Source organism: Hyaena hyaena, unplaced genomic scaffold (assembly GCF_003009895.1).
Source record: "Hyaena hyaena isolate Hyena2069 unplaced genomic scaffold, ASM300989v1 scaffold_86, whole genome shotgun sequence".
Taxonomy (NCBI): domain Eukaryota; kingdom Metazoa; phylum Chordata; class Mammalia; order Carnivora; family Hyaenidae; genus Hyaena; species Hyaena hyaena.
In genome coordinates, this window is record NW_024080721.1 from 3,844,100 (window position 1) to 3,979,449 (window position 135,350).

General features: G+C 43.1%; 1 protein-coding gene across 1 annotated transcript; it reads left to right on the forward strand.

The window, feature by feature from the left end:
* Nucleotides 1-5,745: 5,745 nt before the first annotated feature.
* Nucleotides 5,746-119,964, forward strand: LOC120233335. Its single transcript, XM_039234498.1, has 5 exons — nucleotides 5,746-5,815; nucleotides 5,961-6,190; nucleotides 7,157-7,453; nucleotides 112,606-112,752; nucleotides 119,884-119,964. Exons 1-5 carry the CDS (start codon nucleotides 5,746-5,748, stop codon nucleotides 119,893-119,895), a joined length of 756 nt encoding a protein of 251 aa, XP_039090429.1. The 3' UTR covers nucleotides 119,896-119,964.
* The last annotated feature ends 15,386 nt before the right edge of the window (nucleotides 119,965-135,350 follow it).

Consider the following 135,350-nt stretch of genomic DNA (forward strand, 5'->3'; position numbering starts at 1 on the left):
CAAGATTTCCAAGGGCATTGATCTGTGCTCTCATCCAAAGCCTCAGGGTCTCCCCCCTTCCCAAACAGGGTGCTGAATTTGGCACAGAACTTCCTGGGGTGGAGAATTCAATCTTCTGTGGAGCTCCGCTCCCTGTATAACCAATTGCTGGCCTGATATCCAGCTTTCTCCTCCATGTAGACACAGGAGGTAAGAGTCTCTTTATACGCTGGGAAGGAGGCACCCTGATTTTCCCACCTTGCTGTCATCAGCAGCTGCATATCTTTGTCTTTGTCCAATGTATCCACAGCACTCAGCACCAACCATCTGATTCCTTAATCCTTATAATTACTGTTTCCCCTAAACCCCTCTAATGCCCGAGACACTGCACCCATCAGCACATTCCTTTTCATTTGTATCCCATTTCAGTTCACCACCAGTGAAAGTTTTAACAGTCGCCCTGCTACAGCGCTCTGGAGATGATCGGCGCCCTATCCATCGCCATCCCTTGGGTGGTCCGTCTCTCATATCCCTATTCAGAGTCTGTAAGCAAGTGAAGGAAGCAGGTTTGGACAAGAAGAGAAGGTGACTCTGGAGGCAGCTGCTACCAAGGCTGATCCGGTAAGAGTTCTAGGAGTGGTCTGGCCTTCTACAGTCATACAGTCATCCCCTCCCCCCATTGGGGTTTTTGCACCCCCACATCGACCAGTCACTGGAAGTGGGCTGCCCCCAGGGAAGGAGCATAACCCTGGGCAAGTCAGCTTCCTTGGGTAGAAGGCAACATCCAGGGAGGGACTTGCCTGTGGGCCAACACCTCACACTCCCAACACCGGCCAGTACTCCTGGCTCCTGAGGCAGCCAGCACAGTGATCCCAAGGGGCAGATCTGAACTGCACATTGCAACATCCACTACATTATTAGTAATCAATAATTCCTGAATGCCGACTGCACTTCAGACAGGTCATTGATGATTCCCTGCTGTTTTTCTTCATCACTGAAATACGACCAGTAAAAATGGAACAAAGCACACAGAGACATGGCTTCTGCATTTATCCAGTTACAACTCCAAGTAGTTTGTTAAAGACAAAGACTCAGTCTCTTCCTCCTTTTTCCCAATTCTCCACCCATAAGGCCAACGACTTTATGCCTCTCCCTTATGGCTTTATTGGAATAGTCCTGGGACCCTCTGACCCTGACCAACAGAGCAGATCTTGTATTACAGAATTATTCCCAGGGACTTTGAGTTAAGCAAAGGCCAGTGTAGATCGAGATGCTATCTTACCATGGATGCTCTTTCCAAGATTACCTAATTTCTACAAGCTATGTCCAACACATTTTCCATCGGTTTTAGGATAAGTAATTCTTGGCTTTGGCAACGGAAGTGGGAAGACATAAAATAGAGAAAAAAAATAGAAATCGAGAAAAAAACACAAGAGATTGGTTTTGTGTGAAATCAGCTCAGATGGAGAAGGGGTGAGGTGAGAAGAGAGCATAAGGTGTGGCTTCACACAAGCCCTTGTGGGAATGCATTTGGGATCATGTGGCTAATCAGTGAGTCAGGACGACAGTAGAGGGCAATGGGGACCCTCAGAAACCAGTGTGTAAAGAACAGTGGTAGCATAGACATTGCCTTTCTCTCCCCTAACTGTGGGGAAGGCGCATCTGAGCGCTGGCCTCCATTCCCATCCACTCTTCCAGGTTCTTGATGGAACAGGAGCTGTCTTTCCCTGTCCCCAAGGATGCGCAGCACTTTATTAACATGGACAGTGTCTCAGAGAGGATGTCAAGGGCCGTGGAAAAGCAGATACCTTCATGTTGATGGCAAATTGCATTAGAAGAAACCTACATGGATGCTCATATGCCCGGAGCTCAGTCCACACCCCATCTTCCTGTCCGAAGGACCTACTAGAAAAGTTAGCGGGCACGACTTGGCCTCATGGCCCACGCATTCTCAGGCCAGGAGAGAGGTGTGCAAGAGTAAAACACGAAAAGGAACCAAGGCTTTCTTTGTTGGGCAACTGGGTTTCATGTTAGCACTAAGTCTGATGAAGCTGTTAGCAAACACTGAGAAGGATCCGGGATTTAGTGGGAAAGTTGAACACTTACTAGTTTCCTGTATTAGTGATCTACCATTACCTAACAAGCCACCCCAACACATAGGGCTTAAAAAAAAGCCATGTTATTTGCTCACAATTCTGTGGGTCAGCAATCTGGGCTGGTCTCAGCTGAGCGGTTCCTCTGCTGGGTTCACCTGGGTCACTTGTATGGCGGCTGTCCTCGAGTGATGTGACTGGCCTGGGTTTGTTTTTTTTTTTAGGTTTATTTATTTTGAGAGAGAGAGAGAGCACGAGTGAGTTAGGGGCAGATAGAGAGGGAGAGAGAATTCTAAGCTGGCTCTGTGCTGTCTCCGTGCAGATCCCAATGCAGGGCTCAAACTCACAAACTGCGAGATCATGACCGGAGTGGAGATTAAGAGTCTGATGCCTAACTGACTGAGCCAACCAGGCGCCCCATGAGCTGGGTGTTCTGGACTGAGCTCACTCCCATGTTGGTGGCTTGGCCTCCCTTTACATGGTCCTCATCTGAAGGAGGCTAGTTCAGGCTTCTATTTGCCATGATCTCAGCTTCCAAGGGGGGGTGACGGCAGAAGCTGCAAGGTCTTTTGTGGCCCAGGCTTGCAAGTTCCACAGTGTCCCCTCTGCTATGTTATATTGACCGGAACAAGTCGCACGTCTGCTGTAGGTGGTTACTGAGAGACACACGACGGCCAGCCGACTCTGGAGCTCTGCAGGGTCAACTAGTGGTTCCTCTCCACCAAGCTTGTCCTTGAAATGTACTCTGCCCACCATTCCCACATTGGGAGCTGTTTTCAAGGATGCAGCCTTGATAGAGTAAGGTGTTGTTGAGACCATCTGGAAGGAATATATGACCGAATCCAGTTATTCTGGCTGGCTGGTGCAGAGATCTACTTGTCTTACAGGCCACTCAAGATAAGCCTCGTAAGTGCCCTTGCTTATGAAAGTTGTCACCTACCAATCGAGGGAACTGACTCTTTCTTTTGGCTCTCTTTGCCCTCTGTGTACGGGGGCCGGTTTATGAACCAACTACATCCAGCAGAGATTCAAAGCATGCAGATAAATTCCATCTCCTAATGAGAGAAACAGGCAAGCCACAGTGCAAAGGGCTTTTGAGGTGTGGGCAAGGAGAGGGATGCTTGTGGCTGGTTTTGAAAATAGTCCAGCACATATCTGAGGCTGGGACGGTATGAGGAAGTAAAGAATGATGACACACATCCTGGGGATTAACCAGTGCACCAGGTTTGCAAAGATGAGCCAGGAGGATCTCCTTTTAGGGGAGGAAAAGGGTTATCTGGACACCCCATAAATACCTATCACTATGTAGGGACCAGAGCCAGAGGCTCCATCACTATAGGAAGGTTCAAATGGCTTTAGTGCATTTGCAGACTTTTCTATATTATTCATCTACAGCTGTTTTGGTGATTTTGAAATAAAGTTAATGATACCAGAAGAAGGATTTTCCAGTGCCTGCTCTACTAAACGTATGACCATAATACATTTTGCTGGCCATCTGATTGAATGAGAAATGTAAATGAGCTTCAATATGGTTGGCCACTTTTGTTTGAGAAATTAAATCAAATAAGTGAAATCTACAAATATTCCAAATGGAAATGGCTTAACCATAGGAAACATACACCACTTCGTGAGAATTTGATCATTTCAATAATAAAAAGGGGGTGAGTAACAAGATGAAAACTATTATTTTCTGCACACCCACGATGTGTCAGGCATGTAGCCCACATGCACTCACTTGTGGCTCCTAAAAACCCTAAGTAATATCACCCTTTTAACAGATGAAAAATCTGAGGTTCAGCAAGGCAAACGACCTACTGAAAGTCATCACCTAGATGGTTTGAAAGCTGGGATTCGACCTGGGTTACCCCATTGTCCTAGCTTCTGTCCAGCATTTATTGAGATTGATACATATTTTATACATGTATTCAAATTATGCACATTTTAACCTACTTCAAAAAAATCTATAATTATACCATAAGCATTTATTTTTCAGTTGCAACACAGCTGTATAATTATCCTTTTTAATAGTGGTATAATATTTTAATATAGTTTTGATATTCTGGACGAGAACTTAATTCGCCTTTCTCCCGATGTGGATATTTAGGTTGCTTACCTTAGGGCTCAGAATCATGAACTAGATTAAATACGGCTTACAAAATCATCTAGGGGTAGTTGTAATTCTTTTCCTGGACAAAGGCTCATGTTTATAAGTCAATCTTTTTGCTTTTCTGGTCATTTTTCTTGAAATAGTATCTATTAAGGTCGTTATAGAGGATTATGCATGAAATAAGGCACCTATTTATGTACCTAATATTTCTACTCATTGCACCAAAACACCTTGCTTATTTCACGAATGGTTCCCTGCTCTGAATAAATCTGTTTACATTGTAAAACAGCTCTTTCAGCCTCAGCAGGAGGGTGAGGTTGCGGTCTTCCAGAACGGAACCCGGAGAGATCAGAATGCACATCCCAGCTCCAGCCAGTAGATGTCTCTATTTCATTCACCCTCTGTTGCCGGTTCCTCCTGAATGGGAAGCCTTGGGAGCAAAACTGATAGGTGGGGGATTGTGCTATCCCTTCTGCCACCTTCCACCAGCCTCCACCTACACACCCTCCCCTGCCCCGCCTTGGTTTCCTGGTTAGTGGCATAAAGGTAATTGAAACGGGAGTGTCGGTTAAACACATTCTCCACAAAATCTGTTTGCAAAGCGAACTGGTAACTGAAAGCCATCTCTACAGAGACGAAGCCTTTTCTCTTTAAATAGCACCATACGCTGAACTAAAAAGCTGTATTACTGAGTCATAACAATTAATTACACTCGGAGGTGAGAAGACAGGATTTAACGCTCTAATGCGATTTGAATTTAGGCCGGTATCTCATCCCGCTGCTATTTAAAACAAAATCACTTTTCCACGGAAGCATCTGCAACTGAGGAGGGTTTCAGAGCTTGAGTCTGAAGACATCTCTGGCAACTGAATATTCCCGTTTTAGCTTCCTGAGAGGTTTAATATGCACATTTGGATTTTCTAGATTTTTGTAATGAAGTGCATGTTCTTTCTGCTTTGGGATTTGACAAAAGAGAACTTGGAGGCTGGGCAGGTCTATTATTCTCATCAGGAGTTTTCCAGGTGTGGGAGGTGTGCAGGATGAGTTATTGGGAAACTAAAAATAGCATCTCAAAACAGACCACATGACCAGGCAGCAGAGATGCAAATCCGTGGAGGGCTGACCCCCTCAGCATAAGGGGTTTATTGGTAGGTCTGGGGCAGGTGGGAAGCAGCCGAGAGAGTAAGGCCTGGTGGTTTTCAGGTGTCAGCCGGAGGGTCCCATGCTCATCTGGGGAGGCAGAGACCAGCCCCCGAGGAGCATCTCCGTGGCTCTGCAAGAGGCACTGAGGGCACCAAGAGTCTTAGATGTGCCAGGGTAGGGGGTAGCAACTCACAACTGCACGGTCTGGAAGGAGCTGCCTGGAGCCTTCACGAAGAACACTATGGAGGGCTGGAGCCCTGGATCTGAAATCCTTACTGTGGGTCCGCCTCTGTGAATCTTGTGTTCCCCAAGCCTAGGGAGGTATGCTAGGAGGATCGGAGGAGCAGAGGGCTGGATTCCAGACTGCTCTCGTATCTGGACATCACACTACCTATGCATGAGATAGCACAGATCCTTCTGGACATGAGGCGTCGTTTTCATAGCGCAGGGGTAGCTCGGGACTCGGGCTGTGCACGTGTGCCAATGCCCCGTGGTATGTTGTCAGACCACTTCACCAGCCGGCCTTGCTGCTCCCCAGACCCCGCCTCTCAGGAGCCCTGCCCCCCCCCTTCTTCCTCTCTCTGCTCCTTCTGTCCCTAGCATTTCCCATCATGCTCTCAGCCCATACTCTTCATTAGACCCCCAGACCCAGCTTGGCTACCCCATCCTGCCAAGGCTGCCCCGTGCCCCCATCCCCAGCTGGTTGCTCTTTCACCCAGGCATTCCATGGTCAGAGCACGTCAAGAGACGCCAAGTCCAGAACGCCCCCCTGGAAGTCACCTGTGCGTACACACTCCAAGCCACTCACTGGCTGTGTCACCTGGACAGTGACCTAAACTCTGCAAGCCTCATTGATTTCATCCATACGGTGGGAATATGAATATTTATCTTGTCAAGACTGCTTAGTTGTCAAGAGGATGGGAAGGGCCAGGCCTGTTCAGGAAAGTTCTTTCAAGGTGCAAACACTAGCGTGTGAGCTTCCAAGCCTGGGAGCCCACAGGGGCCAGGCTTTGGGTTCTCTGAGCCTCCTGCAGTGTGGCCCAACTCAGGAGGATGAAGAATGGGGGCCTCACCTGGGTACAGCACCCCAGTCCTCTGCCAGCTGCCATCCCTTACCGTGCCCACTTTTGGGTCTTATTCCAGACATTCCCAGGCCCCCAGTCTAAAAAAAAAATCTCTCTTCTCCCCTTCTTCCTTCATCAGCCCTGCTTTATTCCCCTCCCCCCCCCCCCCACACACACATAGGTCACCGCCTGACCCAGGACCCGTTCACGAATGTGCTTGGTCACTGGCCGGCGTCCCAACTAGAATGGAAGCTCAGGAACGGAGGCACCTCTTCCTGTCTTCTGTGCTGTGCCTCTCTAGCCCCCAGAACCCAGCATAAGCCTGGAACATAATAGCTGCTCAGTGAACTCGACTGGGAAGAATGAACGGAAAGTGTGTCGTGCCGCACAGCACCAGGCGCGTCCCGGGCGCTTCTGAGATCCCTGCTGAACCCAAGCCCCGCTCTCCAGGCCCTGCCCTCTCCCCTGGCTGGCTGTCCCCTGGCCCAGACCCCGTCCCGCCCCTCCCCCCCCCCCGGGGTCCCGCACGGAGAGGGGCAGGGCGGCGGCTCTGGCCTCCCAGCTCCGGCGGCGGGAACTGGCGGCCCGGGGCGCGGGCTCTCGGGCGGGCGCCCGCCCGGGGCATGCTCAGAGCGCGCAGGTCCGGGCGGCGGCGGCGGCGGCGGCGGCGGCGGCGGCGGGGGGGGGGGGGGGGCGGGGAGGAGGCGGGAGCGGTCGCCGCCGCCGCCGCCGCCGCCGCCGCCGCCGTGCGCTCGCGGACCCGGGCGGAGCTGCGCAGTCCTCTCGCAGCTGCGCCAGGACAGCCGGCGCGCCGCCGTGCCCACAAGTTGCCGGCAGCCGAGCGCGGCGCCGCCTCCTCTGCGCGCGGCCCCCTGCGCCCACCCGGCGGCGGTGGCCGGCTCCGGGACGCACGCCCCGGGGACGCCGACCCCAGATGTGAAGCGGGCCCGCAGCCCCTCGCGCCCCCCGCCCCCCTCTCCCCGGCGCGATCCGGAGTCTCGCCAGCGTCTTCCCTGCCAGAAACCCCGGGCTGGAAGATGTGGCAGCCGGCCACCGAGCGCCTGCAGGTAAGGGGCGCCCGCAAGGCCGGGGGCCAGCCCGGAGGAGGAGGTGCCCCTGGGCCCGAGGAGCCCGAGGGGGCGCCGGCGTCCCCTTGGCGGGGGCTTTGCCCGGAGCGATCGTGGGAGACGCGTGGATGGGAACAGGATGCTGTCCGCTTAGCCCAGCGCCCGGCGCCCGGCGGGGGCGAGAGGGTGATACATTGGCCGGCGCGTCGCATCGGGCGTTACAACTTTTGGCTCGGGGTGTTTGTGTGCGTGTCGATATATGTAAGCTTGCACTTTCTGACCGGCAATGTTAGATTGCATTGCACTGACACAATTTACCGGTCTGGGGTTAGGGTGTTTGCATCCAGATTATTTATTTTCTTCTTTTTTGTCTCCGGGAAAGACAGAACAGATGATTCGTGAAAGCATCCATTTGCCAGTATAATTTGGAAATATCAAACTTGCTTCGACCTGGCCATGGTATGCTATATATTTTATTTTATATTTCATTTTACTTTATATTTTATTTTCCTGTTTGTTGGTGCTCTCCCTTCATCTCCCCTGAACTTCAGCCCGCCACCCCCCCACCCCCAGATATTTGAAAATCGAGAGTTAAGTTCAGCTAGGAATAGTCATGCCGCTGGTCATCCCATCAAAAGTTTTGACGTGCTGTCTACTGAGACGATAGACTGCCTTTAATTTGGATTTTGAAGCCAGGGTGACAGGAAGGAGGTCAAAATGAGTAGGGATGTTTATAGAAAGGCGCTCTCCCAGTGACACTTGGGACCCTGGAATTGCCCAGACTGCAAGGTTTGATGACTGCCTTTTGCTCACAGATATTCCCAAGAGAGAGAGAGCTGTTACTCTGCCAGATAAAATCCACTGAAACCTGCAGTTAAACTTTTGGCAGGCTGAGAGCCACATTGTTTCTTAGTAAACTTTGAAGGAGTGTTTAAGTGGTAAAATACTGGGCCCTGGAAAGCTCAGTGGGTCAGAAGCATCGTTGACGCCAGGAACCCTCGCTGGCTTGGGAGGTTTCTCAATGCAAATGTAAAGCTCCCAATGCAAAATGCAGACTGTCCCTTAGGTGCCTGGAGAGGCTAACCTTTGCCCAATGAGTTCCCATGCTGAGGATTAACCTGCAGAGGGCATTGCCTTTAGCAGAAGCAGATGCCCCAGAGCCTGTTGCTAAGCCTCCCCGGGTCTTTGGATTCATGGGTGTGGGTTCACATGAACAGAACCTGAGACACCAGGCCAGTCCCCCAGGGTGTCAAACAGACGAAACAAGAAAAGAGACGTTTAGTCTTGGAGACAAGGTGGTAGGTGACCAGTGTCTAACTTCCTCGTCTGATCAAGGCACTATCAACATGGAGCTCTGAGTGATTGACCAAAGGTAATGTAAATGTATTTCGGCACTGACACCAGTAACCAGTGGTGCCGTTTGAAGTCCCTGTCAGTTCAGGGCACAGCTTCTATTCTAAGGGAAGGGGTGACGGAGGAGGATGGAGGGCGCCCCGTCCCGGGGACCAGGGTAGCTCTTAGAAGTCCTTAGAGAGATGAAGCCAGACTTCCCTTGAGGCGGCTTTTCTGCCCTGCTGTTCCGTGCCTCTGCAAAGTTTGTGGATTTTGTCTCTTGAAGTTCTCACTGCCGGCCTGTTTCATTTAAGGACTCCTGTGTGCTCCGGAGCACGTGACCCTTGGCAGGCGAGAGCTCTGGCTTGCATCCTGCATGGTGATCGTTCCTTTACTAGAACCGTTCTCCTGGCTCTTCTGTGAAATTTACACCTGTGTGTTTGGCACGAGTCTGGGTGGTTACAGTTGTGACTTGCAATACATTTATTTCATTTTAAAGTGTCCTGTTGAAAGAGCACGAGGATTGGGCTTTTGAAAGCTCAGGTAAACGTGGCTCATCACTGACTAAGATCAAATCACTGTTGGAAGGTAGTTACCTATGTGAGCGCGAGCTGCGAGGCTCAACTTCATGCTCCCCAAGTTGAAATTAGTAAACAAGCCTGGTTCGCTTGTAAAGGTACAGTTCAAGCCTCGTGATTACAGAAGTGAGCCAAATGGAGAAAAATCTTCATATTTGTGGCTTCTTTCCAAATAGCAGCTCGGCTCTTTTTAAAAACACACAATTTGTATGTTTTTACTTTTTTGCTTCTGGGGGAGGGAGTTGTTGAGGGTTGAGGTGGTGAGTGAGCTGAGTGTAATAATATTTTATTTACATTCCTTGTGGTTATGTTTGTCACGGTCTCTGCTGTCTGGGATTTTTTCTTCCCCTCAAGGCACCACCATATAGGAACATTGGTTTCTGATTCCTCAGTGAATGGGACGCTTTATCTTGCCCTGATTCTCTGGCTGTGGAGATGGTGATGTATATTGTGCTGGATGGGGAGATAAATGATGAGTCCCACTCCTGAATGAAGTCCAAGCCCCGCCCTTCTTACACAAATCCTCACCTCGTACAACCTCATTAATTTTTTTCCTCATTAATTTTTAATGCAAGAATGCAATTTAGATGAGCTGGGGTGAAGACAATCCTTAAAGGAAGCATCCCCAGAGCTCTCAAATAGGACTGAAGACGAGGGAGCCAATTTATTGTACAAATACCTAGACACAAAAGATTCCAGGGAAGGAGAGAAGGACATTTTTTTCTTAATTTTATGAGTTCCTACTAGGTGATGCCCATTCAAAGAGTCTGTGGCCCTGGCAGTGTGGCAGAACCTTGCTTCGGCCAGACTGCGACTTTCTAGCTAATTTGGGTCTGGCAGCCAGCCCTTTTTGCTCAGGATCTGACATCTCTGATCAGGTTTGCTTATCACTGTCAATGCTCACTTCCTTGCCAAACAAAATGATGCCGATATTTTCTGATTTGCAGTGTAGCCGGGTGACCCAAATCCAGTACCGGGCAAAGGGACCTGTTGCCCCAAGCAGGGCTGAGCTGGATAATTCCTCATTCAGTCACACAAACCGCGGCAAGTTCATCTGCTCCCCTGAATGTTAAAACTTCGGTTGCATCCCACTCGAGCCCTGGCTGGGAGTTTCTGCCATTAAAAATATAATAGGATCAAAAGGAATGTGAAGATTTAAATTACCACCCCAAGTTTTAAAGATGAATAAATATGAATTCTTCCCCCTTTCACCTTCCCTACTGCACAGCAGGCTCTTTTTCTTGGAGGGACTGGGAGAGTTATACATTTTTAAAGAAGCAGATCTGAAACAGGCTCTTCTGAGAAAAGTAAAGAGGATTTTTAGGGCTAGGTATTGGTTTTTTAAAATAGAGATGAGATTACTTCCGGCCTTGATATTTTACAATTTGCATGGGTTTGTTAATTGCCTTAATTATTGGGCGGGGCGAATCCCTTGGAAATGACCGACTCATGCTTGCAAGAGTGCAGACAGACGCGCTTAGCCATAGGCACGTGTATTTCCCCGGAGCCTGTGTTTTTGGTGAGCTACCGGATACATTTCGCTGCAGGCCAGGAAAGGAGGCGAGCAGGAGAAAGATGAATGGAGACGGAGCTTGAAACAAAGAAAGCCAACAGATCCTTGCCTGTGGTGGAGTTATTACAAGGACAGAGTGGAATGTGATAGTAGGAATGTATGAGACGCAAGTTCCAGCACATTCTAAATGTGGAGCCTGTGCAACTGTCTTCTCATGAGGCGGTCTGTTAAGGTTCCAATGTAATCATTTGCCTGTCTTTCCTGAGATTGAAATTTCTCCACGGCAGATCCAGAAAATACAGACCTCCTATCCGTAAAGCTGGCTTTTGTCTTCTCAGCCTGGATCATTTTCTTGCTCTACTTTTCTTTTTACTCTCATTTTGTCCAATGGCCGAGCATTGGCTCCATCAAAGCAGGATGGAGTGAGGAAGGGTCAGGAGAAAACCAGACCCCACTTTCTTTCGTTGCTGGTTAAAGCTTTGGGCTGGCAAAGAGGTTCATGCAAATAAAACTTAAGTTTTACTAGAGATAAAACTTTGCAGATTTTAGGAGGTTAAATTATGTTGCCATTTCTCTGCCTTGCCTTCTCTGATAGATTTCACTCTCACTTGGACTATAGATTGTTCTAGACTTATTTCTCCACTTCTCTCTTTTCATCACTTGTCAGTGATGGAAGAACCGTCTAGAATGTCAGCTGGAGAGCATTAGGCCAGGCCTTCCAGGCAGAGAGCAAACTTTCGCAAATAGGACACATTTCCGGGCAGACGTTACATTGACAAAAGAAACACAGAGCAGGGAAGGGGCTGACAGTGGCCCGTTTTTATGGAGCACGTGCTGTGTGTGTGGTACTGTGCTACGAGTTTTATTTGAATTATCTAGGTCATTTACCGTCCATAGCCACTGTTATCCTCATTTTATAGTTAACAGACTGAAAGCCAAAGAGGTTAAACGATTTGGTCAGGGAAGGGCGGGCTAGAAAGGAGCCGAGCTGGAATTTGAACCAGGTGGTTTGGCTTCAGAGCTTGCTTCTTCACCACTTGCCTGTAAAGCAAGAGGGGAAGACGAAGCAGGATGCTTGATTTTATTTTTTTAAATGTTTTTTTTTTTATTTTTGAGAGAGACAGAGAGATGGAGCGCGAGCGGGGGTGAGGGCCAGAGAGCCAGAGGGAGACACAGAATCCCGAGGCAGGCTCCAGGCTCCGAGCTGTCAGCACAGGGCCCGGAGGGGAGCTCGAACTCGTGAACCGTGAGATCCTGACCTGAGCTGAAGTCCGATGCTCAACCGCTTAACCGACTGAGACACCCAGGTGCCCTGAGCAGTTTGCTTTAGATGTGCTGGTCATATTGTCTATTAATACATAGAATTACAGCAGTGGTGGTCTGGGTGGCTCAGCGAGGCTGCTTTCATATCTCTTGAGGTTGCCTGTGCTGACCAGGGCTCCCCACCTTTGGAAGGGAGGAAGGAGGTCGGGGAGTTCAGGAGCAATTGCTTGGAAATAAGGGGTAGCCACTCTTAGCAAGGCATGGGTCTCTCACCAAATCAATTCTAGATTTGGCGGTTCTTTTCATCCCTCTTAGATGAGTGGCATACAAAGCATTGGGCTTCATGGTTTTTAAGGAAGTCTTGGGGTTGTTAATTTGAGGTCTTTCAGAGGCGGAATGCTAGCTTACATCACTGGGTCTTTCTCCGAGTTTGTCGGCAGAATCTCCACCAAGTGACTTGCAAAATGCCAACCTTGGAAACAACCCTCTGCCCCCTGGTTACCCATTGACTAATTGGGCTGTTTAATGTTGACTGTGTTGGGTTATCTCTGGGTGTTAGGCAACTTTCGCATTTTTGTTTGATGTTCCAGATTGGCTCTCTCCTCCCCGCTCCCTTCGCACTGACTCCATCCCCCTATGTAGCTGAGCCTTGGGGACTGAGTCTTGGAAGAGTCCGTCCGGATAGCCCCGAGGCGGCTGGAGACCAGGCTGCCTTCCACAGGGCTTTCCAAAATAGCAAATAGCGGCAATTCAGAGAGTCGTTAGTGGTCAGCAAATAAAATGAGTCCAGAAACACCCAGTAACACTGCAGTGTGCTTCCCTCAGCCCCCTTGGGCCCAAATCTAAACGGAGGCTTTGTTTAAGTAGAGCCAGAAGAAATAGTTGAGGTCTTTGTCCAAAGACCTCCTTGGAGCCTAGTGGAATTAGTTACTATCATTTTATGTTAAAAAAGAGTTTTGATCCCGATTTAGCTGCCAACCAGTGAGTGATACAGCCTCAGAGTATTCACTGGGTCCAAACCCTCAGGCCAAGAACTGGGAAAGGATGGTGTCGGGAACAAGGCACAGACTTGTTCCGTTACCTTGGGCCTATTTTGGTGCTTGCAGTGTCTCACGAAGCTCTCTCGCCTAATGCCTGTGCCACTTAGGTCCCTCACCTTGCTGAGGTCATCTTTCCCATCCCTGATGGCCCAGACCACCTCTTTTTTCCCTCAGCTGTTGCCGCTGAGGTCTTGCTTTGACAAGGGAGATTCCAGTAGCGAGAGAAAACACCAACTCCCTCTGCGTGTTGAAGCTTATATACCAGCCGAGTCTTTCTTTACCTGGAGCTTTGGCCTTTCTAACTGACACAGTTACTGAGGGACCCAGGTTCGGATTGAGACCCTGGTCCCCGTGTCTTACTCGTTGCTGTGGATTGAGCAACAGTCCACAAAAAGACAGCCGGCATCCTAATCCTGTTACCTGTGAGTACTGCTTTATTTCAAAATAGAGTCTGTGCAGATGTCAGTGAGTTGAGTCACAGTGGATTAGGGTGAGCCCTATACCCAGTGGCTGGTGTCCTTACAAGGAGAGATTTGAAGGCACAGAAGAGGCGTAGGAGAGAAAGCTGTGTGAACACGGGCGGAGGACGGAGTTCTGCTGTCACAAGCCAAGGATCACTAGGGATTCTGGCAACCATCAAAAGCTAGAAGAATCAAGGTCATGTTCTTCCTTAGAGCCTTTGCAGGAACCGAGGCCCTGCTGCCATCTTGATTTGAGACTTCCAGCCTCCAGAAGCGTGAGAGAATAGTGGTTCTATTATTTTCAGCCACCCAATAGCAGCCGTCATAAACCAATACAGTGATGACACCATGTTGCTTTTGACCACGTTCTCTGTATTTCTGGAATTCTAGGGATGCTCAATTCTCATACACTGGGACAAAATGAATGTGTCTGTGTAGCATGCTCTTTTTATACTGAGTGTGTGACTTTATTTATGGTGGATTCGAAGAAAATGAAAACAGACATTATAAAACAACTAAATTACTGCTTCTTCCTCCCCCATCTGCTTCTGGTCAACATCCTCAGAAAGGTGGCGAACAGGTGCTGTGTTGCTAAAGGGAGCGTCTCTGGAAAATATAGCGTCAGTGTGCTTCAAGAGGTAGTTAACGTTGGTCATTACACTCATGGGACGTGAAAGGTAGTTGCTTTTAGGCAGATCTCAGTGATACTTTTCCGGGCAGGCAGAGGCCAAGGGAAGGCTAGGGTTTTATCCTCAAGGCAATCCAGGTTGTGAGGTCCCTACATGGTATGTGGACAGCAGGCCGATGGTAATGGCCTCTCCCCAGCAGGGACAAGTGTGGGTTGACTTCAGAGTTGGTCCATGGCAGCCTCAGATTGTTTTCTGGCAGATTGTTTGCCTCCTGAGTCGGACATTGTGTTTTGTTTTTGCTTTTCACTTGGTAACCGTGAACATTATTTTAAAAAGAACCTATTTCGATTGGGGATCCACTTTTAAGACAAAAAGTTCAGTGTCACAAGGAATCATCACACTTGCTTTCCCAGGCCAACTCCTCCTTTCTTTATTTTATTTTATTAAAAAAGTTTTTTTAAAGTTTACTTATTTATTTTGAGAGAGGGGCAGAGATAGAGAGTGAGTGAGTGAAGGAGCAAGAGAGGGGCAGAGAGAGAGAGGCAGAGAGAGAATCGCAAGCAGGCTCTGCGCCACCAGCACAGAGCCCAGTGTGGGGCTCGAACTCACAAACTGTGAGATCATGACCTGAGCCCAAACCAAGAATCAGATCCTTGACCGACTGAAGCACCCAGCTCCCTGACCCCCTCTTTTCGATGCAGCAGCTATGGTAGCAGAGACACTTGCAAGCCGGAAGACGAGGGCTAGGAATCTGGGTTAGAGCGTCTCAAGACTTATTTTATTATTATTATTATTTTTTAAATGTTTATTTTTGAGAGAGACACAGACAGAGCGTGACTGGGGGAGGGACAGAGAGAGAGGGAGACACAGAATCTGAAGCAGGCTCCAGGCTCGGAACTGTCAGCACAGAGCCCTACGCAGGGCTCGAACCTGAACCAACCGTGAGATCATGATCTGACCCGAAGTCGGACGCTCAACCGACTGAGCCGACCAGGCGCCCCGAGCCTCTCAAGTTTTAAAATTCCATTTTCCCCTTTCATCCTGTTCCTCAGGAAGGCGTGAATACTGCACGTGGGGAAGGGAGGGGAGAGGAGAGCTGCCCGGACAAAGAGCCTCCTTCGTTGTCCTCCTCCTGCGAGAACAGACTCGTCCCTCCATCCCTGCCTCGCGGCTTCTTTGTTACTTGTGGGTCTGAGGACAAACACACAGATTCTGCAGCCCCTTCTGCGCACCGCAGGCTCCGGTGCCTTCCATCAGGAAGCGGCTGTCTCTTCCCAGGTGTGTGCGACCCCCCCATGTACAAGCCACCCGTGATGTGAGATAGTGGAGACAGCCGTCTACACCCTGAATCTCCTGCGGATATTCCCCAGGAACCGAGCTGCGGGCCTGGGGGACGTGCTGACGGCTGGCTCTTTTGCGTTGGGCTTAACATTCCCGGTAGCCTAGAGCCTTCGTTTCCTAGCGCTGCCACAGGCTGGGTGTCCTCAGTGGCAGGAATTTGCCCTCCCACCCATCTGGAGGCGGCGGGGGGGGGGGGGGGGGGGGTCCAAAATCAAGGGGTCGGCACATTTGGTTTCTTCCAAGAAGGAGAGTCTGTTCTGTGCCTCCCTCCTAGCTTCTGGTGAGTGTCTGGAAATCTTAGGTGTCCCTTGGCTTGGTGGCGGGATGGCGAGGTGGCACATGGCGTTGTCCCTGTGTGTGTCTCTACGTATCTAATTTCTTTCTTTCTTTTTTTTTTAATGTTTTATTTATTTCTGAGAGAGAGAGAGAAAGACAGTGCGAGCGGGGGAGGGTCAGAGAGAGAGGGAGATACAGAATCCGAAGCAGGCTCCAGGCTCTGAGCTGTCAGCACAGAGCCTGACGTGGGGCTTGAACCCATGAACCGTGAGATCATGACCTGAACCGAAGTCAGATGCTTAACCGACTGAGCCACCCAGGCGCCCCATCTCTGTATCTAATTTCTGCTCTGTAGGAGGACGCCGGCCGCATTAGATCAGGGGCCCACCCACCTCTGGTACCAGTTCACCTTAACCTATTGCATCCGCAATGCCTGTTTCTAAGTAAGGTCACAATCTGACGTACTGGGGTTTAGGATTTCGGCATATGAATTTTTGGAGAGACATGATTCAGCACCTAACGCTTAGTTTAGAATTTTCTTTTCAGTATCTTCTGTGCACCAATACATTTCTCCCTGCTTGAACCAACCATGAGAAGGTGAGGCGGGGGGCTAAAAAAGCAATGGGAATTTTTTTCCAAATGGTGGAGCAGATGTGAAAGGCAGTGGCGTATCTGCTGTGTGTCATGGCTACTATTTTATATGAGGTTTGACTAAAAAACTACAAAATAATATCTGCGTAGGGTAATGAGGTAACAAATCAGACAGCTTAGAAGTGTGTTAAGAAGTTCGTAAGCTTGTCCCTTTCTCTGTTTCCAAATCTGCCCATGAAGGAAGCTCATAGGATGTGTCTGGCAGTGATTTTTCCACAACTTTGTCCAGGTTTTTGCAAACATGTACAAATGTATAGATGCATATTTAGGTCTTTCTCAGGTACTTCAATAATGTATGTATTTGTGGTTATGTACATATATGTATATACATATTATAGAAATACATGCATATTTAGGTCCTTCTCATGTATTTCAATAATATATATATGTGGTTATATATATATATATATATATATATAAATATAACTGATTTTTTTTTCTTTTTGCTCCACAAACCGTCCACGGTTCTGCTTTCCATGGTTTCAATTACTTGCACACAACTACTGTCAAGAAAACACATGATCCTTCTTCTGACAGACCATTAGAAAGTCAGTAGTGGCCCAGGGTTACATGACTATGCCTACATCATTCACCTTATTACAAGAAGAAGGATGAATACAGGATAATAAGATATTTTTAGAGACAGAGAGAGACCATATTCCCTTCAGTGACAGTATATTGCTCTAATTATTCTATTTTATTATCGGTTATTGCTGTTAATCTCTTACTGTGCCTAATTTACAAGTTAAAATTTGTCCTAGGTATGCACACATAGGAAACAACATAGCACGTAGGGGGTTTGGTACTCTCTGCGGGTTCCAGACATCCACTGGGGGGCTTGGAACATAATCCCCGTAGATGGGGGGGGATTACTGTACGTGTAGTCCAACTCATTCTTTTTAAGTATCTGCCTAGAATTTGTGGTACAGTTGGACCACAGGTGGTCCTGTTCTTCCTCTGTCAGAGCTTATCTGGGGACATGTCCGCATTCTTTTCTTGTTCCCACGTAGGCAATACTGTTTCAACTATCTGGGCGCATCCTTACATCCATGCGCTTCTATTTCTTTAGACTGGACCGGCGGCATTGGAATTGCTGCATCGTGAGTGTGCATGGTTTATGTTTTAGCGGCTGTTCTTGAAGGCCCCTTTTGAGAATTCTGCTTTTCGATCAGAAGTGTGTGCAGTTCTGGTAAAGGTGCAAAGAACTTAGTTTGCTGGAGAAAGGGCAGTCTTTTCAACAAATGATGCAACAGCAATTAGATATCCACATGCAGACCCCCAAACTTTAATCCTGACATCATACATCTGGTATCTACAAACTCACAGTTCATCACAGGCCCAAATGCAGAGCCACTTGCAGACAAAGGCAGTAGAAGATCTTTGTAACTTTTTATGTATGACAACTCGAAGTTTCTTTAGACTGGGCAACAATTTCTTAGAACAATCACAAAAAAGCAATTGATAAAAGGAAAATTTGATTAAATTGGACTTCATCAAAATAAAACCTTCTACTCTTTAAGCAACATAGGCAAGAGAATGAGTAGATGACACACAGACTAGGAGAAAATATTTGCAAATCTGTGGGAAAGGACTTGTGTCCAGGATATCCAGATATCCAAAGGAGTTTCAACACTCAATAATAATTCGATAAACAACCCAATTAAAAAAAAAAACAATGTGAACAAAGAAGTTATATGGACAACAAACAAGCACAGGAAGCTGTTGAACATCATTTGTCATCAGGAAAATGCAGATTCAAACCACTGTGAGATACCACTACGTACCTACGGGAGAGCTCAAAGTAACGAGACTTCAAGCATACCTTGTGTTGGTGAGGATGTGGCTGAACTGGAGCGCTCAGTCCTGGGGGGGATGTCCTGTGGTGGGAAGCACATGAGTGGATCTGAGTGTTGGATGAGGGGACAGATTTTGAAAAGGCTTGAACAAGCATTTGGGAGTGATGGATGTGTTCAACACCTTGATTATGCTGATGGTTTCACGGGTTTATATATAGGTCGGAACTTCGGAAATTACACAGCGTTTTATGCGTTGACTGTCCCTATAGGAAGATGTTCAAGGGGCACCTGGGTGGCTCAGTTGGTTAAGCCTCTGACTTCGGCTCAGGTCATGATCTCACAGTTCGTGAGTTCGAGCCCCATGTTGGGCTCTGTGCTGACAGGTTGGAGCCTGGAGCCTGCTTCAGATTCTCTCTCCCTCTCTCTCCACCCCTCCCCCACTAACACTCTGTCTCTCTCTCTCAAAAATAAATAAACATTAAAAAAATTTAAAAATGTGTAAAAAAATGTGTTCAAACAAGGGTATGTGAAGTGGTCATTGTACGGCAGGCACTGTGCTCGGTGTTGGGGAAACTGACAATACATGATTTCTGCCCTCGCTTCTGACAGTTCTCTCTAGCTTTCACTTTCTTTTCACTGGAAATTAAAATTCTAAACTAGCATGTAAATAACAAACTGTATTTTTCTTAGAGTTCCATTCGCTCCTTTTAAAACATTCTTTTATTTAGTCCTCGAGATGACATGTTTCATCCATCTCCATTTGCCTAAGGATCCTAAGTTGTAACTAATGATTGAGCAAGAGAAGAAATCCCACCCAAAGGGTAGATGGTTCACATTGGTGCCTGGGTGTTCCATCCGTCATTCAGAATGGCCCCTTTCTTGTTCTTGCTCTTGGTGGTGTGTTTCTTGCTTCTTTCCAGACTGCCCAGAGTGGCTCAGTCCTCAGATCCTCAGTCCTCAGGCCTTTTTTGCCCTACGTCCCAGCACCTGGCTCTGACCTGGTGACCTGTAGACTCAGGGCAATTGTACTGTTGAATGGGTAAATTTTGTGGGTTGTGGCTCCGTGACTGGATGGGCCACCTTCTTGATATTCCTTCTTCTACAACAGAAAACAGAGAGAATATATCATGCAAAACCATGAGTGCTCTTGATTCTAGTTTGCAGATGTGATGTGCTTAGCAGATGTAGGGCTTGGATTTCTTATGAAATAATTCTTTTTCTCATGAGTATGGCAACTCAAAAATTTAGATAGCACATAGCAACTTCACCCATGGCCGTTGAACCTTAGGACTGAGAAGCATTCACAAAAATAATATTAATCTAGTTTACAAACATTTTTTTTTCTCCTCAGGGAGGAAAATTTAAGGCACTTGACTCCATCCCTTTTATTTATTTTTTCATTTTACTTGTTTTATTTATTTATTTATTTTCATTTTATTTGTTAGAGAGAGAGAGAGAGTGTGTGTGTGTGTGTGAGAGAGAGAGAGAGAGCGAGCATGCTTACATGACAGCAGGGGAGGAACAGAGAGAGAATCCCAAGCAGGTTCCACACTGTCAACTCAGACATGGGTCTCTATCCCACCAACTGCGAGATCATGACCTGAGCTAAAACCAAGCGTCAGATGCTTAACTGACAGAGCCACCCAGGCGCCCCAAGACCATGGATTTTTTAATCAGGCACGCATGGAAATAAGTCTTGGCTGCCTCACTTATTAGAGATTACTTCCAGGGCCTCTTATTTGTATTCTCAACTTTAAGATGGGGGTAATGACATTTAACTCTTGACTCTTTGTTGAGGTATGGGACATCTAGAGCTTAGCATGGTAACTGGCACATTATTGGGAGTCAGTAAATACTAATTTCTTCCCCTCCTTCAGTTTCCATAGCTGCATAGCATTTTAGGGCTAGATGGATAATGGAGTTTTGGTGTTTCTCAAAGTGTGTTCCATGGGTCTTGAGTTTATTTAGTGAGTCTTGTCACAGAGGAGCCTTGCCACAAAGGGTTGGGTCTTTAAATAGTTTTGGGAAGCAGTGGGTGAAACAAAGTGAGTCTGGTTTACTGCAGGATGACTTGTAGCCTTTCGGATTCTAGTGCCCCGTGAGTTTCCACGTGAGAGGAGGAGGGGAGCCAGCCCTCATGAAGGAACATCCCGTAGCCCAGAGCGCTTCAGTACAGAACTTGATCTCCTTCAAGTGGACAAACTGTGGGCCTGAGGCTTGGCTGTAGCTTACAAAAATGTTTCCTTTGGCACCTTCCGTGTATATGAAAACTTTACAAATTAGTTTCCAGGATTGAAAAATTAGAGGAATTTATAAGGAAATCTGGACTTTCTGATGCTCTTAGAAAATGGGAGGGGCAAACCACAGTGGATTCTGACATAGTGACCAGCGGCCCGCGCTGTTCCACGCGGATGGGAGGTGGCCTCCAGCTTGTCTCTGGCCTTGAAGAGCAGGCGTCACTAAGTGACGGAAGCTGATGGGCCTGTGGGCACATGGACTGGGGACCCTGGTCAAGTTCAGCCCCTTCGTTTGGCTGATGGGAAATCTAAATCCAAAGTTCATGTAGTCCTTGGAATCAGGACAAGATTCTTGGTCTTCTGGCTTTTAAAGGCCAACGTGCTGGAGAGTTTTGTGACTGTATTTATTTGCTTAGCGCCCTTCGTTGTTCTGCCACCGCAACTCGGGGGGTCCACCTTCAGGTGCCTGGAGGCCAGTTCTCCCCTCTTTTCCGGGAGCTGTGTGCTCGAGGCTTCATGATTGCAGCGGGGACGCACCGTGGCCCTTGTCTCCAGGGCACAGAAAAGCACGGGAACCAGAAGCCTTCTTGCCCGTGGCGTCTGCCGACCTTGAGCATGGGGGGAGGACTTCCAGGAAGAAGTGGGGGCGCCTCCGACTTTTCACTACACCCAGGTCACCGTTTCCTGCGTAGCCCCCGCCAGGCAAGTGGGAATCTCTCATTGTTACGGTATTGCCTCATTTGGGGCGTTTTTACTGCCAAACATTGGAACAGATGGCTTCCAAAAAGGGGGGAAATTTAGAAGAAGGAGAATAGGTTTTAACTTAATGGCTTTCAACATTTTCCTCCCCGATTATCAGCCTCTGAAGAACTGTTCGAATGCTATTTCAGGAAAGCCACCTGAAAAGACGTCGTTAGTGGTGCCAACACCTTGGTATTTAAGAATTGCTGTTTCTACCAAAAAAAGAAAAAACCCACAAAAACCCCAAAACCAAAAACCAAAAAGCCCCCAAACACCCCCAAACTACTCAAAAACACCTGTAGATGTTTTCTGATCCCCTTGGGAGCAGATCTGCTGCTTCCCCTTCCCAAATATGCTGCTGTTCCTCTTAGCTCTGCCCATTCCTGCAGAATTATGCGATTCAGATTCTTTTTAGCAGTAAAAATACATGCAATCAACCAGAAAGTGGCTCTACCCATAAACCGATGGATTAGGCCTCTCACCCTCAGCCAATCTCCTCGGTCTGTGAAGGCACAAATGCTGTGTGTGCCTTTGTTCCTCTGTCTGGTTACGTGGCTGCTCTGTCTAGTTACCTGGATCCTCTGTCTGGTTAGGGTTGAGACAGTTGTCTTGCTCCTCCATTTGACCCCCTTCCAATAAAAGTTTATGAACGGTATTATAACTATTCTGAAAATTATCCGATGCTATAATCAGACTCAAGAGTAGGGTTATTATTTATCTATCCGTCCTTCTAGCTGATCAAATTTAATCTGCTTTGCTACTGCCACTTTTAAAACCAGAAATGCGTCTGAAATAGTTTTCTGCTGCAGGAAGTGAACTCTGCACTAGCAAAAAAGGAATGACGTGATGCAGGTTGCAGAACATAAAGCTCCTGGCCAAGCTAAAAGCTCAGAAAATGCAATTATGTATCAGGTTCTCATGCAGTTCTGAAAGGATTCGTTTTTTGGTTAGTAAAGAAAGAAATTCAAATGCTTTTGAAGTACTTTTCAGTAAAAGCTAGAAATACCACCCATGCATTAAAAGAAGACTGAAATAAAACCCCTCAAATGCCAATCATATAATGAAGGATTTAGTTGTACCTGAAAACCTAGGATGGCTACTGTATCTGAGCCTGAAACTTTCAGCTCTGAGCTTCCTGGCAGCCTGAGTAAGAAGAGAAACACGATGAATTACTTAGCCCTCATTATCCAATAGAAGAATGTCCATCATCTGGAGCTCCAAGTGTTTTCCTAAATTGAAGACCATGGATTTCTTTTTGTAAAAAAATTTACTTATTTTAGGAAGAGAGAAAGAGTGAGTGAGCTAGAGAGAGGGGCAGAGAGAGAGACACACACAGGGCTCGATCCCACAACCCTAGGATCATGTCCTGAACTGAAATCAAGAGTTGGGGTACTCAACTGACTGAGGCCCCCACATGCCCCACTGTGGGGTTCTTTATAGGGAACATTTGTAACAGACTCTTGGGTGATAATATTAATTGTAGGTTTTGACAAAGTTGTCTCTAGAAGTTGAAAAAATAAATGGTTTTGTAGGACTGCGAAGACAGTTTATGTTGAAGCGGTTGAAGTAGACATCTGTGAGTTTTTTCTGCCCAGCTTCGTTTCCCGTCTTCTGGTAACAGCACCCTGATCACATGTTTGGGAGTTCTTCTCCCTCTCCTGTGGGTGGGGGGCTGTGAGTTAGTATCCAAGTTAATCAGACACTTTCTCCCAAAGTTGGGATCCTGAACAGGATGGCAAAAAGGCTGAAAGTCACCAAAACTGATTATTCTGAGCACTAAGATCTGTAGTCCTGCTGTGTAGACCCCAGGAGCTTCTTGATCCCCATCCTTTCTTGGGATGGAAGGAAGCTTGGTCCTTCCTTCCTCCTTTCTTTTCTTTTTAAAATTATTTAATGTTTATTTTTGAGAGAGAGAGAGAGAGAGAGAGAATCTGAAGCAGGCTCCAGGCTCCGAGCTGTCCGCACAGAGCCCGACATGGGGCTCTAGCCCATGAACCCTGAGATCATGACCTGAGCCAATGTCCTACACTTAACCGACTGAGCCACCCAGTCACCCCTCTCCTTCCTCTTTTCAATTTGATGTCATTCTGATAATTTATTTTTTTCTTCTCAAGTGAGCTAGAGTCCGTGTCTGCTGCTTGCAGCCACAAACTGATTGCTACACAGGAAGAATTTTCCTTGAACCCGTTGACACTCAGCCTTCAAATTCTGTGTCACGAAATGTGCTGCATGGAGCAGAACTTGTGGGCAGAGAAGAGCGAGGCCGCCAGGCTGGAAGGGTCTCCAGGGTACGAACCTGAAGGTCATGGCTGCACACATGTCCTTCCTTAGGGAAACCCTTTCCTTGTCGACCGTGTGCTTGCTCCATTGGGAGATGAAGAAGGGGTGCGAACATCTTTCCCCCTGGAATTTTTCATGCACACAGCCTTGCTTTACTAAGTGCCACTGAACAAAAAGAACCCTCATTATCCCACAGCCCTGGCCCATAGCTTCTATGTTCTGGCACATCACCGGAGAATGATTTTTTGTCCTCGTTGTTTATAAGGGTGTAGCCCTGCTATTGGTATCTGTTATAAAGCTTAAGGTTTTTGTAACTTGGATGCCACTGTCACCTTTCTGCCAAATCTCTGTACTGAAAAAGTGGCCTATCATTTTAAGTAATGATGCTTTTACTACGTCCAGAACAAATAAAGTAATTTTGGTACCCATTATAAAATGAATCCCCTCTAGTCTCCGGGCCTGGGGTAGAAATGGTGTCGGGGATGCATACAGCCGTTTGGGCCAAAATAGCCAAAAAGACACAGGCCCAGGCTGTCCGAGTCTTAGTTCTCGAGAAACATTTGTAGTTGTTGGTTAAAAATGTGAATGGCTCCGTAAGTTCACTCTGGGACAGTGTGGGCTCTCTAGCCCAGAAAGTTAAATACGTCCAGTGCTGGCAGCCTTGACCTTCTGGGTGGAGAATGTAGTTCACTAGTCTTCAAGACCTGCTTTGCCGCTTTGATTTAATACAAGGCGGAAATCTTCAAAACAAAGCTCTCCGAATCCAGGAAAGTTCATCTGGCGACAGTCAGCTGGGGTGTCCCCCCCCCCCACTTCTTTTCTCTAGGAGCTTGATGCTGTGTAGAAAAAGGCTTTGCAAAAGTGCAAATTTGGGAGAGTGTTGTGCAATGGAAGAAAATTCAAATTAGTATTCCCCCGTGGGAATCCTCTTGGGGAGATTGAAATTATACTTAAATATTCACATATAGAGTACAGCCAATATCTGCGTTAGGATGTTGACAGACTGTTTAAGTGGTCCAGCTCAGTGGTTTTCTGGCAAGTCAGGTGGTCTAGAGAATGAAGAATGCAGAGTCTAAAAAACCGACTAACTGGCGTTTCTTTCTGCCTGTTGTGTTAACGGTAAATGGGCACAAATGCAGTGCTGATCTCTTTACTCCTTGGCCCAGAGAACTGGCGTGTTTCTTCATAACGTAATTTAATGCTCTCGTTGAACAGAGGCTGGGCCGTGAGATCTGTGTGTGTGCTCTGAACGGGAGGGGCCTGTGCAGGCGGGGTACCCAAGATCAGGGCAGGCATTCAGGGAAGACTTGGAGGGAGTCTTTTGGAAAGAAAACTTAATTTGCAGGGCTCTCTGCACGTAAGGTAGACCTGCTCTGTGATTTGGGGCCATATTTGTGTTTCCTCCATCCCCTCCCTTTTTTTTTTTTTTTTTGACCCTCTCCCTTTCTCTCTTTTCTCCTCCTCCCTTCCTCAATGAATGGGAGTGAAGTTCTTCCCACTCCTGATTTCTCTGAAGTCTCTTGCTAACTACTGTATTTTTCAGACGTTTTATTTATAGCTTTTCCAAGGGGCGATGGCCACCTCTCCTTTCTCCCATCCTCCTTTTCAGCAGCTCTAGGCCGGAAGTCACGGCTAAAATGGACAAAACCAAATTTGACAGTTGCTTCAAAGATATTGTTTTGGGGGACCCTTTTTTTAATTCTTTCTTACCTTCTCACTTTTCTTTTTGTTTTTGATTATGGTTAAGATGGCATGATCTTTGCCTTAGATCTCATAAAGCTCATTTCTTGGGTTGTAAATGAAGAGGACAAATGGATTCATTTTGATCCAGGGACTGGAAGAAATTGACAAACTGTTGATTGCTTGTAAAATGCACTTTAAAAAGTCTCTCTTGGAACTTAGCAGATGTCTGCTTTCGTGATGTTAAGAAACTGAAGCTATTTATCTTTTTTATTTCAATCATTGGCCTCTCTAAATAGGAAATTTAACTTTGATTTGAAGCTATTAATGCCTGCTGATAAATAAGAAAATGCGTGATAGAGCAAATTATTTTTCATCTCTTGCATTTCTACGGGCATCTCAGACTCAGGGGAATTTTTATGTAGCATAACAATTTCATAAGTGTTAACATGTTTTTTTTTAAACTTCACATTATAAATAGGAGCAGAAGCCTGCTTCAGAAATTTAAAACTAGATTAAAGTTGGCCAAGGCAGAAGGCAAAGTCATGGCTCTGCCACAGTTTACATCCTGGGGGTTCTGGGCTGTCTATTGACAATGCAATGGATTCAAATAAAATGCTCTTCGCATGAGTTAATATTTTTGACGTATGGATCTTGGAACTCAAAAGGGTCAGGGGATTTTTTTTTAAAGATATCCATGAGCCTCTGTGCATTTCGTATAGACCAAAAAGATATACCTTGCAAATATATCAAATATTTTTCAAACCTTGTGTGCTTTATCGAAAGAAATATTTATTTAAAATTATTATTAATTCATTGTGACTTTTGGACTTTATGCCTCTTTTTAAGTACTGAATATCAATCAAAGTACAATTTGTGGATTAGCAGCATTTTGAGTTTAAAAGGGCTTGTGGCATTTGAAAGATTTGATTAATACTCATTACAGGGGTGGACGTAAAAGTTCACTGAGTTTGGTAGATTTGCAGGATGCTTCCTTCCCTTGTGTCCCTTTCGTAAAAGCTTTCCTTTCCTTTTTAAAAAAATGTTTATGACTTTTGAGAGAGAGAGAGTACAAGCAGGAGAGGAACAGACAGAGAGGGAGACACAGAATCCGAAGCAGTCTCCAGGCTCAGAGCCCAACGAAGGGCTTGAATCCACAGACCACGAGATCATAACCTGAGCTGAAGTTGGATGCCCAACCGACTGAGCTACCCAGGCACCCCTTACAAATGTATGGAGCTTTTATTTTTGGGTGAGGAGCCAAACTAAATTATAAGGTGGGTCCAAAGAAGTGGTTCCTGTGCTCAAGAAGATCTCAGTCAGTTAAATATGAAGTAGTTTGTTGTTACCGCAGAGGAAACTTCCATCTTAAGATCGTGGAGGGCAAAGGAGGAAAGCCTTTGTAATCTGTGCCCTTTTATTAGGAACACGAAAGCTTCCCCTCAAGTTCTACCCAGGGAGATGCTAATGTTTCAGGGAGGAGGATCAAGTGTAGCCGTGTATTGGTTGGGAGAACAAATATCGTAATTGGGCAAAGTTTTGCCCCAAATGGAGGCAGAGTTCTGTTATGAAGGTCAAAGGAAAAAATGGCAGCACCACACTGGCTCTACCACAGGTGCTGAATTGGAAATAATGGCAGATGTGGGCACAATGGAACTGCTAGATTTTGTGATTTTTTATTTGCCACAGAACACTTCATGCTCTCCCTGTTCCCCCTCCCCCACCATGGTCTGTTGCTGCCATGTTGAAATTGACACAGTCATCTGACGCCAACGATCAGTCATTGCTGGTCTGACGTGGTCTCAGATGGTTTTCCAGCCCATCTTTCAATAAAAGCATGCTGTGCAATGACATGTGTTGAAAATTGCCAGGATTCCTGAGAAATGGAGACCTTGTGATTAAAATGAAAATCTCATCTAAGTGTTCGGAAGTTTAGAATTTTTATGTTTATTTGGACAGATGCTATTTGGCTAATTTCTTATTTGGGAAAATGTTATTTAGCTTATACTTCTTGTTCTTTCTTCTCCCCGTTTCTGCAGTCTTTTGCATGTTGGATGTGAGAAGATTGTATGGAATGAGGCCAAATCAGCTAAAATGTTGGTGATTAGGCAGATTTCTTTTACTTGCTTCTGTGGCCAGTGTTTGTACAGCTCTGTCCTTATCAGACGCCAAGGAGTTACTTTGATGCTTGAGTTCAAAGTCATATACCATCTTCATCTCTCTACATCCTTTAATGCATCCTGGACCATTTCCCACATTCTGTGTGTTTTTATGTTCGATGCCTTTGCTAATGTTTCCTTGGTTTGAAATATCCTTCATCACTCGTATGCTCTGCCGAGGGGATCATACTTCTCCCGTAGCAGTTGAAATTGCCCTTCTTCTGCCTTTCCTGATCTCTAAGTGCAGTGAATCATACCTTTCTTCTAAGTGTCCGCAGTTTGTTCTTATGATGTAGTCTTACTGCTTAGCTCATTCTAGTTTTTCTTTTTATTAGAATCACTTGCAGACGTCCATCTCCTAGAAGCCCCTAAGCCCTAGGGCTGGGGTCTGGGTCATTATCCCTCCTTGCATGTCCATTGCACCTGCATAGTACTTGGGATATAAAGATAGGAACACAGGGTGCCTGAGCGACTCCGTCGTTAACCATCTGACTTCGGCTCAGGTCACGATCTAACAAGTTTGTGAGTTCAGGTTCCACATGATGTGAGCTTGAGCCCCGATTCAGGTGAACCCTGCTTCTCTCTCTCTCTCCCTCCACTCCCTCCTACCCCCCCTCCCATTTTCTCTCTCTCTCTGACCGTCACTCACTGCGCCCTCTCTCTTTCAAAAAACCAAAAAGATAGGAACACAATGGAAGCCCAGTGAATATCTTTATTTCTATAGTGCTTCAGTGAACTAATGATATTTTATAACTTATTTGCCATCTCTTAATTTCTTTGGAATGAAGAGTGAGAGGTGGTATGGCACACATGCCACTATAAATGAGTGAGGATGCTAAGAGTGGAGTTTGACTTTTGTATTCAGAGGGAGGGGAGAAGGGAGGGAGAGAGAGTGACTTGTATTTATCTTTAGAGGCAGCTACTAATAGGGAAGCACACATTTCTATGTATCTATATGAAGTTCTTTTGAATGTATCCTGGATCTCCTTGACATTGAAGTCAAAATATGTAGTGTATTTATCTTGTAGCTAAGTTATTGCCTGTTTACTATAGGGATATTACCTGTTATATTTAATTTCAGTAATGCAAGAGATGTCAACAGCCAGAGCTATTCATAAAAAAACAATAATTAAAATATAAAATGTAGGATCTGTTTTGTTTACAGTTACATCTGTTTCATGGTAATGGTTGAGTTTTAGATGGGAGAAAATGTTAGGTTTCTTTTCCTTATGATAAAATGATCCCTGTTTGAGAATCTTCAAGAAACCTAGAGGCCTCCAGGATTGCTAAACACATTATTTGTTGTACTATAATGCAAGGAAATTCTCAAAAAAAAAAAAGGGGGGGGAGACTATTTTAAAAGAAAACCGAAGCTAGTTTGGTCAAGTATGGTACACACTGACCCTTAAAATGAACACAGCTGTTGTGGATTATAGCCCATTGAATAAAAAAGAAGAGTCTATGAGGCTATACTGACACAAACATATAAATCGGAAAGGGAGGAAAGCTCTTCCTTATTACACAATATCAACTAATAGATAAGGCAAGAATGACGGAATTAGAAAATCACCATTTTGCAACCATTGTAATAACTGGGCCAGGCAAGAATCATCTGGGCACACGAAAACTGGTGGGCAGATGTTTGATTTGGAACAGGATAGTCACATAACCTTGAAGTAGGCCTCCACAAATTATCAATGGAGAGGGGAGATTGTAACTTTTCAGTGAAGAAATTCAGCGGGCATCACTTTCAGCAAGTAATGAGAGAGTTAGCATCGCCCAGAATGAGGGCGAAGGCCTTGGCGGAGGCCAAGACACTGTTCCAGACAGGACCTCTAAGTGCAGTCCATGACCTTGAATTGCATCTTGGACCAGGAAGGTAATTGCTCTAACGGGCTTCATTGACACGGTTGGTGACATACTTTTACTACAGTTATGCAAGAGAGAGTAGTCTTGCTTTTGAGAAATGTGTAACTGAGCATTTTAGGTGTGAAGGGGGAATGACATCTGGAGTCCGTATCTTAGTCTGAAATGCGTGAGGGAAGGAGGAGAAAGGGAAGGGAGAGATGGGGGAGTGAGAGGGAGACGAAGGGGGAAGTGAGGGTGAAGGAGGAGAGAGAGAAGGGGAGTGTGGGAGTGAGAAGAAGGGAGGCGAGAGGGAGGAGGGGAAAGAGAGAGAGAACAGGAGTGGAGAGGAAGGGGAAAGGAGAAGGGAGCAGTGAATGAATGAGAGCAAGAATATATTGTAAAGAAAATGTTAAGTTTGATGGTTGGTAGATCTGGTAAAGGGTGCAACTATTCTTGGCGATGTTTTGGCAAATCTGAAATGATTTCCAAATAAAGCCCTAAAGAAAAACACATTACATATACAGGTTTGCAGATGTCATTTCTAAATTAAAAAAAAATTAATGTCTATTTTTGAGAGACACAGAACCTGAGAGGGGGAGGGACACAGAGAAAGAGGGAGACACAGAATCTGAAGCAGCTCCAGGCCCTGAGCTGTCAGCACAGAGCCCGACGCGGGGCATGAGCTCACAAACCGTGAGATCATGACCTGAGCCGGAGTCAGATGCTTCACCGACTGAGCCCCCCAGGCGCCCCTGTAGATGTCACTTGTCACAGACTGGGGCTGGTGGTCACTGAACTGTCTGAAGCATGAGGGCAGGGGCATTGCTCACAGCGCACCCAGGGCTGAGCCATGCCTGGCAGAAGTCGGCAGTTCATAAATCCATGCTTGACAGACACACGGATCGCAGGGTCTGAAGTCTCTTGAGCTGTGGAATATGGATCTTGCACAATTGCAAATGCCAACGGTAAGTATGTAAGTTATGATTTTCAGCTTCCCTTGCAGCTGCTTATGGCCATATAACCAGTTAGGTAGCCAGTGGGACTTACACGGAGGCAGGAGGCTTAAAGGGAGGGTGCCTGCTTCTCGGTCCCTCCTTGCTGTTCTCTGGTGGGGATAGGAATGTAAAGGTGGAGGGTTGAGACCATCTCGGGGAGCCCTGTGCTAAGGATGGTGGACAGAAGGAGGGGTGGCGGGGACCCCGAAGTCTTAGAGCCGCCCCACTGTCCCCCCCTGCTGCTCACCCCAAACTTCATTTACACGACAGAGAAATAAACGTCTGGTTTCTTTAAACCACTGCTACTTTGCTTTCTTCTTCCGTTTGCAACTTAAGCAAATCCTACAGGATACGCTCCACTTTCTAAAATATCATCACTTGAGAATTTTTGTTCCTCTGTGCAGCTTCGTATTCGCTTTGTCACGTCGGCACACGGACTGTAGCAACTCTCTGGCCTTTTTCTCTTCTTGTTTTTCTTTCTGCTTTCCCAGCGTGGAAGTTTTCTCATTGTGACGGGGATTCTGTCTCTGCTCTTGAGTTGGTGGGTTGGCATCTGTGGTTTGGGGGGACGTCACATGCCGAGGGCACTCTCCTCCTCCCTCCGTCGTGGCGAACCTTGTGCGTCTGCAGATTGCTAAATTGGTCTGAAAAGATGGTGAGAACGGGCTTTCCGTAGGACATGGCTTGTTCTGATGACCCAGCTGGAGACCGGATGTGCAGAGGCAAGCACTTGCCACAGTCAGAAAAATAGGAAATTTTAACTATTTCCAGTTGCCAAAAACATGTTGCTTCAGTGGAAGGATTTGGAGCAGGTTTTAAAAGTGCTCCTTCTGCCTGGTGAGTTTTGTTGCGCAGAGCTTTGTGCTTTTTGGAATCCGCTCATGTTTTTACTTGTTCAGCGGACGGGTCTTCCTTTGGAACTATTTATTGCCACTAAGGCTTGCGGTGCATTGGGCCCCACGGATAATAAATGGGTGTGTGTGCCCACAGCACAACATGAATAGAGGAACTGACTTCCAGCTTGTTTACTGTTAGACTGGTATGTACCCAGCAGAGCTTAACGCCTCAATTATGTGTGTGTGTTTCTCAATTATGTGTGTGTGTTTCTGTGCAGCGAAACTCAGGAACTTGAAAATGGACCCTGTAGGGATATTGTATCGTGTTCAGTTGTTTCCTTCAGAGGACTTATGTTTTGAATGCTACATGAATGAAGATTATTGTATTGGCTTGCATAGCTCTCGCAGTAAATGTTATTTCATGACCTGGAGACTATGTCGTTTGAAGTGTGATTTACTTCTGGTGGGCTGCATTGACTCCGGGTGCTCTGGCTAAAGTGAACCTGAGAGATAATTGATCAGCATGTGAATGTGAAGGATTGTATTTGGAATTGCCGTGGGTGAGGTCTTCTAGCTCTTTTTTTTTTAATTAAAAAGTTTTTTTAAAAACTTTATTTCTGAGAGAGAGAGAGGCGCAGCATGAGCAGGGGAGGGTCAGAGAGAGAGGGAGACACAATCTGAAGCAGGCTCCAGGCTCAGAGCTGTCAGCACAGAGCCCGACACGGGGCTTGAACCCATGAACCATGAGATCATGACCTGAGCCGAAGTCTGATGCGTAACCGACTGAGCCACCCAAGTCTTCTAGCTCTTTAAAGTCCCAGCAAGCCTAGACAGGAATCAGTGATCGCTATTGTATGTAAATTTTGATTGTATTCCTATAGAAGAGAGAATGAATAACTTATTTGTCCAGGGTCAACTGATGAAGTCCCTGTCACAGTTTGGTCTGCAACATAAAGCAAACAAAACACCAAAGGAAATCAGCAACCAAACAAACTGGAACCGAAATGTAGAGGGATGCATGAGAACAATGACTTAAAATATTCCCTGCTCCTAGGGAAGCAGTTGGTTGGGCATCTGGCTCTTGGTTTCAGCTCAGGTCATGATCTCCCAGTTTGTGAGTTCAAGCCACAGGCTAGGCTCTGTGCTGACAGCATGGAGGCTGCTTGGGATTCTTTCTCTCTTTCTCTCTGCATACCCCCCCCCCCCCCCCCCCCCCCCCCGCCGCTTTCTCTCACCCTCCCCCTCTCTCTTTCTCTATCAAAGTAAATAAATAAATACGTGAACTTAAAAAAATTCTGGGCACAAGTGAGCCTGGAGGTGAGACTAGGAAGAAGAAGTTTTCATGTGAGTTTCCTGTAAGTTTCAGCTCTCTAGGTTGTCTCACTATGACCTTCGGCAAGTCACACAAACTTCTGAGCCTTATTTATCAGTCAACGAATTAAAGGAGCGGAGTTGACCTCCCCCAGACCTCCAATGCTGATTCCCCTGGTAGGGAACACTGTAGTTTATGCTCTAGGTAATTGTTAAGGATTTGTCTGAATGTTTGTATGATCTGCAAAAATATATTCTGATTTAAATGAGTAGCATTTCCATACCTTCGGAATTATTACTGTTCGTGAAAAATTTTGAGAGGAAAGTAGGCAAAACAAAACAACTTGCCTTTCTCCCTTGTCCATGAAGCGTACATAGGTACCTGTGGCATTTACCAGGAAGCTTGGGGTGTTACGAGAAGCATCATTTTCATCGTGACCTTGCTTGGGTAGAAAGGTGTAGGTTCAAGGGAGAAGCTTTATGAAGTCGTATGTTGCAAACTGAATTCAGAGAAAAAGCAAGAGACTTAGTCATGCGGAAGAGTTTCAAACCACAGGTAGGCTTTTCACACTGTTGTCAAGGAGGAGATGCCAATGCCGTAATTAGTTTGGACAGCTCTTTTAAGTATAGAGGAAAACATGCCTCCTGGCAGAGATGGAATTTGTTACATGACAGATCTATATGTGGGCTTTTGATCTTAGACAATTGAAAAGCAAGTAACATTGCGTTTATGTTGCCTGAAGCTTCTGGTCACAGAGGTTTTTGGGTTTTTTTTTTTTTTTTTGGTTTTGTAATTTAAATTTTAGTTAGTTAAAATATTTAGTTAACACATTTAGTTAGTGAACATAAGCAGTATTGGTTTCAGGACTAGAATTCAGTGACTCATCACTTATGTACGATACCCCAGGGCTCATCACAAGTGCCCTTTTTAACATCCATCACCCATTTAGCCCATCCCCCACCCACTTCCTGCTATCACCTTCAGTTTGCTCTCTGTGGTTGAGAGTTGCCTGTGGTTTGTTTCCCTCTCTTCTCCTCCTCCCTCTTCCCATGTTTTATCTGTTTTGTTTCTTAGATTCCACGTATGAGTGAAATCATACAGTACTTGTCTTTCTTTGATTGACTTATTTCCTTAGCATAAAACATTCTATTTTTTTTTAAATAATGTTTTATTTATTTCTGAGAGAGAGAGAGAGAGAGACAGTGTGAACAGGGGAGGGTCAGATAGAGAGGGAGACACAGAATCTGAAGCAGGCTCCAGGCTCTGAGCTGGCTGTCAGCACAGAACCCGATGCGGGGCTCGAACCTACGAACTATGAGATCATGACCTGAGCCGAAGTCAGACACTTAACTGACTGAGCCACCCAGGCACCCCATAGCATAAAACATTCTAGCTCCATCCATGCTTATGGAGTTTTGAAATTGTCTAGGATGGTTTCCCTCCTTGTGTAAGCACCAAAGAGACCAAACCAGCACTGGAGTCAGGTGTGTCTGTAGGGCGTCCCCTCAAAGCTACCAAGCAGATGTGGCAGGTGTCATACCTAACATTGCCAGAAACAAAACACGGGTGGGAGGGGATTTGGTGGGAACCTTCTGATGGGAACTTAGAGAGCAAAGATGGGGAAATGAGGCTCTTAAGAAGAAGTTGAGAAGGAAAGAGGGAGGATGCAGTTTCACTGTGAAGAGTGGAGAATTACTTTTTCTGATTTGAGATGTGTTGAGATTATAGGGATGGAGAGAGATTTTGCATTTGTAGTAAATGCATTATTGGGGCAATTAAGTACAGATCAAATGGAAGAGAAGATAATCTGTCTTCTTAGAGAGGCTACATAATTTTCATTAAGTTAGAATGAATAAAAATGAAAGGATTTTGAAGGATTGGATTTTTTTTTTTAAAGAGCTAGTCCGCAGAGTCAGAATTTTGGGAAAGAGGGTTACAAATGTTGGCAAAAACAGTCACGCTTCATCACTTTGAAGGGATGCCGTATAGACAGACTTGATTCCAGTGCTGGTTTTCACAGCTTGGTTGCACCTGTTTGGATGATGATAAGAATCAAGAATAGTTGGTTCTGTATTGGGGAAAAATGATACTTAAAAGGTTGATTGGGAAAAAAAAGTGTGATTGGGAAAAGGCTATTGAGCATGAGGTTCTCTTGGATTGTGATGAATGCTTGACAGGGAACCCTCGTTTCTCTGCCTTAAACTAAAATCCCAAGACTCACTGATCCGGTGGTTACGTGAAGTTGCACTAATATTCTGTTGAGAACTAGAAACTAACATATTTTGTTTACATGATGCTGGTTCTTGCTTTATTCTTGTGTTTGTATTAGAAATGAGTAATTTAGTCCCAGAGAAAATACACGGGGGGCTTTCTGCCAAGACCCACTGCCAAATGTGAGCTTTGTGATTAAAGTATCCAATATTAATCTTTGTTTGATAAAACCAAATTAATAGTTTTGTTTTTACTTTATAGGATCTGAAAAGAAAGCAATGTGACCCAAATGCAGGACGTAGGAAAAGTTGAGAGTTTAATTGGGCTTTGACCAGCATAGATGTGACATTGATATTATTAAAAGAAAAGGTTTTCATTTTTCTTGGGATTGGAGGAATGCAGATCAAGGTGATTGTAATTATGATTAATATCGAGTCTCCTTGTTTGGTTTTTATCCTTGAGGGGTGGGGTTTGCAGTGTTTTGTTCCATTCTTATTTTTCATTTCTGGGCTTTGATATCCAAATGCTGTAGACGTAGAATGTTAGCCACAGAAGTGTAAAAGTGATATTCATTTATTAATTCAGTAAATGTTTATTGAGCACCCACCGTGAGCCGGATACTATGCTGGACGTTGTCTTTGTCTTCTGGGAGCTCATAGTCTTGGGAATGTAATAGACATAGAAACGTGTAATTACAGTGTAGTGGAATGGTACTCTAACCCAGTGGGGGCGGGAGGGGGGGACATTCGTGAACCCTGTCCTGGATGGGAGCCCTTCACAGAGGAGGGGACATAAGCTATTTAAGGATGGACAGGCATTGGCTATTGAGAACTAGGAAGGCACAGGTAAGAACATGTGCAGAGCTGGGAATTCAGGCATGTCCAGACAAGAGTGAGCACCCCACGTGAGCCTAGAGTGTCGGGAATGGACTGGGGTGAAGGAACTGTAAAAGCTAAAATGTAACTGAGGCATGATTGGGAAGGAGGGGTCTCATATGGGCCATTTGTGAGCATGGATTCCATCTCTTAGGCTTTGGGAAGCCCCTGGCAACTTATAGGAGGCAAAGGACTCAGATTTATTGGTTTTAGGAATATCATTCTGGCAGTGACACAGAAGAGAAATTAAAGGCAGGGAAACAAGGAGGCTATTGGAAATGGTACAGAGAAAAGGGGATGGAGATGGCATTTAAATCAGTGACCGTTGGGGGTAAGGAGGTGGCAGGGGTGAGTGACAGCTAAGCAGTAGAGTGCATTGACACAGGTTAGGGAGGAGAGAGCAAGAGAAGGGTGATACCGAGGGACCTAGTCCAGGCAACCGAATGGACCACTATGCTACGTATGGAGCCTGCTGGGCTCTGTAATAGAACGGGCGTATTTCAGGTTGTGGTGGGATAGACTGGGGGCAGAATCACGAGTTGTCCTTGCAGACCCATAACTAACTATATTAGCTTGTGGGCGTGCAGTTCTAGTTGTTATGTGGAGTACGTGAGTCACAGCAAGTGGTATGAGTTTTGATTTTAGCTGGCCTCTAATTAGGCAGAACAGGAAAACTATATTTTCGTTGTTGGATTAAATCTTTTTCCACCTCTTGATCTAAAGGCAAGCATCTCTGCATTTTAAAATAACTATTTACTGAACAGTAACACTGTACCCCCTATTGTGCTTAGGAGGTGCCTGTTGCTACAGATATTTTACAGACAAGGAAACAGATGTTTAGAGATGTTAAGAGTTTGCAAAAACTGGTGAGGATGAATCAACTCAGGTTTGTATGATATGCAAGTGCAATCTCATCTCTGCCTCTTGAGAAATGATAACCATTAGGGAAAAAGTATGGAAAAAATAGGAAAAGATTCTATTTTAGCTGCAGCAGATACATTATAAGGTATTTTGGTTTTTATTTGGACATTTAGGCCAAGTCATTAAAACTTTTGTGTCCATATGGGCATGCTGTGAATTTTGTACTACTTATAAGCTCATGAACTCTTTGGAATACATACAGTTTGAGTATCTTTCACAATTACAATGGAAGAACTGGACACCTTAAAAAACCTGTGCTCACATAAAGAATGGTTTTCCTTCTGTTTTATTTGCACAAAACTCAGATTTTCTGTGGCTAGCTCAACAGTATTTTGTAGGCTTTATTTCTGGATAAAATAAATATTTTCCTTGACTGAGGGGAAATCTGAAATTGACCCATCCTGCTAAAGAGTAAAAATGAAGCCTCCACATGTTCAAGGTGATTACCCAGTAACTTAACAGCTTTTTATTTTACTTTATTAATTTTTTTACTGTTATTTTTGAGAGAGAGAGAGAGGGAGGGAAGGAGTGAGGAAGAATGAATAGAGGAGGGGTAGAGAGAGAGGGAGACATAGAATTGGAAGCAGCTCCAGGCTCTGATCATCAATACAGAGCCTGATGTGGGGCTTGAACCCACAGACTGAGATCATGACCTGAGCCAAAGTCAGACGCTTAACTGACTGAGCCACTCAGGTGCCCCCTTCATAGCTTTTTAAAGCAAAAGAACATTCCTATAACCATAGAACAACATCAGAATGCAGAGTCCTAAAATATGTCATCTACCATGTTCAGTGTAAAAGAAAAAAGCTGACAGGAAAATGTAATATATAGCCAAGAGAAGAAGGAGTCAATAAAAACAGACCCCTTGAAGACACAAAGGTTGGAATAGTAAGAAAAGACTTTAAAGCAGCTACTCTAAATATGTTTAAAGAGTTAAAGTTTTTGCTGTAAGGAGCGAACAGTAGAGAATCTTCGTAGAGAAATAGAAGCCATACAAAAGAACCAAATGGAAACTCTTGAACTGAAAAGTGAAAGATCTAAAATGTCAAAGTTTGCTAAATGGACTTAATGACAGATTGAAGAAGGATGAAGAAAGCGGCAGTGAACTGGAAAACAGATCAGTAGGTATCAACCCATTTGAAGATACAGAAGAGAAAAAGAAAAGACTAAAAAAGCTGAACTGAGCCTTAGCAATTTGTGGGGTGCATCAAGCAGTACAGGGTTCATATGTAATGGCAGTCCCACAAAGAGAAGAAAGAGATGGGGGCAGAAGAAAATTTGGTAAATCATGTTTAAAAATTTCCCCAATTAAGTGAAAAATATCAATTTACAGTTCCAAGAAACTTAGCAAATCCCAGGTATTAGAAACCCAAAGAAAACTACATGTAAGCAAATGGTAGTTAAAATGCTGAAAATCAAAATAATGTGCATGATCACGAAGATGGCTAGAGACAAACAATCATTACATACAAAGGAACTGTGAGGTCAGAGATGACTGACTTCTCATCCGAAATATGGAGAGAAGGGGCACCTGGGTGGCTCAGTTGGTTAAGTGTCCGACTTTGGCTCAGGTCATGATCTCATGGTTTGTGAGTCTGAGCCCCATATGGGCTTCTCTGTAGTCAGCACAGAACCTGCTTCAGATCCTCTGTCTCCCCCTCTCTTTGCCCCTCTCCTGCTGGTTCTCTGTCTCTCTCTCTCTCTCAAAAAAAAAAAAATAATAATGATAAACTTAAAAAAATGGAGAGAAGGAGATAATGGCAATGACTTTTTAAAAATATTTATTTACTTATGGGGGGGAGGGAGAGAGAGAGAGAGAGAGAGAGAGAACCCCAAGCAGGCTCTGCACTATCAGCCCAGAGCTCGACGCAGGGCTTGATCCGAAGAACCATGAGATCATGACCTGAGCTGAATCAAAAGTCAATCAGTTGACTGAGCCATGCACATGCCCTGGCAATGACTCCTTTTAAGTAATGAAAGAAATGATTAATCTGTCACCCAGAACTCTGTGTCTGGGGGAGAGGTACCATGAACATGAAAATAGGATTTCCTGCTTACCAATAGTTTGTGAACCTCTGAATCGAACAAAGTGAAACAGGCCTGTACTTTACAACTTCTTAGTAAATTGAGAAGTTCTATGAAAAAGATATCACAGTCGCTGGTTTCTAAGCTTTTTTTTTTTCTTTTCTTTTTTTTTTAACACCACAAGTCATTTCTTCACAGGATGCCTCAGGGGATTAGCTTTATTTATATAACACTCTGGAAAATACTAAACTTAAGGAATGGATTTTGATATTACTTACTGTTCATTTTTATGCTCAAGGTGTCTCCAGGATGAAGTGATTTGGGGAAATAATTGGCATGTGCATCTGTATCTGTAATAACGAAAATGTGAAGTTTCACCTACCTTGCATTTTCTTCCTTCTAATAACATATTTTTAGGTTGAATGGCTTTGGGTCGTTGCTGGGTGAAATACCTTCCAGCAGGGCTGAATTGTTCAGTGTTGCCTCTTTAGATCACTTAAATCTCGGTGAAAATAGAACTCTAACCTGGAGTTCTCAGCGCGTATTTTAGGTGAGTGCTCAGAATACAGGTTGAGTTAGATCATAATGCAGTTATTAGCTTTTGTGTCTTCTGTCTTATGAGTGCTTACTTGTGCTCTTGTGTGTAGTTTAAATTAAAATTTTTTAAAATTTATTTTTGAGAGAGAGAGAGAGAGTGAGAACAGGGGAGGGGCAGAGAGAGAGAGAGAGACAGAGAGAGAGGGAGGGAGACACAGAAGGAGGCTCCAGGCCCTGAGCTGTCAGCACAGAGCCCTGTGCGGTCCTTGAACTCACAAACCGCGAGATCATGACCTGAGCTCAAGTCGGACACCCAACCAACTGAGCCACCCAGTAGCCCCTCTTATGTGTGGTTTGAACATGAAGAATTGTAAATGAATGCTACCAAAAACACAAGTTGTTTAAAGTAGGCCAGAACTACATTATAAATGACTTAAGCCATCTCATTCAAATGAAGTTCCACTTCTTGAAATAATTCTTTGAAGGATTAAGCAACTTTAATTTCATTGCAGCTGATCACCGTGACCTCTTCGAGTGTATTTGCAAACGGAGTTAACGAGATCATCATTCACAAGGCTTGTTTTGAATTTGTTCTTTGTCCTCTTCCTCTCCTGTTTCTCAACTGGGTTCTAGGAGTCCAGCAGATCCCCTTTCTGTGGCTGACTCTGAGCCCCCCATATGGATGACACTAAAGCTCCCATGGTACTCGAATTGATTGACAGATGGGATTATGCTTGTCTTCTTGTTGTAGCTGTTAAGGATATGATGCAAATTAGTCTCCCTTTCTCTCTCTTGTTTCCTCCAGCAATTTATGAGTCTCGGTCTCTTTTCCCTCTAAATCAAAGATTCCTAACTAAAGAATAAAATTCTAGAGCAGTGGCTCTAATTGGTGATCCCCAGCTCTTCAGTGCCAATCACTTAGAAACTTGGTAAAAAGAAGTGCAAGATAGGGGCACCTAGGGGGCTCAGTTGGTTCAGCTCAGGTCATGATCTCACCGCTGGTGGGCTCGAGCTCTGCGTCGGGCTTTGTGCTTCCAGCTCAGAGCCTGGAACTTGCTTTGGATTCTGTGTTTCCCTCTCTCCCTGCCCATCCCCCACTTTCTCTCTCTCTCTCAAAAGCGAATAAAAAAAACAAAAACCAAGAAGTGTAAGATATTGGCCCCTCCCACTGATGGACTGACCCTGAACACAGGGCCCAGCAATCCATGCTTTCACAAGCAATCCGTACTTTATCAGATTCTGTTCCTGAGGTTTATTTCCAGAAGTGATTCTGAGTCTTCTTAAGTTTGAGAACCCCTGCTCTACATTAAGGGAACATTTTTGAATAGTTTTTCTGCCATGCTGGTTATTCAACAGTAAAAGTAAAGCAGTACCCGAGAGTTCTTGGTGGCAGTAGTGACGGGGTGTCGGATGAGATCCTTTCAAACCAAATGAAATATTTTAAATAAGAATAACAATAATAATTAGTCGGAATAATAAAGAAAACATGGAAACTAATATTTACAGAACATTTTTCTGTGGGCCCAGCCCTTTGCATGCCCTACCTCCACTAATTAGTATAATATTCCTGAGGCCAGTACTGAGGTGCTTGCTGGACACCGGTTTAGGGGAGAAGTTGGTCAAGGCCAAGATGTACAGTAGGGCAGCCAGGATTATGATGCCGGTCAGACTAGCACAAGGTCATGACCGACTTGGGAATGCTATCTGAGACTTGGGGCAATGCCTGTCTTCTCCTGTCCCTGCCCGTGTCTCCCCTGTGAGGCTAGAGACCTATTCGTACATGCATGAAGTGGAGCCAGAGTTCATGTCATCGCAGATAAGCTCATGTCTTACTCATCTGTGATTGGCCCCTCTCCCACATTTGTATCCACAGCCACTTTGATCAAGCAGAGGGAATGTGGCAAACAGAATTTTATAGCCTGTTTTCTTTCAAAAGTTGATCTCATTCTGGAAGTAACCAATTCACTGACCTTTTATCGTTGGGCTCTCGTTTGTGGTTTTTGAAGCTTTCCAAGATCAACTGAGCAATGATGTGGTTTGGCATTTTGAACAGTTAATACGGTATCAAACTGGATGATTTTGAAAGCAATTAAGGCTTGAATGAAGTCCTTATCCTACTGAGTCATGTTTCCCCTTTTTAAAAAAGTCTTTATTGGATGATTAGAGGCAGGCCTTTCAGATTCCATTCCTGGTAATTGAGGGATTTATTTTACCTCCAAGATAGTTTTGTCTTCTTGACCAACAAGGAAATGGAATGTTTTAACGAGTAAGACAAACCATATTAAACGGAGAGAAAGGCCCCCCCCCCGAATGAAATTTAATATCATCATTTTTTAACATGAAAGCAAAAACTTAAATGAACCTTCAAAGATACTAATTAATTTGACGCTACCTCCACCCCTCCACCATGTAGCTTCTGTTTAGTAGAGGAGTCTAAAAGAAGGGCATTAATTAAAATTGGAATGATTAATTTTATTATGTGTAAGTCAGAATAAATTAATTCCAATGTCAGTATAAATTAACTCCAGTGTTAAGAATTCCATAAACCTCCTTTCCATGGCTTGCTTCAGTACATGAGAGTTTATCAGACCTTCCTAAGGATTCAGAAAAGCCTTTGTGTGTGTTTTGGAGATGGGGTCGGGGGAAGGGCGTGTAAGTATAGATTCTTAAGAAATGTCATGTATACTCCAAATTCTTATTTATGTTAGGGTAGCCTATAATTTTAACCAAAATACCTATTGAGAATGATAAATGTTTCTCCTTTCTCTCGCTCTGCACTTATGTCCATTTCTCTCTTTCCGTCTCCTACCATGTACAGGTGGAAACAAATGAAAAGCTTTGCACCTGCCTGAGATTCAAAGACTATTATTTTTTTTTCCTATTGCACAAAGTGGGTCCTTGTAAATCATTTCTGCATCTCCCATCAAAACTATGTGCTATCTAGAGAATAATGTTTGTTAGGGCAGTATTTTTAGGGGACACTTTTAAATAAATGACATTGGCCATTGGAAATGTTCATATAACTTGTGTTTACTTTTTTCCTTTTCACCCAAGTAGCTCAGAACTTTTTATCGGTTGACTACTCGTTCTGCAAAACTGACAGATGTTGACGAAGGCATATTTTGTCCTAAACCCTTTAATATAGTCACAGAATGAGTAAAAGTTTGGAACTGGCTTCTATTATTGTTCCCTGGGTGTAAAGGGATTCCTTAGTTCCCACACGGGGTAATTTTCTTATATGTGACCTGCCACCGAGTTCTTCTGTTTCTTTTGAGATCTTGCTCTTAGGGTGAGGTTTTAAAGTATTTCAAAAACGGGTAGATCATGATCTGTATCAGGGATCAGCAATTTGTGTGTGTGTTTGCCAAGAGCAGAGCAGTATTTTAGGCTTTGTAGAACATACTCCACTGTAACTATTCTGATGTAGTGTGATAACAGCCACAGACTATTCATAAACAAATGGGCATGCTTGGGTTCCAATAAAACTTTATACGTAACAAAAAATGGCAGATTGAGTTGTTTTGGGCTGCTGATTTCTCTGTCTTCTGGACCTGTTCTTCCCTCATTTCAGTCTGCTGGCCTAGTCCTTCTACTGGAAGAGGGACATGTGCTTTCCTTCTTCCCTGTCTTTGCTCAAGATGCCCCTCCACCCCAAATGTGTTTAGGGAGAATGCTGCTTCTTGAATTTTCCTGGGATGTGAAAGTGACCTGGCTACAGCCTCCACTTCCCACCAATAACCAAGGTTTATACATTTGGTCAGGTCATCTGCCCTGAGCTTCTCCTTCCTTCTTTACCTTTTAGGAAGGTCCTTCCTGAAGTTGCACTGCCAGTAGTAAAAGGTTACCTTCTCAGATAAAGGAGGCTGTTCCTTTCTAAGGGGAGAAGCAGTAGTTGTGCTCCCAGACACGGCAGGCCTTGGGAGAGGAATCTCCGTGAAGCTCCGACTGACTGTTCCATCTGGAAATGGCATCTCTTTGCCCTTCTGAATCCCTTAGATTTTGGACCTACCTTCATGAGACGTCTCTGCTTCTCCCTCTTCTTCCTTTTGTGGCTTCGTGAGTTTATGTTAGCGAGACCTGTGTTCTTAAAAGAGAGCCTCTTTCTTAGAAGTGTATACCCGGACTGACCCCTTTGGTGACTGTCTGCACATACATGGTCTCTTGAAAAGCTGACACATGTTACTAATTTGTTCAGAGACTAAATCATTTGTAGGTTTGTTGAGGTCATCTGTGGGGTGATGGGCTCTCACTGGCTTTCATGGAGTCTTGTTCCAACATGATATTCAGATGTTTTCCTCCAAATACAGGCTTTGGTTTTCTACTGCATTGGAGAACAAATTTTGCCACAGACCACTTCTTATGTGCAACTAACCATGAGGCCCTTATTCTCTTGCCCTTCAGATGCCTGGAAGCCATCACGGTGACTCTCTTTCCCCAGAGGCCCTTCTGGGCTGGGCTTCCTCACTTCACACTGCAGGGGCTATTAGCCAGTGTCTTTGGATGATTTTAATCTCTCCTCCCTTCGGCCCGTCCATTTGAAGGACCTCATAGGATTACGGCATCACCTGATCCACTTGCTTAAAAACAAGACAACACTGGTCAGTTATTGCAACAGCGCAGGAAAATACAAGGCCAGTGTTCCCGTGTCTATTTCACGGATTCATGCCAACATAAAAAAAAAGAAAAAAGAAAAAAAGGGGAAAAAAAGATGTGTTTAAAAGCCAGGGAAAATCAGTAAAAATAAATCTTAAATTTCAAATGGAAAAAATTTATAAACACCTTAGAAAATGTCCATCTGGCAACCTTTCCTCCTGCCATGTCTTTCTGGAAGCTTCCGCCTTCTGAGGGCCAGTTCAGTGAAATTTAGGGCTGCTTGCAGTTTTGCCGCCCTGAGGGTAACTTTCAGAACCACAGCCTCCGGGCAGTTCCTCTGCTCTGTCTGCTGCTTCCAGTAAGGTAGCGGTTTTGATTTATTTCTCCTCTTATATTCAGCATCATAATTGGCATTTCAGTACTTAGAAGAAAGCGTGGCATGCTGGGGGACCAGGATGCCGAAAGCTGGACTTGCCATCTCTTATGTAAAAATAACAGTCAATATTTATTAAAGGTTGTTATGTGTCAGACACCGTGCTAGGCACTTGATATACCCAATGTGTTGTACTAATTATGGCTTTTCAGAGTAGGTCCTTGTTTGACCATAGCGTGGCCATCAGAAATTTCCAGGCTTGCTCACCTGATCCTGTTAGTTTGCGATTCAGTAAGAGGTGAGCATGTACGTATAGTAGGCCGAACACCCCGCAGAAGTGTCCACGCCACAATAACCCAAAACTTGAACATGTTATATGTTAGTTTCCCCAGTGCTGTAATAAAATAGCTCATGTTCAGTGGCTTGAAGCAACACAGAGTTATTATCTTCCTGTTGTGGAGATCAGAAGTCTAAAATGAGTCACACTAGGCTCAAATTAAAGTCTTTCTAGGGATGACCTCCTTCCCAGGCTCAAGGAAACCCATTTCCTTGATGTTTCCAACTTCTAGAGATTTCCTGCATCCTTTGGCTCATGGCTCCTTCTTATCTTCAAAGCTCCTCAGGCCTTTCTTTTTTTCTCACACAGCACCACTGATACTGACTCTTCTTCCTCTTCCCTTCACATTTAAAAGATCCTTGCTGGGGTCCCTGGGTTGAGCGTCCAATTTTGGCCCAGATCATGATATTGAGGTTCGTGGGTTCAGGGCCCGCATCAGGCTCTGTGCCGACAGTTCAGAGCCCGGAGCCTGCTTCAGGTTCTGCGTCTCCTTCTCTCTCTGCCCCTCCCCGTCTCGTACTCTGTCTCTCTCTTTCTGTCTCTCTCTCTCTCTCTCAAAAATAAACATTAAAAGAATAAAAGACCCTTGCAATTACATTGAGCCTGCCTGGATAATGTAGGATGGTTTCTCTACTTTAAGGTCAGCTGATTAGCAACCTTAACTCCTCCTTGTGTTATGATATAATATGGTCACAGGTTCTGGGGGTTAGGATATGGACATCTTTTGGTCGGGGTATTATTCTGCCTACTGCATTACATTGCATAACAAACAGAATTTTGCAGATATAATTAAGGTTATGAACCTTGAAATAGGAGGATTTTCCTGCATCATCTGGACAGGCCAACTGAACCAAAGGAGCCCTTAAAAGCAGAGAACTTTCTCTGGCTGGAGTCAGAGAGATGTGGTAGAAAGGAAGGTGTTCATGGTTTCTGATTCCCCGTGTGCAGTGCTGCTGGGTAAATCGTTCTGTTTTTATTCCATCTCTGTTTTGCCCAAAGGCTATAGTGGGTCTCCTTTGTCCCTCTTACAAGCCCAAAGTCCAGCTTCCAAAGTTAGCAGTTAGAGCTCATCTGTCCAACTTTGGATCCTGTATCTGATGTCTAGTCAGTCTTCCTGCTGTGTTTCTTTCTGAGTTCCCCCAGGTTTTATGCTCTTGCTCTGTTCTCTGCTTTGATTACTTGTCTTTCCTCAATATCTCAAATTCCTCCTCTTCTTTCAGAGTTAAATTCAAGTCACATCTTTTCCCATGAAGCTCTGGCAACTCTGGCCAGTGAGCCTGTTTCTCTCTATAGCATTTATAATCTTTGACATATAGTGTTCAGCTGATTTATCAGGCACCGTACATTATTTTCTGGATCTTTCTCATGTAAGACTTAGCCCTCTGAGGTATGTTCTTCTTGATAAAAAAGACATTTTTCTGCATCTCCCATTATAATGTGCCATAGTTAATACTCAATAAATGTTTGCTGAATGACTAACTAAAAGTGATTCTATAAAAATAAGTGAGGCATATGCTTGGTAGTAGAGATCTCCTCATTATAGAGTAATCATCAGAAATCTAGCACATTGGGTACTTTTGGTCACCAAGACTTTAAGACCCTCCATTTTCTTTTTAAAGTTTGTTTATTTTGAGAGAGAGAGTGTGCACTCATGTGAGAGTTGCAGAGGGCCAGAGAGAGAGAGGGGGGGGAGAGAGAGAATCCCAAGCAGGCTTTGTACTGTCAGTGTAGATCCTGATGTGGGGCTCGAACTCACGAACTGGGAGATCATTATCTCAGTTGAAATTAAGAGTTGAATGTTTAACCAACTGAGCCACCCAGGCGCCCAAGGCCTTCCATTTCTGTTCATTCTTTTTCTCGCCTTGGTTCCCATCTCTGACAGCTCTACACCTGCCCTTCTCATATACATCTAGAATTAGTAAGGGGCTCAAAAACCCTTGAGACAGCCTGCCAGCTGGTCTGACATTCTCTGAATGTTCCCATATTACAGAAGCTATTCCTCTCGCCCTCTTGCTCTCCCTGCACATCCAAAGTCTGTCATCCCAGCTTTGAGCAAGCAATCTGATTAGGATAATTTGCGTTATATAATGAAAAACTGACCAAATTATATAATGAAAACGGACCAAATGGATTTGACCATTTTGGTTTTTTGTTTTACAACAAAGATCCTAAAGATTTAACTGAGGGATTGTGATTTGTGAAGAAATCAATGTCTTCCCTTCTTGCCCTTCCTGTCCATAGGAGATTCTTGGCATTTCCCATCTGAACACCTAAAGCTCTGCTGTCTTGAAAACAGAACACACGTTTGTTTTAGGGGTCATATGATGATATCGAAAGCCAGGTTTAATAAGCCTATCCTCAGTCTCAATCCAGAGTGCTTCTCTGCTGCGTTACTTTGCATTTCACTTTCACTTTTCCCAGAAGTTTCTTACTTATATGTGTGAGTACACACATACACAACCTATGTATGAACCATCCATGTGCACATTTCTATATGTTGGTGGAGTGTAGATGGTAGATGGTAGATGGTGAGGATGGAATGGGTGGGAGAGATGAGGAGACACAGCCCCTGACTTTTACCGCTGTGTCCACTGCTACGGGAGTTAAAGAGGAGTCGTGGGCAGTGGGTTATGTAGAAAGGTGGCCCGCATCTTGGATGTTGAGACTCATGGGCGTCATACATCATACAACCATGCATGTGCATGGGCGAGACCAGACACAAGTTTGGAAGCTGGTACAGCTGCAAGTGTGCTGCTTTGGAGCGATGTACATTTGGGTTTATTTCTGGCTCTGTTACTTGATCAACTGAGTGACCTTGGGCAGATGTCTCAGAGTGCCTGAGCGCCATAGTCTTCATCTATGAAATGGGGCTGGCCGTCCTTGACTTGAAGGGTCAAAGAGAATACTTGGGACATGGTGGGTGTTATGTAATTGGTAGGCATTGTTTTGTCCCGAAGGCTGATGTGACATATTCATGTGATGCTCTATCCCCAGGAGTAGGGGAGCATCCAAATGTGCAAATTACATAGAAGGCCAAGTGTGCGGCTCAGAGGAGAATTTTCCATAGACCAAATGGGTGGCTTGAGTCTGAATTTTTTGGGCTAGGGGCTGTGTGCCTCACTTTGAACTAAGTGCTCTGGTTTGGCCTCATTGGGTGCCAGTGGCCTGCCAAAGAGTTTGCCACAATTTCCCTGATCCCGTGGCCCACTGTCAGACAGCGGGTGATGTGGATGTGGAAGCCGATGTTCTACATTCTTCCAGACACTTGTAGTCGGGTTTCTCTGGAACTGTTTGGGGCGAAAACTCAGTACCTCCCGTGGCTGTGGCCCTCCATTGCCGGAGAGCCCTTGCTAACAAGGGAAGAGGAGTTTAGTGCTTTCCATGACTGTTTAATGGGGAGGTATTGAGAGACTTTTAAGTACTTTTTAATACTAAGTATTAATTGAAACACAGAGAAACAAATCAAGAGAAATGAGAATATATTATATATATGTATATATGCACAGGAAGGTATACATATATATTTATTTCTGTTTCTAGAGTTTAGATGTTTGTGTGTGCAAAATGTATCCCTTTGGAAATTATCATGTGCTAGATTTTGAAAAGCAGACTGCAATTTGATACAAAAAGTGAAAAAATGAACTTTTTTCATCCCCAGTAACTCACACGGGGCTTCACAAGCAGATATTGCAAAGCCCCAAGGGCAGCAATAAATTCCTCTTATTGATTTAAATCCAATTAGGGTCCAAGCTTGTGAAACACATGTCGAAGTCCTGCGGCTGATGAAGCAGATGACTTACGGGGCTTTATACCAAAGGGGCTTATAGAAGTTATTCACACAGAAACTTCCAATTGTAAAAGAGATAAACAAGCTTTGCCTCTGAGTGATGTTTAATCTGAGTGTGCAGTAAGGGCCAAGAACGGTTCATATTGCAAAGCACAGGGCTTACTAAAGAATTTCAGCACTTAAAATACCCCTGTGGTCTCGGCTTCACTGATCAAGGTTAATTATTTTAGTCTATCTTCCTTCCTTCCTTCCTTCCTTCCTTCCTTCCTTCCTTCCTTCCTTCCTTCCTTCCTCCCTCCCTCCCTCCCTCCCTTCCTTCCCTCTTTTCTTCCTTCCCACCCCCTTCTTTTTTCTTTCTCATAGTGAAGTACAATATGGTATCTGCTTTTGGTATCAAATTACAATTCCAGACACCTTTCTTTCCTGCAGATAGATGTAAAACTCCTTGACCCGTATTAGAAATGATATTCTCTTTTAGATTGGCACCTTTTTCTAGGCCAAGGTTGAAGATTGCAATTCCTCAGAGAAGTGTATAAGCAATGAATTAAAATGTTAAAAACATATCAGGTACTTGGATGTACTGGGACAGTTGTTTCATTTCATAAAGCCCTAGCAGAGCCTTCTCCCGGCATGCCTTGTGTCTTTATAAAAGCCTTAATATGTACCATATGTGTAAATAGAAGAGCTAAATAAAACTTTATAGATCACCTGGGTGAAATTATTGAACAAGACATGTGCTTTAAGCCAAGTTCAGATGCGCTCTTTGTAGGATAAGTGTGTCATGATATAAGTTACATGAAGCAAAGAGGGTTCATGTTTGAAATTTTGAAGGTGAACTAAAGCTCCACCCAAAACAAGGGGGCATATGGAAGAAGTCAGAGAGTAAATAAGAGATGGCCACCTGCAAATCCGTGGGCATCCCACATTTGAGCTGACTCTCTGGTGGAACATTTTCATAGGAAGAGAAATGTATAACTATTTATTTGTCCCCATAAACGATCGTAACATTGTTTTTAAATGTTCCCATTGAATGGGACAACACAAGGACATCCAATCACCTTGCAAGTTGGGGTAACAATAAATGTGATGTATAGCTACAGAAAACGCAATGCAGTGTGAAGTCTAGGAGGCCATAGTAGCCTCAAGGTTAGCTTGTGGGCAGCATTCCAAGGTGAGGCGGTACTGTTGGAGAGTTCATGTTTCCAGGATAAAGGGTGGGTTTTATTGCTGATCATTCATTCATTCATTCATTCATTCATAAATCATTCTTCAGCTTCCCTTGTGAGTCACACCTTTTACTAAACACAGAAAATTAGTGATGGCCTTAGACTATTGTAGAAGACTTTGAGACTAGGATCAAAAGGGAAGTCAGCAGACCATGTCTCCACTATTCCACTTTGATGAGCCTCCAAGCCATCAGCCTCCAGAGTGCTGTTTCTCTGAGTGTTTCTCTGAGATAAGGTGTATTTCTCACACCGAATAATGTGAAGGACCAAGAAGGGATATGTTCTCTCCTCAAGAATTCTATTTTTAACAGGCTTCAAAACTCCTGTTTTGCATAAGCCCAGATACTTCTCCTGGTAAAATTTCAGGCACCGACATATAGTACTCCTGTGTATAAAGGGATCTTAACCATTAATCATTAAGATTATTTTAAGAAAATGGCTACCAACATGTTTTTCACAGATACCTTTTTGTTTAAATATGAAAGAGTGTGAAAATCTCCATCCATATATGTTTTGTGTATGTTTGTAAATTGCATATGTATCCGTACAAAATGAGTATGGGCTCGTTAAAGCAGAAAGCTTACCCATGTAGTAGTCACACTCAGAGACATTTGTTGAGACTCCTCAGTGTACCATTAGATCTGTAATTTATCATCATACATGAAAAATATGTTTTTATATTTGCTATGTATATGCTCAAATTAAATAGTCACACTCAAAGACATTTGTTGAGACTCCTCAGTGTACCATTAGATCTGTAATTTATCATCATACATAAAAAATATGTTTTTATATTTGCCTCAACAGGAGGGATACAGCTGTATATGTGATGAGCACAGCCATGAGTCATTGCTGGTACTGGTTTGATTAGTTCCTTTGCTGCATCATTAAGAATGCAGGGTCTTTCCATACCTCTCGTCTCTTAAATTTGGTGTGTTGACTCTCATCCTCATGTGTTTGCCTTTTGGTTGAGAGGTAGCTGCCATAACCCCAAGTCATCATATTTATGGTCAAAGATGAAGAAGGCACAAGGTGAACCACCTTTGTGAGGAAAATGCAAGGTTTCTCCTGGAGACCCCAGCAGAGCTCTGGTTTTATCTCCCTGTCTGGCATTGTGTCACAAACCCCGGAAGGCTGACTACCATTTTCGACCTCTGAAGAGGAAGGCTCAGGTGAGGAGAAATGCAGCAGTGAGCCTGAAATGTATTTAAATAATTTTGAGGAGCAGTGTGGACATTTGGGAGATCAGGCCCTTTTGTTGGCTAAGTGTGATTTTATAAAAAGCATTATTTCCTCATGTGGAGGTCTTTATTTTGTATTTATGTATTGATTTTTGCTTCAGAAAGTCAGCCCAAAGATCAGTTTCTCTGACCAAGCACAGATTTCTTTGAAGGAAAATTTCTACTCTCGAGATTCTTTTATCATTAAGAAAATATGACGCCACTGCAAATTTAAAAAAAAAATAATAAAGTCTTAGAACTCTGGTTTTGTCTACATCAGCACTATTGGAGTAACCGTGGAACAAAATCATCCTTTAAAGAGGTCATTCTAACAGTGTAGCTCCTGTTATCTGCTATTGTAAGAACCATATGTTTCCCCTCCTAGCCCACAGTGGCCCCGACTTCTCAAATGTGTGAATTTAGTATGGATTTAATTTTATTCCTGGCAAGTTTCATGAGAAAGAAGTATCATAGAAGACCAGGGAATTTTCAGCATTCTGAGCCCTCCCGGTTCTGATTTCCTTGTACATGTGGGTGTTGGGTGAACATTCTGGCAGTGCTCTCTGGCCAAAGATCCGATGGGATGAACTTGTCCAAGCTGGAAGAGTACAGACCTCAAATGTGCTAATGGGAACCATCACTGGCTCCTGGGGTCTGCAATCTTGGGTGGGGTCGTTTGGAAGGGGGAAGTATCATCCGTTCTAAGTTTTGTCAGGAGTTGTGACAGCAGCAAGTTCAGTTTCTTCTCCAAATCAGAAGGTTCATGTTACTTTAAGGTCCAACAACAATGTATCCTTTGCTCTCTGTGGTCTTGAGAACACAAGTGAGGAAATGTTCCCATGTGAAATTCTTAGAAGTAACTGTTAAACTAATGCCAGAAGGTATGAGAAGTACTTCCCTTTTGACTGGGCCACAGACCTTGGTGGGATGTGGACCCTGCCACCCAAGTGTCAGAACTGTAGTCCTTAAAGGGCTGTGAAGAGTTTGAAAGCTCCTGGCTGATAACACATGGTGTACTCAGAGGTTTGCCTGAGGTGCCTTTAAGAACAAAACTGTAGGGGCGCCTGGGTGGCTCCGTCGGTGAGGCGTCCAACTTCGGCTCAGGTCATGATACCATCTCACAGTTGGTGGGTTCAAGCCCCACATTGGGCTTTGTGCTGACAGCTCAGAGCCTGGAGCCTGCTTCAGATTCTGTGTCTTTCCTCCCCGCCCCACCCCCTGACTCTGTCCTTCCCCAGCTTGTGCACACTCTCTCTCTCAAAAGTAGATAAATAAACTTTTAAATAAATTTAAAAGTGCAAACTGTCTGTTGAAGTGTGACTAGGACACAGTTAAGGGGATGCATAGGAGATAATGAAGCACCAGAAACTAGCATCAGTGAGACGCCTTTGGTTCTGAAAAGGGCCCACCAGAGCCCAGAGGCTGCCGGGAGAGCTATGTCCAGAGGTGGTTGAGAAAATCCACTGTAAACAACCTGGGCCTGGAGGAAGGTAAGAAAATAGATAATATTCCAGTGGCTTCTTTCCTTTCTGCAGTGCGTGGAGGATAGAGAATAGCTCTTGAGGGTCAGTAAGAATAACCAACACATTATGTAATTTCCCCAGTGCCGCTGTGTGCATACAGGCTGCCAAGCACGTGCACGCACATTAGCTAACTCCATCCTCGTGATGGCCTCCATTTCACTCAGAAGAAGACTGAGCTCAGGGAGGTCATGCAAATTTCCCCTGAATCTAACCCTTGGTCAGTGACCAAGTCATGAGCGTGAACTGTGGTCAGACTCTGACCTCCAAGCTCTTAATTTCGGTGCTAGGAGAGGAACTGTGGAGTAATAGAAATAGAGAAAATATGGAAACCAAACCTTATGGTAAGCATCGTAATCATCATAATGGGGAGAACGTCCCTGCCTTACATTTCCAGACATTGTTTTATACTTGACCCTTGTAATATTCTTTGGAGTTAAAAAGGTTAGGTACTATTGTTCTCATTTTACTAATGAAAAATAGCGAAGGTTCAGACCAAATGACATACTACAAAACAGTAACTCAGAACTGACATTTGAATATAGGGTTTTTAAATTTCTGAATCCATTAGTGAGGCAAATATCCTCTGTTGTTAATTAGAAAATGCTGGCCACAGGACAGTTTAATTAAATTAAGTAAAAAAAAAAAAAAAACCACCAAACCCAAACAAACATGTTATATAGTTATTCTGCTTGAAGATTAGTCTCTATTTTACCTCGTGGGTCACTGTTTTATTTTGTCTGTATTGAAAGGCCCACAGTGACGGTCTATCATAAAACAAATGGACAAATGACATGTGAATCAAAAACAAGAGGAAGGAAAATAATATTTAAATAAATGTCTATCAATTTCTAAAAGAAAGTTAGTTTAAAATTCATATGATACATCAAATACCAAAATTAATTGCAGCTAGGGCCAGGGTTTGATAGGATTGCATAATTTATGGAGGGACGGGCAGGAGATAGCGTGATCTACGTGGCTAATGCTATTGGGTATTAGGCTTACTGAATGGCAGATGCGGTGTAGGGGGTTTAAAAATGTTACTCCCTGTTTCAGAGAGGAGAGAACTGAGGCCCGGAAACCTGCCATGTGCGGCCCAGCCCGTGGCCCGTGACGGTGCGGCCCAGGGGGAGGCCTCATTGTTCTGACTCCAGATTCAGTGCGGTTGGCCATCGGGGGTCCTGGAGTCATCTTTATCCTGGCCATTAGGACACCATGATGGGAGACATTAGCACCTTCTTTTCTGGACAACCCAGTAGAGTTCCTGAAAATGAACAATAATGTAGCTAAAAGCAAACAGCAAAGCAAACTAGGGCCATAGACGCATGAAATATGACAGTCAAAGGGTTAAATTTTCTAGCAAGTATCTTAACTGAAGTCTAAGAAATACCGTGTAGACAAACACACATGGAATATACATAAACATTAGAATATGCTTAGTAAACACATTTGAAGAATTAAGCTTATTAATAATAAAAGAAATGCAAATTAAAATAATAATGAGATGGTATTTTACATGTTTCCAATGAATAATGGTTTTCTTGTTTGTTTTTTAAGACTAAAGCCAGCAAAATTAGCGGTCCTTGGTGTGGTGGCTGTGGAATTTGTATAGCCTCTTTGGAAAAGCAATTTGGCAACAATTATAACGAATCATAAAATTTCCACACCCTTGACCCAGCAATCCCCCTCCTGGGAATTTATCCTGAGGCAGTTATTAAAAAGACAACGAAAGCCATGTGTAAGAAAAAAAGTCATTGCAGTAGTGTTTATAATAGTAAAAAATTGGAAGCCACCTAAAGGTCCCACCACAGGGAGATGATTCAGTAAATTATGTGTTTGTATAACCGTCATATTAATTATGAAGCTATACAGTAATCATAGAAGGATACTCGTGATGTTCATTGAAAAAGGAGTGGAAAATTATGTTTATGCTGTGCCTTTAATGCAGAAAAGTCCGCATATAGATTAGCACTTGCGACTAAATGCTGCAGAAAAATGAAAAGAATGGATGTGACATGCCAGGGAGGCTAGCGGCTCATCTCAGACTGTGTACCCGTGGGTGTTCGTGGCACTGGCTCTTGGAGTTCTGGGAGTGTGAAGAGACCTGATCCAAGATCAGGCCGAATAGGTACATTGAAGCCAAGTCGGGAGAAGTTTCAGATACCGCCTTAAAGAGTCTGAACTCTGTCCTTAGAAGCACTGGAAAGGCATTGCAGATGTCATAACCAAATTTATGTCTTTGGGGCCCCGACAGCACAGAGAGCTTCAGAACAGGAGGGAGGCACTTAGGGCAGTACTGGCCTTGGGGTCATGAGACCCTCCATGGGGCCTGGCAGGGAGGGGATGGAGGCGGCGGGGGTGGGTGAGGGGGCGCGGGGAGCAGCCCCAGAGAAGTGGGGGAGGCAGATCACCAGCATGTGCCAAGTGCTTGGGTGTAGGAATGTGGGGGGAGAGAGGGAGATGGGAGGAAGGGTTGCTGCTCTCTGAGCCTAGATGGGGTGCCATTAGAGGGATGGGCAGAGAGGGCTCCCTTTTGAATGTGCTGGGAATGCGGTTGTTGTGAGTCATCCCATAGTGCCTTCCTCAGACAGCTGGAATTCTGTCTTGTCCTTGGGAGGGAGGGAATGGTTGGTGGTAGAAGCTGGGTGTGTTGGCTTCTGGACGTAGCTGAAGTTGGAAGGATGGAGGATGCCCAGGGAACATTGGTCTCAGGAGAAAATGGGTCAGCTGAGGGCAGAACCCTGGGAAAGTCCAAGGGTAGAGATGGCTGTGAAGAGAAATTGATGGAGCAGTTGGAGGCAAATGTGGACTAGGGATGAGGAAAGAGTCTTGGGAAGGAGGGAGTAGACAGGAAAGCGGACAGGGCTGCGGGTTGAGAAGGTGGAAGTCCCCTAGGAGGCCTTTGGTTGGGTCATTTGATCTTGGACACTACAGGTTCCAGTGGAGTGAGGAGGTTGGAGAACCCAGGTGACTGGGGGAGGGTGAGAAACTCCAAGGAGAGGAGGACTTTAAATGGCTCAAGGCTCTATGAAGCTCAAAGCTAGAGCGTCCAGCTATCTCTGTTTGCCTGGGACTTGGAGCATTCTCAAGATTCAGAGTGCTCAGACCCTCAGTTAGGAAATCCTGGGCCAACCAGGACAAGTTGGTCACTCTACTAAAAATGTGTCAGCTAAAATATCCGTTCTTTAAGCCAGGTTAAGTCTGTGTGAAGATACTAGATGTATATACATAATGCCGTTAAGTAGCAGTGCAAAGAACGAGTCAAGTCTATGCTGAACTGACAAATTAGTGGGATGGAGAATTTGGGGATATTTTTGAAAATATTTTTGGGTTGAAGCAATCTGGTGAAATTTGGGGAAAATAAGTTGTTTTTCTTTTTAATTTTTAGTTAAAAAAAACTGTAGGAAGTAAAGCCCTGGTGTAAACATTGACAGTTTTAAACTAAATGGCTTCCTTATTTGAGTTTTCCAATTACTGTTTTATTTATTTAGTTTTAATTTTACACCAAGGCGGCTAAAAAAACCCTATAACAACACCTCATTAATTTGCGTTAATGGGGAAGTAGTGCACTGTTGGATACATGAAAGCTCTGAGTTTAAAGACGCAGGGTGCTAATAGACTCTTAGCCCTAGGAAGGACTCAAGTCATCCACCGTGAGTATGGAATCCTCCTTTGCCAGGCTTGGCCTGACTGCTGCCACCTGCTGGAGGTTGAAGGTCCCCCACCCCCCACCCACTGTTGGGTTCCTCAGCCTTGCTGTCATCGGTTCACTGAAGAGTATGGGCCATTGAAGTCCTAGTGTCCAAATCCTGTGGGCTTGGGGCCAACTTCCGGCTCTCCCTGACTCGTTTTCCTCATTGGTTGTACACTCCTTTTGTTAGAAGTAAATACAGTGTGTGTGTAGCGAAGATGCCACTCTGTCTTGGGCTCTTTCATTTGGCCACTTGCCACTTGTGAGTTCTGTACAGGTCACCCAATATTTCTGAGCGTCATTTTTCCTATTAAAGAGGTTTTAAGACATTGTGGGGTTTAAGGTTGATCACATATATGGAGTGATTTGTGCAGTGTCTGGCCCATATTTTTGTTACGTATTAGTACTGTGGCCCAGTGCTTATTAGCCACATGACCTTAGGCAGGTCTCTCCCCTCCATTTCCTTATCTACAAAAAAAGCTCTGAACTAAATGATCTCTTTGGTCCCATCCGATGATTCTCTCTCTTTCTCTCTCTTTTTCTTCCATCTGATTCTTGAGTAATACATTTTCTCTAATGCCGTTTGAAGCTTGGACAGAGATTAATAATTGTGTATTCATGTGGTGATATGAGAGACTAACTTTAAGAGATTTTAGTTTAACTCATCATGACATTTGAAATGAGAATTCAGGTGAGGGAGGCTTTAGGAAGATCCCAAAGAACGGAGTATGGACCAAGAGACGTGAATCTGACTCTGTTGAAGAGCCCTAGAGGGATTCTGTTGAGCAAATCAATCTCCTGGGCAAAATTTGGGCTTATTGGTTTGCATCTCTCCATTGATGTAGCTCCTTCTTCCCTGCCTCTCAGTCTGGCCATGTGTCTTTGGACCTCAGCCATCTGTCCACTCCTCTCTTCTCCCTGGAATCCCAGGGCTCTAAACCTGGTCTCTGTTTATGGAACCCACTTGCACAGTAGGACCATCTACTCTGTCCCAAATCCTGGGCATCCAGTCTGTCTGCCCCTCCATTCTCTGAGACCTGTTCTGCACCATCCTGCCTTTGGCCTACACTCTGGCTAACCCTGATCTGGTCTCTTCCCTGCCTTGTTCGCTCCCTGCCTCAGCTTCTTCTTGCTTCCATTATTGACTTCCAAAGCACGTGCAGCAGGAGGTACCCTGTGATTACCGCTTGTACAGCCTGACAACGTACGGACATGGGATGAATGAGAATAAGAGGAAATGAAACGGGAGGATATTGTCATTGATTTTTCTATCTTTTGTTGTCGTGGTTTTTTTTGTTTTTTTTTCAACTTTTTTGCTCAGGAAGCAAAACTATGGGGAAGTTCATATCAAGTATAAGCATTTCACGAGACAGTCCACGCCAGTCTGTGTCACAGCTTTGGCATTACTCTTTGCTTTTCGAGCAGCTGCCATATTCCAGGGCACTGTCTCTTGTCCCCTTTCAGTGACTGAGAAGGAATTAGTACTTTCGTGGAAGAGAGAATAATAATTAGGTACTGAAAATAAAAGGCTATTATAGAGGTATGTACAAAGGTTTGGGGGTGCACAGTGGAGGAGACAGCCAATAGTCTTCAGGGGAGCCTGGAGAATATTCCCAGAGGGAGTGGCATTTAGGCTCACTCTAGGCAGAGGAAACAGCACAGAGGCCTGGAGGAGAGAAGGACTTCTTGGTATTTTTGGGTGACTGGAGGTGGGGCGGCGCCTGGGTGGCTCAGTGGGTTAAGCGTCCGACTTCGGCTCAGGTCATGATCTCGCGGTTTGTGGGTTCAACCCCCGCGTCGGGCTCTGTGCTGACAGCTCAGAGCCTGGAGCCTGTTTCAGATTCTGTGTCTCCCTCTCTCTCTCTGACCCTCCCCTGCTCATGCTGTCTCTCTCAGAAATAAATAAAAAACATTTAAAAAAATACAATTTGGGTGACTGGAGGGTACATTAGTGGAATTAGAGAACAAGAACTGTGTTTGGAAGTATCTGGGAACGCTAGGATAAGGATATGGGTAATGGCAGGGAATTATTGCAAAATCTGAATGAGTTATGTCTAAATTAATGCAATATAATAGTGAGGAGCTTGGGAAATAACTCTTGGTACTTGTGTGCTGGGTTATTTGAAGCTAACAATCCGGGCTCCTCTCCACAGCTGTCAACCACATATAGCCCTTCTCTGGCTGTCTTGGCCCTTGGGTGGAGTCTCATCTTTTCTTTGAATCCTCTCTGTTTTCAGGTGGAGCCACTCATTGCCTCCTTCCTCCCCCCCCCGACCCCCCTGCTATTCTCTGATTTGGAGTGGGATTAAGGGATCTTGTTCACTTCAGAGCCAGGGCCAAAGGAGAGGCTTTGAATAGATCATTTCTGACTGTATTTCTTCTCAGTGCTATTTTCTCTCCAGAAAGGCACTATCATTAATTAAAGCGAAACAAACAAAAGCTAATCCTAAACAGCTGAGCTTCATATTTTCAAAGACCCATAAACCTCATCAGCATAGAAGAAATTAAATTTGGAGCTTACCTAGCGCAGACATTCATTTTGATGGAGTGTTCCATGCTTTGCTTTATTATCTGGAATAGTGTTTTCTGGAGTTATCCCAGAGGTCTGGTGGCATTTCCTGTAGATCCTGGGAAGGAAGGGGCTCTGTCCCCATGAGGCTGCACCAGCAGAGAAGCTAACGAAAGTAAAGGACACTTGTGGCCGGGAGACTGGAATACGGACCTCTGAACTCTGGTTGTCTGGTGCTTTTATCTACCTTAAAAATTGAATCTATTTGTACTTGAGCTCTGTACATTTCACACTATGTACATTGTAACTCGGTAGAAAGTCTAAATAAAAATAAAGTTGTTTATTTAAAAAATATCTTTTTAAAAAGATGACAACTTAGAGGTGCTGTTTCCAGAAAGGACTTTGAAAATCAAAGGGACAATGACAGTAGTAACTGCATTTGCGCTTTGGGTCGGTTACTTCTGTCTGTGTATAGGTTTTGTCATTGTGAAAAGTGGCATGTTACGGTTTTGATTTTATTTCTGGGTCTTGTTTCTGGTTTATTTTCCCTCCATAGTGGAAGGGTATTTAATGAATATTTTGTCAAAACTCTTTAAGGTATCAATAGCAGCGACTGTTAGAGTTATTTACTTTTTAAGAATTTGATAGCTTGCAGATTACCTGCATGGTTTTTTTTTTTTTTTTGAAAGATCAAAACCTAAGGCTTTAATATGCAGATTATTCAGTTCTTAGTGTCTTCATCAGTTTACTGACCTTTTCTTGAGTCGTGTGATTATTTAGATACTGGTCATCTTGGTGGTGGAATATTCTTGGAGGGGAGGGCGGAGGAGTGGGAGATAAAATGTACTGTGTGCTGGTCTTAGGGGAAAATGTTCAATATAGTGTAAGAAAAAAAGGAAGCTGTAAAATAGTAATTTGGTATGATCACATTTGTGTAAAAAAAGGAAACAAAAAAAAATCTCTTTATGCTTATAACCACATTGAGAATTTCTAGAAAGAGATGCAAAAGTAAAACCAAAATCCCAAACCAAACAAGGATAGAAACCCTGCCAATAGTGATTGACTCTGGGATTTGACATTGAAAATTGGAGAATGCGGAGGGTCTTCTGTATTTCACCGTATGCCCTTCTGTGTTAATTCAGTTTCCTTTTTTGCCCCAAGCATGTGGATCTTCAGTGATAGGAAAACTATTTAATAAAAAACACTCCATTCTTTACATTCTCTGTTAATGCCTTCATCCTCCCCGTGTCTGATTCTAGAATTCTATTTTCTTGAATCCTAAATACTTGCAGATTTGTTTTTAATCGACCAAGCCTCAGTTGCCTTCAAATATACTTCTTAGGAAGTAATTACCCTTTGATTGACTTGCCCAGACAGCTTACGAGACTCTTGAAAGGAGGAATGGTCAGCATTTAAGAACAACAAGGTTATTCCCTAGTAGGGGAATCCATGCTCCAGGTTCTGGGTCAAGAGCAATGGTTAATAGAGCGGACTCCCAAATCAGATGCCTTGGATTTATGTCTTGGCTCTGTTACTTGCCAGAGATATGCCTTTGGGCACATTTGTTTTTAGCCTTTTTCGACTTTTGTTCTGCATCTGTAAAATGGGGTTATTAATAATACCAAGTGCACTGGGTTGTCAGAATGAAAAGTCAGACCACTTATCAAACGCTTAGAAGGGAGTCCAGAACTTAAGCTGAGTCACATCAGATATCGTTCTTTCATTTTATGTTTATAGGCACACCCACCTCACTCAGTGTTTCAGTTTTCCTTTAATTTAAGACCGTTGGTCAAGATAAAATGGAACACCTTTTCCGGTTCAGAGCTTAATGATTTACTACCTGTACTTCTGGCACACTCTTTATTGAGTCCTACATGCCTTAAGAATGTGGATAGTTGATGGTGTCTGATAGTGAATTTAATCCTGGCTAGTTTTTTGATCAAGGGTCCTTGACCAGCTTAATGAACGCAGTGTATTACATGATTTATGTTTTTGGTTTTTCTCCCATTGACAAAAATCATACACCTTCTTACCTGGTAGTGTCAAGTAGTTGAAAATAGGACGAAGATACAATGTCTATCTTGGAGGTGCACAGGGCCATATGGCTTGGCGAATTTGGGGAGAGGGGTTGCCCATAAAATGGAAGATGCCAATCGACAGGTTGTTGACCAGGCAGGATGTTTGGAGGAAAATTGTCAGCAATTTGTTATTCTTGCGAGTGGGTCCTAAAGCTCAGGGTGAGGAAATTGTTCTTCCCCGAATCCACACTTATTCTGCCTTTCTGGATTCTAAGTTTTGCCTTTGTGTTTGGCTCAGGTCCTCTGACTTTAATTTTTCTAGTCGAAAAAAGCCAGCTTTCGAGACCGTTGATGGTGTGCACAGGGTGTCCCTTGAGAGAAATAACAGTCAATGACGGGGGAGCCCAAGGAGTTGAACTTGGGCTGTGATTGGGTCAGGTGTTGGGGATGGGAGGAGGGCTCTATTCTCTCAGACAGCCTGGAAGTTGGGCATTTCACCTATGAAGAATGGATACTCAGGGGTTAATTTACTTCCCCAAAGTTACAGAATTGGTAAGTCACAGAGACTGGATTGGATGCAGCCCAGGTCTGACTGACTTCTTAACTCATGTTTCTTTTTCTTTCTCCCTCTACTACTGGTTAACTTGGTTTTAGTTCATGAACCAGAGTGTCTGCTGATCCCTTCCCCTGGCATCATTAATTTGCCTTGTTGGTTACAAAGGAGATTAGTTTTGAGAGTGAGTTTGGAAAAGGAGCTCAGGGTGATGGGTGAGGCAAGAGTGCGTACTTGAGGGTGGGTCAGCTAGGAAGAGAAGGGAATGACTGTAATCTGGGGCTCGGCCATCCTGCCTTCTGATTCTGTCTCTCCCACTTGCCTTGCTGTGCTTTGGAATAAATAACTAAACCTCGGCTTGTTCATATGTAACCTGGGAATCATTTTACCTGTCTGGTAGGGTTGATGTGAGAAGTAAATGCCAAAAGCCTATAAAATGCCACTTATAGTTTGTGCCTGAGTACATGCACCCCCAGCTGTGCTTTATAAACCTTTGGGGGTACCTGGGTGGCTCGGTCGGCTGAGATCTTGGCTCAGGTCATGATCTCAGGGTTTCTGGGTTTGAGCCCTGTTTTGGGCTCTGTGCTGACAGCTCAGAGCCTGGAGCCTGCTTTGGATTCTGTGTCTCCCTCTCTCTGCCCCTCCCCTGCTCTGTCTCTCTCTCTCTCCCAAAAGTGAATAAACATTGAAAAAAATTATAAACCTTCAGACAGCAGCAATGACCATGAAGTCCAACCGCTGAAAAAGGAACCTTCCAGTCTATATTTGTGGCCGATTCCTGCTAACATTTGTACAAGGGTATGTTTGCATGGAAATATATTTAAAATAGCACATCAGAAAGACATTCTCCAAGCTTAGCCTCCCTCTCCAGCCCTAGGTAGAACATGGAGAGCTACTCAGAGCTGCTGAGGACTTGTCTTCAGTTCATAGTGACTTTCCTATAGAAGTTTCCTCTGCCATAACAGAACCTGGGCTTGTGTTTCTTTTGACAGAGGAGGGAAAAAGAAAAGAAATCACGTTAACGTGTGACAGCTATGAAACATCTCTCTGTGATGATTGACTGCTTAGTGTCTGGGTGAACTTCACAAAGTTGTCCTTTGAAAGAGAATTATATATTTCTCTAGAAGAAACTTTTGGACACCTGATTCAAAGGCATTGAGGACAAATTTATTTTAAACATGGCTTAGGAAGCACAGTATTTTAGGAAAAACACACACACAAACAGGTAGAACTCTTAGCCAGGTATTTCTTCTTTGTTTCTATTTATTCTTTCACAGAAAATGCAAATTCTAAGAGAAAGAGGCCATAAGAGGGGTCTGACTTAAATTTTTTTAAATGTTTATTTATTTTTGAGAGAGAGAGAGAGAGAGAGAGAGAGAGAGAGAGGAAGACTGCAAGTATGGGAGGGGCAGAGAGAGAGGGAGACACAGAATCTGGAAGTAGTCTCCAGGCTCTGAGCTGTCAACGCAGAGGCCAGTGGGGGGTTCGAACCCACAAATTGTGAGATCATGACCTAAGCCAGAGTTGGTCACTTAACTGACTGAGCGAGCCACCCAGGTGATCGGGGGTCTGACTTTAAAACACACAGATGTAGTCTGTGATTTGGATTGTCTGGGGTTGCTACATGTTAAGCCGGTCTGATACTTTCTATATTTGAGAAACTGTAAAATTAAGATTGATTTTTAAAGAGTGATTTTTAAAGAGTGACCTTGAGACCCAATAAGTTTCTTATTCATTAGAGAGATCTTCAGTTATTTTCAGAATTGTATTCAACCTCAAGCTGACGAAGATCTAATTTTCTTAAAATTCTGATTCATGGAAATTTGGCAATAGTGCCAAACATTTTACTATGTGTTGCTGTTAGATGGTGTGAATATTGTTGCATTACGGTGCTTTCTTCCTTGAAAAGTGACTTTTCTGACGACCTCACCCATCCAGAACACAACCAGGGTCTGTCTAGAAGTAGGTAAGAAAAGTTACCACAAAGCCCAGGCATCATTTGTGTGAACACAATAGAGCTCACAAATGTGTATCGAGGATACAATGTGGTACTGTTTGGCTTAGGGAAAGCCACATTTTCTTAGAGAAGCATACGTTTCTCAGTGGCCCATGAAAGCATTTCTCCATTTAAGCCCTGTGATATAATTTATGTTCGTATCAATAGTAAACGTGATCAGTAAACAGCTACATTTTGCTCACACACAGTGTAAGAAAATCCCAAGTACGCAAATACTTTTCCTTCGTCATGGTCAACTAAAGATTTAGCGCTTGGAGTCATCAGCTTGGTATTTAGACCACTGTCCTCATAATAGTTTCTGCCTATAAATTTATCAAGCGAATAAATGAGTGAGGGACCTGGGGAATATGGACATTGAGTGACTTAGAACACCCTACTTCTCAGCACCTGCGTAAACAAGAGTTACTATAATTTTCAATCTAATAAATGCTCTTTTGCTCAACCCTCTCATTTAGGGAGAATTTTTCCCCCAAACCAGCTTCTCCCATCTTCTTGTATAATGTCTTTTATATAATCATTTCTCTGCATCACACCCCCCCCCCCCAGTCTCTTCCTTTTTTTAAGGAAAGAATACGGTATCACCATAATAAATATTTCTTCATTGTAAGGCAGCTTTATTTGGAAAGGGGTTTTGGAAAATACTAGTTAATGAAATTTTTAGCAGAGGCTGTCTACAGCAACAAGAAAAGAGTGATTAAATTTTAATTAAAGTATACTTAATTAAATCCTATTGGCTGAAAGTGAATGGAAAAAGTTATTAACCCTCTTTAAACTGTTTTTGCCAAGCTTTGAGGTGCCCTTCCTCTCAGAGGGTCTGCTGCAGGCAGAGGAGCCTGTCTGGAAGGGGGGGTCTTATTTTCTTATCTGCCGCCGTTCACCGCTGGCTTCTAGTTCCATATTGGCAATGGTGTTCACTGCTTTTCTTTCTTTCTTATTTTTTATTTAAAATAATTTAATGTTTAGTGTGTGTGTGTGTGTGTGTGTGTGAGAGAGAGAGAGAGAGAGAGAGAGAGAAAGAGAGAGAGAGCTTGAACAGGGAAGGGACAGAGAGAGAGGGAGACACAGAATCCGAAGCAGCCTCCAGTGTCCGAGCTGTCAGCACAGAGCCCGACACAGGGCTTGAACTCACAAACCATGAGATTATGAATTGAGCCAAAGTCAGACACTTATCTGACTAAGACACCCAGGTGCCCCTCAGCTCCTTTTCTTACATTTCAAACACACTATCTGCACATAAAGAACTAAAATTATAAGACAGCAAGGTACGTCCTTTGAATTTTATCTTTACTCACGTAGCCAAAGATGTCGGGAAAAGTGCCTGGAAGTCTTCTGAGTTCTCCCACCCTTTGGATTTTTGTGGCAAAATTCCCTTTTGTGGAAAGAATCCAGTCTAGAATGCCGATCTTCTCAATGTCTTTCTGTATGTTAACTATTTTTTTAAGTTCATTGTTTTCCTTTCCTGATATGAAACTTTCTGAGAGCTCATTTCAGGTAGAAGGAAAAAGAATTCAGCAAACATTTAGGGAAAGGGGCTCTATAAAAACGAATCACCTTATTCTTGGAGATAGTTTGTAGTTGTTTTTTTATAATTGATTATGTGAGAGGAATTTTCAAAATGTCTGTGCATTTTCCTCTGTAGTGACTTTTCCTTAATAGAAATGTTATGATATCCCTGCTTTTGAATCTGATCCTAAACAACTTTCAGAAGGCTCTGGACAATCTAATTTCAGTCTTCCTTCCTTCCTTTATTGATTAATAAAAACTAAATTTACCTGAATAGGAAAGGAGGTCCCAGTGTAATCAGAGTAGAAGATCAATGTGTCTGGGAGAGACAAATGAAAGCAATCCGCTGACATGTGCAGTAAGGACATCTCAAGGATGGTAAGGGTCACTATTTTTCAGAGCCAAAGGTGAGAGATTCTTTTTTTTTTTTTTTAATGTTTTATTTATTTTTGAGAGAGAGCTAGAGATAGCATGAGCAGCAGAGGGTAAGAGAGAGAGGGAGACACAGAATCCAAAGACAGGCTCCAGGCTCTTGAGCTGGCTGTCAGCACAGAGCCTGATGTGGGGCTCGAACCCATGAACTGTGAGATCATGACCTGAGTGGAAGTCAGACGCCCAACCGACTGAGCCACCCAGGTGCCCCCAAAGGTGAGAGATTTCTTGAGACTGTATTAAATGAATCAGCCTTGGAGGTGCTGCGGTGGCTCAGTTAAATATCTGACTCTGGATTTCAGCTCTGGTCATGATCTAATGGTTTGGGAGTTCAAACCCCGCATCAGGCTCTGTGGTGATGGTGTAGAGCCTGCTTGGGAGTCTCTCTCTCTCTCTCTCTCTCTCTCTCTGCCCCTCCCCTGCCTGCACACACACTTTCTCTCTCAAAATAAATAAACAAACAGAAAAAAAAATGAGTCTGGCTAGGTTGCAATAACTAATACCCTAAAATATAAAACATGTGAAACACTATACATGTGCTTTTCCAAATCACCATCCAGCACTGTGTTTCTGAACACTTGGTGGCTTTCTTCCATGCGGTGATTCGGGGACCCAGGCTTCTGCATGGCTTGGGTTCCAGTGCTCCTGTGGGCTTATTGCTGTTTGTGTAAGTGGGGAGATAGCATGACGAAGAACAGCTGCTTATTTAAAGGCTTTTCTCCCTGGAAGCACATGTCCTTTCTGTTCACATTCTATTGGCTAGAACTCAGTCCTCGGCTTGTATGTAATTCCAGGGAAGGGGTAGAAATGTGGCCTTGCTGAGTGCTCAGGATGGAGGAGAAACAGATTCAGGGGACCAGCCAGCATCCCTGCCACAGAGACCCTCCAGGTCAAGTTTGCAAGTGGTTCGTCAGCAAGACACACTGGCCTGGCCGCTGTATTTCCTTTGGCCAGCACGGTGCTTGCAGAATTTTTAAAATGATAGCGAACATCAGAAGATCAGGAGATTCCATGTAAATATCTGGCCTCTGGCTTCTCCTGGAGAATTGGACTTTCGGGCAGTGTCCGTCTCGTATTCTTGCTTGCCATTCTTGTCTGGAGTTGTGCTGAGGCTCTCCGTGTGCAGAACTCAGGGCCCCTTTGTTGGCCATGGTTCTGGCCACGCCCTGTCATTCCCAAGAAGGCCGAGCCTCAGTTTCCACTTACCGTCTCCTAGCAGGCCTGCTTCTCTCATTCCTGCGTGGCTCCAGGATTGGTAACCAGAGTACTGAGTCCCCTGATCTCCCTCTCCTCTCTCTCCCTTTCCTTACATCAGAGGGGACCTGCGTCTGTAACTGGGGTAAAATGTGGCTTTAAAATTTATATCTATTGATTTAAATTATTATGTTAGTAATAGGGAAAGCAAAATTACACAGAGTTTCTATGTCATTCCCTAACAAGAGCCACGTTTTGATCGACCAAGCCATAATCAAAATGTGGTCATCACCCACCTTGCTTCTCAAAGTATTGTGCCGGGGAGTAGCAGAGTCAGTGGGAGCTTGACAGAAATGCAGGCTATTAGGTTCTAGCACATACCTGTTGACCCAGAATCTGCTTTTCAACAGAATCCCCAGGTGATAGCTATACACACCACCTTTGAGAAGCACCGAATTACCCAACCAATGTTGGAAGCCAGATACCTTCTGGAGAAATAAACAGGCTCATGGTCTTGTCCCTGTCAGTGCTGATGTGTGAAGTGATGGTTGACAGGACACGAGCTTGGGGTTTAGCCCAGCAGATGGTTCGTAGGTAGAACTAGGGGTACCTAGAAAACACACTGGCAGTGCTCACTTTTGTAGAATTAGCATAATATTTGTTTAACTTCTGATGTCAGGGATAAAGAGCCAGAATTGGATCCATTTACCTTGGATCGTAAAAACATACAGCAGAACACTTCTGATGTGTGAGTTTATGTCCAGTGCTTTCTGGTCGTGAAGATGTTTATTGTTGACATTCTGCTGCAAGCATTTATAAGCTGAATTTAAGAGTCAAGTCATAGAATCAACTAAACTTAAATAAGTTTCTTATGCCCCGATGATAGTTTCTGTGTCACTCATACCCTTTTCCTGATAACTCTTAGGCAGAATACAGGGAACATAGAAAAAAGTCATATTAATCATTGGTCATTATGGTGGTTAGGATTTGGGGTATTTTTTTTGTAATTGTACAAGCAATAGTTTACTAGCAATAATTATTTCCTAAAGCAGTAATTTTTAATTTGCTTTTAGGAGGCATAGCCCCAGAGTGTGGCTTGCTCATGAATATGAGTGGCAAAACCGCCTTGGCAAATGGTTTTGTATATACTTGTATTTTTTGGTCTGTACAAGAAAAATCTAAATTTCGCCCAAAGCACACAGGATCCATTTCGGCATCAGCCTGATAATGAGACAGTAATTGGTGTGTAAGCCGTTCATTCTCCCAAGTTTTCTCACGGGGCATAATTTGTCTCTTATTTGTCAGGGATGGGTTCTGGGAAACAACACTCCCATTCACGATGGGCAGAGCAAATGTACTAAAACATTATCATAGCTGGGATTAATGGTCCACTATGGATTTATGTCAAGAATGTTAATGATTTGTTTATGAATAAGTGGGCCTGTCGCATGGTGAAACAGTAGCCCGCAGAACTGCTGAATGGACAGTTTGCTTGCAGAGGATTCTTGGAGGAAATAAATACTCTTGCCAGTCCTTTTGCAGCTCTTAAATCGCTCCTGTGAATGGACTTCGGAATTTGAAATGGTGGCATTTACCTCACAAAATCCACTGCTCACTGTTGCAGATCTTGTAACTCCACATTTCCTTGGTACAATTTAGAGATCAGTATCTTTTAGGACCGACTCTGATTTAGTTTTGTGAAGATGGTGAGAAATAATGCTTTAATTAGATCTCGTTGAGCAAAATATACCCCTGCCTCCTCCCCCTGCCCCCGCCAGATATGGTAACACTTAATCAAACCTTCTTGAAGTGCGTGTTAATCTATGGAAGACATGGATTTATAGTAGATTTTAACTGATAGAGAAAAGTTAGTTATTGCTGTGTAGAGTCCAGGAAGTGAAAAACAAATCAAAATTATATAATGATTCATATACACACAGTAGATAGTTTCATGTAAAAAGTATATATATGTGTGTATATGTTTGCCTATATAATATGTATATGTGATGTGTGTGTGTGTGTGTGTGTGTGTAGCTTGCCCTGTAAATGTTTATGATGTAATTTAATGATGTGTATTCTAGCTACTGTTTAAACATGCACTTTTTTATGAATGATGATTTTGGCTTTTGGCGTTCTTTTAAGAAATTTAAAGTTAAATGTTTTTCTATTCATGTAAAAAAGATTCCTTCTTTTTTTTTTTTCTGCTTTGGGATAGTCAAGTTTTCCTTGACTAACATTAAAAAGGTCTTAATACCTTAAGTATCAAAGTAACTCTGTATAACGTTTTAGTTATGATCTGAGAAGTCTCATACCACAAATATGACCTAAAGGCTATTGATATCTAGACTCCTATATAATCAGAAAAAAATGTATAATAGTTACTTAATAAAAGTGGCATCTGTATTTACCAGACAGAGAGCATCCATAAAGATTAGCTCACTTTGTCTTTACAGTTGCCCCAGCAGTTCTGTGGCTATAAAACCATGGAGTCGAGCCTCAAATCAAAACCATCGGTGTCCAGATCATATGTTCTTACCACTGTACGATATTACATGTGACCTCACCTCTCATGGCCCTCTCCCCTTTCTCTGTTCCCATCATGATGTTCCGGGTAGGTGGTCGAACTTGCAGAATGCTGTTGAAAAAACAAAAGGTGGGCCACATGGCCTTCCAGAAATCAGAGAACACTTTGACACGATGTAAAAATCTCATGTAGATTTCTTGCTCCTTGAGTTTTGTCTGATTCTTCAAGGCATTCATGATCTTCCAAAGGATGATTTGTCCACATATGAAATTATTAACTCAGTGCAGGTCTAATCATACTGGAGTGGATGGATGTATTATTATTTTTTTAATCGTCATCCTGGTGTATAGTGAACGTGATTATGAAAGTAGGAAACTGATCTTCCTTGTTCTCTCAAGGTGCTCTCATTTCTCTCGACTCATAACGCTGTGGAACTTAAATTCCACGCTTAAGTGGAAGCTCTGGCAACAAGCAACATGTATGGACTTGACTTCTGACCATTCTAAATTTCACCCTCTTAGCAGGGACTGAGTACAGGAAAGTTTGGCTCTTCCATTTTAGTGCTGCAGTGGACCTCAGTAGGGTCTCTTATCATTGAGCAGATGGTTAGATTTGGAATAGAACTGTTAGCAGAGACAGATTAAAATTAAATCCAAAGCATATGGATTGAGCATCAACCGTGAACAAGGCACTCGTCTCCATGCTCAGGGATGAGATGAATGAGGCCTGGCCAGGAGCTCAAGAAGCTGGTGTGCCCACCCATGTGGATATGGTGATCACGATTCACCTGTGTCCACAGGTCCTTCATATTGTGTTGCTCGTATTTATGTCTGTTGAATGTTAGCACACTAAGCATTTCAAGGTAAGAGTGGTCTACTAGAAATGCTAAATTGTGGTAGTATACTATGTATAAAGTACAGTGGTGTATTTTATATATACTATATATTATAGGAGCATATTATCTATGGTATGAAATGTATGCATGGTTATATTATTTATTTTTCTTTTATTCATGTATCTTGGCTTTAGGATTTCCTTCTCCCATCCCTGGCATAGATGTGATTGTAATAAGATTGGTTCTGCAGGGAGCTAAAAACTCATCTCATTACCCTATAGCCTTACCTTTTATATCAGGAGTTGTTCACCTGGCTTCATGGACCTCAAAGACTGTCACCTTTCAGGACACTGGCTTTCAAATCCTGGTGTTCGTTAGGATCACCAGGGGCTTTTATTAAAAATGGAGATATCTTGACTGGGTGGCTTAGGTGGTTAAGCATCTGACTTTTGGTTTTGCCTCAGGTCATGATCTCACGGTTTATGAGTTCAAGCCCCATGTCAAGCTCTGTGCTGACGGTATGGAGACTGCTTGGGATTCTGTCTCTCCTTCTCTCTTCTGCCCCTCCCGTGTACATGTGTGCTTTCACTCACTCTAAATAAATACATAAACTTGGGGCGCCTGGGTGGCTCAGTCAGTGAAGCGTCCAGCTTCGGCTCAGTTCATGAACTCAGTTTGTGAGTTCCAGCCCTGCGTCGGGCTCTGTGCTGACAGCTCAGAGCCTGGAGCCTGCTTCAGATTCTGTGTCTCCTTCTCTCTCTGTTCCTCCCTCACCCGTGTTTTTGTCTCTTAAAAATAAATAAACGTTAAAAAATTTTTAAAAAATAAATAAATACATAAACTTAAAACAACGGAGATACCTTTCCCTTACTCAGCAGTCTTCTGTTGTAACCAGTTCCCCAAACGATTCTGATGCATGGACTTTACAGAGGAATGACTACAAACCTCCGGAACTTTTTCTGAATTTGGATTCTGCTTATTTTTTTCTAAGAACAGGATCCACAGTTATATTTAAACTCTTAAAAGGGTCTGAAATCCAAAGAGTTTATGGGCCACTGTTCTTGTGCCTGCAGTGGTAGACATTAATTGTACCCATACATCTATTACTTTTTGAGCTCAGGAGGTAAATGGATTGGATTCACAGGCAGTGTGATGGAGTCCAGTTGTAATTGGAATACTATTAGAATAAACCATTTTTACTTTTGAGCTAAAAACGTACTACTTTTGGAATGCTGTTCTGTGTCATTTTTCAATAGCACTTAAAAGGTAATAATAGTTGAGGACCCGATGAAGGACCAGACATTTACAGAAGGTTTAAATTTATGTTACAAACGCAGAAGTACATTACTTAACCTTACCTGAGCCAGATGTGGTGGAATGTGCAGACGTTTTATGTTCTTATACTAGAACAGGCAACCTGAAACCCTTTCACACAATTAGCTATCCCAGCCCAGTATCCCTGGAAGTTTTGAGTTTTTGCCAGACTCCTCACCTGCCATTCATTTTCACAGAAACAGAATGGTAAGGAGGCATTAATAACTCAAAGCAGGCATGGTGCTAGTATAGATGAAATAATCACGTTCTCAAAGTAATTGACTCGGATCCCGAGAACAATGGTCCTTTGCGGTTCAAAGAAGGAAGCGAATAAAGCCGAATTGATGCCTGCTCCAGATTCATTGCCTTGTCAATTCTCGAAAACATCTTGGTAATGAGGACTTTTTGCAGAATAGTGGTAAGAACCTCGAAGTCTTCAGACATGTCTTCTGTGATTCTCGACGCTCAAACTAATAGTTTTTCTTTAGGGATTAGGTGTGCTTTTCTCTTTAAGAAAAACTTGAGTTAAGAAATTCCCTGGAATTGTCAGGGTCCTCTCTGTGAGTGAAGAGACAAATAATTTAAGTGTGCCAGCTTCACTTCCGTGTCTCTTCACATAATAGCAGGTGGCAGAGAGGAAGCACCGGCCTAAAAATACCGTGGGAGCTGCAGTAATGTGGCTTCGGCTGGTTGAGACAGGAAAGATTTTTCAGAGTCAGAAAAAAAGGCCATTAAAGCAAAAATGAATGTCACGTGTCATTAAGAAGACGCGAGTCAAATCTAAGGAGATACCTGGTACCTCACACCCAGTGTGATGGCTACTATCAAAAAGAAAACCCAGAAAATAACAAGTGTTGGCGAAGATGTGGAGAAATTGGAACGCTTGTGTGCACTGGTGGGAATGTAAAATCATATGGTCGCCGTGGAGAACTGTGTGGCGGCTCCCCAGAAAGTTAAAAATAGACTCGCCATATTATCCAGCAATTCCATTTCTGGGTATATACCCAAAATAATTGAAAACAGGGGCTCGAAGAGATATGTGTGCCCATTTTTATCACAGCATCACTCACAGCTGAAACGTGGAAGCAACCTCCGTCCACTGTTGGATGAGTGGATAAACAAAATCTGGCAGATGCATATGGAATGTAAGTCAGCCTTCGAAAGGAGGGAAATTCCAACACAGGCTGCAGCAAGGCTTGACCTTGAGGACGTTTGTTATGCTAATTGAAATCAGTCAGTCAGTCACAAAAAAGACAAATGCTCTGTATGATCCCACTTGTCTAAGGTATGCAGAAAAGTCAAAAGCATAGAGACAACAGGTAGAATGGTGGTGGCCAGAGCCTCGAGGGAAGGAAAAATGGGGAGCTATTGTTTTATGGGGACAGTTTCATTTTTGCAGGATGGAGAGTTCTGGTGTTGGAGGGCAAACGTGCTTAACACCGCTGAACTGTATAGTTAAACATGGTTAAGATGAGTGCTTGGGGTTGCTCAGTGAGTTCGGCATACAAGCCGACTTTTTTCAGGTCATGATCTCACGGTTCGTGAGTTCAAGGCCCGCCTAGGGCCCTGGGCTAACAGTGAGGAGCCTACTTGGGATTCTGTCTCTCTCTCCCTCCCTCACTTGCTCTCTATCTCTCTCTCAAAAAACAAAGAAATAAAAATAAACCTTAAAAAAGACTGTTAAAAATGGGTAAGATGGTAAACTTTATGTTGTGTGTATTGTATCACAGTATAAAAACGAAAGAAAAATAAAATGATTTAATGGTGTTTTCACACAGTTTAAAAAAATGTCTTTCTTAAGTTCTTTGTCTCTTGTGGGCCAGAGATCTTTTAGAAAAGAGAATGCAGAGTGCAGAGATTTAGGTCAGGCTGGGGTCTGCCAACAAGGATGCCGCAGGGAGCGTTCAACATAGGGAAATGGTTACTGCCTTTATTTAACAAATATTTGTTCAGTGTCCCTCTGTGCAAGAGTGTTGGCTCACATGTGGAGTAGAACTCAAAACCAGATCCATGTATTCCTCTCGGTGAACCTGAGAGTTCTACCAGGTTCAAGATGCCTCTTTGTGCAAATAATTGAAGTAGTCTTCGTTTTTTGTTTTGTTTTGTTTTGAAAACAGTGGCACTTTCAAAGTAAGAGTTTTCACGATGTAGGAAGGAATGAAAAGAAGAGCAAAACTCACTAAGACTCTGCTTAATGCTCTGGTGTGTATTCTACATTCTGTTTTTTTTTTTTTTTTTAATACATGCATGCAGGAAACTGGCGATACACTCTGTTTTGTGACCTGCTCTTTGGGTTAATATATGTCATTTGACATAATTCCATGATAATAGGAACTGTTCTCTGTTTGGGTTTTTAATGGCTGGGAAGAAACTTAAGAAGGTTGTGAGATGATTTGGTGAACATCATGTCATTCTGATGGTAGAGGTGAATTTAGTTATGAACAACAACAAAAAAAGCAGCGTTCTAGAAATGCACGGATATGGAGACAGACACAGCAGAGTGGGCAGTGGACCTCAGGCTGGTGTCAGAGGCAGAAGCAGTGGCAGCTGATAAACATAGGATGCCTGGGGACAAGGGACTTAGTCCAGGCCTTGTGTCCTTCTTGGATGCTAAGCCTTGTCAGAGGGTCTGGTTCTGAATTATTTATATTCGCCCAGCAAGCATGCCTTGAGTGCCTACCACATGCCCAGCTGTGTGCTTAGTTACTGGTAGTACTGGGTTAAAAAGCCCTTTTCATTTCCCCAGAAGAGCTGCTGGTATAGTGGGGGAGGCAGACACAGCCACTCGCAACAATGCTCCAAGGCTCTGGTGCGTAGAGATTTGGGTCAGCTTCTCAACAGTGAACTCAGCAGATAGGAGGCCTTGGAAGGAGAGAGTTCCTTTATAGTGTCCATATGGTATGGGGTCCATACTGATGCTAATTCACGCATCAGTTATTCTCTCAGTGTCTTTTTGGTAAAAAGGAAGCAAAAGTATAACATTGGGATAAACTTCTCCGATATGCTCTTTGTACAGATTTGTATTTGATTATTGGTTCTGTAAATAAGAGGGTGCAGGCAGGTGTACTTCCCTAGGAAGCAATTATAATCGCTTCATAGATGGCCATGGCCTCCCCGCCTGCTGGTCGCAGGACGGGCTGGGAGGGTAAAGCAACAGAGTGGCCACTTAGCTAAACAGCTTCACAAATGAACCGAATTCCCTTCTCCAACTTCTCCCTGGTGGTGGACTCTGTACTTCCTGCCAGAATGCGGAGAAGCAAGACTGAGTTTCAAGTTGACCTCCTACAAGTGTCCATAACAGTATAGTGCCCTTAAAATCATGTGTGTTGAGGGGGTGAGGCACATGAGTGGCTCAGTCAGTTAAGCATCTGATCCTTAATTTCGGCTCAGGCCATGATCTCACGGTTTGTGGGTTTGAGCCCTGCATCAGGCTCTGCACTGACAGTGTGGAGCCTGCTTGAGATTCTCTCTCTCCCTCTTTCTTTGCCCCTCTTCTGCTCTCTCTCTCTTAAAACAAATAAACATTAAAAAAATTATGTGTATTGTGTGTGTGTAGCATATGTAGTAACATTTTCTTTGATTTTTTAAAAAATATTTTTATTTATTTCTAGGAGAGAGAGAGACAGCGTGAGCAGGGGAGGGTCAGAGAGAGAGGGAGACACAGACTCTGAAACAGGCTCCAGGCTCTGAGCTGGCAGTCAGCACAGAGCCCGAAGCGGGGCTCGAACCCACGAACCACGAGATCATGACCTAAGCGAAAGGCAGACGCTTAACTGACTAAGCCACCCAGGCGCCCCATATTTTCTTTGATTTTGATATTAAGTTTGTTTTTAACAAAAAATTTATCAGGCGCCTGGGTGGCTCAATGGGGATTAATCATCTGACTTCATCTCGGGTCATGATCTCACTGAGTTTGAGACTCATGTTGGGCTCTCTGTTAACAACTCAGAGCCTGGAGCCTGCTTCGGATTCTGTATCTCCCCTCTGTCTGCCCCTCCCCTGCTCATGCTCTGTCTGTCTGTCAGTATGACTCTCTCAGAAATAAAAAAAACATTTTTAATGTTTATTTATTTTGAGAGGTAGGGAGAGGCAGAGAGAAAGAGAGAGAGAGAGAGAGGGAGGGAGAGGGAGAGAGAAGCAAGCTCTGTGTTGTTAGTGCTGAGCCCAGTGTGGGCCTTGAACTCACAAACTGAGAGATCATGACCTGAACTGAAATACAGGGTTGGACGCTCAACCAGCTGAGCCACCTAGGTGCCCCAAGTTTCTTTGATATGTAATATGTGTTTCATTACAGAGGCAAGTTCTGACTTGCAGAACACTGAAATATTATTGTAATATTAGACTTGATTGGCTTTGATGGAAAAATATTCTTATATTTTATATTTATTTATTTTTAATTAGAATCACTCTTGTTCTAAAGAGATACAGTCTTTGGAACATTAAGAGGCTTTTATAAAAATTCAGCCATTGAGTTAGTTTGCAGATTTCATAAATCCCAAACTGCCTGCTTAAGGAAGCATACTCTAAGTCAATCTTAGGTTTTACTTTATTATCTGTGTCCTTGTTATCTGAAAAATCTAATGTTTTATTATAGTCAACCACAAAAAATGCAGATTTATTAGAAGTCTGCTATGATCCAGGTACTGTTGTAGATACCGGAACAACAGCACCAATAAGTCTTGATGGAAATCCAGAGAGTTCTTTCTCTCCAGGGTTGATGTTCCCGTGTTGGAACACATACGATAAATATACCATCAATAACTGAGAACATTATATGATATGGTATAATAATATAATGTGACCTAACCTAAGGTGGTCCTAGCACGGTGTAGAAGATAAAATGAGGTAACACGATACTTACTTAGCTCACTAAGGCCTCTCTGAGAAGGTGCTCTTTGAACTTGAATAACAAAAAGGCAGCTGTCTCATGAATATTTAGGGGAGGTACTTTGCTGGCAGAAGGGACAGCACCTCCCAGGGCTTTAGTTTGAGAACAAACTTGGTCACAGTGTCTAGAACATTGACAGGGAATGGGCCAGAAGAGGAAGAGGAGGTTGGAAAAGTAGTCAGGGGTAAGACCTTGCCAGCCATGGTAAGGAGTTTGGGATTTTCTGCCACGAGTGATGGAGGGCTGATGGAGGGTTTCAGTGGACGGTTGACCTATGATCTGTTATTTCGGAAAAAGTATCATCTGACTGGTATTTTAGAGGATGGGTTGTGGCAAACAGAAGTAGAGGCAGGGAGGCCAATTATGAGGCTGTTGCACCAAGTCTAGAAGAGAGATGTTGCTCTAACAGGGGATGTGGTGAGCAGTGGGTGGATTTGGGATCTATTCTGATTATAGATACAGTAGATCAGTAGATAGGGAGTGGACTCTCAGAGAAGGAGTTTCCTAGGATTTTGGTTTAAACAAATATATGGAGGGTGGTACCATTTGTTGAGATTGGAAGCGCTCCAGGGAGAAGATGGCATATTTTTAGACAAAGATCTGTGTATTCCGTTTTGGCCATATTAATTTTGACATACTGGTTCAGATTCAAATTAAAGATACTGAGAAGCCAAGTGTATGTACTAATTCAGATCACAGGTGTGTGAAGTCTTGTCCAGAGTTACTGAAATGCAGCTGGGAGTTAAAACCACAGAGCAGAATGACATTACCCTGGAGAGAGTGTGGGCAGAGGGGTGGTCTGTGAACAGAGCTCCTTTGCTGGCCCATCCTATACTAGACCTTGAAATGGTTTACTACCACATCAACCGCTGATGAGGACCGCTGTTGAGAACACATTATTGTTGTAAACTTTGCGAATGTTTGAAAGCTATTTATGCTGCATCCAGAAGTCCCTAATAAATTATGAAAGCTTCATGCAAAAATCTCATGTGTTTTCTTTTCTATCTTCCTAGTACAATGGGAAGAATAATAAATTTGGGGAAGATTTTTGCATTGTTTCCAAGACACACTTGTTTGAAAAGTTAACAACGCTTTCTTAGTATGCCAGTTTTCATAGCTTCCTGTTACTTTAAACCTGAAAGCTGTCAGGATCTTTATCTGTAATTCATTGGATTTGCACCACGAACTCAGAAAAATTTCATTTCGGTTGTTTGGTGGTAGCACCACTTTATAACCTTGGATTTTGAACCCGAATACTGGATTTGAATGGATTGGGTTTTTCAGAGTTGTCTTTCGGTTTTTAATAAAGAATGAAATACGTATGAAATGCTTGTAACACACAAAAGGAAAAACAATGATTCAATAAATAGGAACCTTCCATGATCTGAAGAATTACAAAGAAAACGTACAGTTGAGGTAAGGCATCAGTGCCCCCGTCCCCCCTTGCCTGTGAATCTCAGAAATAAAACCAAGGTGAATTTTATTAGTTGTCCTCAGTTATGGTAGGAAATTTTAATCTTGTTATGGTACTGGGTTGTAATTGTTTATCATCTAACACAGTATGTTTAACACTAAGTGTTCTTTGTTTCTATAATTTTACTTATTTTGTATTTGACATGTATGGTAGTAATTTTTGTTTTATCAGTGCCATTAAAGAAATATATGATTTGTAGTATACAATTACAGAAGGTAGGTAAAGCCTAACCCCTAATTAGTGTTCTTAAGTAGTTCCACTTTCTTGCAATTTATCTTTTCTTTTTGAGTTTGTCGGAGTCAAATTAGTATATTAATGCCTAACGACTTTTCACTGGATAGTGGGTGTAATTTCCAAGGCTCTTTAAAACAAACACACAAAAAATAGTGTCCCAAAAAGCTTTTTCTTTTCCTTAGTAATATTATTATATATATTTTTCTTTTTGCAGCTTCCATGTGCCATTGAGGGCTACCAATTTTCATTTGTATCAATTAAATCAACTTTATTATTTATAGAATTCACATTTTTCATGTGCCTTTTTAAAATTTAATTCTTCAATTTCTGAAAGTGGTTTGTTAGTGTCTCATAGTATTTTCTGTCATTTTTCTTTTGAAATTTGAATATATTTTGTATTATATCTTTTGATTGTGTCTTATTTGACACATAAAGACACAAGCATTACAGTTTAAGTGAAAATTGTACTCTTTGTCAATATGCAATAATCATTGTCTGTATCCAATTGTTGCTATTGTTTTACTTTTTGTCTATTTGCCATCCTTTTATTCATTTATTTTTTTAATGTTTTATTTTATTTTTTTTTTATTTCTAGGAGAGAGAGAGAGACAGCGTGAGCAGGGGAGGGTCAGAGAGAGAGGGAGTCACAGACTGAAACAGGCTCCAGGCTCTGAGCTGGCAGTCAGCACAGAGCCCGACGCGGGGCTCGAACCCACGAACCGCGAGATCATGACCTAAGCGAAAGTCGGACGCTTAACCGACTAAGCCACCCAGGCGCCCCTGTCATCCTTTTATTTTTAACTCACTGTATAATAGTAAATTAATGTTACTATAATGTTCTAATAGTAAAAATTCAGTAAAAGATCTATGTCAGCCCTTGGCAAGGCACACAATATACATTTTTTTTTTTTATAATCCTTACAAAAACTTTGGGAGGTAGATATCTCACAATATCGGTAAAGGAAGTGAACTGCAAAGCATAAACATACCTTGCACAGGATTGAATAATTAATAATGGTGAGGCCAGGGTTTTAAGCCAAGTCTGTCCTTGAAATCTTCTCTGCATTGTCTCTGAAAACAGGGTTTTTTTTTTAAATTTATTTATATATTTTGAGAAAGATAGTATGTGCACCAAGTGGGGAAAGGGCAGAGAGAGAGGGAGATCTGCACTGTCAGCATGGGGACCAATGCAAGGCTGGAACTCACGAACCATGAGATCATGACCTGAGCCGAAATCAAGAGTTGGACGCTCTACCGACTGAGCCACTCAGGCGCCCCTCTGAAGGCAGTTTTATAAGTAGTTGGATACTGAGTTGTATGTAGCCCAGCCTGAGAAACTTTAACAAGATAATTTGGCCCATTTACATTTATTCTTATACCTGATTGTGTGAGTAACAGTTTTGGTCATCTCATTTTGAGCTCTGTTTTTTACATGCTCCCTTATACTGTACATTTTAATTATGTTTAATTTTGTTTTCTCCAGTGATTTAGAAAGTGTGATCTAATTTTTTATCTTTGAAAGTGTAGATTCTTTAGTTATGTTTGAAGATTATTTTTGAAAAGCTTAACCTATATTTATTTTCCCATCAAAGTTAACAGTAAAATTGTTACTGTTTTTATTCCCTTTAAGTATAAAATGGAATACAGCAAACTTGTATTTTCTCCTCCTTTGCTTTTCAGTCTTTGAAAATACACCATAAAGTTTTTCTATCTTGGCTATTATTGTTGACTTAGTTTTGCATTACACATCTTTACTTTCAAGAAATAGTTTTTTTAGTTTTACCTTCAGTGGATTTATCATATTTATATATTAGTAACTCTTTGGATTCACCTTGATGTTTAAATGTTTTAGTGATCAGTCCTCCTATATTACATTTTTCCTTTTTTGGATTCTTAATTTTGATACTTCTCTTAGTTTGCATTTTTCAGTGTATTTATAAGGAAAGAAGGAAATGTGAGTGAATATATTCTAAATACTTGCATTCCATATAAATGGCTTCTTGGATGGATTCTTTGTTGTTGTTGTTGTTTTTTTATCAAAAGTTGGTATACTCTGGCTGTAAATATAAAAAGACATGATTCCAGTGCTATTCATTGCAACACTGAATTAGCAAAAGCCTGAGAATATCTCAAAATCCATAAGGAAGGGACCAGTTTAATAAACTATTAAGTAGCCCTACTGAGAGTAATATGCAGTTGTGAAAAGAAAGTAAGAATAATCTCTAGGACATATTGCTAAGATAAAAAAAAAAAAGTAAAATGAGGAAGCCTGTTTATAGTATCTTATTTTTTAAGGAAGGAATGGAGAAATATGAATATATATGTAGTATGTATAAGCAGTAGTGTGTAACATGATAAACTAGAGAACTAAAAAATAGGGTTATTATGGAAGAAGGAGGGACAGGGTAGAGGGGCTTGGGATAGAAACCAAAATCTTATAAATATAGAAAAATTTTGAAAATGTTTTACATAATTATAGATAAAAGTAAAGTAAAATGTTTAATCTGTAAAAATTGAAAGCAGTATTTAAGCAGTGAAGGAAACTCTGTATTAAGTTGGTGATTTAACCTTATAGAAAATAATTCATCAGACTATCATTTACTAGTGAGGTTTAACCTAAAAACAAAGAAAAAATCTGCAAAGATATCTTAAAATGTCTTTAGTAACACTTTGCTTTACTGATCTTTTTATAGTAATGAAATTGACATTGTTATTCTGAGCTGAGCATGTATGTTTCTCAGTACCTGTGTATATGTATACATGTATATATGCAAAGGATAAATGTATGTATATATATTCATAATACATGTATGTCTAATCATAGTTTTATTCTTTTTTTTTTAATTTATTTTTGAGAGAGAGAGAGGCAGACTGCAAGTGGGAGAGGGGTAGAGAGAGAGGGAGAGATGGGAACAGAAGCAGGCTCCAGGCTCTGAGCTGTCAGCACTGAGCCCGATGTGGGGCTTGAACCCACCTGTTGTGAGATCATGACCTGAGCTGAAGTCAGACGCTTAACGAACTGAGCCTCTCAGGTGCCCCTGTTTTATTCTAATACTACACAATATTTTTCCTTCTGTTACTCCTTTATTGTGTGTGTTCATATACTCACACTCACGTATACTGACAGATATGCAGTAGGATATATATAATATTTTATTGCATATATTCTAAATACATTATAAAATGAAGCAAATTAGTAATAATGCTAACGTGACTAAAGAACCAAAATTTTAGTAAAATGTACATTCCAAGAATTAAATGTAAACCTGAATCCTAAAATTGAATTGGAAATATCTTTGTTTTCCAGATGTTATTTCAATTCACATTCTCCTTAGTTTTTAAATTCTTTGTTTCTTAGAGGTGATGTCATCTTACATGCTATTGAACTTGCAAAGGTGGCTTTCTAAAAGTTTCTTCAAATTCCTATATAAACAATACATGAAAACTTGCCTCTTTATTTAAGCTTTTAGAATGATATTTTCTTTCTCTTGTTCTGGGATGTTTCAAAGACTCTGTGTTGTTACTTCTTTTTATAAGAGAAATATCTAAATTCATAAAGATTGAGGTGGTAATAAATCTTAGGTCTTCCTTCACTTTAAACCAATTAGTTAGTTTTCGTGTGTCTGTGTCATTTTTTTCCCCTTTTCTGACCTTGAGATTAAATAGCCATTTTGAAATTATTTTTTGAGAACTCAGAAGGCTCAGTATTCCCTTGGAATGGCTGTGGGTCTGCTCTAAGCCCAGAACAACAAATTAAATTTAATTCCCTCCTAGAATTTTCATTAGGTTTTCTGGACCATAGCTCAGTGGCAAGGGACTGGAGATTATTCTTGTTATGCACGGAGGTAATAAGTCCTTTTTGACAGTGTCTTTCCATTCCACAACTTCAATACTCCCTCACAATATTGCTGGGCCCTCTTGGGAAGCCATTTTGAAGGTAACATATGGCTTCTCTTTCATTTTGTGAAATCAGTGTTTAATTTGGCTGGGAGCAAATTGTACTTGACATTAATTCTCCTTGTTTTTATTTCCAGAAAAGCAACTCTGAAAGGTCATTTTCCAATAAGGCTACAATATAATTTTATTAAGTGCATACTATTTATTGCATGGTAATTAAATTCTACACACACACACACACACACACACACACACTCACACACGACATCACAACTAACAAAAAACAGCCCTTTTCTGTAGTTCCCCAGAGACCTGACCTACAAGAGCAGCAGTAGTATCATTTGTGTTGACTTGTGCTCTGTGTAGTGGATTAACAATGGCTGCATGTTTGTTGGTAGATGGAGTCTAATTCCACTCCCCTTGAATCTGGCTTGGCTTTCTCACTTGACCAACAGGGTAAGACGGAAGTAACTTCTGAGACTCCCGAGGCTGGGTCAGGAGAGGTGTCACAGGAAGAGCTCCAGCCCAGGTGCTTCCGAACATGCTCTCTGGGAGCGCTGAGCCCCCAGGTGAGAGAATCTGACTACCCTGAGCCCATTCTGGGGAAACCATGTGCAAGGGTTCCAGCCAACTTGAACTCAGCCTTTCTAGCCATCACTGCTGAGGCATCTGGCGTATGAATGAAGCCACCTGGACCAGCCTGTTCACCAGCTGAATAGCACTGAGCCATCCCAGCCAGTATCAGTAGAACAAAGGAATCAGCCAGCTGAACCTTGATCAAATTTCCAGTCAACAAAAGTGTGAGGTTTAGTAAAAAAAAAAAAAAAAAAAAAGGATGTTGTTTTAGAGTCATTTGTTATGCAGTAAGAGATAACCAGAATAGGATATGTACACTGATCTCTTCAATGCAGTTTGAGTATGACGAATAAATAGCATATTGAAGAAGCAGCCTGGAATTAGCAGCTGGGGGATGTGGGTCTAAGTTATCATGTTATTCCCTAACCATCTGCGGGCTGTGAGCAAATTACCTGATCCCTCTAAACTTTATTTTCACAGATATAAAATTGAGAGATATAAAAAAGAATTGACCTAAATAATAATAATAATAATAATAATAGTCGACAATAAGAATAATACGTCTCAATATAACTCAATACAATAAAGTCAAACACTTATTGACGCAATTGTGACAGGCAATGACCAAAGTGTTTTAATGCATGATCTAATTTAATGCCTACACCAACCCTGTACATTATAGGTGTTATAATGATTAATACCCATATACAGATGGGGAAACAGGCTTAGATACATCAGGGAGCTGCCTATTGCTCTGGGAAATACATCTGTTAGCCTCTAGTCTTACCTATGCTATTTCTAAGAGTCTTCAAATTGTTGCTTGTGAATTAGAGTTGCCTATTTATGAGAGTTCAAGAATAATTTCTTTTTTATTGTACCAAAATAAGTTTCATAGTTATAAAGTCGTACAAAATCAGTCATGTAAAGAGACTACGTTGTGCTCAGTGCTCTTGATTCTGATGCTGTTAATATGTTGGGACAAGGGAAAGAGCTAGAAAGGTCAAGAGGTCCTTTTGGTCTTCGAGCGTGGTGTAAGGAAGTCATAGTAGAGAGTGTCAGACACACCTTACAAAACAGAAACAGACTAAAGCAGCTGACACAGAGTCCATAGCAATGGATCTGGGTGAAGAGAGTACACAAGATACTCCACCCAAGAGTATCCAGCTAGTGACTGATCTTGTGGATGGAAAGAACTATTTCTTCAACTTAATTATTAGTAAAAAAAATAAATTTCCTTTACATGTTTGTATTTTGAAAATATCCCCTATTCTCCTCTAATAATTTTTCTTTGTCTATATAGTATATATTCATCCTCATGGAAGGAAGGAAGAAAGGATAGGAGGGAAGGAGGGAGGGAGGGAAGAAGGAAGGAAGGAAGGAATGGAGGAAGCCATTAACTAACAAAGCCACTAAGAAAGATTGGGTGCCTCTAATTAGCCGGTGCTAGCACCTATGCTATTAGCCTAGCACATGTGTTATTTCTGGTTTAAATTTTAAAACATTTAACATTTAAATTTTTTAGACTGATTTCGTTTTCCAAAGCTGCGTTACTAGTAGAAGGTAAAATGGAATTTTGAATCCATCTAAATTCTGTTTCTGACGATATGTCTCACTATCTCTCATAACCCTGCTTTTTGGTTGGCAGGATTTATTTTACTTACATTTGACTTACCGATTCTTCTAAAAACCCTAATCCAATTTAGGAGCGCTGATTCACATATTGCATGCCATTTCCTGGTGCTCTGAACTTACTAATTTTGGGTGAAGTATTAAGAGTGAACTTCCTTTAAGCTCGTGAATGAACTTGCTGAGCGGATTGAAAAATACCCCTAAGCCTTGTAGGTCCTAGTTGCAGGGTACAAATTAGCTGCTGGGCTCACATTTACTCATGGCAAAGATCTCTTTGAGGCCCTGGCGGATGTATCATTTCATGCGCTTCAGCGGGACTTCCTTTATATGTGGCGCGGGGCACTGCATCGGGCCCAGTGAGCCCTGGGAGAGGAATCTGGTTATGTAAGGATCTCCTTCCGTTCTCATGATCGAGTATGTTGGCATCCTTGGAAGCCCTCTCTTTGCAGACGCTGGGACATGTGGCTAAGTTGCCGGCTGCCTTCACTTGATACCTGTGAACGGTTTTGTTGAGCCCAGTTGCTGTTAATGGGGACAATTTTGCCCTCCTCCCAGGAGGTATTTGACAACATTTGGAGGTAACTGGGAGATGCAACTGTTATCTAGTGGGCAGAGGCCAGGGATGCTACTTAACACCCAGCCACTCCAGGACAGCCCCACAACAAAGAATTATGGGGCCCGATCTTTTTTTTTCATTATTGCTTCACTAAGTGCCTTCTAAGACATTTTTCCCCTAATAACACCTTCCCCAGTGAATTTTTACATGCTATATAATGATTTATGGACTGTAGTCATCTCTGTGCTTTATATATAAATCGAGCAAGGTATTTTTTTCAGCCACCGAAACCCATTTCTTGTCCCCATACGGGCCGTACAGCCTCCTTTGGGAGTACCTGCTCCAGTGAGCCACCTTGGGAAGTGAGATGCTTGGAAAGAACCCAGTTCACAATCCTTGAGTGATGAGATAGAACAAAAACAAAACCAAAACAACAGCAGCAAAACAGGAAGAGCCAGTATGCTTTTAAATTAAGGAGGATGTTGGGAAGCAAACTGTGCGATGCAGTGTCATCATCAGTCAGCTCTGAGTTGCAGACGGCTGGATGAAGCAGGCTCTCACTCTCTTCCTCCTGCCCCATAGTAGGCAAAAGAGCCCCCAAGTTCTCCCTCAATCGAGAGGAGGAACTCGAGGATCGTGTCGTGTCTCTACCTGTCCGTCTTCCCCATGCTTGGTCAGTGAATGAGCATCTCGGTTTCCGGACTTCGTTCTAACAGTGCTCAGTGATGTCTGCTCAATGACTGGCAGAGCACCCAGTGCTGGGGTGGCCCCCAGGCAGGCAGACGTGGACATGCCCTCCCTCTCCCGCTGCAGTCCCCTCCCCCTCTGCAGCCTGTGGTGTAGCCCAGTGTTGCCAAGCTCTCGTTATCTATATAATACAGACAACAGCACTTTGATACCTTGTGTCATCTCCACCATTTTTTAAAGTTTTAAAAAATTTATGTTTTAAAAAAAATTTTTAATGTTTATTATTTTTTTCTTAAATAGTTTATTGTCAAGTTGGATTCCATATAACACCCAGTGCTCATCCCAAAAAGTCCCTCCCCCATGCCTATCACCCCCCTTCCCCTCCCCCCCACCCCCATCAGCCCTGAGTTTGTTCTTGGCATTCAAGAGTCTCTCATGGTTTGCCTCCCTCCCTCTCCCCCACTATTTTTCCCCTTCTCCTCCCCCATGGTCCTCCATGAAGTTTCTCCTAATCTTCCTATATGTGCAAACATATGGTATCTGTCCTTCTCTGCCTGACTTATTTCACTCATCATAACACCCTTCAGTTCTTCCATGTTGCTACACATGGCCAGATTTCATTCTTTCTCAATGCCACGTAGTATTCCATGGTATAGATAAACCACGTCTTCTTGATCCATTTGTCAGTTGATGGATGCTTAGGCTCTTTCTGTGGTTTGGCTATTGTTGAGAGTGCTGCTATGAACATTGGGGTCCATGTGCCCCTGTGCATCAGCACTCCTGTATCCCTTGGGTAAATTACCAGCAGCGCTATTGCTGGGTCATAGGGGAGTTCTGTTGTTAATTTTTTGAGGAACCTCCGCACTGTTTTCCAGAGGGGCTGCATCAGTTTACATTCCCACCAACAGTGTAGGAGGGTGCCTGCTTCTCCACATCCTTGCCAGCATCTAGAGTCCTCTGATTTGTTCATTTTAGCCACTCTGACTGGCATGAGGTGGTATCTCAGTGTGGTTTTGATTTGTATTTCCCATGATGAGGGACGCTGAGCATCATTTCATGTGTCTGTTGGCCATCTGGATGTCCTCTTTGGAGAAGTGTCTATTCATGTAGAAAGTAGGCATCCAGTCCAACAATTGGTACCAGCATCCCTGGCCTCTGGTTTTCCTTATTTCTGCTCCTGTGGCTCCATGCGTGCACAAGCTAGCAGTTTACTTGGACCTCTGCCTCATCTTTCTTCTTTTATGCTTCAGCCTGCTCATTCGCATCTTCCTCCACTTAGCTCTCATGGTGCAGAGGTTTCCAAGAAGATGGCACTAAGGCAGAGAGTAAAATTTATCTTGAGAGAGAGAGAAAGAGAGAGAGCACACAAGCAGGGAGGGGCAGAGAGAAGGAGAGAGAGAATCCCAAGAAGGTTCTGTGCCATCAGCACACAGCCTGATGTAGGGCTTGAACTTAGGATCTGTGAGATCATGACCTGAGCAGAGATCAAGGGTCAGATTCTCAACCACCTGCATCATCCAGGCGCCCCCACCTCCACCATTTTTATCTACCTAGATGCTAACTGAAATATCTGTTCCACTGGGTGTTATGTGGAAACTAATTTGACAATAAACTACTTGTAAAAAAAAAAAAAAAAAAAAGAAATATCTGCTCCCTAGTAGCATGAAATCAATACACCTTATTAGGTAATACATTTATTTAAAAAGGAATGTTTATGTCATTGCCTTACATGGAAAACCCACATCACTGCCATAAATAGAAAGAAATGATCAAAACAAAGCAGGAAAAAATTATTCGTGAGATATTATTATTTTCTGAAGGCTCTGAGCTTAGAGCCAGTACTCTCTGGGCTAAAATGGAAGATTTATAACATTTAGTTTTTTGAGAGAGAGAGAGAGAGAGAGAGAGAAGCAGCACACAAGTAGAGGCGGGGCAGAGAGAGAGGGAGACACAGAATGTGAAGCAGGCTCCAGACTCTGATCTGTCAGCACAGAGCCCGACGTGGGGCTCGAACTTACAAACTGTGAGATCATGACCTGAGTTAGAGTCAGACACTCAACCAATTGAGCCACCCAGGCGCCCCTAAAATACAGTTTTTATATATAAGAAAGATTTATATGTAAGAAAGCTGTTTAGGAAATACTGGTACCAAACTGAGACTGTCTTCTTGATATGATTTGAAAGTGAATTGAAGCGGGAGAGACTTTCTCATGAGGAGATTGAATACCAGATAGTGCTGTGAAAAATCATCTCATGTACCCCAAGGGTCTCATGCACACTTTGAGAAAGACTCACCAGCTCATCCCCCCAGCTAACTTTGTGCCCCTCCCTTTCTGCCCCTCGGCTGCCCCCCATCCCATGCGGCCGCCTCAACAGTTGAGTCATAAGTTGTCATAAGTTGAGGCTTCTTCCTTTTCCTCATGTGGCTAGTCCCGAGCTCCGAGCCTGGTCCGGAGCAGCAGCTTGGTGTTTGCCTGCCGCTTGCACGATGGGATGAAGATGTGTGGCCCCGGGTGGTCCACAGATGGCATTGGCATTGTGGGGACTGAGGACTGAGGGCAGCCTCATGGGCACGCACTTGGTGAGCAGAGCTCTCCGCCTCCACCTGCCATTGGCCGAGGGCGTCTTGTGCAAGGGCAGCCTACACAGCCACACACAGCTGCTCAGCATGAAGGGAAGGGGGGTGCAGATTAATTGATAAAGAGGAACTTCCTGCTTTGCAGGGACACCTCAGATGTGTTCTCATTGTTCTGAGGAGCACTTACCAGGAGTTGTCATTGCGGGAAAGCTCATCTAGAAGAAAAAGAGATTTTACATAAATATTTACATAAATATTTAAAAGCATGCCTACCAGAGATCAGGGAGATTTAAGGAGCGATTATTTCATAGAATCACCTCTTGTAGGATAAGGATGTAAAAATCAACATTTCTTTAGCAGAGCAGTGTTCTGAGTGGTGCTGCCTCCCTGCCCCTCCTTCCTTTCTTTCCTCTTCTCCTCACCCCTCTTTCCTTCCTGAGTCCTCTCTCCTTTCTCCCTCCCCCTTCCTTTTCCCCCTCCTCCAATTCTCCTGTCTTGCAAATGTCATCCTTCTGGGCGGGGACACTGGTTGACCTTCAGAAACACCAGGAAATGAATGGAAGCTGTTCACAGAAAGTTAAAGCAGGGAGGGTTCAGGGTCAGTGCTTCACGTCTCTGTTTCTTTCTTTTTTTTTTTTTTAATTTTATAGTTTATTATTTAAGAGAGAGAGATCAGGGGAGGGGCAGAGAGAGAGAATCCCACGCAGACTTTGCACTGTCAGTGAAGAGCCCAATGTGGGGGCTCAAACTCACGAATTGTGAGACTGTGACCTGAGTCAAAATCAAGAGTCAGACACTGAACCGACTGACCCACTCAGGTGCCCCTTCACGTCTCTGTTTCAGAGATGAAGAAACCTGTAGAGAATGAATGACTTCGCTCAGTCACATGCTTGCGTGGCAGTGATCGTGTGTATTTGGGGACATGTTTGTGATGTGTGGCGGGACTGATGAGGTGATGATGGTTTTAAAAGCCAGAAGGAACAAGGAGGAATAGGAACAGTACTAGTTGGCCATTCAGCAGATACTTTTTGAGCCATTTCAGTGGGGCAATGAGGCAGACGCTGGATGAGAGCAAACGGAGTGGAACTGGGGTAAAGAAATTTAGGAAACTCAGTTTTGCTGTGGAAGAGATGAGAGAAATGGGAACATAATGGGGCTGGGCTCAATCATGAGAGGAGTTTTCATGCCTTCGTGCTTATGGACATGAGCCTTTGCGGGGGGATGGGGGGGCATAAAAGCTATGAGGGTGGAGAGTTGCCAAACTGATGTCCCTGAGCAGGCAGGAAGTGATGGGATAGGTGTACCAGTGGAAGGACCAGCAATGCCTAGGGGCGCAGGCTGGCGTCCATAGAAAGATGCTGCAAGTCAGCATCTCCTTGGACAGTCCTGGGTGTGTGCACTCCGAGAACTTCTCTTTTGTGGGCCTCAGCTTCCTCAGAGGAATTGGAAGTCTGTCATTTCCTGGCGCTGCTATAACAAGGTACCACAAACCAAGCAATAAATATATATTTATTCGTTGTAAGGAATTGGCTCGTGCAATTAAGGGAGGCCGAGAAGTCCCAAGATTTGCAGTTGGCAAGCTGCAGACCCAGGAGAGCTGATGGTGTAGTTCCAGTCTGAGTCTGAAGGTCTGAGAATCAGGAAAGCCGATGGTATAAGTTCTAGTCTGAAATGGGTAGGCTCAGGACCCAAGAACAGCTGATGTTTTGGTCAGGGTCCAAACATAAGAAAAGATCAATAGTCTAGCTTGAGACAGTCAGACAGGAGCAATTCTCTCTAACCTGAGAGAGGGTCGGTCTTTTTGTTCTGTTAAAGTCTTCGGGCACCTGAGTGGCTCAGACGGTTGAGCGTCTGACTCGTGATTTAGGCTCAGTTCGTGATCTCACAGTTCATGAGTTCAAGCCCCACATTGGGCTCTGCACTGATGGCAGGGAACCTGCTTGGGATTCCATCCCTCCCCTGCTTGCTCTCTATTTCTCTCAGAATAAATAAAAATAAAGTCAAAAAAGAAAAAAGTCTTCAACTGATTGGACAAGGCTCACGCATATTGGAGAGAATAGTGTGCTTTACTTGGTATGCTGATAAAAATATTCACCTCTTCTTGAAACACCCTCACAGGAACACAGAGTAGTGTTTGACCAGCTATCTGGGCACCTCACAGCCCAGTCATGTTGACATATAAAATTAACAGGTACAAGTGGCTTAAAACAATAACTTGTTCCCACACAACTTTGGAGGCTAGAAGCCTGAAATCCAGGTATCAGCAGGGTTGGATTCTCTTGATGGTTCTGATGGAGAATCTATTCCATGCCTCTTCCCTTCCCTAGCTTCTGGTGGTTGCTGGCAATATCCCTGACATTTCTTGACTTATAGAGGTATAGCTCCAAATGCCAACCCTCTTGTCACATGACATACTCCTGTGTAAGTCTAAATTTCCGCCTTCTTAGAAGGACACCAGCATTGGGGTAAGACCCACCCTAATCCCGCGTAACCTCACTTTCACTTAATTACATCTGCAAACACGCTGTTTACAAATAAGGTTATATCCACAGGTTCCAGAGGTTCTTATGGGGGGAGAGCAATGTTCAGCCCATAACAAAAAGCAAGGCCCTAAGCTGAGAATGGGGATGGGGAAGAGATAGAAAGTACAGTCACATAAGACAGTGTGAGAGGAAATAATTAATGAAGCACAGAGAGAATGCTGAGCACCTTGATGTGCCCTCTTGGGGGTTATGGTCGTGAACTTCACGTGAGACCAACCAGCTTGATCTTGTGGGGTTTTCTAGCCATATGCATCTCTGTGCAAGCAGCCTTGATTTGAATGGAAAGGTGGTTTTCCAAGGGAGTTTGATGAAGTGGGCATCACAGGTGAATGATGGAAATAGTTAATGAGGATTGACCTGGGGTGCTGGGTTGGGCAAGGAAGGCTGAGGATAGGAGAGGGGTGGGTCATAGGCGACAGGTGGTGGATGGATGGATTGAGATCCCTGTCTGGTTCCAAGATGGCGGAAGTCCCATATGTTCATAGGAGTGAGCTGAAAAAATAAATGATCATAGCCAGAGAGTTGGATGTTCAAGGTGGAGCTGTGGACAATGGCCTCTGAGAACTGAAGATTTTAAATAGATGTCCTGAGGTCACTCCACTGTTCACTTTTCGGAGCCTTTCATATTACTTTTAACTGTGGCATTCAGTCTCCTTGCCCTAGGCAAATTCAGATGGTTATTAATTTTCATAACAAAAAGTAATCTGTTCACATCAGTGATGCTTACTCCATTTCTTGTCTTCATCATTTAAGTAAGCAATCTCTGGTAATGTTTACAGCGAGAAATAAAGCAGAATTTCATTTCTGAGCTGTTTGATTGCAGTGCAGTGGTTCATGACTTATAAATGTAAGTTGCTAAGGATATTATAATTATGAATTGGAATCCTTTGATTAGCAGTGGAGATGCTTTCCTTGTAAGAGTATTTGGGGCTAAAGCATCAGTTTCTGGCTTCACTGTTATCTTTTCTTATTTATAATGAGGTAGCAAATCTGATTTCCCAAGATACTTGCTGATGGATAGCTTGGCCTTGCCCGACCCTTACGCCCAATTCTCATGGACTTCTCATGGCCTGCAGAATACAGTATTGTATTTTCTGACCTGACCCATATCTACTGTTTCCCAGCATCATCTTCTGTGTTCACCTTTTTGTACCATGTAGTTCAGCCAACCTAGACTACCTGCTGGTTCCCAAATATAAGGGTTGCTTCTTTCAGCTGCCTTTTACTTCTTGTCCTTGGCCTTGTCTTAACATCCTGTTATCTCTGACCTTCAAGGCCCCGATCAGAGGATTTCTTGTACATGAGACTTCCCTTTAGTCTTGTGACTCTCAAATATTAGCATGAGTCAGAATCACCTGGAGGGGCTGCCAGAAGGCAGATGACCCAGTTTGGTTTCATTGCAGAGTTTCCGATTCAACAGATCTGGGGGTGGGTTAACATGGCAGCCTTCAGTTCCAGTGAGTTCCCAGGTGATGTGGATGCTGCAAGTTAGGGGGCCACACTTTGAAAACTGGTGCTGGCTATTTAAATCTTTTTGCTAACATTGACATTTTGGAGACCATTCCCCCCCCCCCCCAACTTCATTCTATTACACTGCAAGCATAGTATTAGTGCTAATTATTAAGCAATAATTATTTATCTAATGCCTCTTCTATGCACACAAGTTATAGTGTGGGATGGGTTGCTCATTTCCAATAAACTACAATATTTACAACCCTTGAAATGTTATTGAACGTAATTTAATCTTGGATGAGTCAAGAGGCACCTCTGTTCTATGCATTGCCTAAGGTGTATTATTCTAAATGTCAGTCACAGTTTTATGGGACGTCAGATCAAATTAGGTCATTTGAACTTTTCACAAAAGATGATAAAGCAGAGATTTAAAAAAGAAAGGAGACTTCAGATTTGAAACACACCTACAAAGTACATATGGGTGGATTATTGGCATTTATTAGAACTACCGATTTATCCAGTCCTTTGGACCTGGCTCTTGTGTTAGGTGCAGATTTGGGCTTATGCTGGGGGTGGGGGGGTGGGAGCATGTCTTATGAGGGGCTTTGTTGAGAAGAAGAGAGACAAAGTGAGTCCAGACAGATGGGGCTGTTTCTGAGCAAAGGTCCTCGTGGTCAAGAAGGGTCCAGCCTCTTTTGTGGCTTTGTGCCGCTCTATCCAGGGCTAAGTCCAGGACAAACAAATGACCTACACACAGCTGCCTTTGCTTAAATCAGCTCAGCAGACTGTGTTCTCTTGCAGCCAGATAAAATCTGGCATTTACTTTGTATCTAGTGACCTTTGCTTTTAGGAGAGTTAAAAAAATCTGGGAATCTTGCATGATTGAGTTTTAGAATAATGTTGTGTTAAAGGGAAATATGATTTCTAATAGATTGGTAATGAGAACGGTTCCTTTGTTTTTTTTAAAGGGATGTTATCGCCTGTGTATAAATGGTATAAAAATTTAAGGGTTGTTTTGTTTTGTTTGTTTGTTTGTTTGTTTTTACTTAAAACTTCCTTTTGAGTTGTTTGTCTCCCTCACCTTCTCTCTCTTTGGTGTTTCCTGTTTATCACTGCATTTACACAGTTTGACTTTATAGCTTTGAATGAAAAGCATTTTCCTACGGGGACATAAGATCAGCAGCTTGAGGAGCACAGACTTCTGTGAATGTCTTAGAAGAGACGGAAATGAAGTCGCTCCATTTCTGAAGGGCTGGTGGTGAGAAGAAGCCAAGAGGATCCCCAGTATGCAGGCTCCTTGTGGAAGTCCTTCCAAGGGCCTTGTCAAGGACCAGCCATTCTTGGGCCAGTTCCCGTCCCTTTTGCCTCAGTTTCTTGGAAACCCAGGATTTGCAAACCTTCCCTGAGTGAGTGGGGTGGGGCACCTGCCTTAGGCTAGGGAGAGGCAGAACAGGACGCTGGGGTGGAGAGGTTGCTAAAGGCCTTGGGACCAAGGAAGGTGGATTTTCACTCTCTTCTTCCAAACACATGAAAACCAGAGGGGAGAGTGTATAAATAGCTAGAGGTTGGAGGGATTGCATGCAATTTCCTTGGACAGAGTTTTCACATCTGACCTTTACAGAGAGGGTATAGCTTTGGGTTGGGACTTAATCTCTATAAAGTCAAGTTGAACCCACCCTGAACTGGCTCCACTCTTTATATGGTCGACGCACGTGTCCTGCCATCCCATCCTCTCTTGACTTTGGCCCAGTGCACATACATGGCTCCACCTATCTTTCACATCTTCTTCTGATGCCTCCAGAGCACAAGGGGTCGTTCCTCCTCTGAATGTTTAGACCCCCATAGTCCCAAGCACATAGTTTGGCTCTATATATTTGAAATGGAAACAGTAAAGATTAATTTCAGTTTGGGCAATTCAAAATGCTTTTGTTAACAATGAAAAATATTAAATTGAATATAATTAATAAATATACACAATAAATGAACAGGATGTTTTTATCTTGGCCAGTTATAGGAAATCAACCATGTGGTTTAGGGCATGCTTTCAAGGAGGGTTTGAGTAAATGAGAAAGATAGGTACTCAGTAAAAATTAAAGATGAGAATATAGAACAATCAACAAGAAAAAATCATTCCCTGTATTAATTTTTTTTAAATATTTAAGTATTTTTGAGAGAGAGAGAGAGAGAGAGAAAATGGAGGAGGGGGGACAGAGAGAGAGGGAGACACAGAATCTGAAGCAGGCTTCAGGCTCTGAGCTGTCAACGCAGAGCCTGACACGGGGCTCGAACCCATGAACTGTGAGATCATGATCTGAGCCGAAATTGGATCCTTAACTGACTGAGCCATCCAGGTGCCCCAGTATTATTTTTATTTAAGAAAAATATTTGAAGAAAATGAGCTAAAACTTTTTAAAGCCACTGTTGAATCGAGATACCTTGAGTTGCTGTGTTCCCTAAGTGTACGTTCATGATCCAATAGTTTTCTTTTCCTCTTCTTTTCAGTTTCGTTATTTCCCATGATTTTATCTTCTACATAACTTATTCATTCCTTTGCTTCTTCCATCCTTGTGGTTATTACATTCAGTTGGTTTTGCATCTCAGTTGCAGTAGTTTTATTTTGGCCTGACTAGTTTTCAGGTCTTTTATCTCTATGGTAAGGGACTGCTTGGTGTCTTGTATGCTTTTCTCAAGCCCAGTTAGTAGCCTTATTATGGTTATTGTTTTTCAATTCTGGATCAGGCATATTATTTATATCTGTTCGGATTAGATCCTGACCATGACCTTTTCTTATTCTTTCTTTTAGGATAACTCATTATCAGGGAAATATAAATCAAAACTACAATGAGATATCACCTCACACCTGTCAGAATAACTAAAATTAACAACACAGGAAACAAAACATGTTGGTGAGGATGTGGAGAAGGGGAACCCTCTTACACTGCTGATGGGAATGCAAACTAGTGCAGCCATTCTGGAAAACAGTTTGGAGGTTTCTCAGAAAGTTAAACGTAGAACTACCCTACAATCCAGAAATTGCACTACTAGATATTTACCCAAAGGATACAAAAATACTGTTTCGAAGGAACACGTATACCTGATATTTACAGTAGCATTATCAACAGTAGCCAGATTAGCCAGATTATGGAAAGACCCCAAATGTCCATAGACTGATGAATGGATACACACACACACACACACACACACACACACACACACAGGAATACTACTCAGCCATCAAAAAGAATGAAATCTTGCCATTGCAATGATGTGGATGGAGCTAGAGTGTATTATGCTAAGCAAAATAAGTCAGTCAAAGACAAATACCATATGGTTTCACTCATATATGTAATTTAAGAAACAAAACATGATCAGAGCGGGGAGAAAGAGAGGCAGACCATAAAACAGGCTCTTAACTGTAGAGAACAAACTGAAGTTTGCTGGAGGAGAGGTGGATAGGGGGATGGGGTAAATGGGTGATGGATTAAGGAGGGCACTTTTGATGAGCACTATGTATTATATGTAAGAGAGGAATCACTAAATTCCACCTCTGAAACAAATATTACACTATATGTCAACTAACTGGAATTTAAATAAAAAACTTGAAACAAACAAACAAAAAATACCTTGAGGTCATCAGTTCATGGATTTGGGCTACCAAGGACTAATGACTGCCAGAAGAGTGTAACACAAGACCTGGCCCATGATGCTCAGCTACAGAATGACTTCCCCTCTTTGATGTTATGGTTCTGCTGTGCTCATTATCCTGAGGATAGAAAACTGTGAGCAGGGGAATCACAGCATAGATTCATCATCACCTCAAGTAGAGGAAGTTCTATTAAAAATATTTATTTACTTATTTTTGAGAGAGGGAGAGACAGAGAGAGAGAGAGAGAGAACAGGGGAGAGGCAGAGAAAGAGGGAGACAGAGAATCCCAAGCAGGCTCCACCACGCTGTCAGCACAGAGCCCAGTTTGGGGCTTGAACTCACCAATAGTGAGATCATGACCGGAGCCAAAATCAAGAGTCAGACGCTTAACCTGCTGAGCCACCCAGGCGCCCTGAGGAAGCTCTACTTTTTTCCCTTAGCTTCTGATAATATAAAAGCATAGTATGGAAGACTTGAGAAAAAAGAATTGGCTGCATATTTTGATTCAGTGGATATGCAGTTTAAGAAACAGGGAAAAGTTAAAACAGAAAAAGGAAGAAAGAAAAAGAAAGAGGGAAAAGTAGAAACACAGTCCTGGTCTTTGACTTTGACCTTTGCATTGATGTTGGGGCTGAGATGGGCACCTTCAAGAGAGGAGACCATTCCTGGGGAGGGACCCTGGAGAAGACAAGGAACCCACTTTGGGACATTTTGACTTGGGCATTTTAATATCTTTTCATGTGAATCCTTTTCTTATTAAACTCAAAAACAGCAGTCTTCAGAATTCATCCATCAATAAATAGGTCACTAGTGGAGATAGGTCATATGGTGTTTCAGAGAGATGAAAAAAATAAATGTTGAAATCAGTATAGCAAGGAAGAGAAGAAGTCACATGATGAAGCACTGAGAGAATGACAGGCCAAAAATAAAAACAAAACAAAACCAAAGGAAGAATAAAATAACAGTCCTAGTATTGTGTAGTAGTGATTTGCATTACATCAGTGGCTGATATCTGCAGCTCTTGGCCCTTGTTGGGACCATGCTAGCTGCCCTGCCTGTTTGACTCAGTTAATCCTTAGGAGGCCCTATGAAATATAGGTTCTATAACTGTCTTCATCTGCAGAGGAGCAAACTCCAGCTTGGGGAGGTTACATAAACTCCCACATTCATGCATCCTCTCTTTATCATGATAGGGCTGAAAAAACATTAATGGCAACGAATGGCAAAGTAGATGAAGATACCCATCAAGCATTGTTGAAGTTAGGCATGGCTAATCTGTATGTGATAGGAAAAGATCTCATGTGATTAAGTATCATTAGCACTATCAGTGTCCACTAGACCTCTTGAAACTTGCTGGGATACAGGCTTTGACTTTCAGGGCCTGGTTACCTAATAGAAACAACATATATTGCAAGCTGTGTTGGGAATGTGTGCTGAATCCAGGAACTGAGAATCATATGCCCCCGGGGCTAAGTCTCCTGGCTGTGTGACTGTGAGTTGAGACAAGGCAGGGAAGCTCTGAGCCAAATGGAACCAATTAATGTACACTTGGACATAGACCTGAGGTTGTTTACCAAGCCCACTGGCTGGTGGAAAGTCAAGTTTCTTTATCCTTCTTGTTTGTAATTTAATTTGCTAATTATCTTTGAGGAAAAAAAGTGTTGTAGGAACTTTGGCTGAAACTGCAAAAATTCAGATTTTATGAGCATGTTGAATGCAACTAAGGAAATATAAAGTTGTTCTAAATTTGCACGCTAAATAGGCACCTGTTTTGAATTTGTAGCTTTGATAGATGTCACGTTTTGGAATAAGCACAGGGATCCCGTGTTGTACTTCAGGCAGATGATTGAAGGCGGCAGGCATGGGGATAGTGAGATCCATCTGAAGCAATTGCAGAAAGTCCAGTTTGGCGTCAGTAGAAGATTTTATGGGAGACACTGCACCCAGCTTTCCCGAACTTACCTTTGTGGCTGCAAATACAGCAAAGTCCGTCTGGATCTATTTCCTGAGAGAGGAAATGAATGAAATGTGGGTCTTATGTGTCATGCCATTGTAATAGTACAATTATTCATGTTAGTACTGTAAAAAATATCTTTTCGAGTAACTCTGAATCATCATATTGGGTGTTTAGGTCAAATTTGACTGAAGGTGGTAAGTGGAAGCAGTGCTAAGTAATGGCCATATTGGTTTTAAGTCAAAAGAAAATTTGTTTGAAACCAGTGGTCCTCAGAGAGGGGCGGGTGTGGCATGGGGGTGGGATTGTGTTAGAATCGCTGACTTCAACGCCTCTCCCTTGTCCTTCATCATGGTGTCCTGTAGGATGGGAGTGGGAACAGATGCATTTGAAAAATACTTTCCACTTGATTCTGCCCTAAATTACTCTTTAGGGCTGACTTGTTTTTCTTTAGTATTTGGAAGTATTTATTAAATGTCTTCTTGTTTCTTGGAAATACAGTAATGTTCACAGAGAGTTCTGATACTTTTTATTGACAAGCTAATTGACTGATAACAAGAACAGATTAAAATAATAAAAAGTTATATTTGATAAGGAAAGTATGGCTTGTGATGCTGTTAGTGACTCACTCACTCAAAAACTCTTTGTTCACCCAGTGTTTGCTTGAGTTACTCTGTATGTGACACACTCAGCAGTGAGTGACGCCTGGTTAAGATTGTGATGTGGCTGAACTCGTAATGACTTTGCTGTGAGATTTGGGAGCTTTAAATAATGTCTGTAAGCATGATATTGTGTTTATTTATTGCTGTGTAAGAAATCACCTCAAACATTAGCTGTAGAAAACAGTACCAGTCATTTATTTTGTTCACAAATCTGCAACTTGGTCAGGACTCTGTGGGGTCAGCTGAGGCAGCTCACCTGAGGCTAAAGAAGCCACTTCTAGATGGCTGACACATATGGCTGGCAAATTGGTGCTGGGTGTCAGCTAGGAGCTGAGCATAGTTGTCCCGTTCTCCACGTGCACCTCTCCATGGGGCTGTTCGAGCTTCCTCACAGCATAGCAGCTGGATTCCAAGATTTAGTGTTGTCAGAACAATAGCTAGAAGCTGCCTATCTTTTAAAGGCTACTGGAAGGGACATAGATCTCTCCTCTTGAGGTGAGGAGTGTCAAAGAATTTGCAGCCATCTTTAATTTACCACAGACCAGATTAGACCACTTACCTTTGCTTCTATAAGCTATTCACTTTCATATCTTTTGACATCTCTCAAAGTATTTCTTTACCTGTACTGTCCACCCCCCCACACACCTTTTTTCATACATTTTCAAAGGAGGCAAACATTAGTTCTTGGAGGGAGGTGAATGTTAGATGTTAATAATGGGAATATCTATACCACAGAACATAAACAGATACACAGTATATCTGTGGTATTAAAATTTCATGGCAGTGGGGGAGGGAATTAGGGAAAAAATGTCTAAAAAGCATTCTTAGAGGGAGAGGTAGTGTAAACAACTTTGAGAAACACTGCTTTACTTCAGCCCGGATGTGTTATCTTCTCTTCCATAATGTCAAGGCCAATCCAATCCCAGCAAAGTGAATCGTTCCCTTTTTATACACTTAGAGACATTTTATTTGTAGGTCTGCAGTGTAGTTAACGGGCTGTATGATGCCTCTTTTCTCATACCTGACTGTGAGCTTGTTAGATATGTACTATCATGTACCTATAGTGTGCCTGTAACTGGTATTTAGTGAATTGAATGAAAATGGACTAAGGGGAATTAGGTTTTATCTCAGTTTGGGTTCTTCCAGAAATAGACTCCAAGGTAAGGATTTACGTGCCAAGTAGCCTTTAGGAAAGGGAAGGAAACTGTTGGGGAGCAGGGAAGGAGAGGAAGCCAACGAAGGGAATATTATCAAGCCAGCTACCACGTGTGACCAGTGCTCAATATTGTGGGGAGATCCTCAGAAATGTAAAAGTCCAGGACCAAAGCCAAACCCCAACAAATTAAACCACTTGCGGGCCTGGGAGGCTGGGGTATTTGTACCCTTATGCTCCATCATTTGTTGATTGGAGATTCCGGGGCTGCTGATCTGCTGCCTAAAACTTCTTCCGTGGCTTTGGGAAAAAAACCCAAGCAGAGAGAAGTAGGTGGTGACTTCCGCTGATGGAGGAAGTCAGAAGTGGGAGGCCTGAGGGCTAAGGGAAGAGCACTAAGAGCATAAGCTGTAGGCTTCCTTAGCACTTAATGACTAAACTAGTCAGAAGAAAGGTGAAGAATGGCTTTTGTTTGAAACGGGGAACTCTTACTTTCTCATTGTCAGTTTCCTTGGTTGAAGTTCAGCCCCATGAAGACAGGAAACGTGCCTGTCGTATTCAATACAGTGCACTCAGGAGAGTCCCCAACTCGGTAAATAAGAGGATTAAAGAATAAATGGCTGAATAAACCAGCACTAGGATTTAAGAGGTGTGTTCTTTATTATGTTCCAATTCAAAGGAGGTCAGAGCAGGTAAGACACAAGCTGGTAATGAAAGCTGACACGTGTCAGGTGAGATTGGCCTTCAAGAACTCTTAGGAAACCAACAGACTGATTACAACGTAGATCTGTTCCTGGTGATGGCCTGGGGTGCTTATTGAACCATTGGCGTTTTGTGACCAAGCAGCTGAGAGTCAGATTCTGGTTCACTAAACTCAGACAGGCCCAGCCCAGGTCTTGCCCACAAGACTCAGGCCTTGTCCTGAGAAATTTAACATTATCTTGGGGTCAGGTGCACCAAAAAATATTGACTGTCCAGTGAAATGGCTGTGCTTTAAGCTTATGATCTTGGAGAACCCACATGGTGTGTACCTTTCCATTTTGTCAGTGGCTGAATTATGTACCCACTTCCCCACCACTAAAAGATGAAGATGAAGTCCTAACCCTCAGTGCTTCAGAATATGATCTTATTTAGAAATGGTCTTTACAGAGGTAATCAAATTAAAATGAGGTCATTAGCATGGGACCTAATCCAATATAGTGTCCTTAGAAATTTGGACTCAGAAAAGACACACACAGAGGGAAGATGATGTAAAGGTACAGAGAGAAGGCAGCCATGTGCCTGAGGTTGTCCATCTACAAGCCAAGGAATGGCGCACAGGGCTACAGATTCCCATAAGGACTAGAAGGCCTTTAGTCTAGACCCATCAGAGAGCATGGCCCTGCTGACCCCTTGATTTTGGACTTCTGGATGCCAGACCTATTAGACAACAGGTTTCTGTTGTTTTAAGCCACCAGGTTTTGGTACTTTGTTGTCGCAGCTCTAGAGAAGCAGTACCCTTTCTTGTCTTTTTCTTTTCTCTTTTTTGACAAAGGCTTTTCCAAATGGTTGTCCCTGCCTCTCTTTTTTTCTTCCTACTCCTTGCTTGCTCTCCCACGTATGCTACATTGATTAATAGTTGACATTTGCCTATGGGTTCCCTGGGTTTACAAAGGACATTCCATTCTTAAGCCATTTGGAGGACGAAAGAGAAGCCCATCCTCAGATGTTTGGCCCTTTTGGCTGTAACTCAAAAGGGGGTCATTTTCCTCATTGAAATGGTTTGCCGTCTCTGCCAGGATTGGGTCGGAATGAGCCTCTTCTGCTGTTGTGGTGTGGTCAGATGGACCTAGGAGATGGCCTACCTCTCTTATGTGGGGCTGCAGGCACAGACCCCCTCCTTTCCAAGGAACTTTAATGGATTTGCATGATTTCAGTGGACTCATTTGGGGCCATTAGTCATGGTACTTGAGGCTGAGAGTTGTCAGCTTCCGGCTAGTGAGGTTCGATGTTTTTCTAGTTGTGGATCCGGATTGGAGCTCATTGCCAAGGTGATTTTCACAGAGGAGCCATTTGGCTGATGGTAGCGGGAGGCAGCATGGAATCAAGGACTGAAAGGCGATGAGCGAAGATGAGAAGTATGACCCAGGCATGTGTTAAGTTTGAAGGAATAATGTTGTTTTTCTTCACTTAATGATTTGTTTATGCATTAAGCATTTATTTCATAGCTGCTCTGTGTCAAGCACTTAGCTAGGGACAAGGGATACAAAGAGACAACAGGTAAACAGTAATTCAGGTGCTACACATGGCATGAAAATCCTGATTATTGTACAAAGCTCAGCTCAGGCATAAAGCAGGCCGAAAAGTTTGTTCTTACTTGGGAGGTAGGGAGTTCAGGAAAGCCTTTCTAGATGTGATCATAATTGGGAGGAACGCCAACAGAATGTAAGAGCTATCTCCCTTGATATGGGCAGCTTTTTGCTTTTTTAAAAAACAACTCTTCTGAAGATATCGTGGATGGCAAATGAATTCCCTGTCCTCTGTGACTACAGCAGAGTGCTCTCTACTGAGCCCTGATCAAAGCCACCTCTGGCTTGCCCAGTCCCTGGCATGGTCCCGTCCCGACCACTTGAAGCCTGGGGACAAAATTATTTTTAGTTTCTTTCCAACCTGCCAAGATAATGTTCAGTCCTGCATCAACCAAAACCCAGTCCTGCAGAGGAATTTTGTCTAGGGAAAAATAAAAACAAAGGAGCGTGCATGTAAGTATATGTATGTTCATAACGCGTATCTGCTCTGATGAGTGGGGTGTTCACGGACACCATAAAACAACCATTTCAAATCGGAACATAAAGGTGTCCCTGGGGCTGTACTCAGGGAACCAATGAAGTCCCTTGGGGGAAATAGGAGACACAGTCTTTGGAATCTTAAACTCCTAACATTTGGTTTGGTGCCCAAATCTTACATTGTTTCTTTTTGTTCTCTTAAAAGTATATTGATGCTGTTTTGTTTATATTCCCCGCTGGGTGCCCTCATTTATTGCTTTGGAGAAAAGACAAGTACTTAGGGTGTTTCTAGCTGTTCACTTGCTTTGGCCTGGGATTTAGAGGCTGCCTTCACCCATGCGCGTGCGTGCCTCAAAAAGGATGTGGTCAGACATCCACTTGATCTATGCCTCATCTACCATTTCATCGCAAATAACTTGCATTAAACTTTCCAGAAAATTAATAGCAGTTGGCATTTTGCATGGTGGAAAATACAAATTAGCGAAAGGAAAGAGAACAAAGGAAAGACGAGAAAAAAAATTACACACAATCCAAGAACCTGGAAGTGGCTGCTGTGAATACTTTTTTATATGTGCTTCCAGATATTTTAAAGTGATTGTCTAAATGTAAATGGCAGAAGATAGGGAGAAGAATAAAGATTGTGTGTATGTGTGTGTGTGTGTGTGTGTGTGTACGTGTGTGTACGTGTGCCGGTTACTCTTCTAGGTATTTAATGTACATCATGGTGGCAGAGGGGGGAGTGTTGCAGGATATGTTAGAGAATCAAGGCCTTGACATCAAAGTGCTTTACAGTGAATCTGCCCTGTTTTTTTTCAGAATGTTATTGGAAGGTAAATGAGATAGTCCTTGTCAAGTTCCTTTGGCACTTGATGTGAGGTGAGATCCGTCTCTCTCTCTCTCTCTCTCTCACACACACACACACACACACACACACATTTATATCAATTATTGGTCCTGTTTTATGATGAGTCATACATTTGGACTCAAGACTGAACCTAAGATTTTCTGATTTTAAACCTTTCATTCCATGCCTTATGCTATTGATTATAAAATTAAATCTATTATGCAGTTTTAAAAGATGATATAGCAGCAACTTTATCAGCTCTCGACAGGTGTGGAGGTGATTCAGGATGGCAGCCTAGGTGAGGACTGAACCAGTCCTGACGTGACTGGGCTTCTGGGCCTGGCTCGTTTTGAAGCGTGCAGCTTCGGGGCACTTTGGACAAGTCACTTCACTTTCCTGGGCTTCTGTTTCTTCATCTGTGACATGAGGGAGTCAGACCAGGTTGTCTGGAAGGTTGCTCCTATTCTTAATATTCTGCATTTCTGGGTAGCGGTTCCTCCTACAGAGAGTTTCAGGGTTTGTGTTCCCAGTTACTTGTGAGGGAGCATGAGGCAGAGATATAAGAGAAGGGAGAGAAGGGAGCCTGAGAAGGGAGAGAGGAAGCTAAGAGTAGTCACAACCAGATAGCAGTCAGCATCTGTGCAGACATAAATATCTGAGCTGGAAACAAAAACAGGGTTTGGGAGAAAGGACCTGTGGAAATTATGGATAATGCTCATATGTCCATCATGACATTTTACGTGATCTTCCAAATACAAAGCATTCTTTGGTGCACTTAGGTGTGGTTGATTAAAAATATAAATTTGACTCTGGCTTCTGCCTGCGATAACGACAGCTACAATAGCATTACTTACCATCCTATTAACAAGAAAAAGCCAGATTATTTATGAAATCAAACCTTCCCTTGAGCCCATCCAAGAGTCAGGGTCATAGTACACCCAACTGGTCTGAAATATATAGGAAACAAGCCCTCCAAGAAAAGAGACCACAGAAGTTATGGCTCACTTCGAATGGAGATTGGAGGATATGGCTTGTAAGGCAAGAGAGTAAGAAAAATTCAGCTAACATTATTAACAAATTTTTAAAGGTCACTTGTGGGCTAGCGTAAGAGGGAAGAGCCCATGGTTACTCTTCGCCCAAGGGGAGTTCACATTAACTCATAGACCTTTCTAAATAGACTACCAGGGAGACTCACGAGAATGATCAACAGCCAGGCTGGAGGCCAGAGCAAGTCTCCTTTGATGGTACAGGCCTGGGGAAGGGCTGTGGCTGCCACTCACAGGGCACCTGACCTCTTCTTCTAAGGAACACAAGACTTCACAGCTGGGCACAGCTGGGGGAGGGTGAAACATCCCGCACTCTAAGAGCATAGGTGAAGACCCCTTGTGACTTGCAGAGAGGAAAAGAAAAAAATCTTTCTGCATCTGGAGGAAAGGCAGCAAAGAGCCCTGGATCCAGACAAGTACCGGTCTCAACAGCGGGGAGGAAAGACAAGTTACTGAGAAAGCCTGACTCCCAAGACTGTGGGATCCAGGACCTGCCTAAGACTGAGTAGAAGAAGAGGGAAGAACCCTCCCTGCCCTTCCCCCAGTACGTTCCCAGGCTAGAAAGCACCTGGTATCAAGCAGTTGTAGCCATTAGCCTCTGGGGGCAGGCAGAGAATGAGGAGGGTGATGTTCTGTGCATCCCAGCTGTACAGAGAAGTCTGCAAGCTGGGGATAGAACAGGAATGTCGAGAAGCACCTGCCAGCAAGGCAGATCCCCGTCCTAAAGACAGGGTAATTCTAGAGGACTGGGAATCTGTGGTGTGGCAATAAAACCCGAAGCCAAACCAATTCCAGGTGAGATTGACTTGGCACACCACACCAAATGCCAGAGCAGAGGGATGTGGTCAGTTTCAGGTATAAAATCTATGGCTGTCCCACATTACCGCGCGTGATGTCCAGAACTCAGTAGGAAAATAGGAGACATATGAAAAGTCAGGAGAAAAACAATCCATCGTGAGGAGACAAAGCCGTTAACAGAACCAGGCTCAGAGATGACTCTGAAACGGGATTTAAAATAACTGATGCATATTTAAAGGCTCCAGTGGGGGGGTGAGTGGAGAACATGCATGAACATATGGGGAGTTTCGGCAAAGAAAGAATCAAATGAAAGTGCAAAGGAAAACAAGACTTGGAAGAAAAACAATAACAGAGTAACAGAGCTGAGCACTACCTTTAATGAGCTCATTGGCAGACGCAGCAGCGACAAAGGAAGAATGAGTGAACTTGCGGATAGGCTTTCCAGTTCTATTGATTATTGGTTTTCTGCGTTATATTTCATTGATTTCTCCTCTGATCTTTACTGTTTGGTATCTTCTGCTTGGGGTTTCATTTACTCTATTTATTCTTCCTTTTTTTTAAGGTTGAGTTTTCTACTTTAGTTATTACCTAAAGCATTTTGTGCTGTAAAATTCACCTTACGTATGTTTTAGTGGCATCTCAGAGTTTTTGATATGTTATGTTTTCATTTCCATTTAGTTCACAGTACTTCCTGTGTTGCCTTTTGATGTATTCTTTGACTTATGGGTTATTTGGAACTGTGCTAGTTTCTGTGTATTTGAAAACGTTACAGAGAATCTTTCTGTTGATTTTTCTTGGTAGAATATGATTCCTAAATTTACTGAGGTGTTTTTTTTTTTTTTTTAACTTATGGTCCTGCATCTGGTCTGTTTTGGTAAGTGTTTTATATACCCTTGAATTTTGTTTTCGGGTAGAGAGGTCTAGAAATGTCAATCATGTCTATTGTTGGTGGTGTTACTCGAATTTTATAGATTCTTTCTGCTTTTCTATCTATGCAGTCCACCACTTTTGGAGAGAGTGGGCTTGACATCACTGGCCATCTTTGTAGTTTTGGTCTATCCCTTGTGGCCTATTAGTTGTATTTGATTCTTCATATTTTGAGTGAATTTCTTGTAGGCCACCTATCAGGCCGTCTTCTTCAAAGCTCACTGTATCTACCTTCTTTTTTTTTTTTTTTTATTAGGGTATCACTTTTATAGATTTTAAGTATTTAAAATCTTATGATTTATTTTCTCTTTGTCTCATCTGTGTTTTTTGTTGTTAACTTTGTCCTCTCTTTCTGCCTCCTTTTTTGTGATTCTGTTTTATCTTTGCTATTAGTGCACGTAACTCATTGGTTTGTTATTTTAGTCATTGCTTTACTGTGTATCGTATACCTTTATGTACTATATCATGATATAATATCAGATGATATTAAACCATGTCACATATACCGTCAGATGCTTATAGTAGCATACTTACGTGTCACCCTTTCTGACCTTCGTTCTTGTGTGTATGTGTTGAAGTCTTCTCCCCAGTGAGCTCTCCATAAGCCTTGGGGCCTTTCTGCATTCTCTGTGGGCATGGAGTTATTTCGGTGCCTCTCCCACATAATCTCTTGAGAGAATCTGTGATGTTCAAAAGAAATGCTTCCATAATTAAAACTGCATGAATAAATATGGGTGTGCGAACATGAGTATTTTCAGTGAGTTTAATAATAGCTATCACTTTTAACAGATACAGACAACCTTTTAAATTTAGGAGTGTCTGGAGTTTGGCCTTTAAAATTAAGTTGGAACTTTTTTCAATAAGGCAGTTACTAGGGACATTTTGCAGCAAGAAGGTGAATGCCGGATTGCTATAGGTCTTTCTTTGCATTAAAAAAAAGTTAATCCTTGAGTGACAGAATGCGATTTTGTATATGCTTGCTAGATTTGGAGGAGATTATCCAACCCGTTCTACTTTTTAAAAAGGACAGAAACGACAAACAAAATCTTTTGCACTGGAACATGTTTAAATGAAAATTGAATTTAAGTAAAATTTTCTTTTGTTCATTCATCTATTTCCTCTTAATCATATAACAAATCATTTGCTGTTTATTTAACAGGAAAATAGTCTTCTTGTTTTTTTGTTTTTTTTTTTGAATAGATGTTTAATAGCAGAAATATAACAGTTTATGTTAAAAATGGTAAGTGAGATCTTATTAAAGGTCAGAATGGAGTATTGCAATGGCTCCTTTTCTAATATTTGGGGCTTGAGTATACCTTTTTAACAAATAAATGATATAAAATGTAAGGAAACTACAACTAAGTTTAATTAATTCTTACATACCCCCCGAGTAATAAAATGAAGTGTGGTTATGAGCAGAATGTAAAAGCGCTACTGATTTTTGCACGCTGTCACAAATTAACATTTGTTTGGGGTACTCAAGTTTTTCATTTATTTGATTCATCCCCTTGTTCCTTGTGGTTCTCTTAAGGAGAGCATTTGCAATATTTCTGAAGCTTGATTAAGGCATTACTGAATCAGTCATTTGCAAGTTAAAAGTGACCATTTTTTGCCAGCCTTCACAATGCAAGGATGAACCAGGGATTAAAGCCTTAATGCCTTTTCTTTAATTTGAGTGAGGATAGTGTTCCCGTTATCTCAGAGAAAGAGGAAGCAGGATTTGCCTTCAAAAGATGCTTTATATTTTGGATACAGAGTCAATACAAAGGTGAGATACACCCGATTTGAATTGGTAAAATATGTAAATACTTGCCGGCTAAACTGTCAGAGATTAATGTCTGAATAGGAGTAGGAAGCGCCAACTGTAAAATTATACAGGACATGGCAATTACCCCATCCGCATAATGGGGCTTGATTTAGAGGCTCTATTTTAGGATTGCACATAACGCACCCAGTGCAGAAGGCCGAGCTTTGTCTAATTTGTCCGGGGCAGTGCCCTAATTTTCTACAACCCTGTTCACTTCCCTTCTTGAAGAATGAATAACACATTTTCTTTATGGAACTCTGTGCATCTTTCATTTGGGAGCAATGGCTTTTCCAAGCTCCTCTCTTCGATTCCTCTTCTGTTGCCTTTTTCTAATGCTCCTGGAGTGTGTTAAGTTGCATTGTCTGTATTGCACTTGTCTATCCATGCAGAGAACGAATGATGCCATTTTTGACATGGCAAAGCATAGCCCTTTAGACACGACAGATGAGAACACGGAGGCCCAGGAAGTCCAGGCCATGCACTTCGGATAGAGCTGTCTTTACTACCCAGCAAGAGAGCTGGCCACCTGAGTTGGTGTCAGTGCAGGTACACAATTTGGCTCTCTCTTAAGACTTGGAATTCTTCTCATTTCGGCCGTAGCTCACAGGACTTTATTGTAGGCATGAATGAGCTGGGGACTGTAATACCTCCTTTAGATGATTACTGGTGCTTTATCATTAAGGCTCGGCCTGTTCAAATAACAAAGTGAAAGATCCACTATCTTTCCTTAAAAGATAATGTTGCTGTTCTCTTCTGTAGTTTAACATTTATGAAGTCCTTTTAACATTTTGTTAGTGGCTCCATTTCATTGTCTCAGATGATTTTTTTTTTGGTTAGAAAGTAATTTGTGTTGGTGAGACCCTTTCAAGTTGCAAGGAACAGACACCTCACTCAAGCTCGCTTAAGCGTAGAAGAGAAGGTACTGATGCACATTCTCAGTAAGTCCGTGGATGAATCTGAGTCGGCTAGGCAGCTGGATCCAGGGGAAGGCAAGGTCAAATCTGTGACTCTCCATATCTCATCCCTCTTTGTCTCTGTGTGGTCTTATTCTCGGGCTGACCTTGGCAGGTGAAGTCAGCAGCAGCTTTCTACTCACATCACCCCGGCCTAGCAACCCTGTAAGTCAGTCAGTCCTCCCGGAAGAGTCTGTTCCACCAGCCTTGAGTTTCCTCTGAACCAAAGGCCAGAGACACGCAGTACTCAGCGGTCAGCCTGTGTCACATATTCTTTCCCAGGGGCAGGGGGCAGGGACAGCCCCACTCCACAAAGCAGCGTAGCCGTGAAGACGTTTCCTTAAAGGGGGGCAGAAGGGTCTTCTTAGCAGAAACAGCTCTACAATCACACTTCTACTGTTCGTTCATTCGTAGATTTTCAAGACCGGCTCTCAGTTAGGTTAATTTTCTGTAAAAAGATGTATTATTGTAGACTCAGTGACTCATCAGATAATTCACATTGTATTTCCCTCTCTACCCTCATCCGCTCATTGTGGGCAAAGAGGACAAAGCCATTAAAGAAAAAAATGCAATTTTTTAAAGAAGGAATCATTTTCTCTTTTTCACATTCAGATACTGCCTTGGCCTCTCTCTCTGCAGCTAGTCCGATGAACTCATACAGATTTGCAGTTGTCATTTGATTTAACAGTCTCCAGCTATCTGCGAGAAACCCTTTCCAGCAGAGACTAACATTTTATTTCTGTTCTAGCCGTGCCTGCCTGCTACAGTGTCTGGGTGAGTGTAGGTGTTCAGGGACGGTGTGCACAGTAAATCGGTGGGCTGGAGACGCTCAGGCTTTGAAGAGATAGGCAGTTGAGGTTATGCAGCACGTGTTGAAGTTGGCATTGGAACTCAGTTATCTTCCAGCCCCCAATTTAGGGTTTTAAAAATGTTGTTTTCCTTCTCTTACTTGCCTCTCTGGCTGCCTGTATCTGGTCTGCAGCTTCCAGTCTCTCTCTGTGCTCAGTGACTAAACCAGTAGCCATAACATTTGGTCCCACAGTGGGGACGGGCAGACATCTCAGAGATTCTGGGCAGTGTGGTTGTCCAGCCCTCGTGGGAGTAGAGTTACCTCTGGTGCCATCTTTGGGAACTTACTGTGTGGCCAAAGTCCGGCTGAGGTGAGCTGTGGTTTCATGTACTTCTCATAGAGCCCCCAGCAAGATGGCGGTCATGGACAGTGTCCTTGCTCATTACCTCCTCTTCTGAGACACTCTTCTCTTTACCTTCTTCATCATATGGCCTTAGTTGCTGTCCCACAAAGGCCACCAACTTTTCCTCCCACTGTCAGGTGTCTGCGGTGCTCCTCCCAACCCTCTTTGTAACCCCAGATGTTGGCTGGAATCAATTAAGAACAAAGACAGAAACTTCCAGATTAATTTGAAAATTTGCCCTTGTGTTTTTTCTTTTTATTTATTTATTTTGAGAAAGAGCGTGCATGCCAATGGGAAAAGGGCGGGGGTGGGAGTGGGGAGAATCCCAAGCAGGCTCCATGCTGTCAGTGCAGAGCCCGACTCAGGACTCGAACTCCCGGACCATGAGATCATGACCTGAGGGGAAATCAAGAGTTGGATGCTTAACCCTGACTGAGCCATTCAGGCGCCCCTGCCCTTATGGTTTTAAAAAATACAAGTCAATATTCACTGAGAAATACGAGGGCAAATGGCAAATGTCTTTCCCACTTGAAGAAGTATCAGAGCTGGAAACTTTGTATCCTGAAAGGTGGCTGTATTCATCAGGGTGAAGTCAGAGAGGGCACTAATAGGAGAAATGGCTCAAGACTTACTCAAGGAACCGGCCTGTGCAGTTCTGGAGGCTGGAGAGGCAAGTCTGGGAGCCTTGAGCTATTTCTTCTACCATCAGGAAGGCTAGAACTCCTGGGCATGGATTGAAGCTGCCACCCACAGGTAGAAATTATTCCTCCTCCGGGAAGCCTCACCTCACCTGGTAAGTTCTTTCAATGGATTGAATTAAGTCCACCCAGCTTATCTGGGATGGGTCTGCAACTCAGTCACACCTACAGAAGACCTTCACAGCGACATCTGGATTAGCGTCTCGTCGGATAACAGCATAGTAGCCTAGGCAAGTTGATACATAAAAATGACCATCAGTGTGGCCAGTGGCCAGTTGGGAGTTCTAGTAGGTTCTGTGTGGACCCATGAAACTGCTGTAGACTCTTGGGATACTTCATTGAATAAAACAGTTTCTGCCCTGATGGCAATTATATTCTAATGGAAGAAGACAGAAAATAAGATAAAGAAAATACATAATTTTGTAGTGGTGATAAGTAGTAATGAGAATGATCAAGCAGAGGAAGGGGATAGACAGTGATGATTATATATGTGTGGAGTTGGTTACATAGTCTGAGGCCCAGGGCAAAATGACAAAGCAGTGTCCTGTATTCAAAAAAGTAGAGAAAACTGCCATTAAAGGTACTGAAACACAAAACATTTCACTTTCATCCATGAATCTGTCTCTGCCAGAGTCATGGCATTTTTTTTTTCTGTTTGTTTGGTTGGCTGCTTTGGTTGTTTAATGCTGTTCTGAATAAAGAGAAATTCAACATTTAGATTATTAACATGAATCTACCATTCATCACTATATTGTGCAATGCCCATTTTAAATACAGATATGGGGGTGGAATCATTGAAATGTCAGTTTGCACTTCTGGGTTCATATGGGCGTCTGAATTCTGTTCTTATCAGAGCAGTGAAACTATGCTACAGAGCTAACTCACCTGTTTTTATTTATTTATTTATTTATTTATTTATTGAGAGAGAATGTGCACCTATGAGTGGGGGAGGGGCTGGGGGGGGGAGAGAGAGAGAGAGAGAGAGAATCTGAAGCAGGCTCCATGTTCATTGCAGAGCCCAACATGGGGCTCAGTCCAAAGACCCTGGGATCTGAAATCAAAACCTGGGCTGAAATCAAGAGTCAGACACTCAACTGACTTGAGCTTCCCAGCTACCCTGTTTCATTTCTTTTTATTAATTAATTAACTAATTAATTTGTTTGTTTTGAGAGAGAGAGAGAAGGAGAGAGAAAGCGTGCACACACGAGCGGGGGAAGAGCAGAGAGAGGCAATCCCAGGCAGGCTCCATGCGGTCAGCACAGAGCCCACCGTGATGCTCCAGCCCACAGACCGCCATGTCATGACCTGAGCTGAAATCCAAAGTCAGTTGCTTCCCCGACTGAGCCACCCAGGCGCCCCTGTTTCATTTCTAAAACTGCACGTTCTCCCGACGCTTTACTTTTAGTTTGCCAATTAGTGAGGAGGGTCTGAAGGAAGAAGGAGCTGTGGCTGCTCTCCCTGTCCTTCTTCTCTGTTATCATTTCCATTGTCATTTTCAGTTGCCTATTACAGGAAAGTCCCACAAATCAAAGGGATATGCCAGCGTTCCTTGATCATTCATGTTTGTTAAAATACAACTGACTTTCTTCTGCATTTGCAGCGAGTTCTCCTTCCAAAGCATGGCCCCCTGGGGCTGCCAAGACATTGCTTACTGAGCCATAGATGCAACATGCTTGCCTGGTACTCACTTGACATCTCGTTAATTCCTAGGCGTCAGGGGATGCACATATTGTGTGTATCTCCTGTACTCACGCATGTGCTCTACTGTCTCATTGGACTCAGCTTACAAAACACGAGCTCAAAGATCAATTTCAAGATCATGACATTAACCCAAGAGCATTAAACCAAGCATGGAGATCCTGTTGTGATGGTGCATGAAGCCATCTGTGTGTGTGTGTGCGTGCACACACATACACGCGCACATGCAATTTTAGATAATGTTGATAAAGAAGGACTGTCTCATAAGGTGACATTTGATCAAGGTCCTCAGGAAGATACAGAAGCAAGGGATGCAGATACTAGAACCGGAGGCGCATGTTGAGAGATTCCAAGGCCCACGTGTCGTCTCCTTATCCTCAGAAGAATAAAGAAGCCACTGTGGTGGGATCCAAGTGAGAGGGAGGGTGAAGAGTGGGAGACGAGGTTAGAGAGGCAGAGGGCCCTGAATTGTGTGTGGGTTTCAAGGCCAAGGCAAGGACTTGGAATATTTCTTCGAGGAGAAGGGAAGGTTTGAGAGAGTCTTACCAGGGGGATGACGTAGCTGTGATTTGAGGTTAGAAGGCTCCCTCTGGCTCTCCTGAAGTAGTACTCTGCACTGGGGCAAGGCTGGGTGTGGTAGGACCAGCTGCTACGGTAGCCAAACAAAGATGGGGGCAGGGCTGGGTGTATACATCGCAGTGATTAAATGGAGATGGATTCTGGTTATATTTCAAAACCGGTGCCAATAGGAACTGCATGTGGAATAGGGATTTACCTAGACTTCAGAATATAAAATGGTCTGTTGAAAAGTAGTGACTTTGCTAAAGTTCTACAGCCAGTGCATGGCAGAGATGGGGAAGGCAAAGAGCGCGATTCTTGTCTTCTTTTTCATCAGTTCTTCTCCATTTTCATTAGTTCTAGACTGTTCCCCAAAATAGTTCTGACCACATTCTTTTCTGAACATCTTCACTTAACTGGGTGAGGTCAGCATGCATGAAAGCTCTAGGATTCTATCTCGACATATCACCGTGGAAGAACTTCCCAGAACAAGGTGTTGGGTGATTCTACCACTACCCCGTGTCCCTGTGGTCTCTGGGTGGGAGTTGGCTGTCTCCCACAATGTCACCTTAGTGACAGTTTCCCCTCTTCATTTTACTAAGTGTCTCTTGACCATCCCTAGTAAAACAGAGCTAATAAAACAAAGATTCTGCTATTGGGTTTGACGTAGAGCCGCACCACGTCCCACTCCAAAAAACTTCACTGTAGTCGGTCTCTGTATTTATTTGTTTGTTTGTTTCTCTCACTTGTCAGCACTTTCAGACCATGCTGAAGTCTAAATTGAATGTCCTGACACTGAAGAAGGACCCCCTCCCCGCAGTCATCTTCCACGAGCCCGAGGCCATCGAGCTGTGCACCACTACGCCCCTGATGAAGACCAGGACTCATAGCGGCTGCAAGGTATGTGGCCTGTGGCCAGCAGTGGCCCTCTTGGGGGGACAGACAAAGGATGTGAAGCCTTAAGACACTTGTTTACCAATGATAACTATTTATTTAGCTGATGATGTTTATTTATTACAAGAAGGAGGGAAGGGGCCGAGAGTGAAGGGGAGAGAGAGAATCCCGACACAGGGCTCAAACCCACAAACCATGAGATCATGACCTGAGCGGAAATCAAGAATCGGAAGCTTAACCCGCTGAGCCACCCAGGTGCCCCTTTCCACGCGGTAACTTTTTAAAAGAATGAGAAGGTAGAACGACTAATAAAAGCTCACTGAGAGATGGTTGTGAGCCATTATTTTGCTTTTTTGTAGCCATGTGGCTCTCTTCACTGTTTTCAGGTACGCATTAAAGGCATAAGTTTCAGTAGGTGTGAATAGAGTTGTATTCTCCACATATTTGCTGCACCCTTGTACCCAGGACAAGTTCTGTCCTTAGAAACCCTTCCTCCCTGTGTATCTGCACTCTGAATAAACCACATCTTAAAGAATAAAAAACAAGTTTCTCAACAGTATAGTTCTCCTTTGGGGATAAGTTTGCATTTTTGTTTGACTGTGGCCCTCAGAATTTACACTAATATTCATGCCTCAGAATCCATTGCAAAACATTTTTCATTTATGTAAACTGTAATGCTGACATTGGGAAAAACCCCTAGAAATGAAATGTATAATTTTGGTAAGCTTTTGGGTTCTTTCTCGCTTGATATTCTTTTGTGCATGAATTGATGAATATAGCAATCAGTTCAGAGGTAACAAAGAAAATATGTTTATACACGTTTTGTCATCAGCAGTCTGTTTTGAGAAGTAAAAATTAAATAAGGGGCAGAACTTTGTTTTGAGTAGTGAAAAGAAAATATAACAAAAATGCATGTTTGCATGCGGGTTTCTTTTATAACCTTATAGACACACTCCTGTTCTCATTGCTTTTCCAGGTTAGGGAAGTCAGGACCCATCTATCTTTCTTGCCAGAATATTCCATCCCCTCCCCAGGTCTTGCATAGCTGTGGTCAGATTGGAGCCTTCAGAAATCTTGAGTGATGGCTGTGTACACAAAACCCCACACATGTCCATTTATTTCACAAATAACCATCAGGTGCTTACCGTCTGGCCAGCATAGCATCTTTGTGGGGTGTAACTGCTAGTTGGGGAGGAAGGAAGAGAACATACAGGTAAATAAGCCCTGGCGGTTGAGACAGCCAGGCTGAAGGAACTTGTGGAAGAATCTTTCAGGCAGAAGGCGCAGGGAGCACGAATTCTCACAGGTGTCCATGGTATTGGTGTCCTTTGGAACGGAAAGGAATGGGCAGCGGAACTGGGAAGTTGTGGAAGTTGTGTTATGTGGTGTGGCCAGGCAGGAGTCCCGGTGCAGATTGAGCCTTGTCATCAAGGCAGGGAGTTTAGACTCTATTCTCACTACTGTGGGGAACCATCAGAGAGATTGAGGTGAGCGAATTATAGGAATTTGTTTTAAAAAAGTGTTTTTCTTATTTACTTTTTATTAAAAATTTTTAACATTTGTTTATTTTTGAAAGAGAGAGAGAGAGTGCGTGCACGTGCATGTGTGCATGTGTGAGAAGTGGGGGAGGGGCAGAGAGCGGGAGACAGGACCCAAAGCAGGCTCTAGTGCTGAGTGCAGAGCCCGATGTGGGGCTTGAACTCATGAACCTTTGAGATCGTACCCTGACCCGAAATCAGGAGTCAGCCACTTAATCGATGGAATCACCCAGGTGCCCCCCCAAAAGTCTTTTTTTTTTTTAATGTTTTATTTATTTCTAGGAGAGAGAGAGAGAGACAGCGTGAGCAGGGGAGGGTCAGAGAGAGAGGGAGTCACAGACTGAAGCAGGCTCCAGGCTCCGAGCTGGCAGTCAGCACAGAGCCCGACGCGGGGCTCGAACCCACGAACTGCGAGATCATAACCTAAGCGAAAGTCGGACGCTTGACCGACTGAGCCACCCAGGCGCCCCTCCCCCAGAAGTCATTTTAATGGCAGCTCCACTAAGGTGAACTTCCGCCTTCCAAGGAGCAGTTGGCAGAGGCTCTGCTTCGACGAGAGACCGTGGGTCCACGGAACCGGCCTCAGGTCCCAGGGTGTATGCAGCACTTTGGGTGAATTGATGACACAAAGGAGTCATGAAAGCACTCGTTCACTTTGAAAGTAGGAGGAGGTCTCCAGTTGCGTTACACGTCCTTTAGAGATTTCCTAGAGTCATTTTGAGTTCTGTTGCTGTTGGGGAAAGTCGTCCCTCAAAAGCAAGATGAAGTCAGTAAGGACAAGGGAAGGAGGAGAGATGCATTTGATAAAGTCTGCAGGGTATGTGTAAATGCAAGGGGGAAATGCAGTCACAGAATAAAAGGCCTTGCAGTCCAATCAAGATATGAAAGAGGGGTGTGTGTGTATGTGACAGAGAGAGAGAGAGAGACAGACAGACAGACAGACAGACTTGCTAGAGAGAGAAATATTTGCTAGGAGAATAAAAACTATCATTTTCCTGAAAGGGAGCATAGGGTTTGAGATGCATGGAGTAATTTTTTTTTTCTATGTACTGCTTTAGGTTGTGTTCCCTTATTTTACTTCTAAAAGGCTGTTGGGAAAAATAAAAGGAATTCAGAAGAACACACCAAAGAGAGTGAGGTTGCAGTGGGGCTGGGTAGACAAAGGGAGATCAGTGATTTCACCTGGACACCGGGAAGAACGTTGGCATTCAAGGTGAACAACATGGTCCACTGAGCCATGAAAAGTGTATGAACTCTCCATCCCTAGAAATCTTGGAGATGAGATTCCAGGTATAGGTGTTCATCATCTGGGCCAGCTCTAGATTTATGATTCTATATGAAGGAAGACACCACCCCTCGCAATGCATCATTTGTCAAATGGTATTCTATAAGGCCCTTTATATATTTACATTTTAACTTAAACACACCGGAGTTACATTCTGTAATTCTCAGTAATAATATCCTGTTTGTGTTCTGAGTCCTCTTCTTTTGTTAAAAACCAACAACGAAGTTACATTTTTGAGCTTTGAAATTTCTGTTTAGAATGTCCCGAGCTCCCCATTCCCCACCCCACCGGTCATGCCCAGGAACAAAACGCAGTGTTTCCTCTCGGATTCTTAGGAGTAGCAGCTCACAGAATGCCAGCTGCAGAAGGAGCTCGCTCTCGGTCTCTCTCTGTCTCTCTCTGTCTCTCTCGGGCTCATGCCCGCCACGAATAATGAGCACAATGTCGTTCAGGCCCAGCTGCAGGGCCAAGGCGGGGACCCTCCATCTTCACACAGTACTCACTCTTTTTGATTAAACAGCTCTCAAGTTGTGTTTGTAGAGCTGCGGGTTTGGGGAGGGAGCGAGGAAGGAGGAAGCAAAGGCAGAGGGGGCTGAAAATGGACGACGGTTAGCACCGTTGAGGCCCTGGCCCATCTCAGACTTCCCTTTCCCTCTGATCTGTATTCTCGGAGGGTCCCGATGGGATTGCCCTGGCAGGCTATTCATGTTGTGGGCAGCTGGGTCTTTGTGTGTTTTCCTCTACGACTGCCTTTTTTTTGTTTTTTGTTTTTTTTTGGAGTGGAGTTATTTAACAGCACAGCCCCCTGCATACCATTAGGACTCGCCTGCCCTTCCCTCGCTAGAGCTTTTCACAGTGTCAGATGCCGTGTCTGATTCTGCAACAGCAGCAGCAGCAACGGTCTGTCATACCTGGCTTCTCCCGCCTAGCGCGACGGAATCCCAGCTGGCTTTGACTTGTTAGCAAACATTGATTTGATAAATCGTCATTCCAGAACTTACTGTAGCCACAGAATTGTGGGGAAAGGTGTCAAAGTAGACGTGGTGGGTAATGCGGTTCGTAGCCAAGCAGAAGGAAGAGATGAGTGCCTGAAATCCGTAAATCTCAGTGCTGCTGAGATTCGGGTGTATATCAGAACCCCTAGAGGGCAGGGGTCTGGACCTTCTTTGCAGAGAATTTGATGCAGGTTCTCAGACTAGTGCGCAAAAAAAAAAGAACCTGCATTTAAAAATATACTGTGCAGGGGGCACGGGTGGCTCCGTGGGTTAAGCACCTTGGTTTCGGCTCAGGTCATGATCTCACAGTTTTGTGGGTTTGAGCCCCGAGTGGGGCTGCCTGCTGATGGCATGGAGCCTGCTTGGGATTTCTCTGTCTCCCTCCCTCTCTGCCTTTCCCCCACTTGCGCTGTCTCTCTCAAATTAAATAAATAAACTTTAAAAATTAAAAAGAAAAAATAGACCGTGCAGTTTACACTGTAATGCCCGGGAGATGCCCAGAGCATGAGGACCTGATGTGTGAGAGGAGCCTGTGAGTGACGAAGTGGAGTCATACCTCAGAAGAATAGGCGGGACACAGAGGATGGAGCTAGCTGGCCATGGTGTGATCAGAATGGGTTTGCCACAGGGGCGCCCAGGTGGCTTAGTCGGTTAAGCGTCCGACTTTCGCTTAGGTCATGATCTCGCGGTTCGTGGGTTCGAGCCCCATATTGGGCTCTGTGCTGACAACCAGCTCAGAGCCTGGAGCCTGTTTCAGTCTGTGACTCCCTCTCTCTCTGACCCTCCTCGGCTCACGCTGTCTCTCTCTCTCCTAGAAATGAAAAAAAAAAAAAAAAATGAATGGGTTTGCCACAGCTGCCCAGGACGCCGGCATCCAAGAAAGAACTGGGCTGGGTAATTTGTGCATCAGATGTGAGCGTGAGGCCAGCGCCTGTGTATGCCGCCTTCTCCTACAGGGGGCGCTGTTCTCTTTTGGATTGACTCCCCCTCTGGGCCTACTTGGCGGAGTTCTCAAAGCCTTCATGAAATGAGATAATGATGGTGATAACAGTAATTGGTAATAGCATACTTATTATACAGATGTAATGCTAATAAAGAGCTGATTTTATTAATACATTAAGCACGCTCCTATGCACTTTTCATGGTGTAAGCCTACCCATTTGGTCCTCAAGATGACCCAATGGCCTCAGTGCCACCCGTGGCCCTATTTCACAGATGAGCTAGTTGAGGCATAGAGAAGTTCTTTCTTATGCCAGCGTATCCAGCGAGTAACTGGCAAAACCTGCGTTTGAACTTCATCCATCTGTTTCCACAGCCTGTGCACGTCCCCACTGGATTCCACTGCCTGGCAATGACCTTGAGTGGCTCCCATGTCTGTCCTAAGATAGCTCTTAAAACTGGTTGGCCGGTTGTGTCACATGATCTTAGCAAGTCATTTTGCTTCTGTAAGCCTCAGTTACTGCATCTTTGAGAGGCCAGAACCAAGGTCAGTGTGTGTCAGGCAATCACTGATCTGAAGGTCCAAGACTCAAATTTACCGTGTTTAACTGGATTAGAATTTTGTCTTTGCTCACAAAACCCAGAAAGCGTGGGGGAAGTGTACTGAAAGTATCAGATAATTTACCCTTGCTTTCCTCTCAGGTTTTTAAGTTTGGTATTCAGAAAGAGAGAGAGAGAGAGAGAAAGAGAAAGGGACAGAGAGAGAGAGAGAGGAAGAGAGAGAAAGGGACAGAGAGAGAGAGGAAGACTATAATGAACAGTCATATCCCTTGTAAAAAACTATATATGAAGTAAAACACAAAATGCCCACTGAATTTGTGGGTGCCCACATGAACACTGAAGTACATGCATCCCATAGAGATGGTCTCCACCTTTATGGCGTTTATAGTTTTAAAGCAAAATAGTAGAAATGCTGAAACCAATATGCTGAACAGTCATTGGGGCTCTCGCACATCTCATAACACTTATCTTTTCTTTAAAACCTTCTATAAGGTTTGGGAATGGTGGTTAACTTGAGCGTGAGGACCCCCGTGAGCCAAAGAAGGAGAGTGACATGGGGGACATGTAGCTGGGGAGGTCGAGAGGGGAGGAAAGGTGGGAAATTCGGCAGCTATGGGGCTTCTGTTTGGATCTGAGTCAGCCTGCCTTTGCTCGGGTTTGCCCGGGTGGCTTCCCTCTGCACCCGCTGGTACAGCTGGGTGGAGCCAGGGTCCAGAAATGGGTCTCCAGGAGGGGTGTTCCTCTTGGCCACCAGTCATGGGCTGATTGAACACATGCTATTTCTTTCCATCCCCCCCCCCACCTTCCCCTCCCCACCTCGTTCTTTCATTGATTATGCTGAGAACGCCCTTGCCTTCATTCTGCTGCTTGGTGGGCATACAGCTGCCTCAGTGCCCTCACGCTCACCAGAGGGCCCGCCAGTGCCTCACCTGGGCCTGCCCTCCCGCAGAACACTCTAGCTCCCAAATCTCCTCTCCTCCAGAGTGAGGCACCTGGCTAAGCATCACGTGAAGCCCCGTCTAAGATCCTCACCATCCTGCTCCCATTAGTGAGAGCAGAATCCATCGGACAATATCATTCCCAAGAAGGAGCTTGTGACTCATACACCATTAACAATTCTTGTGTTGCTCTTTTTGAGGTTCGTGCATTTAAGAGTAACAGTAATAGTCACTTAGCTCTCAGGAAGCCTGTGGTTGCTTTCCAGTTTCGTAGGCCAGTGAAGAGAAGTTTCTGGGCTTTCAGCTTTGCAGACAGTCCTCAAAGCCTACTGTTTTGCACACGTGTGAGCTGGCCAGCGTTAGAAGTGAATTCCAGCAATCCTGCTTATAAGAGCCCCTGATGTGAATTTAAGTCGATCTAAAAATTAGCATCACCTGTATCTATTTTCACATATATTTTTGTGCTGATTTGATCAGTTGTATATTTAATTAGAAATATGCATTTAAATAGAAATAGTTATGTTTTCTCATTTTTTTCCATGCTACCCAAAGGCTCATGATTTTATCCATTCATAGGAGGGGGAAACACTGATTATACCATGAAATCCTTGCTGAATGCATTCTGCAGGCTTTCCTGGTGTAGGTGATTTGGGGCATTGCGTGAGGCCCATTCTGCAAATTGTGCAGGCGTTTTTGCAAAATACATTTCTGATTTCACTATCAAGATGGAATACAAGTAAAATAAAGAATCGTACCATATGAAGTAAGATTCAGGCAGCTAGTCTTTATTGGTTATTAAATCTCTTGGTGTAAATGTGAACCTCTAGATTCAGAGTGAATGGTATCTAATTTGAATCCATTTTCTCTTTATTCTTTCTCAGACTTTCCTGTAAACAAATGAAAACATACTTACTATAGTTTGTCTCCCCAATGAGGAAAGGTAAAAGTCGATGTGAGCTACCATCTGTTGTTTAAGAGGCAAGCTTTTGTTTTTCTGCAGTTTTTACTATGTTGACCTCTACATCTTCTGGCCGTCTCTTTCCTTCCCTCCCTTCCCTCATAATTTTCTTCATTCATGTCCTTCTTCATCCATAAGAATATATTGCGACACTCTTAGGATTTTCCAGATGTTAATAGGGACACAAAGATAAACAATGGTTTAGGGTCCTTTGGGTTGAAATGACAGAAAACCTAACTGGAATTGACTTAAAATCATTGCAGTTTATTTGCTTTGGAATCTGCAAATTCCAACTGGAGGGAAGAGCTAAAGAGATACTAGAGAGGCAACAGAAGTGTCCGCCGTGGGGAATCAAATAGCTATGTCCTGGCTAAGGAGATTATAGGGAACGCATTACACCACTTTCTGGCCCTGCTGAGCACAGCCGACCCAGTGTCTAGTTACCCAGTGTGCGTGCGTACTGAGGGGCTGAATCCAACCTGGAAGTGGTGACCAGCGGATCCCATAGTCCACTATAAAAGTCCACTATTGAGGGCAAAGTATGTTCTTTAGGAAGGGCAGTGCAATTGAAAGGAAAAGAAAATGCGGAGTGTCCTCAAGGTTACAGGGCAAGGGTGGCTTTCCTTCCTTATCACAGCCCAGCCCTTCCCCTTGAATATTTATGGGGAGTCCTTGCCCAGACAAGATGAGCCTCAGTTTGAGTCTACTTACTCTCCAGGGCTCCTGTGCAGGCAGCTGTGAATGACCATCAGCTGGTATGTGGTGTGGCCTTGTGTGCTGAGGGGCTTTTGTCTTACTGGTGGTGGAGTTGGGGGCAGTGTTCTTGTTCCCTGGAGGAATCTTGAGGCCGCCCCCGCTCCCCCTTAAGGCTTTCGTTCTAGGTTTCTAATTTGGCAACCCGTCATTGAAGGTAGAGACAGAGAAGCAGGATTTCAGAAGTCATGAGTTCAAGCTCATGAAACTTGAAATATCTGTGAGGCCACCACTGGGTGACAGCCAAAGGGCACCTCGTTTACATGGAGTTGGAATTTCATAGATGTCTGATCCCTCAAGGAAAGTGGGGCCATGAGAAGAGGAAAGGGTGAGGCATGCACCCCCACTTACATGCTTACACATGTAAACATGGATCCACTCTTAATTGAGGACCAGAGAGAAAGAAGAATCATTGCAAAAGGCATGTTATAAAAACCAGAGGAAGTTCCTCCCCACCAGGCACTGAAACCATCCTCAGTGTTATTCCTACCATTTCATCCTACACACGGTGCCTACTCTATTGACCACTTATTTTTTAAATTTAAAAAAAAAAATAACATTTATTTTTAAAAAATTTTTAATGCTTTATTTATTTCTGAGAGAGAGAGAGAGAGAGAGAGAGAGAGACAACGTGAGCAGAGGAGGGTCAGAGAGAGAGGGAGGTACAGAATCTGAAACAGGCTCCAGGCTCTGAGCTGTCAGCACAGAGCCTGACACGGGGCTCAAACCGACGAACTGTGAGATCATGTGTCCAACTGAAGTGAAGTTGGACACTTAACTGACTGAGCCACCCAGGCGCCCTGACATTTATTTATTTTTGAGAGAGACAGAGCGTGGGAAGGGGAGGGGCAGAGAGAGAGAGGGGGAGACACAGAATCCAAAGCAGGCTCCAGGCACAGAGCCCATCTCACGAACTGTGAGATCATGACCTGAGCTGAAGTTGGATGCTCAACCGATTGAGCTGCCCAGGTGCCCCGATGACCACCCTATTTCTGTCTCGGAAGTGTTGACAGGGTAAAATGGATATAACTCTGGGGATAGCTGAAGCCCTGGCATGTTGTTTTAGAACTGATCTTTGTGTATATGTTTGAAATACGCACTACTTATGCTCGGCTGGGGTACCTGGCATGGAAGGATCTTCTGTTTGTAGTGGTAAACTTTTTGGCTGTGAGTCTCAGCTTATGACTTTGAATTCTGTACTTTGGTCTTCCCACTGACAGCCATGGTGGCCTCAGCAAACTTCTTCACCCTTCATGAGCTCAGTGTTGTTATTTGCTGACTAAAATCTTTTTGTATTGGGGATTGTCATCACTTTCTCTGATAAAAGTGTTTCAAGTGTAGATGATCATTCTGCTCATTGCTTAGGATCATAGACTTCTTTACGGATCCACTCTTTCCTACAATGGGTACAGTACTGCTCTTTGCCCCTGCGCATCTTTGACACCATCAAACTATTTCCTGGTGCTCCACACTGTGAGACTATGGCTGAAAAATGACCATTTTACTCGAGGGAACCCGATTTGGCTTGAAAGCTTAACCTTCGGACTAATGTCAAAGAGACTGTATCTTCCTGTGTCTCCAAATGTCACTGCCTACTTTACTTCTTGCCTTTAAAAACCCTTGGGAGATCAGCAAAGATTCATTAGTGAAAAATGGGAAAACAATCTAAGCATCTGAAACAGATATTTTAATATTTTTGCTCCACAACGCTATGGAGAACACGCAGTCATTACAAGTTCTGTTGTAGAATTTATACTGATATGGAAAATGTTCATAATGTGTTAATTAAAAAGCTAGTTGCAAAATGTTAAAAGGATTTTATTTTTGTAAAGTAAAATAAAAGTAAAATAATTATGTGCAAACATTTATAATAGAATGCTTCTACTTAAATATGAGCAGAAGTGATCCCTGGATAGTAGGAATGTGGGTAAAACTTCTTATTTTATTTTATTTTTTTTTGCATTTTTGCATGTTCTAACTTTTCTTTTTCTTTTCTTTTTAAAAATTTTTTACATTTCTTTATTTTTGAGAGACAGAGAGAGACATTTTTTACATTTCTTTATTTTTGAGAGACAGAGAGAGACAGAGCACAAGTGAGGGAGGGGCAGAGAGAGAGGGAGACACAGAATCCGAAGCAGGCTCCAGGCTCTGAGCTGTCAGCACAGAGCCCGATGCGGGGCTTGAACCCACGAGCTGTGAGATCACGACCCAAGCCGAAGTTGGATGCTTAACAGACTGATTCACCGAGGCGCCTTGAAACACATCCGTTGAAACAAAATAAATATTCACTAATGATCACTGCATGTTCTAACTTTTCAACAGTGAACAAATATTACATTTGTGATTAATTATTAAAAATAAGTTTTAAAAAGAAATGTTTCTTTGGATGAAAGTTTGCACGGAAAGCTACATGGAAGAAACTCCATTCTAATTGGAGCCTTTTGGAAACCAGCCACTTTGAAGTCACCCCACTTAGACGTTCGTTTCTTCTCTTTGACCGAATCGGAATTCCTGTAGCTTCAGGGAAGGTGACATATTCCCCTCTAACCTGTGACTCATCTAGTGTGCTCAGCATAATGATTGTCAGCGGACTCAAATGCATTTGCAAGGATGATCTTGTGCTGGTTTCCTGAGGCTGCTTAACAGCAACCTTCGTGCTTAAAATAACAGGAATTTATTTTCTCACCGATCTGGGGGCCGGAAGTCCAAAATTGGTATCAGTGGGCAGAAATCAAAGAGTCAGGGAGCTTCCTCTGGAGGCTGGAGGAGAACATTGGCTCCTTCCCTCTTCCGGTTTCTGGTGGCTACAGGCATTCGGTGGCCCATGGGCATATCGCTCCATTTTCTGTCCACGTGGCCACGCTTGCCGCCTTCTCTTCTGTCTATATCACACCTCCCTTGGCCTTTCTTTTGTAAGGACACTTGTGGCCGGATATAGTATCCACTTGATAGTCCAGGTTAATCTCCTCAGCTCAAGATTTTTGATTTAACCAAACCAACAAAAACCCCTTTTCCTTCTAAGGTAGCATGTCGGGTACCAGTGAATAGGAACAGATATTTTTGAGTGGTCTTACTCAGCCTGCTACAGCTTGTTTCTTTATAAACGAGGAATTCTAGAAATGTAAAAATGTGTAAGCAAAAAGAAATACAATGCTTCTAGTTAATCGTTTGTTTAGGTTATCTTATTTCTTGTGCCCAAGTAAATACTTTCAATGGAATTCAGAAAACTACTTTTAAAAAAATAGAAAAATGAGGGGCGGGGGGTCGGTCTGCAGAAGTCTCTTGCTCCTATTTTGAGCCAAATTTCTTTATCTTATTTTCTTTATCAAAATTTTTGAAAAGGAAGAGATATCTTAAAATTTTGAATGGGATCATGAGTTTCTTATACAAAGTCCTGACTATTTGTAGTTTATAGGTCCAGTGTAGTGGGAATATTAGACTATTTGTAAGAAAAATCCATAGTTCTGCCACAGGGAATGTGAATAATGTTTCATCCCCCACCCCCCGATTCTCAGTAAAGCTTTAAAGATAATTTTGAAAATGATACAAAAATATTCTGAGTATAATGTGTGTGTCTGAGAGAAGTATCTTGTTATGAGATTATTTTCCCCTCATGACTTCCTGTTTAGATAGTTTGTCTTTGAGACAATTTGTTGGTTTAGTCCTGAAAATTTAATCATTATCTGAATTTAGGGTTCATTTATTTGGAAGATATGTTAATTATTTTACATATTTTCCTGGATTAATTCTGTGGATAAAATACAGTTCCTCTGTGGTCGACTTCATTTGTCAGGCAACCTATAGAAACACCACACAGAAAACCAATTAAGTTAGTGAAAACTCTTTCATAATATACTTTCTGGTTTCCAGCAGAGACTGTACAACTTGTTTGAGATGGTTCCAAGGTTAAGATAACTTCAAGCTACACTCTGGCTTATGCAAATATGATGCTTACATGTAAGAAGTTAATGCTTAAAAGACATTTTTAAGTATATATATATGTGTGTGTATATATATATATATATATATGTATTTTAATGTTTTATTTATTTCTGAGAGACAGAGAGAGAGAGTGTGTGTGAGCAGGGCAAGGTCCCAGAGAGAGGGAGACACAGAATCTGAAACAGGCTCCAGGCTCTGAGCTGTCAGCACAGAGCCCGACTCAGGGCTCGAACCCACGAACCGTGAGATCATGACCTGAGCTGAAGTCGGACGCTTAACCAACTGAGCCACCCAGGCACCCCATATATATATTTTTTCTACTTATTTTTTGTTATGTTATTTTTTTTTTTCAGTGTTCTCTTCTCTTTCACACTAGAGGAACTCACATGTTACAGCATCAGTCCATCTGCTCTAAAAGGCTGGTTTAATTTATTGCTTGTGAAATGGAAAATGTACATTAAATAAGGAAGCGTTAGACAGTATAGACTGGATATTATATCATATAAACCTAGACTTTATTTGCAAGTGATTTTTTTTTGCCTGAAGCTTTAAAATTTATCAAAGCAATAAAATTGTATTAAGAAAACCGCATCAAATAGTAATGAAAAATGAAACACAACCTGTTTACCTTTCCCCTTTGTCCCTTTCCTGCCCCAGTCCTGCTCTAACTGTCATGATTTTGGCAGCTTCTTATGTTTACCTTCATATTTCAAACACCATACTTTTACCATTTTAAGTAATATCCTTTGGCCAGTTGAATAGATCAAGATTGAGGTCCGTTAAGAGCTCCACCCACTTGCCTTCCTCCATCTTCCTAGCAATTGTTATTTCTGAAATTTTAGTTAAAATCTGTGATAACCAAAGAGTTGGTCAAGGCACCATGATTTTATTGCCTTTCTTGCTCAATATGTTTCGATAACTTAAAATTTTTTTAATGTTTATTTATTTTTGAGAGAGAGACAGAGCATGAGCAAGGGAGGGCCAGAGAGAGGGGGAGGCACAGAAGCTGAAGCAGGCTCCAGGCTTTAAGCTGTCAGTACAGAACCTGACGCAGGGCTCAAACTCGCAAAGTGTGAGATCGTGACCTGAGCTGAAGTTGGATGCTTAACCAACTGAGCCACCCAGGTGTACCTCAATATGTTTTGAATTAATAATATGTCGTTTTTAGATTTGATATCATTTTATATATCCTTATACTTAATTTTCCTCAAATGCTTTCTGATTTGACGTATACCCATCACTATGTTCCTCAGCTCCTCAGTCATAGAGATGGTGGATTCTTTTTCATGTCCTCTTGGGCTTCCCTTCTCCTGAGTCCTTTGTCATCCTGCACCTGACTAGACTCCTTGCCTGCAGGTCATCCTCACTGCTGTCACCCTGGGACTTACCTTCCCCTGTGGTGGACACTTCTCTGCTTGTTTCCTTGTCTTTAGTTTTCCTTCTTTGTTTTGCTTAAGCACACATTTGAGAAGTAAAAGCCATGTGCCTTGTATGTCTGAACATTTCTTTTTTTCTTAAAAAAAAATGTTTATTTATTTTGAGAGAAGGGAGGAACATGAGCAGGGGAGGGGCAGAGAGAGAGGGCGTGAGAGAATCCCAAGCAGGCTCCTCACTGTCAGCACAGAGCCTGACGTTGGGCTCAATCTCAAGAACCATGAGATCATGGCCTGAGCTAAAATCAAGAGTTGGATGCCCAACCGACTGAACCACCCAGGCACCCCTGTCTGAAAATGTCTTTATTCTACCCTCACCTTTTTAAAAGTTTGGGTATAGACATGAAGACTGGAAATAATTTCTCCTTAACATTATGAAGGTTGTGCCCATTGATTTCTCCTATCCCTGTTACCATTGAGGGATCTGATCCTATTTGACTCAGATTCTAATGTGCCTTTGCATGTGACTTTCTTCCCCCTCCACGCTACGGAAAGTTTGGGGATTTTCTTTACGTTCTTTGCACCCTCACATTTCATAACTCTACGCCTTGGTGTGAATTTTTCCTCTAGTTCATACAGTTGGAAGACTGTGTGTCTTTTTAATTTGGAGACTCTTATTTCTTTGCATTGGGGGTGCTTCAGTAAAATCCCTCCTTCCCCTCCCAGTTGTGGAGCCATTGGAGAAATGGGAAACATAATACCTAGTAGATGAGATAAAATTAGCAATTTTATAATACCTGCTTTGGAGGATGTGACTGTGTAGACTCCCTGGGTTTTGAAAGTTCCCAAATCTGTTGGAACCTCTAATAAGTTATTGTCTACTCTGTCATTCATTTTGTCCCCCTGTGCTTATGACTTAAAAATGCCCATGATGATCAGTTTAGTGGCATTTGGAGAAGACATGGATGTTCAAGGTCAGCTTGTCATCTTTCTCCTCTCAATTGTTCAGCCCCCTCTAAACTGCTAATTCTAGCTGTTTGAACTTTTCTTGTTTTATATTTTTAGCTAAGATGGCAACAGTGATTCTTCTTTCAAGCTTACAGAAATATTTATAAAGTACTTTGCGCTTCTCACAAGAGCAGAGCTATAGAAATAAGTTACCATTGTTTTTCAAATATAGTTCCCCATGGTTTGAATGGAAAGGTCATTAAACTATAGACAACATGGTAGCAAAGGAGGTATCGATGTGAATGTGGTAATAAATAACCCGGATCATAAAAAGATCATAAACCGCTCTCTTAAATACCTACAGCTATTTCTTATTATATCTCTGAGTATTTCAACTCCTGACTACCTAGCAAGTTAATGATAAAAACCACTGTGACACCAGGTGCAGATGTGTTCCTTGGTGTGCTGGCTGTCATTTCTTTGTTTTTTACTGAAAATATCATACATTCATTTCTTGGCAAGAGAAATGATGTCAAGGCTTCTGTGCATACTGAGATCTCTAAATGAGACATTAGTCAGATTGGCGTTTATGAGTCACCGGGCATCTTCATAAACCAAATCCAGGAATTAGAAAATAATGTGCTCAGGAAGTAATGGGGATCAATGAAGTTTCTTATCCTGGGAAATAGGAACGTTACTTTGTGAGCTAAAGGCCCTACTGAAATTAGGTTTTTCTGCGTATTGATGGAATAATGAATTCTCTTTAAAACTTGGGGGTTTTTTTTTGACACTTATGAGCAGTGCTGGAATCTCACATGTCACCACCTGGCTGTACCACAGCATTTGGTAGGGCAGGAAGGGCATGGGCCATTATCACAAAGACGTTGTGACCGTTAGTCTCTTCACAGGATGCTATAAAACATGTGTTTACTTTTCTGCTTGGTTAGCTCGCCAGTTCATGAGGAGCCCATCTTGCTTGTGTATAAAACCTCCCTCCCCCGCCCCCTCCTCCTCATGCTCATTCCAGAAGTTTCCTATGGCCCTTTTACTCCTTGTCCCTTCCATGCAGCCCCATCTCCCAAGGCTCTAGGCCCCTCAGGAGCATTTGGCTTGGGGACAGGGGGCTTCAGGCCCCTGCACATAAATCTATAAGGCTATCTTTATGACAAAAATCAACTCTTTTCTATAGCAAAAGTCTGGTTTATTCACAGTTCTTGTGCCAACAGAATCTTGATTTCATTTCTCCTTAGTGAGAACCACGTCTCAGAAAAGAGAGAGCAGGGAGGGAGATAACTCATTCTGCCACATGTATTGCTGGGGTCACTGAGAAAGAGTCAAAGGAAGGGACTTCAGAGACCATTACAACAAAGAACAAATTAGTTTATTCATTCATGGTCCCTAAGACCTGCTGTTAGGGGACTGTACGCCATTTTCCTTTAAAAATGAAACACGTCCATTTTTTTAAAATTGTTAATGTTTTACTTATTTCTGAGAGAGAGAGAGAGAGACAGTGTGAGCAGGGGAGGGTCAGAGAGAGAGGGAGATACAGAATCCGAAACAGGCTCCAGGCTCTGAGCTGTCAGCACAGAGCCCGACGTGAGGCTCGAACCCACGAACCTTGAGATCATGACCTGAGCTGAAGTTGGACGCTTAACCGACTGTGCCACCGAGGCACCTCAAAACACGTCCATTTAAACAAAAATAAATATTCCCTAATGATCAGTGTAAATTTATGAATATATAGGTTAAATCTGTATATTGGTTCCTCACACATTAGACACATTTCAAAAAGATTTTGAATGGCAGTTTTAGAAGAATGAGTTAAATCTGAAATACATGATATAGATCTATCTTAATTGTGTTGATTACCATTAGTCTAGGCAAGTTTGATTCTGAAATACTTGATCTCTGCCTATTTTAACTGCAATGATTGCCATTCATTTAGGCAAGGCTCCTTTTTAGTAATAGTGGATGTAAAACCAAATTTCAGATGGCTTTGATGGTGTCAGGATTTTGGGCTGCTCTTGTTAGACCAAGTGACATCATCCATTTCACCCCAGAAGAAGATAGAAAAAAAGATCACTTGGCAAGAGGAAGGGGGTGAGGGGAAGGGTACTGGCTGTGCCATTTTCTTGTTTCCTTATGAGTGCGTTCGTTTTATTATCTTAAATCTGCCATTTTTTTTTTTTGCAGGAATCTCAGCTGGGTTTTGTGAAAACTAGATAATATGATCCATCAGCCCAAAGAGATGGGCAAATGCGAGCAATAATGACCTGAGCGATCCCATGAGTGAGTTGCTCATGTCAGCTCCTTTTTACCATCGGATTCTTATCCATAGGAGACTTTGAGCTCCATGTCTAACATGTGGACTGGCTGGTACAGGTGTCAGTCTATATATTAATGCTGAATTTATTTCTTATTTTTGAAGATAAAAATAATGGCAAATAGAAAATCTGAGGTATTGTATCCTCAGCCTGGGGGATTCTATTGTGTACCTGCTGGCATGGACATAGTTTGCTCTGGAGATGGAGAGCCTTGTCAACTGCACTACAGACACTGAGGCTGTTTCCTGGCTTGTGGAGGAACGTGCCAAGGTCATTCATTGATGTCTGATACTGTTTCTGGGTGGAGAGAATGATGAGCTGGTGTCAGATATTTAGATCCAGACCACATTCCTCTCTTGGATTCCGTGTGATGGGTAAGAAAGCCTAGACCTGTCCGACTGAGTGGTGCCCTTCACAAATGGGTGGAAAAGCAGAAATACCATTTAGCTTTCTTTATCTGTGGACCAGTCCTCCTTCCTGTATCCTGGGAGAGATAAGGAAAGAATTTATAATGCTTGCATGGATGTTAAAAACATCAAAATGAGACACAGCTCATCTAACTTTGGCCAGACTCTGAGGTTTGGTGACAACCAGCAGCCAGTTATTATAGCTGAGATGGTTCATTAGTTGAGGCAAACTCCACATTTATAGATCAAGATTTCTTTGGGGCACCTGGGTGGCTCAGTTGCTTAAGCATCCGACTTTGGCTCAGGTCATGATCTCACAGTCCGTGAGTTCGAGCCCCGCATCGGGCTCTGTGCTGACAGCTCAGAGCCTGGAGCCTGCTTTGGATTCTGTGTCTCCTTCTCTCTCTGTCCCTCCCTTGCTCAAGCTCTGTCTCACCCTGTCTCAAAAATAAATAAATGCTAAAAAATTTTTTAAAAAGATTTCTTTGTACCAAGTAGAAGAGACTTTCTCAACATTGAGAGTATTTAGACTTAGGAGTTTCTTCTTCTTTGTTTTCTTGTTCAGTACTTCATAGCACACCTTCCTAAAGGAGAAAGATCCTCAGATCAGCACTGTATGGAGTATAGAAAATTCCAGATTCTATGAAAGGAACGAAATTTATTTCATTCAATTTGCAGGGTAAATAGATTCTTTTCCTAGTTCATTAATCTTTAGTGATTTGTCTTTAGCCTCCAGCATTTGACTCCTTAACTGATGATTATGCCATTGCTGTGAAGAATGTGGCATTTGGGACACTGTATCTTTTCCTTCTTTCTTTTAAGTGTGACTACAGATAGGCTATGTGCCTTGACAATGCTGTTGAAGCAAGATTAAGAAGGCATGGATTCTGGGGTGCCTAGGTGGCTCAGTCAGTTATGCATCTGACTCTTGGTTTCGGCTCAGGCCTTGATCTGACAGTTTATGAGATTGGGCTCTGCCCTCATGGCATGGAGCCTGCTTGGGATTCTCTCCCTCCTTCCCCCTCTCTCTACCCCCACTCTCTCACACTTTTTCTGTCTCTCAAAATAAATAGATAAACATTAAAAAAAAGAATGCACATATTCCAAGGGAGCGAAGCTGTATTTTTCCTTACCCCTTCTTTTTTGTGCCCTTCTCTTTCCCTTTTCTCTCAGTGTTACTCTTTCCTTCCATCCTTTTCTTCTCTAACCCCTTTCCCATCACTCCTTTTCTCCCCACTTTCTGCTTCTGTTCCTACCGCTAAACACAGACTCTCTGCTTACATAAGCTCAGTTCACCTGCACAGGCCCCATAGATGTGTGACGAGCTGCCCAGAACCACCTGGAAAGTCGGACATGTTGTGACTGTGGAAGAGAGAAATGGACACTTCAGCACAGTAAAAGAAAAAATGTCTACCACAAATAGTACCCGTGTTTGTCAGAGAAGGACCTCAACTTCTGCGGTCATTCACAGCGAGGTGGTGATGTAGAGCACTATGGGCCATAGGGTGTCCCGTTTCCTCTCTGGTTTTGGTTTGGTGATCATCCAACAGTCACATGGGTATTTTATTTTATTTTATTTTATCTTATTTTATTTTATTTACTTTGAGGGGAGGCACAAGAGTGTGAGCTGGGGAGAGGGGCAGAGGAGGAGAGAGAGAGATTCCCAGGCAGGCTCCATGCTCATGTGGAGCCTGACACGGGGCTCATTCCCATGAACAATGAGATCATGACCTGAGCCAAAATCAAGAGTCAGATGCTTAACTGACTGAGCCACCCAGGGACCCATCAAATGGGAATTTTAGGGAATGTGGAGAGGTCATGCAGGGGAACCCTGCAAGAGGCTCTTGGGTTCGATCCTAAGAGTGGGGATTCCAGTCCCATTTTGGTGATGGACAGATAGAGGAGAAATCCCAAGAAAGCTGTGACAGCGCAGATGGACCTGGAAGACATTGTGCTAAGTGAAGGAAGCCAGTAACAAAAAGACAAATACTGTATGAACTCACCTGTGGAATCAAAAATAGTCACACTCGTTGAAACAGAGAGAAGAATGGTGGCTGCCAGTGGCTGGGGGTGGGCGGCAAAAATGGGGAGATGTTAGTCAAAGAATACAAAGTTTCAGTTGTATTCAGACAGAAGACAGACAGAACATGAGTGGGGGAGAGGCAGAGAGAGAGAGACAGAATCTTCAGCCAGCTTCAGGATCTGAGCTGTCAGCACAGAACCCGATGCAGACCTCGAACTCACAAACCACAACGTCATGTCCTGAGCCAAAGTCGGATGCTCAACGGACTGAGCCAACCAGGTGCCCCACTTAAAGGGTAGATCTTAAGCGTTCTCACCACACACACAAATGATAACATATGTGAGGTGATGCATATGTTAATTAGCATCACTGTGGTGTTCATTTTATAATGTATGGATATGTGAAAGCATCAGATTTTACACCTTCAATATATGCAATTTTTATTTGTCAGTTATACCTCAGTAAAGCGAAGAGTAGTTTAGAAACATTTTTTAAAGCATGGTGGTCTTTCAGAAGACAGCTTGCGTATCAGTTGTTCTAGACTTTGCACCAGCTGATGTGAACACTATTCCCTCCCTCCTTCCACGGGTCCAGGAAAAGAGGGCAGAAGCTTCTTTCAGCTATAATTTGACCATGGAGGCAACAGACCATTTGCTGTCGTTTTTCCCCCAGGGTCCTGAGAACTTTTCTGCCTTGCTCCAGGCACGTGGTTTCACAATTCTAGCCGAAGCCCAGTGCTTTCTGTGGAGAATCATGTTAGGGAGATCCCTGCCCCTTTGTTTGCATTTGGCCTCTAGACATCTGCACAAAGGAAGAGCTTTGTCTGCTCTAGACTGAGAATAGCAGATGCATTAATTCATGTTCCAGCAAAGTCTCTCCCTTGCTGTATTCCCGTCTCTCAAACAGAAAAATGGGGAGCCCATCCGGTCAGTGCAGCTTGCAATGGGCTCGATGTGCCTACATTTATAAGTTAGCTCAGCAAAGTGCTTCATTTATAGACGGCGTAACTCTGTGCTGGTTTATGGAGTTTCAATTACCTGCATAATCGAAGCAGATGCATTTGACATAAGTCCATCTATTCCTTTCATTCCTGCGTAGTAGTGTCTGCGTGTCCTCTTGGTTACTTGGTTTATTTTGGTCTTTTGACACTTGAAGATTGATATAACTTATAGTGTATTGAGTTCAAGCCTTTGTTCGGTTCTCTGCCTTCATTCAGGAACCGTTGTGTTTAAACCATTAACATCTAATTGGAAACCTCAGACTGAATTTAGTGTCCTTGATTTAATATAGTCCTCTGGTAAGAGATGAGTGTCGTCTTTACCATTAGAAATTAACTTAAATTCATTTTATGATATGGAATGATAAAAGAATAAATGGTGATGATTTATATTTCTGCATTCAAGGCCCCTAGTTCTTTTCGCTAAAACACATGTCACAGGCTACTTACCCATATGAATAGGCGTAGCATATTAGACTGAAATCTTTCTGTTCTCTCTGCTTTTTTGTTCCTGGGACTTCTGCACGTGCATTAAATACAGCAGCTGCTTATGAGGAATCAGAAAGGGCATTGCCTCGTGTCATTTATTTTACTTGAGATTGATGACTTATGCAAAAGTCCTTGATTAAAGAAAAAAGATCACGAACTTAATATAGGAAAGCTCTTAAGTGTAAAAAAAAAAATCTATCATCCCTTTGCATTTTCCCCTCACTGCTGTGACCAAAGTAAAGCTTAGTAGTAGGAAATACTTTGCCTTAAGGGAGTTGAATTTTTCTGCTGCAAAGATTTTAGTATGGCTCATTTCTACAAGAGGAACATAAAGATACATGATGCATTCTGGGATAGGATAGAGGAGCATGCGCCTTAATGTTATTCATCACTGCTGTTCTCCACTGCTTCAGGGGGTAGTCTGGGGTTAAGGTAGGGCAGAGAACTTTCAGGGAATATTTGTCTCAACTTCCTCAGCAGGTCAGACAGTGCTTACAATTTCTTTAGTCAATTTGCGTCAATTATGAAGTTCAAGATAGCCAGCCAGTAGATTTAAATCAAAGAGAAAGTGCCAATCCTTAATTGATTTTTTAATGGAAGGTAAATAACCCATTATCCTTCATTCACATAAAGAGGCAGAAGAAGCTATTTTTGTACACAGGAAATTTGTTAGGGAGCATTTATATATGGCGAAGTCCAAGAGCAAGGAAGGTTAAATTTCTAAAATGATTCTCTTTATTAATCAGTGAAATATCAGAAAGCTCTTTTATACTAGTTTTCTATTGATGCATAAAACTCGCCTCAAAATGAAAGCAACAGACATTTATTCTCTCAGTTTCCGTGGCTTAGCAATCTGAGTGTGGCTTGGCTGGCCGCCTCTCTGCCTCAGGGTCTCTTTTCTGGTTGCCATCAGGCTGCTGGCTGGGGCTGCAGCCTCATCCGAATGCTCAGCTGAGAGAAGTTCCATGTGCAACCTCACCCAGGTGGTGGCTGGCAGCATTCAGTAACTTGCAGGAGTTTGGACCGAGTTGCTGTGCTGTCTGCCAAAGATCTCCTCAGTTCTCTTCATGGAACAGCTCACTGCTATCAGGACAAGCAAATGAGAGAGCAATACACAATGAGCAAGATGGGAGACAGTCTTTTTTGTAACTTAAACTTGGAAGTGGCACCTTAGAAGCCGGTTGCAAGGTCCGGCGCACACTCAAGGGGAGAGGATTATATAAGGGCACAAATATTGGGATGTGAGGTTTGCTGGGGACCATCTGAGAAACCACCTGCCACATCTGCTGACCACTTTTTCAGACCTCCTTTCATTAATTAATCAAGCATAAATTGAACTTGTTTTTCACAGTCTAATAATCTGAGTTTTGCATTTCCCATGATTGTTCTCCATCTTTAAAACATGACCATCTCTGCTTTGGGTTTTTTTTTTTTGTTTTTTTTTTTTTTTTGCCACTCTGAGTTTCCTCTTGATGTGGGATGCTTTTGTGTTATCAACCATTTCTGTTTGCCATCTGGCCATGAACATCATGAGAAAATTATTTATTGCTGGAAAGAGATCTCTGCACACCCATGTTCACGGTGCATTATTTGTAATAGCTAAGACACGGAAACAACACATGTGTCCATTAACAGGTGAACGGATAAGGAAACTTCTGTATATATATATTCAGTGGAATATTATTCGGCCATAGAGAGGGAGGAGAGCTTGCCATTTGTGACAACTGGGTTGGACCTTGAGGGCCTTATGCAATAAGTCAGGCAGAAAAAGACAGATACTTTATGATCCCGATTGTATGTGGAATCTAGAAACAAAAATAGGCTCATAGAAATAGAATGCAGATTGATCACTCTGTGGGGGTGGGGGGTGGTGGAAGAAACGTGGAGGCATTCAGCAACAGGTACAAACTTTATAAGGTGAATAAATTTCAGGGTCCTGATGTATAGCATGGTGACTATAAATAACAATACTGTATTTATTTTTTTTCTTTTTTTTAATTTTAATTTTTTTTTTTACAAATAGTTTATTGTCAAATTAGTTTCCACATAACACTCAGTGCTCATCCCCACAAGTGCCCTCCTCCGTGCCCATCCCCCCTCCCCCCCACATCCATCAGTCCTCAGTTTTTGTCAG

Coding starts and splice junctions, on each gene's coding strand:
- LOC120233335 (XM_039234498.1), top strand. CDS start 5,746: ATGAGGCGTCGTTTTCATAGCGCAGGGGTAGCTCGGGACTCGGGCTGT. Junction 6,191..7,156: donor TCATTGATTTCATCCATACG/GTGGGAATATGA, acceptor ACCCGGGCGGAG/CTGCGCAGTCCTCTCGCAGC. Junction 7,454..112,605: donor CGGCCACCGAGCGCCTGCAG/GTAAGGGGCGCC, acceptor CTCACTTGTCAG/CACTTTCAGACCATGCTGAA.